At 31.0% G+C, this 132366-nt stretch overlaps 1 protein-coding gene across 1 annotated transcript; it reads left to right on the forward strand.

Moving 5' to 3' along the window:
• The first annotated feature begins 58855 nt into the window (after positions 1 to 58855).
• LOC143258062 (tachykinin-like peptides receptor 99D) lies at positions 58856 to 121338 on the forward strand. Its single transcript, XM_076517084.1, has 5 exons — positions 58856 to 59566; positions 107734 to 107949; positions 111906 to 112056; positions 113081 to 113277; positions 120915 to 121338. Exons 1-5 carry the CDS (start codon positions 59163 to 59165, stop codon positions 121177 to 121179), a joined length of 1233 nt encoding a protein of 410 aa, XP_076373199.1. The 5' UTR covers positions 58856 to 59162; the 3' UTR covers positions 121180 to 121338.
• The last annotated feature ends 11028 nt before the right edge of the window (positions 121339 to 132366 follow it).

Here is a 132366-nt window from a genome sequence, read left to right on the forward strand (position 1 = left end):
ATATTATTCTATTAGAAAGAATTAGTGTTGTTAATCAGATTGATATTATTCTATTAGAAAGAATTAGTGTTGTTAATCAGATTGATATTATTCTATTAGAAAGAATTAGTGTTGTTAATCAGATTGATATTATTCTATTAGAAAGAATTAGTGTTGTTAATCAAATTGATATTATTCTATTAGAAATAATTAGTGTTGTTAATCAGATTGATATTATTCTATTAGAAAGAATTAGTGTTGTTAATCAAATTGATATTATTCTATTAGAAAGAATTAGTGTTGTTAATACATTGATATTATTCTATTAGAAAGAATTAGTGTTGTTAATACATTGATATTATTCTATTAGAAAGAATTAGTGTTGTTAATCACATTGATATTATTCTATTAGAAAGAATTAGTGTTGTTAATCACATTGATATTATTCTATTAGAAAGAATTAGTGTTGTTAAGATTGACATTGATATTATTCTATTAGAAAGAATTAGTGTTGTTATTATTCTATTAGAAAGAATTAGTGTTGTTAATCATTGATATTATTCTATTAGAAAGAATTAGTGTTGTTAATCAAATTGATATTATTCTATTAGAAAGAATTAGTGTTGTTAATACATTGATATTATTCTATTAGAAAGAATTAGTGTTGTTAATCACATTGATATTATTCTATTAGAAAGAATTAGTGTTGTTAATCACATTGATATTATTCTATTAGAAAGAATTAGTGTTGTTAATACATTGATATTATTCTATTAGAAAGAATTAGTGTTGTTAATACATTGATATTATTCTATTAGAAAGAATTAGTGTTGTTAATACATTGATATTATTCTATTAGAAAGAATTAGTGTTGTTAATACATTGATATTATTCTATTAGAAAGAATTAGTGTTGTTAATACATTGATATTATTCTATTAGAAAGAATTAGTGTTGTTAATCACATTGATATTATTCTATTAGAATTAGTGTTGTTAATACATTGATATTATTCTATTAGAAAGAATTAGTGTTGTTAATCACATTGATATTATTCTATTAGAAAGAATTAGTGTTGTTAATCACATTGATATTATTCTATTAGAAAGAATTAGTGTTGTTAAACATTGATATTATTAGAAAGAATTAGTGTTGTTATTATTGATATTATTCTATTAGAAAGAATTAGTGTTGTTAATACATTGATATTATTCTATTAGAAAGAATTAGTGTTGTTAATCACATTGATATTATTCTATTAGAAAGAATTAGTGTTGTTAATACATTGATATTATTCTATTAGAAAGAATTAGTGTTGTTAATACATTGATATTATTCTATTAGAAAGAATTAGTGTTGTTAATCACATTGATATTATTCTATTAGAAAGAATTAGTGTTGTTAATACATTGATATTATTCTATTAGAAAGAATTAGTGTTGTTAATACATTGATATTATTCTATTAGAAAGAATTAGTGTTGTTAATACATTGATATTATTCTATTAGAAAGAATTAGTGTTGTTAATCAAATTGATATTATTCTATTAGAAAGAAAGTGAATTAGTGTTAGAAAGAATTAATAATCATTGATATTATTCTATTAGAAAGAAATTAAGAATTAGTGTTGTTAATCAAATTGATATTATTCTATTAGAAAGAATTAGTGTTGTTAATACATTGATATTATTCTATTAGAAAGAATTAGTGTTGTTAATCAGATTGATATTATTCTATTAGAAAGAATTAGTGTTGTTAATACATTGATATTATTCTATTAGAAAGAATTAGTGTTGTTAATACATTGATATTATTCTATTAGAAAGAATTAGTGTTGTTAATACATTGATATTATTCTATTAGAAAGAATTAGTGTTGTTAATACATTGATATTATTCTATTAGAAAGAATTAGTGTTGTTAATACATTGATATTATTCTATTAGAAAGAATTAGTGTTGTTAATACATTGATATTATTCTATTAGAAAGAATTAGTGTTGTTAATACATTGATATTATTCTATTAGAAAGAATTAGTGTTATTAATCAGATTGATATTATTCTATTAGAAAGAATTAGTGTTGTTAATCAGATTGATATTATTCTATTAGAAAGAATAGTGTGTTAATAAGATTGTTAATCAGATTGATATTATTCTATTAGAAATAATTAGTGTTGTTAATCAGATTGATATTATTCTATTAGAAAGAATTAGTGTTGTTAATCAAATTGATATTATTCTATTAGAAAGAATTAGTGTTGTTAATCAAATTGATATGATATTATTCTATTAGAAAGAATTAGTGTTGTTAATCAAATTGATATTATTCTATTAGAAAGAATTAGTGTTGTTAATCACATTGATATTATTCTATTAGAAAGAATTAGTGTTGTTAATCACATTGATATTATTCTATTAGAAAGAATTAGTGTTGTTAATCACATTGATATTATTCTATTAGAAAGAATTAGTGTTGTTAATCAAATTGATATTATTCTATTAGAAAGAATTAGTGTTGTTAATACATTGATATTATTCTATTAGAAAGAATTAGTGTTGTTAATACATTGATATTATTCTATTAGAAAGAATTAGTGTTGTTAATACATTGATATTATTCTATTAGAAAGAATTAGTGTTGTTAATACATTGATATTATTCTATTAGAAAGAATTAGTGTTGATTGATATTATTCTATTAGAAAGAATTAGTGTTGTTTCACATTGATATTATTCTATTAGAAAGAATTACATTGATATTATTCTATTAGAAAGAATTAGTGTTGTTAATCAGATTGATATTATTCTATTAGAAAGAATTAGTGTTGTTAATCAGATTGATATTATTGATATTATTCTATTAGAAAGAATTAGTGTTGTTAATCACATTGATATTATTCTATTAGAAATAATTAGTGTTGTTAATCACATTGATATTATTCTATTAGAAAGAATTAGTGTTGTTAATACATTGATATTATTCTATTAGAAAGAATTAGTGTTGTTAATACATTGATATTATTCTATTAGAAAGAATTAGTGTTGTTAATACATTGATATTATTCTATTAGAAAGAATTAGTGTTGTTAATACATTGATATTATTCTATTAGAAAGAATTAGTGTTGTTAATACATTGATATTATTCTATTAGAAAGAATTAGTGTTGTTAATACATTGATATTATTCTATTAGAAAGAATTAGTGTTGTTAATACATTGATATTATTCTATTAGAAAGAATTAGTGTTGTTAATACATTGATATTATTCTATTAGAAAGAATTAGTGTTGTTAATACATTGATATTATTCTATTAGAAAGAATTAGTGTTGTTAATACATTGATATTATTCTATTAGAAAGAATTAGTGTTGTTAATACATTGATATTATTCTATTAGAAAGAATTAGTGTTGTTAATCAAATTGATATTATTCTATTAGAAAGAATTAGTGTTGTTAATCACATTGATATTATTCTATTAGAAATAATTAGTGTTGTTAATCAAATTGATATTATTCTATTAGAAAGAATTAGTGTTGTTAATACATTGATATTATTCTATTAGAAAGAATTAGTGTTGTTAATACATTGATATTATTCTATTAGAAAGAATTAGTGTTGTTAATCATATTGATATTATTCTATTAGAAAGAATTAGTGTTGTTAATCACATTGATATTATTCTATTAGAAAGAATTAGTGTTGTTAATCACATTGATATTATTCTATTAGAAAGAATTAGTGTTGTTAATCATTGATATTATTCTATTGAAAGAATTAGTTTGTTTACATTGATATTATTCTATTAATTAGTGTTGTTAATCACATTGATATTATTCTATTAAAAAGAATTAGTGTTGTTAATACATTGATATTATTCTATTAGAAAGAATTAGTGTTGTTAATACATTGATATTATTCTATTAGAAAGAATTAGTGTTGTTAATCACATTGATATTATTCTATTAGAAAGAATTAGTGTTGTTAATCACATTGATATTATTCTATTAGAAAGAATTAGTGTTGTTTAATCACATTGATATTATTCTATTAGAAAGAATTAGTGTTGTTAATACATTGATATTATTCTATTAGAAAGAATTAGTGTTGTTAATACATTGATATTATTCTATTAGAAAGAATTAGTGTTGTTAATACATTGTTGTTAATACATTGATATTATTCTATTAGAAAGAATTAGTGTTGTTAATCACATTGATATTATTCTATTAGAAAGAATTAGTGTTGTTAATACATTGATATTATTCTATTAGAAAGAATTAGTGTTGTTAATCAAATTGATATTATTCTATTAGAAAGAATTAGTGTTGTTAATACATTGATATTATTCTATTAGAAAGAATTAGTGTTGTTAATTAGAAACATTGATATTATTCTATTAGAAAGAATTAGTGTTGTTAATACATTGATATTATTCTATTAGAAAGAATTAGTGTTGTTAATACATTGATATTATTCTATTAGAAAGAATTAGTGTTGTTAATATTCAGTGTTGATATTATTCTATTAGAAAGAATTAGTGTTGTTAATCATTGATATTTTCTATTTAGAATTAGTTAGATTGATATTATTCTATTAGAAAGAATTAGTGTTGTTAATCAAATTGATATTATTCTATTAGAAAGAAAATTAGTGTTGTTAATCAAATTGATATTATTCTATTAGAAAGAATTAGTGTTGTTAATCAAATTGATATTATTCTATTAGAAAGAATTAGTGTTGTTAATCATTGATATTATTCTATTAGAAAGAATTAGTGTTGTTAATCACATTGATATTATTCTATTAGAAATTGATATTAATTAGTGTTGTTAATACATTGATATTATTCTATTAGAAAGAATTAGTGTTGTTAATACATTGATATTATTCTATTAGAAAGAATTAGTGTTGTTAATCACATTGATATTATTCTATTAGAAAGAATTAGTGTTGTTAATCACATTGATATTATTCTATTAGAAAGAATTAGTGTTGTTAATCACTATTGATATTATTCTATTAGAAAGAATTAGTGTTGTTAATCAAATTGATATTATTCTATTAGAAAGAATTAGTGTTGTTAATACATTGATATTATTCTATTAGAAAGAATTAGTGTTGTTAATCAGATTGATATTATTCTATTAGAAAGAATTAGTGTTGTTAATACATTGATATTATTCTATTAGTTAAAATTGATATTATTCTATTATAACGAACTACTGTTGTTAATACATTGATATTATTCTATTAGAAAGAATTAGTGTTATTAATCAGATTGATATTATTCTATTAGAAAGAATTAGTGTTGTTAATCACATTGATATTATTCTATTAGAAAGAATTAGTGTTGTTAATCAAATTGATATTATTCTATTAGAAAGAATTAGTGTTGTTAATCAAATTGATATTATTCTATTAGACACAACTAGTGCTGTTAAAATTGATATTATTCTATTAGAAACAACTAGTGTTGTTAATCACATTGATATTATTCTATTAGAAAGAATTAGTGTTGTTAATACATTGATATTATTCTATTAGAAAGAATTAGTGTTGTTAATACATTGATATTATTCTATTAGAAAGAATTAGTGTTGTTAATACATTGATATTATTCTATTAGAAAGAATTAGTGTTGTTAATACATTGATATTATTCTATTAGAAAGAATTAGTGTTGTTAATCATTGATTGATATTATTCTATTAGAAAGAATTAGTGTTGTTAATACATTGATATTATTCTATTAGAAAGAATTAGTGTTGTTAATATTGATATTATTCTATTAGAAAGAATTAGTGTTGTTAATCACATTGATATTATTCTATTAGAAAGAATTAGTGTTGTTAATACATTGATATTATTCTATTGATATTATTCTATTAGAAATTAGAAAATTAGTGTTGTTAATCACATTGATATTATTCTATTAGAAAGAATTAGTGTTGTTAATAGATTGATATTATTCTATTAGAAAGAATTAATTGATATTATTCTATTAGAAAGAATTAGTGTTGTTAATACATTGATATTATTCTATTAGAAAGAATTAGTGTTGTTAATACATTGATATTATTCTATTAGAAAGAATTAGTGTTGTTAATACATTGATATTATTCTATTAGAAAGAATTAGTGTTGTTAATCAAATTGATATTATTCTATTAGAAAGAATTAGTGTTGTTAATACATTGATATTATTCTATTAGAAAGAATTAGTGTTGTTAATCACATTGATATTATTCTATTAGAAAGAATTAGTGTTGTTAATCAGATTGATATTATTCTATTAGAAAGAATTAGTGTTGTTAATCACATTGATATTATTCTATTAGAAAGAATTAGTGTTGTTAATCACATTGATATTATTCTATTAGAAAGAATTAGTGTTGTTAATACATTGATATTATTCTATTAGAAAGAATTAGTGTTGTTAATACATTGATATTATTCTATTAGAAAGAATTAGTGTTGTTAATACATTGATATTATTCTATTAGAAAGAATTAGTGTTGTTAATACATTGATATTATTCTATTAGAAAGAATTAGTGTTGTTAATCACATTGATATTATTCTATTAGAAAGAATTAGTGTTGTTAATCACATTGATATTATTCTATTAGAAAGAATTAGTGTTGTTAATACATTGATATTATTCTATTAGAAAGAATTAGTGTTGTTAATACATTGATATTATTCTATTAGAAAGAATTAGTGTTGTTAATCACATTGATATTATTCTATTAGAAAGAATTAGTGTTGTTAATACATTGATATTATTCTATTAGAAAGAATTAGTGTTGTTAATACATTGATATTATTCTATTAGAAAGAATTAGTGTTGTTAATACATTGATATTATTCTATTAGAAAGAATTAGTGTTGTTAATCACATTGATATTATTCTATTAGAAAGAATTAGTGTTGTTAATCACATTGATATTATTCTATTAGAAAGAATTAGTGTTGTTAATCAGATTGATATTATTCTATTAGAAATAATTAGTGTTGTTAATCAGATTGATATTATTCTATTAGAAAGAATTAGTGTTGTTAATCAAATTGATATTATTCTATTAGAAAGAATTAGTGTTGTTAATACATTGATATTATTCTATTAGAAAGAATTAGTGTTGTTAATACATTGATATTATTCTATTAGAAAGAATTAGTGTTGTTAATCATACATTGATATTATTCTATTAGAAAGAATTAGTGTTGTTAATCAGATTGATATTATTCTATTAGAAAGAATTAGTGTTGTTAATCAAATTGATATTATTCTATTCTAATTAGTGTTGTTAATCAAATTGATATTATTCTATTAGAAAGAATTAGTGTTGTTAATCACATTGATATTATTCTATTGAATTAGTGTTGTTAATCACATTGATATTATTCTATTAGAAAGAATTAGTGTTGTTAATAATTGATATTATTCTATTAGAAAGAATTAGTGTTGTTAATCAGATTGATATTATTCTATTAGAAAGAATTAGTGTTGTTAATACATTGATATTATTCTATTAGAAAGAATTAGTGTTGTTAATCAAATTGATATTATTCTATTAGAAAGAATTAGTGTTGTTAATCACATTGATATTATTCTATTAGAAAGAATTAGTGTTGTTAATCACATTGATATTATTCTATTAGAAATAATTAGTGTTGTTAATACATTGATATTATTCTATTAGAAAGAATTAGTGTTGTTAATACATTGATATTATTCTATTAGAAAGAATTAGTGTTGTTAATACATTGATATTATTATTCTATTAGAAAGAATTATTATAATCACATTGATATTATTCTATTAGAAAGAATTAGTGTTGTTAATCACATTGATATTATTCTATTAGAAAGAATTAGTGTTGTTAATACATTGATATTATTCTATTAGAAAGAATTAGTGTTGTTAATACATTGATATTATTCTATTAGAAAGAATTAGTGTTGTTAATCACATTGATATTATTCTATTAGCAAGAATTAGTGTTATTAATCAGATTGATATTATTCTATTAGAAAAGAATTAGTGTTGTTAATAGATTGATATTATTCTATTAGAAAGAATTAGTGTTGTTAATCAGATTGATATTATTCTATTGATATTATTCTATTAGAAAGAATTAGTGTTGTTAATCAAATTGATATTATTCTATTAGAAAGAATTAGTGTTGTTAATACATTGATATTATTCTATTAGAAAGAATTAGTGTTGTTAATACATTGATATTATTCTATTAGAAAGAATTAGTGTTGTTAATCACATTGATATTATTCTATTAGAAACAAGTGGTGAGTTAATAAATTGATATTATTCTATTAGAAAGAATTAGTGTGTTTACATTGATATCTATTAGAAAGAATTAGTGTTGTTAACATTGATATTATTCTATTAGAAAGAATTAGTGTTGTTAATACATTGATATTATTCTATTAGAAAGAATTAGTGTTGTTAATCATATTGATATTATTCTATTAGAAAGAATTAGTGTTGTTAATCACATTGATATTATTCTATTAGAAAGAATTAGTGTTGTTAATCACATTGATATTATTCTATTAGAAAGAATTAGTGTTGTTAATCAGTGTTGTTAATTGATATTATTCTATTAGAAAGAATTAGTGTTGTTAATCAAATTGATATTATTCTATTAGAAAGAATTAGTGTTGTTAATCAAATTGATATTATTCTATTAGAAAGAATTAGTGTTGTTAATACATTGATATTATTCTATTAGAAAGAATTAGTGTTGTTAATACATTGATATTATTCTATTAGAAAGAATTAGTGTTGTTAATACATTGATATTATTCTATTAGAAAGAATTAGTGTTGTTAATCATATTGATATTATTCTATTAGAAAGAATTAGTGTTGTTAATATTGATATTATTCTATTAGAAAGAATTAGTGTTGTTAATACATTGATATTATTCTATTAGAAAGAATTAGTGTTGTTAATACATTGATATTATTCTATTAGAAAGAATTAGTGTTGTTAATACATTGATATTATTCTATTAGAAAGAATTAGTGTTGTTAATACATTGATATTATTCTATTAGAAAGAATTAGTGTTGTTAATCTATTAGAAAGAATTATTGATATTATTCTATTAGAAAGAATTAGTGTTGTTAATCACATTGATATTATTCTATTAGAAAGAATTAGTGTTGTTAATCACATTGATATTATTCTATTAGAAAGAATTAGTGTTGTTAATCAGATTGATATTATTCTATTAGAAAGAATTAGTGTTGTTAATAGAAAGAATTACATTGATATTATTCTATTAGAAAGAATTAGTGTTGTTAATCACATTGATATTATTCTATTAGAAAGAATTAGTGTTGTTAATCATTGATATTATTCTATTAGAAAGAATTAGTGTTGTTAATAATTGATATTATTCTATTAGAAAGAATTAGTGTTGTTAATCACATTGATATTATTCTATTAGAAAGAATTAGTGTTGTTAATCACATTGATATTATTCTATTAGAAAGAATTAGTGTTGTTAAAATTGATATTAATTAGATATTATTCTATTAGAAAGAATTAGTGTTGTTAATCACATTGATATTATTCTATTAGAAAGAATTAGTGTTATTAATCATATTGATATTATTCTATTAGAAAGAATTAGTGTTGTTAATACATTGATATTATTCTATTAGAAAGAATTAGTGTTGTTAATACATTGATATTATTCTATTAGAAAGAATTAGTGTTGTTAATCACATTGATATTATTCTATTGAATTAGTGTTATTAATCAGATTGATATTATTCTATTAGAAATAATTAGTGTTGTTAATCAGATTGATATTATTCTATTAGAAAGAATTAGTGTTGTTAATCAAATTGATATTATTCTATTAGAAATAATTAGTGTTGTTAATCACATTGATATTATTCTATTAAAAAGAATTAGTGTTGTTAATACATTGATATTATTCTATTAGAAAGAATTAGTGTTGTTAATATTGATATTTCTATTAGAAAGAATTAGTGTTGTTAATACATTGATATTATTCTATTAGAAAGAATTAGTGTTGTTAATACATTGATATTATTCTATTAGAAAGAATTAGTGTTGTTATTATTCTATTAGAAAGAATTAGTGTTGTTAACATTGATATTATTCTATTAGAAATAATTAGTGTTGTTAATCAAATTGATATTATTCTATTAGAAAGAATTAGTGTTGTTAATACATTGATATTATTCTATTAGAAATAATTAGTGTTGTTAATTACATTGATATTATTCTATTAGAAAGAATTAGTGTTGTTAATCAAATTGATATTATTCTATTAGAAAGAATTAGTGTTGTTAATCAAATTGATATTATTCTATTAGAAAGAATTAGTGTTGTTAATACATTGATATTATTCTATTAGAAAGAATTAGTGTTGTTAATACATTGATATTATTCTATTAGAAAGAATTAGTGTTGTTAATCATTGATATTATTCTATTGATATTATTCTATTAGAAAGAATTAGTGTTGTTAATACATTGATATTATTCTATTAGAAAGAATTAGTGTTGTTAATAGAAAGAATTATTGATATTATTCTATTAGAAAGAATTAGTGTTGTTAATAAATTGATATTATTCTATTAGAAAGAATTAGTGTTGTTAATCACATTGATATTATTCTATTATTGATATTATTCTATTAGAAAGAATTAGTGTTGTTAATACATTGATATTATTCTATTAGAAAGAATTAGTGTTGTTAATACATTGATATTATTCTATTAGAAATAAGTAGTGTTGTTAATCGCATTGATATTATTCTATTAGAAAGAATTAGTGTTGTTAATCACATTGATATTATTCTATTAGAAAGAATTAGTGTTGTTAATACATTGATATTATTCTATTACAAAGAATTAGTGTTGTTAATACATTGATATTATTCTATTAGAAAGAATTAGTGTTGTTAATATATTGATATTATTCTATTAGAAAGAATTAGTGTTGTTAATCAGATTGATATTATTCTATTAGAAAGAATTAGTGTTGTTAATCAGATTGATATTATTCTATTAGAAATAATTAGTGTTGTTAATCAGATTGATATTATTCTATTAGAAATAATTAGTGTTGTTAATCAGATTGATATTATTCTATTAGAAAGAATTAGTGTTGTTAATCAAATTGATATTATTCTATTAGAAAGAATTAGTGTTGTTAATACATTGATATTATTCTATTAGAAAGAATTAGTGTTGTTAATACATTGATATTATTCTATTAGAAAGAATTAGTGTTGTTAATACATTGATATTATTCTATTAGAAAGAATTAGTGTTGTTAATCACATTGATATTATTCTATTAGAAAGAATTAGTGTTGTTAATCTAAGAAAGAATTGATATTATTCTATTACAAAGAATTAGTGTTATTAATACATTGATATTATTCTATTAGAAAGAATTAGTGTTATTAATCAGATTGATATTATTCTATTAGAAAGAATTAGTGTTGTTAATCACATTGATATTATTCTATTAGAAATAATTAGTGTTGTTAATATTGATATTATTCTATTAGAAAGAATTAGTGTTGTTAATCAAATTGATATTATTCTATTAGAAAGAATTAGTGTTGTTAATCAAATTGATATTATTCTATTAGAAAGAATTAGTGTTGTTAATCAAATTGATATTATTCTATTAGAAAGAATTAGTGTTGTTAATCACATTGATATTATTCTATTAGAAAGAATTAGTGTTGTTAATGATATTACTATTGATATTATTCTATTAGAAAGAATTAGTGTTGTTAATACATTGATATTATTCTATTAGAAAGAATTAGTGTTGTTAATACATTGATATTATTCTATTAGAAAGAATTAGTGTTGTTAATACATTGATATTATTCTATTAGAAAGAATTAGTGTTGTTAATACATTGATATTATTCTATTAGAAAGAATTAGTGTTGTTAATACATTGATATTATTCTATTAGAAAGAATTAGTGTTGTTAATAAATTGATATTATTCTATTAGAAAGAATTAGTGTTGTTAATCAAATTTAATCAAATTGATATTATTCTATTAGAAAGAATTAGTGTTGTTAATACATTGATATTATTCTATTAGAAAGAATTAGTGTTGTTAATACATTGATATTATTCTATTAGAAAGAATTAGTGTTGTTAATACATTGATATTATTCTATTAGAAAGAATTAGTGTTGTTAATACATTGATATTATTCTATTAGAAAGAATTAGTGTTGTTAATACATTGATATTATTCTATTAGAAAGAATTAGTGTTGTTAATCAGATTGATATTATTCTATTAGAAATAATTAGTGTTGTTAATCAGATTGATATTATTCTATTAGAAAGAATTAGTGTTGTTAATCACATTGATATTATTCTATTAGAAAGAATTAGTGTTGTTAATCAAATTGATATTATTCTATTAGAAATAATTAGTGTTGTTAATACATTGATATTATTCTATTAGAAAGAATTAGTGTTGTTAATTCAATTATTGATATTATTCTATTAGAAAGAATTAGTGTTGTTAATCAGATTGATATTATTCTATTAGAAAGAATTAGTGTTGTTAATACATTGATATTATTCTATTAGAAAGAATTAGTGTTGTTAATACATTGATATTATTCTATTAGAAAGAATTAGTGTTGTTAATACATTGATATTATTCTATTAGAAAGAATTAGTGTTGTTAATCACATTGATATTATTCTATTAGAAAGAATTAGTGTTGTTAATATTGATATTATTCTATTAGAAAGAATTAGTGTTGTTAATCAGATTGATATTATTCTATTAGAAAGAATTAGTGTTGTTAATCAAATTGATATTATTCTATTAGAAATAATTAGTGTTGTTAATCAGATTGATATTATTCTATTAGAAAGAATTAGTGTTGAAAGAATTAGTGTTGTTAATACATTGATATTATTCTATTAGAAAGAATTAGTGTTGTTAATAAATTGATATTATTCTATTAGAAAGAATTAGTGTTGTTAATACATTGATATTATTCTATTAGAAAGAATTAGTGTTGTTAATCAAATTGATATTATTCTATTAGAAAGAATTAGTGTTGTTAATACATTGATATTATTCTATTAGAAAGAATTAGTGTTGTTAATTACATTGATATTATTCTATTAGAAACTACAGTTGAGTGTCTGTGCAGTATTTGAAAAGAATAAATGTATTTGTCTTTTTATTTAGCAACAGGCATCTTCTTTTGTCGGTATATTTAAGTCTTTTCTTTACTATAAGGTTGTCCAGAATTTGATGTCATTTTTGAACTGCAAAGTTGGGAAATATATAAACTAGTGTTTTAAAATATGCTTTAATCAAAGTAAGCACCATTTGCTTCAACATACTTTTGCCAACGTGTAACCATGCTGTAAGCTCCTGCTGTAGAAATCAGAGTTCCTAAGGTCAATGAACTCACTGGAAGCTTCTTCTGCAGCTGCCTGGTTTTGAAAGCGTTTATTGTTCAAAAAGTTGTCAAAGTGCTTGAAAAAATGAAACTCTGTAGGGGAAAGATTTGGAAAATAAGGTGGATGAGGCAGAACCTCGCTTCCCAATTCATTCAATTTTTGGAGCGTCATCCTTCACAGGTCATATAACGCTGATTTTGTTGATCTTCAGTCAGCTTATGCAGAACCCACTGATTCAACGTTTTCGTCTTTCCAACCACACTCATGTGGTTGGCAATGCTTGGTTTGCTTGTGCCTAGTTTTTTTGCAAGCTCACCTACTGTTGTGCGAGGGTCTGTCTCACCTGCTTCACTTAATGTATTTTCATCCAAGGATGGGTTTCTTCCCCAACTTTCGTGGTCTTCAAGACTTTCATCTCCATGTCGAAACCTTTTGAACCAACGCTCAACTGTACATTCAGTATCAGATCCATGGCCGAATGCCTAGTTGATGTTCCGTGAAATTTCTGTAGCTTTTCATCCAAGTTTGAAGTCACAAAGGAAAATCAGATGAAAGTTCTTTTTTTTTTCATGTTATTTAGGGGGTTGTGAAGCTTACATTGAGTGGAGTTGAAACAATGGACAATTAAGACACCAACCAACAGTAAATTACTCAATATTCAGGATTACTTCTGCATTTGTTTATTGTTGTTTCACTGTCTCATGTTGAAGGTAAGAAGCTGAGGACTACTTCTACAGTCATCCATTATTGTTGTTTTACTGTCTTATGTTTAAGATAAAACCCAAAGATTACTTTTACAGTTGTCTATTGTTTTGTTGTTTTTATATTATGTTCAAGTCATTACACCAAATATTGCTTCTGTGTACACTCAAATCTCCAGTGGGACATATATAGAAGGTGTTACACTCAAATCTCCAGTAAGACATATATAGAAGGTGTTACGCTCAAATCTTCAGTGGAACATATATAGAAGGTGTTACACTCAGATCTTCAATAGAGTTTGTTCTTTGGGTTTGAACCATGTTCAATAGAAAGTAAAGAATACCTTGGTATAATAAACCTACTTTACAATCACTCATGTGATGGTATTCTTTAAATAGCCCTTTACTCGAGGGAATGTTAAAGAGAAACAAACACGAAACAAGTAATTACGTTTCATTTAAATAACACCAACCACGTTTGTTTTCCTCTTGTCTAACAAACACTGTGATTCCTATTACTCATTAGACGATTCTGTTGTGTTAAAAAATCATAATAAATAAGTAATCTCTATTGAACAGCACTTTAATTAATACATTTTGTATTCCATACTTTAATTTTGCTTAATCAATGAACAGTGAACACTTCAAGTTCTTACTAGAGTTAGACGTATGGGCTAATTCTCTACTAAAATGTTCACACGTGGAAACATTAAAGAATAGGAAACTTCACGCTATAAATACGTAATGTTAATTGTACTTTTGACAGAAATAACTATTCCGTTTATCTCCTTTAGTTCCACCTTTTCCAGTATTTTCAGTTCACAATCGCCTTAAAGCTGAGAATCGTGTAACGTACCTGGACGATTTCTTTCTAACAAATTGTTTATACAGGAGGAAGGAAATCCCACGGAGATAGAAAAGAGGATTACTTAACCCGGGGGACTAAACTTTGCTTCACGCCAACGTATCAATGCACATCGACTTTATAACGCGTTTCATTTTTATTCATTTATAACGGAAAACGTGTTGAGAAACCCTTTTAGTATACTTTATTTTGTTGGTGTCTAATGACTCTCTGTTGTTGAAAAGGCCATATGTTTTATTTTATTGTTATAAGCATGTCAGACGAAACATTATTGTAAAATGTGCATGTTTTGTTTCCTGGCTGAGAAAGTATACACTAATTCCCCTTTGTGTAATTTTGTTTTATTATTGTTGTGTGCTTGTCTAACGATACACCCTTGACAGAATAGTAGAATGAAACTGCAGTAAGCTATATTTCCAATTTAGGTTTTAAGAAGAGGATACTTGAAGTCAAAACTTAAAGAATATATATTAATATTTAAACTATTCAATTATTTTCACGACTGTTTATTAATATTTTAACTCTTTAAATATTTGCACGACTGTTTATTAATATTTTAACTCTTTAATTATTTTCACAACTGTTTATTAATATTTTAACTCTTTAATTATTTTCACGACTGCTTATTAATATTTAAACTATTCAATTATTTTCTCGACTGTTTATTAATATTTTAACTCTTTAATTATTTTCACGATTGTTTATTAATATTTTAATTCATTTTCTTATTCCTCCGCTAGTCTCTCTGAGAGGAAAAGTATAAATAATAGGCAACACATAACAAGGTGATATAACATGATATAACACATGTACTAATTTCAAATCAGGACATTTATATTTCCTTGTTTTCTATACAAACAACTATTGTTTATCTCAAATAATTTCAAGTAGGACAAATCATGTATTAGTCTAAGTATATACAGTAAACTTTGACCTCATATTTGTTTGTTTTTTTAATTTCGCGAAAAGCTACTCGAGGGCTATCTGCGCTAGCCGTCTCTAATTTAACAGATGAAAGGCAGTCAGTTATTACAACCCACCACCAACTCTTGGGCTAATCTTTTGCCAACGTATATTGGGATTGACCGTCACGTTATAACGCCCCCACTGCTGAAAAGGCGAGCATGTTTGGTGCGACGAGGATGCGAACCCGCCGCCCTCAGATTACGAGTCGCACGCCTTAACCCACCTGACCATGCCAGGACTAATATAGATGAATGATAACATTACTTTAAGTATACTATAAAAATCATACATTCTAATACGGAAAAATATAACATTAGCTTAAGTACACTGTGAACATTGTAATTTTAACTTGGACAATTCGTCGTGGTAGTTTTAATAAAAAGTGATTGTTGTTATTAATTTTAGTTTAAAGCTACACAAAGACGTCCCTGAGTACTAAGATAAATCAAACTCCAAATTTCACTGTAGAAGACCATACATTTACTAATGAACAACCTAGAATCGCCGTGACAACTTGTATACAAAATGTTTCTTTAGGAACCACAAATAGCTCATTAGTTATATATTGTTATTGATTTATAACCTTGTCGATATGGTACATTGTTATCAATGTTATTCCAAAATTACAAAAATATCAGAAATGTTTAGGCCTAATTTGAATGAAAATGTTTCAAGAAAGTCTTTCTGAAAATGGTATAAGTTTAGTTCGTGGGTGTGAATGGGGGTGTTTCAGATCCAGATAAATGTTATGAAATAAACACTTGTTGACGGAGACGTGAATTAGTCCAGATGTTTTTTTGTTTTGTTTTTCTACTCCTCTGTACGTAAATTTTAAAATGATGAATGCAGAATTTCATGCACATGAATCCGCTTATAACTGAAAAATTATTAAATAAATGAATGAATTTCGTGGTAACATCCTTCTAAAGTTTTTATTGTTCAGTAATCACAGGAACAAAAGTGATTCCGTTATCCAATAATGCACGTTCAGACCTCACGACGAAACAGCTGTGTCGCATTAAAACAAACAAAGGTATGTACACTGTTTGAAAGACTAGTTTATCTTGCTCTGAGTTATGCCATTGGTGTTATCCACCGAAGACTGTGTTGCCATTTCGAAAGTCCATTCCACAAGCAAACCTAAAACGAGACTCAGAAATAGTATTTGATTTGAGAATTTGTTCACAAGGATAGGAGGACAAAAATGATACAATCCTCTGCACCGATGTTAGGGGTATCCAAGTTCACTGTTATAAAAGTACATTAGCACAATATTCTTAGCTTAAGACAATGTACTTGCTTCACAATTTGTTTGTTTTTGTTAAACACAAAGCTACACAACGGTCTATCTGTACTGTGCCAACCATTAGTATTAAAAACAATTTTTTAGCTGCATGATACCTCAGACTTAACCTGAATCACAGGGGCTGGGGGCTCAGTGAGAAAAAGAACAAAAATATATAAAGGGTAATTTGAATCCTCGATTCGACACCTGTTAATCAGTTAGAGTGGTTTCAATTCGACACCTGTCAATCAGTCAGAGTGGTTTCAATTTGACACCTGTCAATCAGTTAGAGCGGTTTCAATTCGACACCTGTCAATCAGTCAGAGTGGTTTCAATTCGACACCTGTCAATCAGTTAGAGTGGTTTCATTTCGACACCTATCAATCAGTCAGAGTGGTTTCAACGATATCCTTTCCCCCAAAGATCAGGTTTCCAATGGTACTTAGATCTGTTCTACGGTACTGATATCTAACATATGGTACTTAGATCTGACTCATGATACTTAGATCTGTTCTACGGTACTGATATCTAACATGTGGTACTTAGATCTGTTCTATGGCACTTAGATAGAACATCTCGTACTTAGATCTGTTCAACGGTACTTAAAGATAACATATGGTACTTAGATCTATCCCACGGTACTTAAATCTAACATATGGTACTTAGATCTGACTCATGCTACTTATCCAAGAAGTTTGGCTAAGCTTCGCTTATCATTATTGTTGTTGCTGTTTGAATACGTACTTGTAGTGATGTAAAGTTTTTCAATAGTTTTATTTTATGGTTAGTTCACTCGAAACGGTTAATATATTATATAAAATATCATTAATTTGATAACTCTTCGAATATTTAAATCAATAACAGTTAACCAAAGAGTAAAAAAAATACAGCATTATAAACATTACTAGTTCACATGTTAAGTTTGAAATTCAGAATCAACAGAATTTGAAAAGTAAGTCAATGTACTGTATGTTCGTAGTAGTAGACTTGGGGAACAGCGTTATGTCTGAGTACTCAAACCATTAAAACCGGGTCTCGATACCCGTGGTGGGCAGAGCAAAGATAGCCAGCCCCTAGTGAAGCTTTGAGCTTAATTACAAACAAACAAGATGAAGTGGGAGAATGTAAGATGTCCACTATATAGTTAGTAACGTACAATGTCCACTATCTAGTTAGTAACGTACAATGTTCACTGTATAGTTAGTAACGTACAATGTTCACTATATAGTTAGTAACGTACAATGTTCACTGTATAGTTAGTAACGTACAATGTTCACTATATAGTTAGTAACGTACAATGTTCACTGTATAGTTAGTAACGTACAATGTTCACTATATAGTTAGTAACGTACAATGTTCACTATGTAGTTAGTAACGTACAATGTTCACTATATAGTTAGTAACGTACAATGTCCACTATATAGTTAATAACGTACAATGTCCACTATATAGTTAGTAACGTACAATGTTCACTATATAGTTAGTAACGTACAATGTTCACTATATAGTTAGTAACGTACAATGTTCAATACATAGATAGATGGTTTAACCTTGTGGAAGTCTTTACGTGTCCTTACGCCCACGTGATAAAGTTCATTTCCTTGCTTTATACTGTCTTTCTAAAACAGCTTAAAGTGTACGTTTTGACATTGAAGACCGCTTGGTTTCGACAATAAAAACAACCATTTGGTCTGTCACACAGTAAAACTTCTACTTTTTTCTCTCACTAGGGTAATAAAGCTCTGTCTATTAATTCAGTTGGAGTTCTCAAACAAGTGGACTTTTCTTGTGCTTGGGATATGTAACTAGTAACATAAAATATCAATATAATAAGGAAAGTTTGAAATCTAAACTAAATTGTCTTCGTGTGCAAAATTCTTTAATTACATACGAAGATAAAGTTTCGAGTTTTATCTATTTTACATTGTTCCTCTGGGCCAATAATGGAATATGTTTGTTTGAGAATATCTCACTTGAGTCTTGGTAAATCGTAGAAATTGTCTGTGTGATGACGTCGAATGATAAATAATTTAACACCTCAAAACTTTAAAAACATAATGCGATTATGAAAAGTAATAAACATATGTAGACACTTAAATCTACGTCACTACTGTAAAAGCATTTGATTTAATTTTAACGCACGTCGAATGGATTCGTTCACTTTGGTTTTACTTATACTACGTCGTTATGAGTGCAAAGCGTCGAACGAAACAAGAAAATCCAACTTAAAGCGCCATCTTGTTTCTATTTTTTCTCCGTAAAGTATTTCATATATCCGTTAATATATCTCGCGACTCATCTCTTCACTTACACACACATGTGATGCCACCTTCTTGCCTACGAGTTTCAATACCCTATTATCGCTGCTCTACTTTGAAATGGAGTATTATTCTACGTCCTCTAATCCCATCAACTTCTAGCATGGCTAAACTAAATGAGGCTCTTAAACCTAATTTACACAACTACGACAGTTTCTGTCATTCCATAGATATTGTTTGTTGTTCTTTCTTTCACACGTTGTTTGCTTCTTTTAAATTTCGCACAAAGCTACACAAAGGCTATCTGTGCCAGCAGTATCTAATTTAGTAGTGAAAGACGTGGGCCACCATTTTACCAACGTGTAATCGGTTTGACCGTCACTTAATGACGACCCCGTAACTGAAATGGTTAGCATATCTGGTATGACTTGGATTGGAATTAATGACTCTCAGATTACGAGTCAAATGAGTATAAAAGCTAGTGTCTTTTCTTGAATACCTTTCTTCATCATCTAAATGTGTTTAAAATAACAACAGTGCTACTGTGTCAGTGATTAAAATAACAACAGTGCTACTGTGTCAGTATTTAAAGTAAAAGCACTGCTACTGTGTCAGTATTTAAAATATTCACAATCAATAGTGTAACAGCACCTGAGCCATGAATATATAAAGCATATTACAATAATAAAACACCTGAACATGGACTGGTACTAAAAAGTAGAGTTGAGTTTGCTTTTCTTTTATTAACATAATAATTTATGTTAATATGTTAATTATATCCGTATAACGTTTTTAGTAGTGTTATTTCATTGTATTATTTAACATGTAATTTTACTTTTCAAAAATAGTTAATGAACTCTCCGTTTTTGTTTTATTTTAAAACTGGGTTTCTAAAAGTACTACATGTTGTTTTGAGTGTACAGTCTAATTTCTGTCTAATTGTTTTAAATTTGTCCGATTGCTTTAAGGTTTATCTGGTTTAACACAACCTACACAAAACCTGAAACTTCACTTTGTTTAATCTAATTTAACCACCTGTTCCTAATGTTAAAATAACTGACATATTTCAATTGCTAAAGTGAATGAAATTAACCCACCACTCGTTACAGAAATCCCAACCACTGAAGCCTGCAAGATAGCCTTGGAACTCTATATCCGAGACCCTAACCCATCTACAGACATTCCCAGCAACCAATTAGCAACCCTCATAGAATTCACAATGATGAAGATAAACTTCATGTTCAACGACCAAAACTATATACAAACAAATGGCCTAAGCATGGGCAACCCAGTATCACCAGTTCTAGCCAATATTTTTATGACACAAGTTGAAACACAAGCAGTTAACACAACATTACATCCACCACTATACTGGTACAGATATGTAGATGACACGGTTGCAGGATTCAGATCCACAGAACACACACTTAATTTTTTCAATCACATTAACTCTATACATCCCAACATTAACTTCACATGTGAACAGGAAGAAAGCAATCAAATACCATTTCCTAACCTCAAAATTACAAGAACCGATACACAATTCAAAACAGAAATCCACCGAAAAATCACCCATACTGGACTATACAATCCTTGGGACTCAGCACATGAAACAAAACAAAAACTTAACATACTAAGAAACCAAATAAACACAGCCATAAAACTATGCTAACCAGATAAAATTAACGATGAATTACACAAAATAAAACAATACTTCATCAACATCAATAAGTTTCCTCCACAAACCGTAGAAAACATTATACGCACACACACCTAGACAGAAAGCAAAATCAACCAACAAAAGTAAATATATCTCACGAATCAAAAAATCACGAAACCATATACTGCTGCATACCATATATTCCCGACATCAGCAGAAAAATAACCAACATTTGGCAAAAAACTAGTAACAAAATATGACATTCCAGTTAATATCAAATTTATTCAAAAACCAAGCAAAAAACTAAGGTTTATACTGTATAAAAGCTACACTGACAAACGCAACACCAACATTATACAATGTGATAACTGCCACAACTTCTATAATGGAGAAACAAGTAGAAAAATGGAAACCAAATTCAAAGAATACAAAAGTCACCTTCACACGTTTTCGAACACTGCAAATCAAATAAACACAACATAACCATAGAAAACACCCAAATACTAAATAAAGAAACAAACATAAACAAACGCAAAATTAAAGGAGCCTTAGTTATACAACAACCTAAGCCCAAAATGAACCAATACAAAGGAACACCTTTATACATATATTAATAAATATAATCAAACATCTAAGCACGCCCTCTACATTCCTACACCCAATTACACAACTGCCTTCAAACATGTGGTGAGTTATCGGTCAGTTACCTTTTTCTTTCTTTGTGAACCTGACGATGACCAAAGAAGGTCGAAACGTTATTCGCTCCTCTACTGGTACTTTCTCTATCCATACCAGCCGTTTTTAAATATATAACCCACCTGTGTCCATTGTTAAATAAACTGTTAATAAACCACCTGTTTTAAGTGTTAAATTGAATGCAATTAGCCCACTTGTTTGAAGCGTTAAATTAAATATAACTGACCACCAGTTTCTAGTGTTGAGGTGAATGTAATTAACAACCTACTTTTTGTGTTAAGGTGATTCTAATTGATCACATGTATATAGTGTTATGGTAAATGTAATTGATCACATGTTTCTAGTGTTAAGATGAATGTAATTGATCATCTGTTTCTAGTGTTATGGTAAATGTAATTGATCACCTGTTCCTATTGTTATGGTAAATGAAATTGACCACCTGTTTCTAGTGTTATGGTAAATGTAATTGACCACCTGTTTCTAGTGTTATGGTAAATGAAATTGACCACCTGTTTCTAGTGTTATGGTAAATGTAATTGACCACCTGTTTCTAGTGTTATGGTAAATGCAATTGATCACATGTTTCTAGTGTTATGGTAAATGTAATTGACCACCTGTTTCTAGTGTTATGGCGAATGTAATTGATCACCTGTTTCTAGTGTTAAGGTGAATGTAATTGATCACCTGTTTCTAGTGTTAAGGTGATGTAATTGATCACCTGTTTCTAGTGTTATAGTAAATGTAATTGATCACCTGTTTCTAGTGTTATGGTGAATGTAATTGATCACCTGTTTCCAGTGTTAAGATGAATGTAATTGACCACCTGTTCTGGTGTTAAGGTGAATGTAACTGACAAAAGGTTTGTAGTGTTAAGATGGTAATTGTAAAACTGTTTCTAGTGTTCAAGTGAATGTAAGTTCAATAGATTAATATTTTATATACATCACGTGAAATTCACAAAGAATATACGGTTATATGAGAGTTACATTTGGAGAGGAAACATTAGGATAAACTCACGTAGATTATCTGTGTGAGTGAGAAACAATAATTTACGGAATTAATCCGTCAAGCCGTTGATATATCATAGAACTACTCAGTTACATACAATTTTACCAAATATTGAATTTATTACCAGTAGAAAACGTTGTATAGTCATAAATAAAACTTTTATGATGTTTTATTTTTACTGAATACAGCAATTCTTTCAATTATTAATTCCTAAACAAAAGATAGAAGGTAATCGTTCTCGCTAGTTTGAAAAAGGTCTGTAGTCTAGGAAATGTTACTCTTTCAAAAGAAAAATTAAAAACGACACAATTTCCATGTAATTCTTTCCCTTGAGTTTAGGAATAGATATATGTAAACGCACGTCTGAAGAAATGTGGCTGAACAACGCTCCTGATTCACAGATAATTCCTTCGTACAAGCAGTCACCATTTCTCCTAGCGGGCAACCTTCAAACCACATTTATTTCATAAAATATTATTATCGACCGGTTTGGACGAGAAATCTCGTACACTAGAGCAACTTCAATTACTTTAAAAGACAGAATATTTAAATTTATATCAACAAGCTCTGAAAAGTAATAAATTGTATTGAAAGTGTGTCCACAAAAACAAAATCACAGAAACATGTCTACTTTGTCGTAGGAATAGGGTACTTAGTGTGAAATAAGACAAATGTATAACTGTATTAAGGAAACTTACTGATACCTTAAAAACTAGTTGTACTGTACTATGAAATAAGTTACATACACAGTAATGGTTCAACAAAACTAGTTGTACTTTAGTATGAAATATGTTACATACACAGTAAAGGTTCAAAAACTAACTGTAGTATGAAATATGTTACATACAGTAATGGTAGTTGTATGTAGTATGAAACATGTTACATACACAGTAATGGTTCAACAAAACTAGTTGTACTATAGTATGAAATATGTTACATACACAGTAATGGTTCAACAAAACTAGTTGTACTGTAGTATGAAATATGCTACATACACAGTAATGGTTCAACAAAACTAGTTGTACTGTAGTATGAAATATGCTACATACACAGTAATGGTTCAACAAAACTAGTTGTACTGTAATATGAAATAAGTTACATACACAGTAATGGTTCAACAAAACTAGCTGTACTATAGTATGAAATATGCTACATACACAGTAATGGTTCAACAAAACTAGTTGTACTGTAGTATAAAATAAGTTACATACACAGTAATGGTTCAACAAAACTAGTTCTACTATAGTATGAAATAAGTTACATACACAGTAATGGTTCAACAAAACTTGTACTATAGTATGAAATAAGTTACATACACAGTAATGGTTCAACAAAAAACTAGAAATATGTACTACACAGTAGTATGAAATATGTTACATACACAGTAATGGTTCAACAAAACTAGTTGTACTATAGTATGAAATATGTTACATACACAGTAATGGTTCAACAAAACTAGTTGTACTGTAGTATGAAATATGTTACATACACAGTAATGGTTCAACAAAACTAGTTGTACTGTAGTATGAAATATGTTACATACACAGTAATGGTTCAACAAAACTAGTTGTACTGAAATAGTATGAAATAGTAGTTACATACACAGTAATGGTTCAACAAAACTAGTTGTACTGTAGTATGAAATATGTTACATACACAGTAATGGTTCAACAAAACTAGTTGTACTGTAGTATGAAATATGTTACATACACAGTAATGGTTCAACAAAACTAGTACTGTAGTATGAAATATGTTGTACTGTAGTATGAACTAGTTGTACTGTAATATGAAATAAGTTACATACACAGTAATGGTTCAACAAAACTAGTTGTACTATAGTATGAAATATGTTACATACACAGTAATGGTTCAACAAAACTAGTTGTACTGTAGTATGAAATATGTTACATACACAGTAATGGTTCAACAAAACTAGTTGTACTGTAGTATGAAATAAGTTACATACACAGTAATGGTTCAACAAAACTAGTTGTACTGTAGTATGAAATATGTTACATACACAGTAATGGTTCAACAAAACTAGTTGTACTGTAGTATGAAATATGCTACATACACAGTAAGTTCAACAAAACTAGTTGTACTGTAATATATGTTCAACAAAACTAGCTGTACTATAGTATGAAATAAGTTACATACACAGTAATGGTTCAACAAAACTAGTTGTACTATAGTATGAAATAAGTTACATACACAGTAATGGTTCAACAAAACTAGTTGTACTGTAGTATGAAATATGTTACATACACAGTAATGGTTCAACAAAACTAGTTGTACTGTAGTATGAAATATGTTACATACACAGTAATGGTTCAACAAAACTAGTTGTACTGTAGTATGAAATATGTTACATACACAGTAATGGTTCAACAAAACTAGTTGTACTGTAGTATGAAATAAGTTACATACACAGTAATGGTTCAACAAAACTAGTTGTACTGTAGTATGAAATAAGTTACATACACAGTAATGGTTCAAAAAATAATTGTACTGTAGTATGAAATATGATACATACACAGTAATGGTTCAGCAAAACTAGTTGTACTGTAGTATGAAATAAGTTACATACACAGTAATGGTTCAACAAAACTAGTTGTAGTGTAGTATGAAATATGTTACATACACAGTAATGGTTCAACAAAACTAGTTGTACTGTAGTATGAAATAAGTTACATACACAGTAATGGTTCAACAAAACTAGTTGTACTGTAGTATGAAATAAGTTACATACACAGTAATGGTTCAACAAAACTAGTTGTAGTATGAAATGTAGTATGAAATATGTTACATACACAGTAATGGTTCAACAAAACTAGTTGTACTGTAGTATGAAATAAGTTACATACACAGTAATGGTTCAACAAGTAAAACTAAGTTGTACTATAGTATGAAATAAGTTACATACACAGTAATGGTTCAACAAAACTAGTTGTACTGTAGTATGAAATATGTTACATACACAGTAATGGTTCAACAAAACTAGTTGTACTGTAGTATGAAATAAGTTACATACACAGTAATGGTTCAACAAAACTAGTTGTACTGTAGTATGAAATAAGTTACATACACAGTAATGGTTCAACAAAACTAGTTGTACTATAGTATGAAATAAGTTACATACACAGTAATGGTTCAACAAAACTAGCTGTACTATAGTATGAAATATGTTACATACACAGTAATGGTTCAACAAAACTAGTTGTACTGTAGTATGAAATATGCTACATACACAGTAATGGTTCAACAAAACTAGTTGTACTGTAGTATGAAATAAGTTACATACACAGTAATGGTTCAACAAAACTAGTTGTACTATAGTATGAAATAAGTTACATACACAGTAATGGTTCAACAAAACTAGTTGTACTATAGTATGAAATAAGTTACATACACAGTAATGGTTCAACAAAACTAGCTGTACTATAGTATGAAATAAGTTACATACACAGTAATGGTTCAACAAAACTAATTGTACTATAGTATGAAATAGGTTACATACACAGTAATGGTTCAACAAAACCAGTTGATTAATGTTGATGTTTGATACGAAAAAATACGTCGTTATACAAGTTGTTCGTCGAAGTAAAAATAGTAGAGACTGTACGTTAAAATCTTTTGAAACTGTTAATCTTTCTGCTGTAAAGTCAGAATGGATATCATAGATAAGTCAATCCACAGATGACCATCTTTTCACGTCCTTTCTGATACACTGAACAGGTTTTGTAATGTTTAGTAACTATTAACAACTACAGTAAATAAATGATGGCTTTGAGACGGTAACGGTGTGGACTGAACATTAACAAATGACATCCTTTAGCTGGTAAGGATGTGGACTGAACATTAACAAATGACATATTTTAACCGGTAATGGTGTGGACTGAAGATTTAGAAATGACATCCTTTAGCTGGTAACGGTGTGGACTGAACATTATCAAATGACATCCTTTAGCCGGAAACGCTGTGGACTGAACATTAACAAATGACATCCTTTAGCCGGTAACGATGTGGAATGAACATTAACAAATGACATCCATTAGCCAGTAACGATGTGGACTGAACATTAACAAATGACATCCTTAAGCAGGTAACAATGTGGACTGAACATTGACAAATGACATCCTTCAGCCGGTAAGGGTGTGGACTGGACATATAGAAATGACATCCTTTTAGCCGATAACGTAGTGGACTGAACATTAACAAATGGCATCCTTTAGCTGGTAACGTAGTGGACTGAACATATACAAATGACATCCTTTAGCCGGTAACGATGTGGACTGAACATTAACAAATGACATCCTTCAGCCGGTAACGATGTGGACTGAACATTAACAAATGACATCCTTTATCTGGTCACGATGTAAACTGAACATTAACAAATGACATTGTTTAACCGGTAACGGTTTGGACTGAACATCAACAAATGACATCCTTTAACCGGTAATGGTGTGGACTGAACATTAACAAGTGACATGCTTTAGCCGGTAACGTTGTGGTCTGAACATTAACAAATCATTTTTAGCCGGTAATGGTGTGGACTGAACATTAACAAATGACATCCTTTAGCTGGTAAGGATGTGGACTGAACATTAACAAATGACATATTTTAACCGGTAACGGTGTGGACTGAAGATTTAGAAATGACATCCTTTAGCTGGTAACGGTGTAGAATGAACATGATCAAATGACATCCTTTGCCAGTAACGATGTGGACTGAACATTAACAAATGACATCCTTTAGCAGGTAACGATGTGGACTGAACATTAACAAATGACATTTTTAACCGGTATTTAACCGGTAAAGGTGTGGATTGAACATTAACAAATGACATCCTTTAGCAGGTAACGATGTGGACTGAACATTAACAAATGACATTTTTAACCGGTATTTAACCGGTAAAGGTGTGGATTGAACATTAACAAATGACATACTTTAACCGGTAACGTTGTGGACTGAACATTAACAAATCATTTTTATCCAGTAATGGTGTGGACTAAACATTAACAAATGACATTCTTTAGCCGGTAAGGGTGTGGATTGGACATATAGAAATGACATCCTTTTAGCCGATAACGTAGTGGACTGAACATTAACAAATGGCATCCTTTAGCCGGTAACAGAGTGGAGTGAACATATACAAATGACATCCTTTAACCAGTAACGTTGTGGTCTGAACATTAACAAATCATTTTTAGCCGGTAATGGTGTGGACTGAACATTAACAAATGACATTCTTTAGCCGGTAACGGTGTGGACTGAACATATAGAAATGACATTATTTAGCCAATAACGGTGTGGACTGAACATTAACAAATGACATCCTTTAGCCGGTAACGTTGTGGACTGAAGATTAACAAATGACATCCTTTAGCTGGTAACGATGTGGACTGAACATTAACAAATGACATACTTTAGCCGGTAACGTTGTTGACTGAACATTAACAAATCATTTTTATCCGGTAATGGTGTTGACTGAACATTAAGAAATGACATCTATTAGCCAATGACGGTCATTCTTTCTGACTAATTCTCCATTCCCACTATTTATCGTTGGTCAAATATAGATCGCTTAAAGAACGTTTTTACATTATTTTATATTCATGGTAAATATTAAAGTGTGTTTAAAACCCTGTAATGGTTTATGTTAGCACTCGTTTATTAAACTTCTTTTGCATAAATAAATCAGTTGATTGTGTACATTTTTCTGAGGTTTAGTTGCCATAAATAGCTATATAAAAGATACGAATAATTAATGTGTAGATTCTATTTCTTGACACAGAGACTTTAGTGTTCAGCACAAGTCAAGAAATCGGACTTGATGATTTTACTGCTTCATGTATACCTTAGGTTATTGTTTGTTTTTCTTAGAGCAAAGCCACCTATGGCTACCTGCTGAGCCCACCGAGGGGAATCGAACCCATGACCTTAGCGTTGTATATCCGTAGACTTTCTGCTGTACTAGCGGGGGCACCTTAGGTTATAAATATGTCTTACTGCTCAGATATCTTACCTTTTATCTAACGTGAGTTATACATACTGTGTATTTCCGTTCAACTAATTTCTTTCCGATGTACGATGGGTTATAGATATGATGTGTTATCGTAAAAATATTTTACGTGTTATATATAAATGCTATGTATGTGTTACATGAACTGTGTATCTTTTCATCCTTAAGTTTTCTGAACTTTCATGCGAAGTTTCATTCTCAAGTTTTCGTGACGTCACACAAGGTATCAAGGCGTTTTGTTAGCCTGCTGGAACGTTAGCCATATTTTTCTTCTACACATATCCTCATGGATGTTACCCAGTAGATACAGTTAACAATTAATTTAGGTTTGATCAAAACTTATGTTACAAAATCAAATGTCTTTCATGTACTCACAATTTACCTTAAAAGAAAAGTTCCTAGGACTTAAGTTTTGTTGTTGTTGTTGTTTTGAATTAAGAACAAAGCTAAACAATGGGCTATCTGTGCTCTGCTCACCACGTGTATCAAAACCCGGATTTTAGCGTTGTATGTCCGTAGACATACCGCTGAGTCACTGGGGGCCTTAAGCTTTGTAAACTGTAGCACCAATGTTATTGTTCTGTCACTTCATGTATTATTGAAAATATTTAATTGGGATATGAGTAAATAATCTACCTCATATAGAAATGTCTGTATAGGAGCGTATGTGAAATACGTAGATGTAGGCGTATTGGAAATACCTTCATTATCTATACCAGTTTCTCGTGACTAACAATGTTACACATTCTAATTACAAACCTCCTGTTAAACATATCAAGGCAGTTCCTTTGTATTCTAGGATCTATCAACCAGCTGTTTTTTTTCCCACAACACCTAGTAACACGCAGATTAAGGCTATTTCTCGTCGGATTTTCCACAGCCGTAGATCCAATTTGACGAATTTTCTTCTTTATTGGTTTCCGTTAATATTAGGACAAGAGGCAAAAACCTCGCAGAAGAAAATAATAATATTCTTAGATGTTTCAAATATCACGATGCAACAGCGTTCCAAAGATAGACAGTTTGGTGTTTCATCAAAAATCAATGTTTGTATGAAAGTAAGCTCACGTGGTGTGGAGATCAGATTCGTTTCTTCGTCTCGGTAAATAATATTTTACGTCAAAATAATTTGAAAGTATCTATTGAACAGTTTATAAAAATACACTAAACATTCTCTTCAATACACAATGTGCTATTTATAAATTAAAAATGGAAAACTATTAGAACGAATGCTAATGATTCTATAAATACGTTTATAAACTAGTTTCTCACAGATGAAGATTTATGTTTGTCGTGGTCCCCCGCTAGTACAGCGGTAAATCTACGGATTTACAACGCTAAAATCAGGGGTTCGATTACCCTCGGTGGGCTCAGCAGACGGCCCGATGTGGCTTTGCTATAAGAAAAAAACAAAACTCATGTTTCTCGTGTTTTCACCATATTATTGTATGTGTCCGACCTTCAGTTTATCTATGTTAATTTAATATTTCATGTCTCCATCCTAATTTTGCCATATGTCCAGGGTAATTTTCCCACGTGTCCACTCTTAGATTAACACATGTACAGCTAATTAAAGAATAACTTTTATTACATTTTGAATATTAATAAATTACTCATACGTTTCTCCCCAGAATCTCCTGTAGTTACATTAACAGTGCTTGTTTACATTTACCCCACAGTTTCTCCCCAGAAGTATCCTGTAGTTACATTAACAGTCCTTGTTTATATTTAGCCCACAGTTTCTCCCCAGAGGTATCCTGTAGTTACATTAACAGTGCTTGTTTACATTTACCCCACAGTTTCTCCCCAGAAGTATCCTGTAGTTATATTAACAGTCCTTGTTTATATTTATCCCACAGTTTCTCCTCAGAAGTATCCTGTAGTTATATTAACAGTGCTTGTTTACATTTACTCCACAGTTTCTCCTCAGAAGTCTCCTGTAGTTACATTAACAGTCCTTGTTTATATTTACCCCACAATTTCTCCCCAGAAGTATCCTGTACTTACATTAACAGTGCTTGTTTACATTTACCCCACAGTTTCTCCTCAGAAGTATCCTGTAGTTATATTAACAGTGCTTGTTTACATTTATCCCACAGTTTCTCCTCAGAAGTATCCTGTAGTTACATTAACAGTGCTTGTTTATATTTATCCCACAGTTTCTCCCCAGAAGAATCCTGTAGTTACATTAACAGTGCTTGTTTACATTTACCCCACAGTTTCTCCCCAGAAGTATCCTGTAGTTACATTAACAGTGCTTGTTTACATTTACCCCACAGTTTCTCCCCAGAAGTATCCTGTAGTTACATTAACAGTCCTTGTTTATATTTATCCCACAGTTTCTCCTCAGAAGTATCCTGTAGTTATATTAACAGTGCTTGTTTACATTTACCCCACAGTTTCTCCCCAGAAGTATCCTGTAGTTACATTAACAGTCTTTGTTTATATTTATCCCACAGTTTCTCCTCAGAAGTATCCTGTAGTTACATTAACAGTGCTTGTTTACATTTACCCCAAAGTTTTTCCCCAGAAGAATCCTGTAGTTACATTAACAGTGCTTGTTTATATTTACCCCACAGTTTCTCCCCAGAAATATCCTGTAGTTACATTACCAGTCCTTGTTTACATTTACCCCACAGTTTCTCCTCAGAAGTATCCTGTAGTTACATTAACAGTGCTTTTTTACATTTACCCTACAGTTTCTCCCCAGAAGTATCCTGTAGTTACATTAACAGTGCTTGTTTACATTTACCCCACAGTTTCTCCCCAGAAGTCTCCTGTAGTTACATTAACAGTCCTTGTTTATATTTATCCCACAGTTTCTCCTATGAAGTATCCTGTAGTTACATTAACAGTGCTTGTTTACATTTACCCCACAGTTTCTCCTCAGAAGTATCCTGTAGTTACATTAACAGTGCTTGTTTACATTTACCCCACAGTTTCTCCCCAGACGTATCCTGTCGTTACATTAACAGTGCTTGTTTATATTTATCCCACAGTTTCTCCTCAGAAGTATCCTGTAGTTACATTAACAGTGCTTGTTTACATTTACCCCACAGTTTCTCCCCAGAAGTATCCTATAGTTACATTAACAGTGCTTGTTTACATTTACCCCACAGTTTCTCCCCAGAAGTATCCTGTACTTGCATTAACAGTGCTTGTTAACATTTACCCCACAGTTTCTCCCCAGAAGTCTCCTGTACTTACATTAACAGTCCTTGTTTATATTTATCCCACAGTTTCTCCTCAGAAGTATCCTGTAGTTACATTAACAGTGCTTGTTTACATTTACACCACAGTTTCTCCCCAGATGTATCCTGTAGTTACATTAACAGTGCTTGTTTACATTTACACCACAGTTTCTCCCCAGAAGTATCCTCTAGTTACATTAACAGTGCTTGTTTACATTTACCCCACAGTTTCTCCCCAGAAGTAACCTGTAGTTACATTAACAGTGCTTGTTTACGTTTATCCCACAGTTTCTCCCCAGAAGTATCCTGTAGTTACATTAACAGTGCTTGTTTACAGTTACCCCACAGTTTCTCCCCAGAAGTATCCTGTAGTTACATTAACAGTGCTTGTTTACATTTACCCCACAGTTTCTCCCCAGAAGTCTCCTGTAGTTACATTAACAGTCCTTGTTTATATTTATCCCACAGTTTCTCCCCAGAAGTATCCTGTAGTTACATTTACAGTGCTTGTTTACATTTACCCCACAGTTTCTCCCCAGAAGTATCCTGTAGTTACATTACTAGTCCTTGTTTATATTTATCCCACAGTTTTTCCTCAGAAGTATCCTGTAGTTACATTAACAGTGCTTGTTTACATTTACCCCACAGTTTCTCCCCAGAAGTATCCTGTACTTGCATTAACAGTCCTTGTTTATATTTATCCCACAGTTTCTCCCCAGAAGTCTCCTGTAGTTACATTAACAGTCCTTGTTTATATTTATCCCACAGTTTCTCCCCAGAAGTCTCCTGTAGTTACATTAACAGTGCTTGTTTACAGTTACCCCACAGTTTCTCCCCAGAAGTCTCCTGTAGTTACATTAACAGTGCTTGTTTACATTTACCCTACAATTTCGCTCCAGAAATCTTATTTGATCATGTAAAAAAGTCTTTGGTTACAATCTTTAGTTCACAACTTCTTCCCACAAGTCTCATTTAGTTACATTAAAAGTCTTTGATTACAAGCTTTATCTCACACTTTTTCACCAGAAGTCTCATGTATTTACACTAAAAGTCTTTAGTTACAATCTTTACCCCACAATTTATTCCCAGAAGTTTCATTTAGTTACATTAAAAGTCTTTGTTTCCTGAGTGTTGTGTACACTTCTAAACACTTGACAACTTATTGTAATTATAAGATATTTTCTCTGCGTATAATTAACGAGAAAAGAACATTTTAACTTAGTTATTATTAGCTGGAAGGTTCATTTACCACTAAATGACAGAAGTCAGTCAGTAAATACATATATTTACAGTGAAGAAACAAACCACTCGACAATTGATAAAATATATTCACTCAGAAGTACAATAATATAAATTTAATTTTTGTTTGTTTTTGGATATTCCACTAAAGCTGCTTGTGGTCTATATATTTTTTCCATAGCTTTGAATTGATGATGGAAGAAAAGGTAGAAAGTCGAGAATACCCTCCGTAGACTGTTATGGAACTATTGTATTCCGAAAATTAGGATTTTAATATCAGTCATAAAAAAAATATCAGTTCTATAAAACAATATCAGTCATATAAAAAATATCAGCCATATAAAACAATATCCGTCACATAAAACAACATCAGTCATATAAAACAATATCTGTGATATAAAATAATATCAGCTATATAAAACAATATCAGTTCTATAAAACAACATCAGTTATGTAAAACAATATCAGCCATATAAAATAATATCAGTCATATAAAACAATATCAGTTCTATAAAACAATATCAGTCATATAAAACAATATCAATCATATAAAACAATATCAGTTCTATAAAACAACATCAGTGATATAAAAGAATATCAGCCATATAAAACAATATCAGTCATATAAAACAATATCAGTCATGTAAAACAATATCAGTCATATAAAACAATATCAGCCATATAAAACAATATCAGTCATATAAAACAATATTAGCCATATAAAACAATATCCGTCATACAAAACAACGAACGTGCTATTTCATAATTGTTTATTTATTTTCCTGTAATACTAATAACTGATGGGGGGACATGATGACTCACAGTTTAATCGTTCGGCCTGCTAACACTGGACCACGCTTGACGTAAGAATACACTTAAGATGCTTAAGTTCTTTAGACATACGTAGAGGATATTAACTTAATTTATTCACTTATTATTTCTAACTTTATTTACAACTTATCAACCACTTTTCCATTTTAAAGAAAAACTAAGTTGAAAGTTACATCAACAAATGAAATCTTACATTACATCTTAGCCAGTTTATCTTATAGAACTATTTACATAGGTTTATCTTTTCCATACGGAAAGCTACCTCAAATAGCCAGAAAGTTTCACATGATAAACACAACTTCTAAGATAACAAAAAAGGATGAAAAAATACGGTATAGACTGGTAAAATAATTTATCTTCTTATTAAAATGAAGAAATCTTAAAAGATCGTGTCTGGAAAATGACAGATAAGGCTGTACAACGAATGACACGTTTTTCAAGTAAGATCTAATGTAATATTCTAGACAAACTCTCGAGAGATCCTTTTGACGGCTCGAAACGAAGCAGCTTAATATTACCTTTTCTGTTACAATAATTAAATTTTCACTCCTCAAGACGTCCGGAAGTAAATCACTCTCGCAACGTGCATTTTTACAACGAAAATACATAGATTAATTAATATTACCTTCTAAAAACACAAGCTTGTGAATTATTACTTCAAACAATTTCAGAACGGTCCCTAAATCTCTAAGAAACGTGTGACAGTTTTATCAGTTTTCAGTATATTTTAACCCTCATTACTAGACTTTTAATTAAACTTAAGTAAATAAAATATACATATATATTAGAATACTTTATAACCCAAGTATCATATATTTCCTGGAGTTTCCTTTTCCTTTTTCCTCGTGAAAATCTTCATAAAGCCATTTCCACGTGACTTGATAAAGGTGCACGTGACAGATCAGATATTTTGTTTAAAGAAGAACCAAACTCCAATATTCATATCAAAAAACCTGGCTAAAAAATCATAGCGACTTTAAAACACAAAACTCCTGAATTGATCGTTTCATATCAAAATTTTAGTTTAGGTTTCATTTTTTCCCAACTATTTTCAAATAAAAATAACTATTTCGTGTTTCTAAAACTTGAGTTTTACTTAGTTTCTTGGACAGGGTGTACCCTAATGGTCAGCTTGATAGGATGAAGAAAGAAAGGCTTAAGGTCCAAAAACATACGGTCATCTGTTGGTACGTTATAAAAGTGACTGTCAATCCCATTATTCGGCTCAAAACGCTTTTTTAAAACCATGTGTTACTCACAGATGTTACTCACATAATACCTTCTCTGTAATTACTCAAAATTAAAAACTAAAATATACGCAGTATGTAGTCTGAACGTTTAGAACTAGTATAATATTCATAGCTTTTTGTTCTTTTCTCCTTTTTGCTTCGTTAAATATAAACAGATTTAAGAAATAAGATAAAAATAATAACAAAAAAAAAAGGCAACTCAAGACAATATATGGACATTGACCTGAAAAGGGCTGGAGTGCTATGGGTCACTTTGGCCCTAAAACACAACTACAACATACTAGTAGCCGACATGAAAGTAAGGGATGGAGGAAGAGGTCTTTTGCACCTGACCCTCCTGGGTATCTAAAATCCAACATACCCAAATACCCACAAAGAAGCCAAGTATGTGGTTTGTTTTTAGCCCGTATGATCATTTTGAGTCGTTCAAGCTGAAATTACTGATTAATACTGTTTCAAGAAACGATGTTTTATTTTATGTTTATGAATGTGAACTGAAGTCTTCTCAAAGCTATTTACCTAAACAATTTTAATTTGTTTACGTATTGTTTCTAAACAATGTTTTAATTGTACTACACATTTTATCAGCGTACCTTTTTCATATAGAGGTTCACAAATCATTGAGTCCAGTGAAATGTGGTTCAAGTAATTTAAATAACACTTTCCAACACAATCGTTGAATCAGGTTACTTTATAACTATTTCAACATAAGTTAAAGCCAACAAGAGACGTTTTCGTCCATCTAGATTTTCCAAGGAATCTGTTTCGTCCACCTATGTTCACCAAGAGGTCTGTTCGTTGACCTAGGCTACACAAAGAGCCTTCTCGTCCATCTAAGTTGTCCAAGGGGCCTAGTCTTCCATCTAGACTACCCTTCTGCTAAACCAAACTTAGAATCAAACGTATTATTTATCAGTTACATTCAATAGATTAATGATATGAACAACATTCTTATAGTTTAAAACATGATAATATAATAATATAACTTAATAAAATATGTTATAACTAAAGTGTTTTGAGAATACACAACTTTTCGCACTAAGATCATTAAACATGATAAAATAACCAACCTCTATGTATAAACACTTTCGATACTTAAACATGGTAAAATAACCAACCTCAATGTAAAAACACGTTCGATAATTAAACATGGTAAAATAATAAACCAACACGTATCAACACTTTCTAGTATGATTGAAAGATTAATTTAGTTCAATTAGATTTTCATCACAAAATATTAGAACAAACAAACATGTGGCTTTAATACTTATAACTTTAGTATATATTAACATGTTGAGACACCTTAATATTTATAACTTTAGTATATATTAACATGTTGAGACACTTTAATATTTATAACATTAGTATATATTAACATGTTGAAACACTAATATTTATAACTTTAGTATATATTATAATGTTGAAACACTAATATTTATAACTTTAGTATATATTAACATGTTGAAACACTAATATTTATAACTTTAGTATATATTAACATGTTGAGACACCTTAATATTTATAACTTTAGTATATATGTTAACACCTGAATATTTATAATTTTGAAACACTAATATTTATAACTTTAGTATATATTAACATGTTGAGACACCTTAATATTTATAACTTTAGTATATATTAACATGTTGAGACACCTTAATATTTATAACTTTAGTATATATTAACATGTTGAGACACCTCAATATTTATAACTTTAGTATATATTAACATGTTGAGACACCTCAATATTTATAACTTTAGTATATATTAAGATGTTGAGACGTTTTCTACTGCAACGATCAAATAATTATGTGTCAGCAGTGAGAGACGTTTCTCTTCTTTTTTTTATTTATATAATAAAATGTAGTAGTTTAAAGTTTACTACATAAATGTTTAGAAAAACAATAAAAACAACTGTTCACAGCTGGAAATATTTTTTTCCTCTTTATCTCTTATTAACATGTGACTATTTAAGAAACAGTTACGGCTGTCAACTGACTGATCATTTCCTCTTACATTTCAGAGAACTGAGAAGAACTTTAGTATCGAACGCCTGAGGTAAAATATCACTAATCTCTCTTATTAAATCCGTTGATTGTGCTCGAAACATCAAACCTGTAGCTGGCGTTTCATTTACCTGTATAAGGACGTAGGTAGGAAACTATGGATAACATCCGATATGCTCGCACAATTAAACACTAACGTAAGAAATAAACTTACCTTGGGTATTTTTTGTTCTAAACACCGTAGCTTCGTGAAATCTCTCGTGTCTGAGCAAATCAAAAACGAAAACATTGAACACTTACCAAGTGTCTGTTGACGTCGTTAAATGTATACATTCCAAAGTGTGATACAGTGTCAGGAACAGTAACGTTTCCAGGTGTATTATAAAAGCAGGAAACGTCTTCTCAAGAGAATTTATCCACTGATGTCTTTCATTTCCACATTTTCTTTATCATTAGACAAAAATATAAAACATTTTAAAGATTTGTTTTTCTTTCCCGAAAATCCAAAACTTTTGGGAAACAACTACTTATATTATAAAATAAAAACAGTTTGGATTGATTTTCGTGCAAAGCAAAACAAGGGCTATCTTCGTTAGCCGTCCATAATTTAGCAGTGTAAGACTTGAGGGAAGGCAGCCAGTCATCACCACCCACCGCCAACTCTTGGGCTACTCTTTTACCAACTTATAGTGGGATTAATCGATACATTATAACGCTCCCACAGCTGGAAGAGCAAGCTTGTTTGGTGTGACTGGGGTTCGGATTACAGGTCGAGTGCTTCAACCACTTGGCTATGCCAATAAAAACCAGAAGAGGAATAATAGACAAGTGCTGTTGAAAACGTGTAGAATTACTGAGCTTTTGTAGACGTAATACAAATAAACATATCTTTTAAATTACTTTTACATACCTCGTATTTATAAAGTTAAACATTTTTCTTAAAATGTACTAATAAGTGGATTATTTCTTTTGAAAGAGAGTAACTTGTTGTTGTTGTTTTAAATTAAGCACAAAGCTACACAATGGTCTATCTGTGCTCTGCCCTTCACGGGTATCGAAACCCGGATTTTAGCGTTGTAAGTCCGCAGACATACCACTGAGCCACTGGGGGGCAAGAGAGCAACATGTTGAAAAGAACCTATGTCGTTAGAAACAGGTTATTAAATCAGATATCTGGATTGTTATAAAGGAAAGTTCCCATGAATTATGATCTTCTTTCTATGTGTGTTTTCGAGGTTAAATAAAACAATAAGAAAATAATGTATCTCATCATGTAGTTTTAAGTAATTACTACTTTCTGCGGTAACAAAAATCCAGTAGAAATGAAAGAGCTCTGTTCCCTTCAGAACTCAATACCCATTACCAAGAATAAAACAGTTTCGTGTTTCTCTAGATATGAATCATTTGTGTGGTATGAAACACTATTCTCTGTTTCGGATTAATTCTTCAAAGTTAAGTGATGACTCGGGAACAGCGATCTCTGTCGGCTATTTGCGCGTATCCATTATCCTATTTAAGAATATTCTACAAAGGACAGTTAATTCAGTCTTAAAGCCACATCTGAACAGGTTGTAAGTAAACATCTACTCCTAAGATTAAATTCAACCGTATTATTCCAATTTTCTTGGCTGTGTATCTCATGAAGACGGTCGTTAATTTGCAGTTGTAAATTTCAAATACTTCATTAATATTCTCTGTACAGAAATTTACATATGTCCCCCTTAACGATAAGACTAACTTATTGTAAGCTTTGGGTACAACGGTGTTGTCTATGTTTATATGACCTTAAGGAGAACGTTGAAGCTGCTTCATTCAATATGTTGTGTTATTTGTTTATACATTGGTTAGGAATGTTGTCCTCATGTTTAGTAAACATTCTTACCCATTCTCTGGTTGGAAGTTACATAAATTCACAATTACTTAAAGGTTATCTTATAGTAAAAAGTTGCTTCCCTTAAACGTAATTCTAAAAAAAAAAAACACAAAATACAAAACTTAAATGTTTATATATATCTTCCCTCGGATCCAACAAACCTCCATATCAAAGTTGGTGAAGATCTCTTTAGAGATGGTGAGCAAAAAAACACCCATAGAAACTATAAAAAACAAAATTCATAGCTGAAAATTTGTATGCTCTCCAGCATGGATCTAGTGAGACTCCATAATAGTTTCAGTGAAGATCCATCCACAGTATGCGAAGCAGGCATATGTTAGTCTATACAACTTACGGTCGAATAGCTTTTCTTGCACGATTTATCTGTAATCTGATGGACAATGACAGCTTTAAAAAGTTTAGTTTATGGGAGACATTTTATGAATAAAACCTCTTTCTTCTCGTACTGTTCATATTCGCATATTTTTATGATAAAATTTACGAAAGTAAAGTCATAATACGGCTATATATATAAGAATATATAAAGTATGTATTATATATACAAACATATACTGCATATGTTTATTGATCTCTGTTAACTTCAACAATGTTGTAACTTTAGTTTTATATGTAAATAGAACAGCTGCGAACGAGAGTACGTCTTGATAATGACCATGTTCAATAGAACGGAACGTTAAATATTTTCTAAGGTTGCGGATGATAAATAAGCTTATTTAGGGTAAATATGTCTGGACTTGAAACTGTATACGGAATCCACTGATATTAAGTTGTTGTAACACTTTATTATCAACAAAAATATATCAGAACGTGGACGGCCTTTGACAAGAGTAAATAACGTCTATAAATCTGTATCTTTGTTTGTTTTTGAATTTCGCACAAAGCTACTCGAGGGCTATCTGTGCTAGCTTTCCCTAATTTAGCAGCGTAAGATTAGAGGGAAGGTAGCTAGTCATCACCACCCACCGCCAACAATATTGAGCTAATATTTTACCAACGAATAGTGGGATTGACCGTCACATTATAACGCCTCCACGGCTGAAAAGGCGAGCATGTTTGGCGCGACGGGGATGCGAACCCGCGACCCTCAGCTTACAAGTCGCACGCCTTAACATGCTTGGCCATGCCGGGTCAAATCTGTATGAAGAGAACATCTACATATTATCAGGTGTTTGCAGAATTATTTTATCAAAAGGAACAGAATATGCAAGACATGCTTTCTAATTTGTCTAGTTTACTTATTTCAAGGGTTCGGCATGGCCAGGTGATTAAGGCACTCGAATCATAATCTGAGGGTCACTGGTTCGAATCCCCGATGCGCCAAACATTCTCGCCCTTTCAGCCGTTGGGGTGTTATAATGTACGGTCAATCCCACTATTTGTTGGTAAAAGAGTAGCCCAAGAGTTGGCGGTGGGTGGCGATGACTAGCTGCCTTCCATCTAGTCTTACACTGCTAAATTAAGGATGGCTAGCGCAGATAGCCTTCATGTAGCTTTGCGCGAAATTCAAATCAAACAAGCTTATTTCGTTGGATTTTACGTTTACCTGAACAATTCTTCTAACTTAATAAAATATATAATTACTGTGCTTATAAATATAACTTGAATTCAATAAATTTGTCTACAATTCTGTAAAAGAGAGAAAAACAAACATATTTCTTGAAATTATATCCTAACTGTAATGATTATAAAGATTATTTTATAATCAGCAGTTCTCCAACCCTAAATTTATCAGTATATCCACGTGTCAGTACACATTCGTTATTTCAATTACCAAGAGAAATAAGAGCTAAAACACTAAAATATAGTGAAAAAAATCATGTTAAAATAATCTTTAACATGTTATAACCAGAGAAAACATATTAATAAACAGCAAACAGTTCTACACAAAATATCATCCATAAGATAGATCATTCATACCTGTATCCTTGTGCTAGAACTAAAGAAAACATCTAATACATTATAAAGTTTAAATAATACAATAAACTTGTACTTAAAGATGAACGTAAAGTGACCCATTATAAACAGCTGTAGCAACTGTAACACGAACCACTCGGTTTTGTTTCAACAAATAATGTTCTAACGTTGTTAAGGAATTACAGTTTTCATACTGTTACAACAGAAATCGTCGTTGTCAACAGTACAATTCAATATGTTTATTATTTATACTTTACATACTGAATGTGTTATTGTATTTATTATTATTTTGTCTCGTGAATGTGTCACTGTGTTTATTATTAGTTAGTCTCCTATTGTGTCACGTTGTTTATTATTACTATGTCTCCTAAATAGGTTACTTTGTTAATATTACTTTGTCTCCTAAATGTGTTATTGTATTTATTACTAATTTGTCTCCTGAACTGTTGTTGTATTTAATATTACTTTGTTTGTTGAATGTGTTATGGGGTTTATTATTATTATATCTCCTGAATGGGTTACTGTGTTTATTATTACTTTGCCTCCTGATTGTATTATTGTATTTATTATTACTTTGTCTCCTGAATGTGTTACTGTTTATTATTACTTGGTCTCCTAATGAGTTAGTGTTTAGTATTATCTCGTCTCCTGAATGGGTTACTGTGTTTATTATTACTTTGTCTCCTGATTATGATATTGTTTTTATTATTGCTTCGTCTCCCGAATATGATATTGTGATTATTGTTACTTTGTCTCCCGAATGAGTTATTATGTTTATTATTACTTTGTCTCCTCAATAGGTTACTGTGTTTATTATTACTTTATCTCCTGAATGTGTTACTGTTTTTATTATTACTACGTCTCCTAATTAGGTTACTTTGCTTATATTACTTCTTCTCCTGAATGTATTATTGTATCTATTACTAATTTGTCTCCTAAATATGTTACTATGTTTATTATTACTATTCAATAAGTTACTGTGTTTATTATTACTTAGTTTCCTAATGTTAATAGGTTACTATTAATAGTGTTAAGGTATATAATAATATAGTCTTTATTATTACTATATCTCCTAAATAGGTTCCTTTGTTTATATTAATTTGTCTCCTATATATGTCATTGCATTTATTACTAATTTGTCTTCTGAATCTGTTATTCTATTTAATATTACTTTGTTTGCTGAATGTGTTATGGAGTTTGTTAGTAATATGTCTCCTGAATCTGTTATTGTGTTTATTACTTCATCGTCTTCTAAACGCGTTACTGTGTTTATTATTACTACGTCTCCTAAATAGGTTACTTTGTTTATATTACCTTTCTCCTGAATGTGTTGTTGTATCTATTACAATTTGTCTCCTGAATGTGTTATTGTATTTAATATTACTTTGTTTCCTGAAAGTGTTCTGGAATTTATTATTAATATGTCTCTTAATGAGTTACTGTGTTTATTATTACCTCGTCTCCTCAATGTGTTACTGTGTTTATTATTACTTTGTCTCCTGATGTGTTACTGTGTTTATTATTTCTTCTTCTCCTGAATGTGTTACTGTGTGTATTATTACTTCCTCTCCTAAATGTGATACTGTGAATATTATTACTTTGTCTCCTGAATGTGTTATTGTGTTAATTATTATTTTTGTCTCCTGAATGAGTTACTGTGTTTATTATTACTTCGTCTTCTAATGTGTTACTGTGTTTATTATTACTTTGTCTCCTGTTTTATTGTATTTATTATTATTTCGTCTCCTGCATGTGTTACTATGTATGTTTATTATTACTTTGTTTTTTGAATCTATTACTGTGTTTATTATTACTTCGTCTCCTGCATGCCATTGTGTTTATTATTACTTTGTCTCCTGAATGTGTCACTGTGTTTATTATTACTATGTCTCCTAAATAGGTTACTTTGTTTATATTACATTTTCACCTGAATGTGTTACTGTGTTTATTATTCCTTCGTCTCCTGATTGTGTTATTGCTATTCCTATTGTTTTACTATTTATGTTAATAAATGTTATTCATGAAGTTTTACTATTCATATTGATAGATGTTATTCCTACGGTTTTGCTATTAATATTAATAAATGTTACTATGAATGTTAATAGATGCTGTTACTACAGTTTTAGTAAGAATATAATAGATATTATTCCTGTTGGTTTACAGTGAATGTTAATAGATATAATTTATACAGTTTTATTATTGGTGTTAATAAAAGCACTACACAAAACTACAATACGTCCACCAACTCACCAGTCGCATCATCACACCATATGGTAGCACCAACACACAATGTTTTACTATTAATGTTAATAGATGTTATTACTAATGTTTTACTATTAATATTAGTAAATGTTATTCCTATTGTTTTATTCTTAATGTTAATAGATGTTATAACTAATGTTTTAATACTAATGTTAATAAATGTTATTCCTATTGTTTTGCTATTTATGTTAATAAATGTTATTGCTTTTGTTTTACTGTGAATGTTAATAGGTATTATTCCTATTGTTTTATTATGCATGTTAATAGATGTATTTCCTATTGTTTCACTATTGATATCAATGTATGTTCTTCCTGATATTGTATTACTAGTGTTAATAAATGTTATTACTGATGTTTTACTCAGACAATAAGCTACATGTTTTTACCGTACTTCTTAACGTTTTGTTTTCTGTGAAGATTACTAGAATACCAAAGCTTTAAGTGTCTGTTTTAGTGAATCATTTTGACAGGATGTTTACTCCGAGTAAATATCTCTGACCACCTTGTAATAAAATGTTGTAGTTTTCTCTTTCAAGCTCATTGTTTCCCAACCTTACAAACTGAGCTATTGTATAACAGTATGTTGAATAACGTTTGTAATATTCCATGTGGAAGTAAGAACAATACATTATTTATAATAAATGTGCACGTTTTCTTTTATATTTGTGATTATATCGATTTAAAAAAAACTATGAAATTTAAATCACAGTACCATATTATTTATCCATTGACATAGAATAAAAAATGAAATTTAAATCACAGTACCATATTATTTATCTATTGACATAGAATAAAAAATGAAATTTAAATCACAGTACCATATTATTTATCTATTGACATAGAATAAAAAATGAAATTTAAATCACAGTACCATATTATTTATCTATTGACATAGCATAAAAAATGAAATTTAAATCACAGTACCATATTATTTATCTATTGACATAGCATAAAAAATGAAATTTAAATCATACACTTAAACTTGTAGACAACTGATTACAGTTATTAGTTCAAAAAACTGTCAAAAGGTCAAAGACATTTATCAGTGTCTGCAGCCTATTGAGGGTGTATTGTACCAAAGCCCTGTAATAATGTGCATTGGGTTAAGATTACGTTTACCCGATTAAAATGATATGTGGGTATTAGTAAATATTTCTGTTTAACTGTTCTTTGAATCAGTCGTGGTATCTGTTGGTCACGTGTCACCTGTCACTTCTGGAATGCTCATAAAACATGATAAAGAGAGAGCTAAGTGATAAATAAGTATTCCCAAATATACAACCAAGATTTTACAAATTCCTGTTTTACCGTGTAAAGTCATATTAGGACATTGTTCTGTAATTAGGGCAAACCGAAAATTTTGTGTACATATAGAAGCAATCTCTATTAATCACAGTTATGTGAAGTGATACTAGAATACCCCATGGTGAAGTAATCTGTGTCTCTATTAATACACAGTTATGTGAAGTGATACTAGAATACCCCATGGTGAAGTAAACCCCATGGTGAAGTAACCTGTGATGACGAAAAACCCAGTTGAAGTCAAAATGTGTTCTAAAGACGGCTTTAGATTTTTGTTTATCTGAAATTGACCAAAGATGGTCGAAATGTTGTTTTGTACTTTATTTTATTTAACATTTTAATACCCATATCACCAGTCTTTAGATTACATAGTTCTAGAGAAAGTGATTAATAGCAGATAATTGGTACCGAGAACATACGTGTTTGATCTGAAATTTGTTAGATCTTTCTATATGTGTTCGTGTAAAGTTACAAAATAAAATATTGTATATTAGATATTTTTCTTTGTACTTTTAGCGACAACTGGATGGGTGAAAATTTTTCTTTGTAGTTGAACCACGAATGTTTTCGTCCGATTAGAGATCCGAACTCTTTATCATGTTTAAAATATCTAGGAACATTGATTTCCAAACTAATGAAACATTTAACGCAAGTCCCCTACTGGGACAGCGGTAAATCTGGGATTTGCAATGCTGATATTAGGGGTTCGATTCCCCTCCATGGACATAAAAGATAGCCCGAAGTGGCATTGCTATAAGAAAACACACACACACTTAAAATAAATATACATCAATGTGTAAAAGGTGACACTTGTAGTTCTACATCGCATCTATCAGGTAAGTTTCTACACATGCAAGGTGACAACACGACTTCTTGAAGAACGAAAAAGTAATATATTAGTTTGCTAAAATAAAACAAAAAGACTTGACACAAAAACATTTAAATCTTATAAAATAATCTCTAGTTTACCCCTAGCGGATGAACCAGGTTCGTTTTGCGTCATTTCACGTTGCTTTCGAGATTATTTCGTTCTTGGAACAACCCGGAATCACTACGTTATATGACTTACCTCATTGTCTGCACTCGTTTTAAAGACAAATAATTACTGAATCTCATGGAATAAAGACCACTAACATTTACTAAACTTACGTATAATCAAATGTTTACTAGAGAATACAGCACTCACCAAACTAATACACGATGCTTGTTCTAGGAGAGACTTTTTACGTGGACAAACCTTCAATAACATATGTCGAAAGGCACATCATATCCTAATATTAATTTAGGCAACGCACCATATGGTACAAGATTTATTCTTCTGTCCATTAAAACATAGAGAGGTGAACAGATGGTATAGCATTCTCTTTAGTCGATATCCTTCTAGGAAGAATAACTTAATATCACAGTAAGTGAAAATCACGAAATACCAGTACGTAGTGATAACTAAAGAAATACCTGAAATACTGATATGTATTGACAAAATAAACTAAACTAAACGTAAGAGATATACCAGCAAGTAGTGACAAACTATAAGTAAGTAAAGGTCACAGATATACCAGCAAGTAGTGACAAACTATAAGTAAGTAAAAGTCACAGATATACCAGCAAGCAGTGACAAACTATAAGTAAGAAAAAGTCACAGATATACCAGCAAGCAGTGACAAACTATAACTAAGAAAAAGTCACAAATATACCAGCAAGCAGTGACAAACTATAAGTAAGAAAAAGTCACAGATATACCAGCAAGCAGTGACAAACTATAACTAAGAAAAAGTCACAAATATACCAGCAAGCAGTGACAAACTATAAGTAAGAAAAAGTCACAGATATACCAGCAAGCAGTGGCAAACTACAAGTAAGAAAAGTCACAGATATACCAGCAAGCAGTGACAAATTAGAAGTAAGTAAGAGTCACAGATATACCAGCAAGCAGTGACAAACTATAAGTAAGTAACATACAACTAGTATTATATACTAGTGTCATATGTGTTAGATCTCAGAGTAATTTATGTTTAGTTAGTTTCGTAGTACATGCTTAGATACTAGTGTAATGTATGTTCAATCGCAGATAGATAGTTTTGTAGCATTTCTTCAGATTCTACTATAATATGTGTTAAGTCTATAGTAATATATATTTAGATACGTTTGTAGTATTTGTTTAGATACTAGTGTAATATGTGTTAGATGGTAGGGTTATATATGTATAGATACTTCTGTGGTATTTGTTTAGATACTAATGTAATATGTGGTAGATCGAAGAGTAATATATGTTTATGTAGTTTTGCAGTAGTTGTTTATATACCAGAGTAATATGTGTTAAATCGAAGCCTAATATGTGCTTTGAAAGTTCTGTCCTCTTTGTTTAGATAATTGTGTAATATACGTTATATTGTAATCTATGTTTAGATGGTTCTATAGTATTTTCTCAGATACTAGTGTAATATGTCTTAGATCGTAGATTAACATATGTATAGATAGTTTTGTAGTATTTGTATAGATTCTAGTGTAATATGTGTTAGATCTCAGAGTGATTTATTTTTAGATAGTTAGGTATTGTTTGTTCAAATACTAGGGTAATACGTCTTCGATCATAGAGTAATGTATCTTTAGATAGTTCTGGAGTATTTGTTTAGATACTACTGCAATATGTGTTCAATCGTATAGTAATATATGTTTATATAGTTCATTCGTATTTGTTTAGATACTAGTGTAATATGTGTTTGAGTGTTACTGTAATTCTTATTCAGTTATCTGTGTGTGGTTTATTCAGGTGTTAATGTGATGTGCAGAATAAGGTGTGTTTATGTGTAGTGTGTGATTGTTTTGTTAATAGTGTAAGGTATTTTTAGTGTTAATGCTCAGTGTGTTTGTTATTAGTTTCAAGTGTGTTTGGGTGTCAGTGTTTATTTCTGAAGTGATATATACCCACACGTATTGGTGTTTATTTAACACCCGAAAAATCTTTTTCTTCCAAATCATAACACTGCCTACTTGGATAATATAAATAGACAAAAGAAAGAAAATATTTTGCAACGTTAAACACCTGTACTATTAAGAAACGGAAGTGGAATGTTTGATGTCCTGTATGGTGGAAAAACGGAAGTGGAATGTTTGATGTCCTGTGTGGTTGAAAAACGGAAGTGGAATGTTTGATGTCCTATGTGGTTGAAAAACGGAAGTGGAATGTTTGATGCCCTGTATGGTTGACAAACGGAAGTGGAATGTTTGATGTCCTGTATGGTTGAAAAACGGAAGTGGAATGTTTGATGTCCTGTATGGTTGAAAAACGGAAGTGAAATGTTTGATGTCCTGTATGGTTGAAAAACGGAAGTGGAATGTTTGATGTCCTGTATGGTTGGAAAACGGAAATGGAATGTTTGATGTCCTGTATGGTTGAAAAACGGAAGTAGAATGTTTGATGTCCTGTATGGTTGAAAAACGGAAGTGAAACAGTCAAGAGAATTTGAAAAACAAAACAAATGGTATAACACTAGAATCTACACCAGCAATATCGAAACAGTGTTTAAATAAACGTCACTGTAGGGATTTCAACAGGAGGCAGGGAGTTTGTTTGTTTGTTTTTAATTTGCGCAAAGGTACACGAGAGCTATCTGCGTTAGTCGTCTCTAATTTGGCATTTTATGGCTAGAGGGAAGGTAGCTAGTCATTACTACCCATCGTCAACTCTTGATCTACTCTTTACCAACAAAACTTGGAGATACCATGACATCATAACGTGTGAAAAGAGCGAGTGTGTTTGGTGTGACGGCGATTCGAACCCGCAATCCTCAGATTACGAGTGAAGCCTCGTAAACACCTTATTGTGCTAGACCGAAGCATAGAGTCACAGAATAATTAACACACTAAAGTAAATATATCAAGAAATAACAAACATCAAACAGTTCAGAAGTTGTAATGTGTGTGTGTGAATGTAGTCTGTTCAAATAAAACAAATTAAAAATTCTAGGTTAATGTCACAAAAACGAAAATAATGATGTTGTGTAATAGTCGTGTTCTGTCTCGCCTGAAAATCTAATCCCATGGACCTCATTGTATTCTAATCCCATGGTTTATGATGGACCTCATTGTATTCTAATCCCATGGTTTATGATGGACCTCATTGTATTCTAATCCCATGGTTTATGATGGACCTCAATGTATTCTAATCCCAGGGTTTATGATGGACCTCATTGTATTTTAATCCTAGGGTTTATGATGGACCTCATTGTATTCTAATCCCAGGGTTTATGATAGACCTCATTGTATTCTAATCCCATGGTTTATGATGGACCTCATTGTATTCTAATCCCAGGGTTTATGATGGACCTCATTCTATTTTAATCCTAGGGTTCATGATGGACCTTATTGTATTCTAATCCCATGGTTTATGATGGACCTCATTGTATTCTAATCCCAGGGTTTATGATGGACCTCATTCTATTTTAATCCTAGGGTTCATGATGGACCTTATTGTATTCTAATCCCATGGTTTATGATGGACCTCATTGTATTCTAATCCCATGGTTTATGATGGACCTCATTGTATTCTAATCCCAGGGTTTATGATGGACCTCACTGTATTCTAATCCCAGGGTTTATGATGGACCTCATTGTATTCTAATCCCATGGTTTATGATGGACCTCATTGTATTCTAATCCCATGGTTTATGATGGACCTCATTGTATTCTAATCCCATGGTTTATGATGGACCTCATTGTATTCTAAACCCATGGTTTTTGATGGACCTCATTGTATTCTAATCCCAGGGTTTATGATGGACCTCATTGTATTCTAATCCCAGGGTTTATGATGGACCTCATTGTATTCATAAGTACATTTTTAAAACAATTGATCCACATAATTCCTTGTAGAATGATGACTTTGTGTGCTAATGGAGGGCAACTGGTTTCACTGAAGTTTCCTGTTTAAAACATTAAAAAGAGTGACTGTAGCCACATGTTTGATACATTAAAAAGAATGACTGTAGCCACATGTTTGATAACTGTTTACATTGGATGACATCTAAGAAGTAGAACTATTTTATATGATCCAGTAACTTAAACAGAGAGATGGTAAACAGTATTGTGGTTTGGTTTTTGGTGTGTTTTGAATTTCGCGTAAAGCCACATGAGAGCTACCTGCACTAGCCGTCCCTAATTTTGCAGCGCAAGATAAGAGGGAAGGGAACCAATTATCATTACCCACCGCCAACCTTTTGACTACTCTTTTATCAATTAATAGTGGGATTGATCGTCATATTATAAGGCCTCCACGGCTGAAAGGGAAGTATGTTTTGTGTGACGGGAATTCGAACCCGCGACCTTCAGATTACAAGTCGAGTGCCAGTTAAACAATATGAGAGAAGGACATAATACTAGGGTTAATATCAAAGATTATAAACAGTGTAAGAGAAAGACCTAATTCAACAGTTAATCTCAAACAACAAGTTAAATGATAGGACTCTATCAAGAAACATGCATAGGGGTGTTATAATGTATCAGTCAATCCCATATGCGATTCCAGTCGCCAAAGAGTTGGTACTGGATGGTATTGGCTATCTCTCTTCGATCTTGTCTATTATCTCTAAATTGTGGACAACTAGCGAGTGTGTCCATGGATTAGCTTTGTGCAAAATTAAAAAAACAAACAAATGCTGGTAGAAAAGTGTCTCTGGTAGAACAGCTGTCTTTGTGTCGATAAAATAACTACAAGAACTGAAACTTTATTTCGATTTTCCGGAGCGCTAATGGTAAATCGCTTTGTTCTTTATTTGACAAGAGTATTTGATCACTTTACTTTCTGATATTCTACCTAAAATAGACTTGTTACAGAAGTAAGTCTTCGCTACAGAAGTAGGTATCTACTATAGAAGTAGATCTTTGCTCAGAAGTAGGTGTCTGCTTCAGAAGTAGATATCCACTACAAAAGTAGGTCTCTACTATTGAAGTAGGTATGCACTACAGAAGTAGGTCTCTGCTCTTGAAGTAGGTATGCACTACAGAAGTAGGTCTCTGCTATTGAAGTAGATATCCACTACAAAAGTAGGTATCTGCTATTGAAGTAGGTATGCACTACAGAAGTAAGTATCTGCTATAGAGTAGGTCTTCACTACAGAAGTAGGTCTCTGCTATTGAAGTAGGTATGCACTACAGAAGTAGGTCTCTGCTATTGAAGTAGGTATGCACTACAGAAGTAGGTCTCTGCTATTGAAGTAGGTATGCACTACAGAAGTAAGTATCTGCTATAGAGTAGGTCTTCACTACAGAAGAAGGTCTCCGTTATAGAAGTAGGTTTCCGCTACAGAAATAGGTCTCATCTATAGAAGTAGGTGTCTGCTAAAGAAGTAGATATCCACTACAAAAGTAGGTCTCTACTATTGAAGTAGGTATGCACTACAGAAGTAGGTCTCTGCTCTTGAAGTAGGTATGCACTACAGAAGTAGGTCTCTACTATTGAAGTAGGTATGCACTACAGAAGTAGGTCTCTGCTCTTGAAGTAGGTATGCACTACAGAAGTAGGTCTCTGCTATTGAAGTAGATATCCACTACAAAAGTAGGTATCTGCTATTGAAGTAGGTATGCACTACAGAAGTAAGTATCTGCTATAGAGTAGGTCTTCACTACAGAAGTAGGTCTCTGCTATTGAAGTAGGTATGCACTACAGAAGTAGGTCTCTGCTATTGAAGTAGGTATACACTACAGAAGTAGGTCTCTGCTATTGAAGTAGGTATGCACTACAGAAGTAAGTATCTGCTATAGAGTAGGTCTTCACTACAGAAGAAGGTCTCCGTTATAGAAGTAGGTTTCTGCTACAGAAATAGGTCTCATCTATAGAAGTAGGTGTCTGCTAAAGAAGTAGATGTCCACTACAGAAGTAGGTCTTTGTTACAGAAGTACGTCTTTGCTACAGAAGTAGGTGTCCGCTACAGCAGTAGGTCTCAGCTACGGTGATCCGAGAAACTTATTTTGTTATAAATATATAACGATTTCTTCTGTAAAAGGACACTGGAAGTGCAGAATAGAAACTGACTGAATAACGTTTGTGGTTAAGCTTGAAATTGGGTAATCTCTATAAGGCAAACCTTGCAACCACTTATTACCATGTTTATACTGTTAAAGAGCTCAAATATAAATATTTTTAGAAGGAAATATATCAGGCTTTGTATTTATTTATATTTGTATAAAGGTGTTTATAAAGTCCCAGTTATTGAACACACTGTGTTAGACATATGGAGAAGGAGAAAAGGTTAAAAAACACTATTTTAGACTTAAATAGCAAGAAACAATAATGAAAGATACTAATTAGGCTTAAAGAGTAGGAAACTGATAAAAAACACAATTTTAGATATAAATAGGCGGAAGCAAGGAAAAAAACCTACATTAGGCTTAAGGAAAGGAACCTACATTAGGCATTAGGCTTAAAGAATAGCAAGGAATAAAGAATAGGAAGCAAGGAAAAATCCTACATTAAGCTTAAAGAATAGGAAGGAAGGAAAAACCTACATTAGGCTTAAAGAATAGGAAGGATGAAAACACTACATTTGGCTTGAAGAGTAGGAAACAAGAATAAAAACTCACTGTTTTAGGCGTAAAGAGTAGACAACAAGGATTTATGGATACATTCAAACTCTTTAAAGGTGAATTTTACAGAAAAAAGAAAACTTCTCAGTCAAAAAAACTACTAATACTGATTAATTTTGCAGGTTCACATTTTTTATAAAACATGTGCTAATAAATGAAACATAGAACTTGGTGTAGAAAGAGCCCTTTCCGAGCGGCAATCCGAACGTTTTAGTTTCCTTGCCGCTAGGAAAGGTACTGTGACGTAATAGTTGCCAAACAAACCGCCAACGCTAGCGCTTTGAATGTAAATAAACAAGACCAGTGCATACGGTGAAACAGAGGCGGAGTCTGTTTTGACTTTGTGTTCTGAACAGTGTCAAGTAGCGCCTTATCAATTCGAACCTACTCTGAACGAACCTAGAACAGTTACTTTTGACACAGATCTGACAGGTTCTTGTGATGAGGACAGTTCCACGAGCGAGAGTACCGAAACTGTGAGTGATACTGAAGAACTGAGATTATATATTAAAACAACATGCTTTATGAGGTTTATGAGATTTACATTTAACATGACAATGTCAAAGTACTGTGTTAAGATTAATTTTATTACGATGAGTTATGGAAATATGTTATGGAGTTTATATGTGATTGTTTACAAGTCTACAATGTTTTTTTAAATACATAACATATACTTGATTACTTCAACGTGTTCAAGACATAGTCTTATTCCAATTTATCTTGAAATGTTAAATTTGAAAAATGGTATTCTTCAAACTTTTCCATGTGTAAAAATAATACAAAAACATCTACAGAATGATCTACCAGCTTTTAAACTTGGAATATACTCTATTTGGGATAGATTTGTCTACTGTCTAGACTAGGAAATCAAGGTTTCACTGACTTTCAGGTGCCACAAATGCAAAACACGCTCATGAATGTGAAATGTGTATGTCTAGTTACATTCTTCAAAAACTTTTTTTTTTTAAATTATTATATTATACTAGTTATTGTTTATCGCTTTATACTGCATACATACCTTTAAGTTTGTTCTTTTTGTGACAGCAAGGGATGGCTTCAGAGGGGTGGAACCTGTACGCTGCAGGCTGAGATCAGTCCTCAGCTCTACACGAGGAAAGATACACGAGGACAGGTAGGGTCGATCCTGTCTACTGCCGATGGTTTTTTTTGAGTATCAACCTGCCTTGCTTGAAACCCACTGAATCCAAAACAGTGGGATCCGACACGAAATATGAGCGTTCAAAGTGATCTTGACAGAGCTTTGCATGGTGTGAAGGAGTCCAGTTCTTCCTATTGACCATCCACACCCACTGTCGCCACCTTGCCGGTTCCTTCTCCTTGCACGGAAACGAAAATAAGCTTTTGCCCGATGCCGAACCGTTTTTACAAACATAAGTAACGCAGTAAACCATGTTATCTTAAAACAAACATAAAGTAGCAATATCAAGACAAAAAATAGTCTCACAAAGTATGTAATCCGACAAAAGCACCGATAGATTTACATAAAACACCAGCACCGAAAGGAACAAAATGGTCGGTGCGCAACAAAGCGTGTTTGGCAACTATTACGTCATAGTTGTAAAACGTCACGGAAACAGCCGAACGACCGAGAGGAACTTGAGTTCGAGGACCCGCATATTTTGTTTCATTTCTTACTCAAAAACTAAAGTGTTTAAACTTATGGCAACCACCCAGGAATTACACCGAACCAAAGTACAGTTTCTAAGACAATTATTAAATTTGTTGAAAATTCACCTTTAACAACACATGTAAGAGAATTCGTTTGAAGATTCATAAGAGAATGGATATATTTGGATTAATTCAGAAGGAATGATATACAATCAGAAAACCGTTGACGACGAATAGTGTACCGTGGAAATTACATGGATAAGTAAATCACTGCGTTTCAAGTTGTTTTTGGTTTTGTTCACCAGTACCACCAGGTGATTATTCAAATTATTCTCATATTTATAGTAACGAACAGCGTAAAGAAGGTTCAATAAGCAGTCTAAAGCATTTACTTTACAAACTTGATTCCGATGCATATTTTCAAAAACAGAAAATTACGAAAAGTGCTACGTGCTGTATTTTTATAGAAATTATTTTATCCATTTCAAATTAAACAAGGTTAAGACTCTATTAAATTTTTAAAGAATATCCTATTTTACATTTTACAAAGCACACCCAGGACAATTTCATAGCTCTAAGATATTTATATATACTTGCTATATAATCAAAATCATTACTTCGAAGGTAGACATATCTTTAATTTAAAACATAGAAGCAAACCTTTAATAAATTGAGAATTCTTTCATAAAATAAATTCCTGTATTTAGAACTTTCGAAAGAACTACCTTTCTAGCACTTTATTCTTGTTTCTTAAGCCTAGTCTTTCTATGTATTTAAACAGGAAGCTGGAAAACGAATACGTCGATATATTTTCTCGACTATAGTTTTAAGACCTGACTCTTAAAAATACAAAGAAATATACATTCGCTACTTTTTATTAGCAGCTAGAAATTGTAGACTTTTATTTATAATGTATGTGTAACTAGATAATGTGGACTTTTAATTATAATTTTTGTGTAACTTGAGATTGTATACTTTCAATTTTAATGTTCGTGTAACTAAAGATTGTGTACTGTTAATTAGGATATGTAACTATAGATTGTGGATTCTTAATTATAATGTTTATGTAAGTAGATACTGTGTACTTTTAATTACAATGTTTATGTAAGTAGATACTGTGTACTTTTAATTACAATGTTTGTATAACTAGGAATTGTGTACTTTTAATTGTAATGTTTCGATAACTAGATATTATGGTCTTTCATTTGTAATGCTTGTGTCACTTGAGATATTGTACATATGATTATAATTTTTGTATAACTATATATTGTGTATTTTAATTATAATCTCTGGGTAACTAGAGATTGTGTATGTTTTACTAGAATGTTTGTGTAACTAGCGACTGCGTACTTTTAATTAAATTTCTATTAGTGGAGATTGTGGTGTTTTATTTATAATGTTGATACAATTAGAGATTGCGGACTTTTAAATATGATGTTTGTATAACTAGATATTGTGTACTTGTGATTATAATGTTTGTGTAACTAGAGATTGTGTACTTGTGATTATAATGTTTGTGTAACTAGAGATTGTGTACTTGTGAATATAATGTTTGTGTAACTAGAGATTGTGTACTTTCATTTATAATGTTTGTGTAACTAGAGATTGTGTACTTGTGATTATAATGTTTGTGTAACTAGAGATTGTGTACTTGTGATTATAATGTTTGTGTAACTAGAGATTGTGTACTTTCATTTATAATGTTTGTGTAACTAGAGATTGTGTACTTGTGATTATAATGTTTGTGTAACTAGAGATTGTGTACTTGTGATTATAATGTTTGTGTAACTAGAGATTGTGTACTTGTGATTATAATGTTTGTGTAACTAGAGATTGTGTACTTGTGATTATAATGTTTGTGTAACTAGAGATTGTGTACTTGTGATTATAATGTTTGTGTAACTAGAGATTGTGTACTTGTGATTATAATGTTTGTGTAACTAGAGATTGTGTACTTGTGATTATAATGTTTGTGTAACTAGAGATTGTGTACTTGTGATTATAATGTTTGTGTAACTAGAGATTGTGTACTTTCATTTATAATGTTTGTGTAACAAGAGAGTGTGGACTTTTAATTATAATGTTTGTGTAACCAGAAATTCTGGGCTTTTAATTATGATGTTTGCGTAACTAGAGATTGTTTACTTTTAATTATAATATTTGTGTAACTAAAAATTGTAAATTGTTAATTTTTCTGTTTCTGTAACTGGAGATTCTGGACTTTTAAGTATGATGTTTGTTTAACTAGAGATTATGTACTTATAATTATAATGTTTGTGTAACTAGAGATTGTGTATTTGCGACTATACTTTTTGTGTGACTAGAGATTACAGACTTTAAATTATAATGTTTGTGTAAATAGTGATTGTGTACTTTCGTTTGTAATACTTGCGTAGGTAGAGATTGCATTCATTTATTTATAATATTTTTATAACTAAAGAATATGTACTTTTAATTATGTTTCTGTGTCTAGAGAGTGTGGATTTTCAGTTATGTTTTTGTAACTAGAGATTGTGGACTTTTAATTATGATGTTTGTGTAACTAGAGATTGTATACATTTAATTATAATGTTCGTGTAACTAGAGAGTGTTGACTTCCAATTATATTTGTGTAAGTAGAGATAATGAACTTTTATTTAAACCTTTTGTGTAACTAAAATTTGTGTACTTTTAATTTTGATGTTTGTTTAACAAGAGATTATGTAATTTTAATTATAATGTTTGTGTAACTGGAGATTATGGACTTTTAATTACATTACTTGTGTAACTAGGGATGGTGTACTTTTATTTGTTATTTTTCTCCATCAAGAGATTGTGGACTTACGTTTATAATGTTAGTAAAACTAGTAATTTTCTACTTTTATTTATAATGTTCATATAACTAGAGATTGTAGAATTTTAATAATAATGTTTGTGTAACTAGAGATTGTGGAATTTTATTTATAATGTTTGTGCACTAGTGATTATGTGATTTTATTTGTAATGTTTGTGTGCCTGGAGATTGTATACTTTTATTTATAATGTTTGTGTAAATAGAGATCGTGGAATTTCATTTGTAATGTTTTTGTACCTAGAGATTTTGTTCATTTATTCATAATGTTTGTGTAACCAGAGATTGTGGACTTTTAATTACAATATTTGTGTAACTAGGTATCGTGTACTTTAAATTGTAATTTTTCTGTAACTAGAAAATGTGGACTTACATTTATAATGTTTGTGTAACTAGAGATTGTGTATTTTAACTAAAATGTTTATGCAACTAGAGACTGTATACGTTTAATTATAAAGTTTGTGTATCTAGAGATTGTGGTCTTTCATTCATAATGTTTGTGTAAGTAGAGATTATGTACTTTTAATTATAATGTTTATATAACTAGATATTTTGTACTTTAAGTTATGTTTGCGTAACTAGAGATTGTGGACTTTCAATTATGTTTGTGTGAGTAGAGGTTGTGGAATTATATTTTTAATATTTATATAACTAGAGATTGGGGACTTTTAATTATAATGCTTGTGTAAGTAGAGATAAAGTACTTTTAATTATGATGTTTGTGTAACTAGAGATTGTGTACTTTTAATTTTAACATTTTGGTAACTAGAGATTGTGTACTTTTAATTTTAACATTTTGGTAACTAGAGATTGTGTACTTTTAATTTTAACATTTTGGTAACTAGAGATTGTGTACTTTCATTTATAATGTCTGGGTAAGTAGATATAGTATTATTTTAAAATAATGTTTGTATAACTGGAGATTATGTACTTTCAATTATGTTTCTGTAACTGGAGATTATGTACTTTCAATTATGTTTCTGTAACTGGAGATTATATACTTTCAATTATGTTTCTGTAACTGGAGATTATGTACCTTGAATTATGTTTGTGTAACTAGAGATTGTGGACTTTCAATTATTATGTTTATATAACTAGAGATTGTGGACTTTCAATTATTATGTTTATAAAACTAGAGATTTTGGACTTAATTTTAATGTTTGTGTAACAAGAGATTTTTGAATTTTATTTATAATGTTTGTGCAACTAGTGATTATGTGATTTTATTTAAAATATTTATGTATCTAAAGATTGTGGATTCTTAATTTTAATGTTTGTGTAAGTAGAATTTATATGCTTTTATTTATAATTTTTGTGTCGCTAGGCCTCACATGTAGCACAGTTGTATACCTGTTGTATTATTTTGCTATTAACCGGGTTTCTATACATATGGTGGTCAGATCACCTGTAGCTCTTGTGTAGCTTGCGCTTAATTAGAAAAAACAACATGTAGTTAGAGTTTGTGAAACTTTATTTATAACATCTGTGTTGTTATAGGTTGTTAACATTGATTTACGGTGTTTAGATAGCCAGACGTTAGGGACTTTTTATTATAATGCTCATTAAAACTATTAGTTTAAACACAGTATTTTTTTTTCCATTCTAATGATTAATTCATCTGTTTGTTAAGACATTATAACCCGTTAGGATTAATTGATAGCTTTGAATTGTGTTCTCTTTCCATGTTTCTCAAACTAATTCAGTTGGTAATTTATTATTTCATTAGAAGCTATATATATTGTATTAATTTCCCTATTATTATTTTTCACAAAGTTTACTCTCACAAAATCTGATTTGATTTTTTCTGAGCGCTCAACGTCTTCGCATCGAGGAGGTTAAGATTAGGAATTTTAAGCATCGGGAAGACAAAGTAAAGCAACTGATTCTCCGTGGGCTCGTGGGAGGAGAGCAGAACAATGATAACTTGTTTCGCGGATGCGCACTGAACCTTTTCTCTTAGATATGCAGCGCCACCTATTGGAACTCTATTCTTGTTCTTCGCTCTCTTGTTGAGTAGGATAACGAACAATCCATAGAGCTACTTCCTCTCACGATGTAACAGATCTGTGGAAAGATGACTTGTATGTTTCATTTATAAATGACTGTCGGATAATCCGCAAAAGCGCTTCAATGAGACACAAACAGAAGTAATCATCTTCGATTGATCTTAAACTGTAGGAGAAATTTGTTCTAAGAAACATCTTATATTTACACACAAAAAAAAATCCTCGACTCGTTCTCCTGAATAGATCTCTACCTTCACGTAAGATATACTTCAATATATGGACAATAAAATCAACCATTTCTAACCCCTCAACCCGAAGATGACAGAAAACATTACTGAAAACGAAAATAATACAATAGTGGGAACCAATAATACGTTGGCTTCCGAGATCCCAACTGGAAACGTTTACATCTTGCCATGGTGGCAACAGACGTTGTGGAGCCTTGCTTTTGGAGGAATGGTGCTGGTTGCTACAGGTGGCAACGTTATCGTTATATGGATCGTATTAGCCCACAAGAGAATGAGGACCGTGACAAACTACTTCCTGGTGAACCTGAGTCTGGCTGACACCATGGTGTCCACCTTGAATGTCATATTCAGTTTCTCGTCAATGCTGAATGGTGACTGGCCGTTTGGCAGAGCTTACTGTAAGATATCCAACTTCATCTCGATTTTGTCAGTGGCTGCCAGCGTATTCACATTGATGGCCATCTCTATTGACAGGTGAGTTATTGTCCATCTCTACAGACAGGTGAGTTAATTTCCATCTTTATTGACAGGTGACTTTTTTCAATGTCCTTTTCTTTATTATTTAGTTCCTCAGGCCACAATCATCAGTTATTCTTCTTTCTTTTTGTTATTTCGCTATATTATAACTTTTATAAGTTCCTTTATATAACTTATAAAACTTATTATATAAGTTCCTTTTCCAATGTCACGTGTATGTCTTAAAGTTTCAGGAAAAACGATTTAATACGAAGAAATACAGTGGTGTAATTTTTAGTTTATTAAAGAATGTATTACCCTTCTGTTGCTCAAGTGAAGAGTGCTTACATTTCCTAACTTCTGCGTGTAAGTGAACACAAGTTAAAAATCAGTTAGTGGCTGCTAAGAACAAACCTGAAACTCTTCGTTATCTCATTGGTCAAAAATAAAAAATTTTCTCGTGCTTTACGCCATCCAATAGGATATATCATTACGAAATTTTAAACCAGTCAATTTATTTATAAACATTTCTTTTACAAAAACTCCAATTCATCCAATATCCAATTTATCTATTTAATTTAAAAAAATACAGAATTAATTATAGGTGATAAAGAAGTCAAGCAAAACTAAATAACTTGAACTAGGTTTCTACTGACCTTTAGAAGAAATGAACTAAAAACCAAAATCACAATAATTATCTTTGACAGTTACATGTCGTGATACTGATTTATATTAATTAAAGAAACATCTGACTGAAATATGAATACAGAACAACTATAGTTAGTGACTTTGAGTGAGTGCTCATGTAAGTCCTACATAATCAACACAGTCTGTTGTAATCATATAACACTTTTCTTAAAGTGTTGTGTTCTGATTTGTTAAGTTAGATCTGCAGTTAATTAGGTTTGAGCACAACAAAAATTTGTGGTTATTATCTTTATATGTACATTTGTGCTTAGTAATTTAGGAATAGAAACATGAAACGGTTGTAGTTGTTAAGTTACACCTTCATAATTTAGGAATAGAAACATGAAATGGTTGTAGCTGTTAAATTATACCTTCATAATTTAGGAATAGAAACATGAAACGGTTGTAGCTATTAAGTTATACCTTTATAATTAAGGAATAGAAACATGATACGGTTGTAGTTGTTAAGTTATACCATCATAATTTAGGAATAGAAACATGAAACGATTGTAGTTGTTAAGTTATACCTTCATAATTTAGTTATAGAAACATGAAACAGTTGTAGTTGATAAGTAATACCTTTGAAAATCACGAATGGAAGTGCGAAACGGTTTTAGTTTCTAAATATACAACCTTTACAAATAAAATGAGAAAACAATATACAGTTTTGGTTTGTAAAGATACCAGATTGTGCATAAGGTAAAACTTGTTATTGGTGGTCGTTTATAATGTCAGTTTGAAAAGACTTATTCATTTGTCTGTCGGTTTTACATAACATGTGTAATTCTGTTTTACATAACATGTGTAATTCTGTTTTGCATAACATGTGTAATTCTGTTTTACATATCATGTGTATTTCTGTTTTACATATCATGTGTATTTCTGTCTTACATATCATGTGTATTTCTGCCTTACATATCATGTGTATTTCTGTCTTACATATCATGTGTATTTCTGCCTTACATATCATGTGTATTTCTGCCTTACATATCATGTGTATTTCTGCCTTACCCCCTTTCATTGCCTCACACAGTAACATAAAACCGGGTTTCGATACATGTTGGATAGAGTACACGTTGTGCTTAGTTTGAATTAAACAAAACTTCCACTCTGTTTAAAAATCTTGGTCATATTTATTTTCATTCCGTTTATTTTTAAACGTTTCTTTGTCTGTATTAAGTAAGACCTTCTGCAGAACGTCAGATCCTGATCATTGTGTCCTCTATCACTGTCTGAAGAATGTTCTTTACATCCTCCTCTAATGTAGGATCAACCTGGTTCTGGTTGCTTGTTTTATCGTCATTCTGTAAAACACTTGACTATTTTTATTTCTGCTGTTTCGGTTATTTGACACAATATGCCAAATATATTCATTTTTAGCCCATCTGTTTTAGTTTCTGTTCAACGTAAGAAGTTTGGTTTCTATTTCTTATGTCTAACTATTGTTCTCTGTGGGGAAACTTTGTTTTTATTCTCTTTGTTTTAAGTATTGTTCTCTGTGGAAAACTTTGTTTTTATTCTCTTTGTTTCAGGTATTTTTCAGTGTGGAAAACTTTGTTTTTATTCTCTTTGTTTCAAGTATTGTTCAGTGTGGAAAACTTTGTTTTAATTCTCTTTGTTTCAAGTATTGTTCAGTGTGGAAAACTTTGTTTTTATTCTCTTTGTTTCAGGTATTGTTCAGTGTGGAAAACTTTGTTTTTTATTCTCTTTGTTTCAAGTATTGTTCAGTGTGGAAAACTTTGTTTTTATTCTCTTTGTTTCAGGTATTGTTCAGTGTGAAAAACTTTGTTTTTATTCTCTTTGTTTCAAGTATCGTTCAGTGTGGAAAACTTTGTTTTTTATTCTCTTTGTTTCAAGTTATGTTCAGTGTTCTCTTTGTTTCAAGTATTGTTCAGTGTGGAAAACTTTGTTTTTATTCTCTTTGTTTCAAGTATTGTTCAGTGTGGAAAACTTTGTTTTTTTATTCTCTTTGTTCCAAGTTATGTTCAGTGTGGAAAACTTTGTTTTTATTCTCTTTGTTTCAAGCATTGTTCAGTGTGGAGAACTTTGCTTTCATTCCCTTTGTCTCGAGTATTGTTCTCTGTAGAAAAATTTGTTTTTATTATTCACTATTTAATGTTTGCTGTTGTCTCATATCAATCAGTCAATATTTACTTCCGTAATTAATAAACCTTTTATAATTAAACAAAATGCTTTTGTCACAGTGGTAATGAAAAATACAGCGTTATGTCTTCTGACTTACAACGCTAGAAAGCTGGTTTCGATACTCCTGGTGGACATAACACAGATAGTTTTTTGTGTAGTTTTGTGCTTAACTACAAACAAGTTAGAAATTTAAATTGTAGAAAGAATTTTCCTGTTTGAACACTAGATTGTAAAAAACAAATGTAAACCAAATATTATTCTACAAACCCGCATCAATACCAATTATCATAAAGTTTTGATTAATTAGAATTATAGTTTAGCTTAATGTTTTTGTGTGAACTGATTTTTATTCTATTAAAACAACAATTATATTTGACGAATTTTTCTTCAGTTGTTGAAATTACTAAAAGTAAAGGGTTATAAACATTAACTTATGTTATATATATATTTACTTGTGTTGCCTTCACGTTTGATACTTGAAGAGCAGTATTTCATATGATCTTATCTTCAGGTAGAGTTCATAGCCCAGCTCGTTCGATAACCATAAGTTCACCATCTCTGTATAAGTTCTACACTATTTAGACGAAACCATCTTACAAGTTACGGTAGATAGTTGGTTTGTAAGAAGACGCATGTTTTACAACATTTATAATTCAAATGATTATATTTTTATGTTTTTTCCTGTTTCATATATCTTTTTACGAATATGAAGAAAATGCTTTTAGTTATTTAAGCGTCAAAAACGTTTCATATAGATTCTGAACCACACTATGTGGTTTCCCAGTTCTGTGGGCTTATTTTATTCGATCGTCAAAAAACGTATTTATAGATTACGTATATGGAACTACCCTTGTTTCATTAGCTGTACAATGAAGCAGTAAATAAAACATTCCGACTAAAGAACGGCACTTCATCCTTCTCGAACATTAATGTCACCTTCACTCTAATAACGAATGTTATTTTCCTCGTGGTGGTCTTGGTTTCCAAATGAACCTTTCGCCAATCGGATCAACATCAGTTTCTTACTACACTCGCCTCTGTTTAACTCAGAACGTAGAAAGGTGGATATATTCTCTACTCAAATATATCATTTTTATTTTATTGATACTATATGACGTACTACGTGAGCACGTGGTGACTTCACACTTTCAGAGTCGTGTTTTAGACAGAGAAGACATAATACACTGTTGATTTAATGGACGGTTCCTGTCCGTTTCTGAAAACGTTTCGGCTTGCATGGAGGCCTTCTTAAATATATACCAAATGAAACATCTTTATGAATTCGGGCAAAGTCGTTTCACTCGTGAAACAGAACTCTGTTAAAATCAAAACTTTCCAGTTCAACGTGTCCTGCTATTAACAGGAAATGATGTTGTCCTGTTTACCTTCTTTATTACTAATTTTTGTGTGTTTCTCTTGAACAAGTAACGTATGTTTGTGTTATTAATGATAAATAAGTAACAAGCGAACATAACAGTGTATAATATTTCTAAAATTACGTAAAGCATTAGTCAACATAAAGTGCTTGTCAATATAAAGTACTAGTCAATTTAAGAATGTATATCAGAACGGCTGGTATGGATATTAACACTTTTATTGATAAGGAGAGAGCAATGTTTTAACCTCCCTAGGTCATTTTCAGGTTAAAAAAGAGATAGTTTGAATGTGACCGTTGCCGGACACACGTCTTAGAGACAAAAATATAAATGGATACGGGGTTGTAGGGGGCGCTGCAGGTTATGTTGGGTTATTAATTAGTATTGGTATAAAGGTATTCTTTATTTTGGTTTAATCTTGGTTTTAGTTGTTGTATAACTAGAGCTTCTTTTATTTTGTGTTTGTTTATATTTGTTTCCCTACTTAATATCTGAGTGTTTTCTATAATTATGTTGTGTTTATTTGATTTGCAGTGTTCAAAAACGTGTGAAGGTGTTTTTTCGTGTTCTATAAATCTGGTTTCCATTTTTCTGCTTGTTTCTTCATCGTAGAAGTCGCGGCAGTTGTTGCGTTGCATTTTATAAATTATGTTGGCGTTGTGTTTGTCAGTGTAGATTTTACAGAGTATAAACCTTAGTTTTGTACCTGGTTTCTGAATATATTTGGTGTTTACTAAAATGTTGTGCTTTGTTATAAGTTTTTTCTAAATGTTTGCAATTTTTACGCTGATGTCGGGAACATATGGTATGTAGCAGTATAAGGTTTTTAGTTTGTTGTATCTTGGAATTTATTGTTGTTTGTTTATTGTTGGTCTGATTGTGTGCGAATAATTTTTTCCACGGTTTTTTGATGAAATTTGAAGAACTAGTCAATATAAAGTGTTTGTCAATATAAAGAACATTCAATGTAAAGTGTTTGTCAAGATAAAGAACATTCAATGCAAAGTGTTTGTCAATATAAAGAACATTCAATGTAAAGTGTTTGTCAATATAAAGAACATTCAATGTAAAGTGTTTGTCAATATAAAGTACATTCAATGTAAAGTGTTTGTCATTATAAAGAACATTCAATGTAAAGTGTTTGTCAATATAAAGAACATTCAATGTAAAGTGTTTGTCAAGATAAAGAACATTCAATATAAAGTGTTTGTCAATATAAAGTACATTCAATATAAAGTGTTTGTCAATATAAAGAACATTCAATGTAAAGTTTTTGTCAAGATAAAGAACATTCAATGTAAAGTGTTTGTCAATATAAAGTACATTCAATGTAAAGTGTTTGTCAAGATAAAGAACATTCAATGTAAAGTGTTTGTCAAGATAAAGAACATTCAATGTAAAGTGTTTGTCAAGATAAAGAACATTCAATGTAAAGTGTAGTCATCATAAATTACTGGTTGACGTAAAGTAATGATGAACGTAAATCACTGGTCAATATAATCTACCGGTCAACATAAAGTACTGCTCAGAATAATGTAATAAAATGTTTGTCACTGTAAACCACAGAATCTGAAATTACAACACTCGTGTTTTCAAAACCCAAAGACAAGTTGTTGTGCTACTGATATGTTATATTGATACATAATACTTAATAGTGACTTCTTGTCTGTTTGTTGTCCGGCATCTATAAATTATGGTTGTTTGGCCATTAATAATGTATTTTGCCAGCTTTGTCGCTCGTGTTTTTTTAAATAGTTCTTATTTTAAGGTAATTAATTCATACATCCAAATGTTTATATCTATTAATTTATACATCCAAATGTTTATATATTTAAATTTATACATCCAAATGTTTACATCTATTAATTTATACATCCAAATGTTTATATATTTAAATTTATACATCCAAATGTTTACATCTATTAATTTATACATCCAAATGTTTATATATTTAAATTTATACATCCAAATGTTTATATATTTATGCTACTGTAATTCCCAGTCATATTAACATCTTTCCAGAGTAACTTCAGACCAAAATATTTAGTGCAAATTTAAAGACGATTTTGGTGGCAAATTTAGGGCTGAAACTGTTTCGCACTCAGAGAACTCTTTACTACTGTTTTACTGTAATGTTGTCACTTCGTATTTCTGATTGCTCCGACTAGCGTTCAAAATACCTTGCTTTGTCTCTCTATAGTACTTATACAGTCTCATCCCACCCCACTTCTCATATTTAAGACTCAACCTAAAGTGAAATGCATTCGCCAATTATTTAATAAGATGAGTGAGTGTATTTTAACCTTAGTTTGTGAAACCTCTCGGGTTTTACTGAAACCCAACACTAAATATCAATGGGTTTGTAGCTGTATTGCTAGAAGGTTTGATCAATATTTCGAAGAACACATCACACGTTATGAGACTAATATTAAGGTGTTTAAATAAAGTTATTTGGACCTGTAGTGGCTTTTCAGAAATCCAAAACTTAATACCAGTTGCCTTGTAGCCTTGAATGTTTGATCAATACTTCCAAGTACACATCGCAAGCTGTTACACTCATATTCCTAACCATAATTCATTCGTACACCCTGAAAACAAATTTAGGAAATAAAAAAAATTGGACTTGAGTGGATAAGGTTGATAAGTAAAAAATGTAGATTATTCAAGTAAGGATGGTTGTTGGGTTTACAAAATAAAGGATTGGTCTGAAGTGTAAGCTTACCTCGTTCTGCTTAGTGTGTACACGCATACCCACAGCTCGTGTGTCTATACGTCTGTGTTTTCGGGTGTCTATCTCGAAAACTAATAAACTGACATAAACGAACACCTTACACAAGGTATAAAGTCAGTATAGGATAGTCCTTCCATGATTTCATCTAGATCGAATCGCGTATCTGGATCATTTTAATAATTGGAAAATAATGCATTTTTTTGGGTTTTTAAACTCTACAACTCTGTAACGTTGGTCGGATTTATACTTGAACTATAAGTTGAAGCTACTCATCACACTTCAATAAATGATACGGATCATTGATCATTCTAGTTTTCTGTAGTGATCCAATACAAACGCAGTCTCGAAACATATTGGCTGATATTCACTTTGTCTTGTTTCTGATTTTAATTATTAATAACTCATATTTCCGTTTGGTGGTTTTATAGATTATGTTTTATCGCATTAAAAAGTAAGAATTCTCTTCTAATTTGCTTAAACATTGAAATTTTCCCGTAAAACAAAACAAGAGATGGCGCTACAAGAACATTTTGAATTTAAAGAACAAATATGGCGTGTTATATTTCGTCAAGATTAATTCCTTTATAATTAGTAACTTGCTGCTTAATAATACACATCTTAATATACATTACTGGTGCTTATGATGCACATTGTAATACATCTTATTGGTGCTTATGATGCATATCTTAATATACTTTATCACGGTTTATGACGTGCATCTTAAAAAACGTTATTAGTGTTAATGATGTAAATGTTAATATAAGTTATTGGTGTTTATGAGGTCCATCTTAATATACTTTATTGGTGTTTATGAGGTCCATCTTAATATACTTTATTGGTGTTTATATTGCACATTTTAACATACATTATTAGTGTTTGTGATAAACATGTTAATATATTTTGTTAGAGTTTATGACATACATCTTAATATACATTATTAGTGTTTCTGAGAGACATCTTAATATATGTATTGGTGTTTGTGATGTACACCTTAATATACCCTGAAATGAAAAACATCTTAATACATTAAATTAATGGTTATGATGCACATATAAATATACCATTTAATTTTTTCGTGATGAAAATCTTAATATCATTTATTAGTGTTGATGATGTACATTTTAATATACTTTCTTGGTGTTTATGATGCACATACTAATATACCTTATTAGTGTTTATGATGTAAATCTTAATATAGTTTATTGGTACTTATAATACACATCTTAATATTCTTTCTTGATTTTCATGTTGAACATCTTAATATATTTTATTTATGTTGATGAAGAACATCATGATATACCTTTTTTTTAATTTTTATGATACACATCCTAAAATAAATAATTTGTGTTTATGATGCACATCGTAATACACTTTATTGGTGTTTATAAAGAAGACCTTAACATATTTTATTGGTGTTTATAAAGAAGACCTTAACATATTTTATTGGTGTTTATAATACACATCTTAATATTCTTTATTGGTATTTATAAAGAACAACTTAATATAATTTGTTGGTGTTTATGAAAAACATTTTAATATACATTATTAATGTTTATAAAAACATCTTAATATAATTTATTAGTTTTAATGATGTAAAACTTAATATACTTTGTTGGTGTTTGTCATAGACAACCTAGTATAGTTTACTCGTGTTTATGATGTACAATGTTGTACATCCTAACATACTTTGATAGTGTTTAAGATATAAATCTTAATATACTCCACTGGTGTTTATGATGGACATCTGAATATACGTTTTTTTAAAATTTTATGATGAAAGTCTTGATATACTTTATTGGTTTTTGTAAGGACCAACTTAATATAATTTATTGGTTTTTGTAAGGACCAACTTAATATAATTTATTGGTTTTTGTAAGGACCAACTTACAAATGATGTTTATGATGAATGTCCTAATATATTTTATTAGTGTTTATGGTGAATGTCCTAATATATTTTATTAGTGTTTATGATGAATGTCCTAATATATTTTATTCGTGTTTATGGTGAATGTCCTAATATATTTTATTAGTGTTTATGATGAATGTCCTAATATATTTTATTAGTGTTTATGGTGAATGTCCTAATATATTTTATTAGTGTTTATGGTGAATGTCCTAATATATTTTATTAGTGTTTATGATGAATGTCCTAATATATTTTATTAGTGTTTATGATGAATGTCCTAATATATTTTATTAGTGTTTATGATGAATGTCCTAATATATTTTATTAGTGTTTATGATGGACATTTTAATATACTTTGTTGGTGTTTATCATGTAAATGTTAATATACTCTATTCGTGTTTATGATGCACATCCTAATATACCTTAATAGCGTTTAAGATGTTGGTGTGTATAATGCACATTTTCATATAATTTTTAGTTATGACGAACATTTTTATATATGTTTTATTAGTATTTATGATGCACATATTAATATACTTTATTTTTCTCTCTGAAGAACATCTTTATATGTAGATTATTGGTATTTATAATGTATATCTTAATATAATTTATTGGTGTTTATGATGCACATCTTAATATACTTTATTGGTGTTCCTGAAAAACACCTTAATATGTTTAATTGATTTTTATGAAGAACGTTTTTATATTCTCTACTGGTGTTTATGATGTACATGTTAATATACATTATTACTGTTTTTGTATAACATCTTAATACACTTTCTTAGTGTTTATGATGCATATCTTAATACACGTTATTAGTTTTTATAAAGAACATCTTAATAGACTTTATTTGTGTTTATGATGAGCATTTTAATAATCTTTATTATTGTTGATGATACATATCTTAATATACTTAATTAGTGTTTATAATGCATATCTTAATATATTTTATTGATGCTTTTCATGGTCATTTAATGTAATTTATTCCTGTTTCGAAAGAACATCTTAATATATAATATTAGTGTTTATCATGCACATATTAATACACTTTATCTCTGCTTATAAAGAACATCCTAATATGCTTCATTGGTGTATATAAAGAACATCTTAATATACTTTATTGGTGTTTATCAAGAACATTTAAAAAGAAGGTTATTAGTATTTTAATACACATCTTAGTATATATTACTAGTGTGTATGATGCACATCTTAATATGTGTAATTAGTATATTAGTATTGATGAAGATGTTTATGTAGAACATCTGAAGATGTTTTGTTAGTGTTTATGATGCACATCTTAATATACATTAATAGTGTTTGTGATAGACATCCTCATTTACTTTATTGGTATTTATGATGCACATCTTAAAATACTTTATTAGTTTTCATAAATAACATCTTAATATACTTTATTAGTGTTTATGAGGAACATTTTAATATACTTTATTGGTGTTCAGGAAGAACATCTTAATATTCTTTATTAGTGTTTATGATGCACATCTTGACATACTTTATTGATATTTATGATGCATGTCTTAATATTCTTTTTTACCGTTTATGATCTACATCTCAGTTTACTTTATTAGTTTTTATATTGCACATCTTAATATTCATTATTAGTGTTTATTATAAACATTTCAATATACATTATTAGTGTTTATGATAAACCTCTAATTATACTTTGTTGGAGTACATGAAAAACATTTTAGTGTAATTTATTAGTATTTATGAAGTACCTCTTAATATGCTATACTGGTGTTTATGATGTACATCTTAATACGCGTTATTTCTGTTTATGAAGAACATCTCAATATACTTGATTCCTATTTTTATTGCACAATTAATACTCTATATTCGCGTTTATGAAAAACATCATAATATACTTGATTAGTGTTTGTGATCCACATCTTAATTTACTCTATTAGAGTTTATGATTCACATCTTAATATTCTTTTTTTACTTATTATGACGCACATTTCAATATACATTATTAGTATTTTATATCACATCTTTTTATACTCTATTGGTTTTCATGATGTTTATCCCAATATACTGTTATTTGTGTTTATGACCCACACCTTAATATACTCTATTGGAATTTATGAAAAACATTATTGTATACTTTATTAGTGTTTAATATGCTCATCTTAATATATATTATTAGTGTTTTTGAGAAACATCATAATACACTGTTCATGATGTACATCCTAATATATTTTATTAGTGTTTATGCTACAAATTTTAATATTCGTTATCAGTGTTGGTGATGCAGATTTTACTATGCTTTATTGGTGTTAATGATGCACATCTCAATATACTTTATTGGTTTTAGGAAGAACATTTTAATATACATTATTAGTGTTTATTGAGTGTACCATAATATACTTTATTATTGTTTATGATGCACATCTTAATATAATTTATTAGAGTTTATTAAACAAATTTTGGTGTTTTTATTGTTGGTTTTAAAAAACATGTCAATATTTTTTTCGTGTTTATCATGCACATCTTAACATACATTATTAGTGTTTACGATAAACATTTTAATATACTTTATTGATGTTTATGATGCATATCTGAATATACTTTATTGTTGTTTATGAAAAACGTCTTAATATACATTATTATTTTTATCAAGAATATCATATTATACTTTACTGGTTTTTATGAAGAACATTTTAGTACACTTTATTGGTTTTGATGAAGAATACCTTAATATACTCACTGGTAATTATGAATAACATTTTAATATATATTATTAGTGTCTATGGTGCACATCTTAATATACTTTATTGGAGCCTGTGATGCACCTCCTAGTATATCGTATTGGTGTTTATGATGCACATCTTAATATACTTTAATGGAGCCTGTGATGCACCTCCTAGTATATTGTATTGGTGTTTATGATGCACATCTTAATATACTTTATTGGAGCCTGTGATGTATATTGTATTGGTGTTTATGATGCACATCTTAATATACTTTATTATTTTTTATGATGAACTCATTAATATATTTTATCAGTGTTTACAAAGGACATTTTAATGTACTTTACAGCATTTACAGCAATATACTTTTTGTATTTAATGTAGAAAATCTCAATATAATGTATTGTTGTTTGTGAAGAACATCTCAATACACTTCATTGGTTTTTATGAAGAACATCTTAATATATTTTATTACTGTTTGTGAAGAACATGTTATTATACTTTAAAAGTGTTTTCTCGAGCATCTTAAAATATCTTAATGGTATATATGATGTGCATTATAACATACTTTATTGGTATCTATGATGTACATTATAACATACTTTATTGGTATCTATGATGTAACATTATAACATACTTTATTGGTATCTATGATGTACATTATAACATACTTTATTGATATCTATGATGTACATTATAACATACTTTATTGGTATCTATGATGTACATTGTATATTATATCTATGATGTACATTATACATACTTTATTGGTGTCTATGATATACATTCTAACATACTTTATTGGTATCTATGATGTACATTATAACATACTTTATTGCTATCTATGATGTACATTATAACATACTTTATTGGTATCTATGATGTACATTATAACATACTTTATTGGTATCTATGATGTACATTATAACATACTTTATTGGTATCTATGATGTACATTATAACATACTTTATTGGTGTCTATGATATACATTATAACATACATTATTGGTATCTATGATGTACATTATAACATACTTTATTGCTATCTATGATGTACATTATAACATACTTTATTGGTATCTAGGATATGCATTATAACATACTTTATTGATATCTATGATGTACATTATAACATACTTTATTGATATCTATGATGTACATTATAACATACTTTATTGATATCTATGATGTACATTATAACATACTTTATTGATATCTATGATGTACATTATAACATACTTTATTGGTATCTATGATGGACATTATAACATACTTTATTGATATATATGATGTACATTATAACATACTTTATTGGTATCTATGATGGACATTATAACATACTTTATTGATATCTATGATGTACATTATAACATACTTTATTGGTATCTATGATGGACATTATAACATACTTTATTGATATATATGATGTACATTATAACATACTTTATTGGTATCTATGATGGACATTATAACATACTTTATTGATATCTATGATGTACATTATAACATACTTTATTGGTATCTATGATGTACATTATAACATACTTTATTGGTATCTATGATGTACATTATAACATACTTTATTGGTATCTATGATGTACATTATAACATACTTTATTGATATCTATGATGTACATTATAACATACTTTATTGGTATCTATGATGTACATTATAACATACTTTATTGATATCTATGATGTACATTATAACATACTTTATTGGTATCTATGATGTACATTATAACATACTTTATTGATATCTATGATGTACATTATAACATACTTTATTGGTATCTATGATGTACATTATAACATACTTTATTGATATCTATGATGTACATTATAACATACTTTATTGGTATCTATGATGTACATTATAACATACTTTATTGATATCTATGATGTACATTATAACATACTTTATTGGTATCTATGATGTACATTATAACATACTTTATTGATATCTATGATGTACATTATTGATATCTATGATGTACATTATAACATACTTTATTGGTATCTATGATGTACATTATAACATACTTTATTGATATCTATGATGTACATTATAACATACTTTATTGGTATCTATGATGTACATTATAACATACTTTATTGATATCTATGATGTACATTATAACATACTTTATTGGTATCTATGATGTACATTATAACATACTTTATTGGTATCTATGATGTACATTATAACATACTTTATTGATATCTATGATGTACATTATAACATACTTTATTGGTATCTATGATGTACATTATAACATACTTTATTGGTATCTATGATGTACATTATAACATACTTTATTGGTATCTATGATGTACATTATAACATACTTTATTGATGTACATTATCTATGATGTACATTATAACATACTTTATTGGTATCTATGATGTACATTATAACATACTTTATTGATATCTATGATGTACATTATAACATACTTTATTGGTATCTATGATGTACATTATAACATACTTTATTTATTGATATCTATGATGTACATTATAACATACTTTATTGGTATCTATGATGTACATTATAACATACTTTATTGATATCTATGATGTACATTATAACATACTTTATTGGTATCTATGATGTACATTATAACATACTTTATTGGTATCTATGATGTACATTATAACATACTTTATTGCTATCTATGATGTACATTATAACATACTTTATTGGTATCTATGATGTACATTATAACATACTTTATTGATATCTATGATGTACATTATAACATACTTTATTGATATCTATGATGTACATTATAACATACTTTATTGGTATCTATGATGTACATTATAACATACTTTATTGGTATCTATGATGTACATTATAACATACTTTATTGGTATCTATGATGTACATTATAACATACTTTATTGGTATCTAGGATATGCATTATAACATACTTTATTGGTATCTATGATGTACATTATAACATACTTTATTGGTATCTATGATGTACATTATAACATACTTTATTGATATCTATGATGTACATTATAACATACTTTATTGGTATCTATGATGTACATTATAACATACTTTATTGGTATCTATGATGTACATTATAACATACTTTATTGATATCTATGATGTACATTATAACATACTTTCCTGTAGGTACAGTCTGTTAGTGATCTACACAAATATTCCAACATTGATTTCTAAGTATTTTAATTCTTTGTACAATATATCCTAATCATCGCTTGTTACACCTTATGGTTACCTGTAACTAACTGGTTGATTCGTCAGATAGCATCTGAAAGTCTAAAGTACAACGAATCTAAACAATTAAATACGAACATTATTCATATTTCTTGGAACCTTCTTAAACATTGGTATTGAACCATGTAACCAGAATGAACGTTCTAAAATTGTTTGTACGTGTAATGCGCGTTTCTGGCATCAAATTATTAACCTTTTCAAAGTAAAAAAACTTAGAATTCGTGAGTTGAATTAGAACGACACTGCTTGGAGAGCTGTTTAGTTAATGAAGTGTCTTATTACCGGCAGCTTATCATATGTCAGACCCTGTTTATACAGTTGAGTGTTCAACAAAATAATAAATAAGTATTCACTTATAACGTATCAGATATTAGTAGGTTTATTAAGGAGTACATAAAAAACTGCCCAGCAACTGAATCTCCAAGTTTTATATTCAAGCATCAGTATCCCAGAAGTACACGTTGCTAGTATGCAAATCACAAACAATGTAAATAATAACAAATGAAGGAAAAGAAACATAAAAAAGTAGGATTTCTTAAAACACTAATATTAGTCACAACTCAAAACGTAATTACCGTGTTTGAAATACTAGACTTTATTATTATTTAATACCGCAGTGTTGTATATATCGAAGCTAACATATTTTTCCCTCTTCTCTCATTAGTTTAAGTCTGGAGAATTTTTTACTCTCTTGACAGAGTAGAGATTACATGCCACGTGACTTGTCGTTTTTTTAATAATAAATCATATTTCACCGCTAATTCAGTCTCATGTTGGTGTTTTTTATCAAAAAATCATTCGTTTATAAGTCAAAGCGTTTGCTTCTCAGATAGTTGTACAATTAACCATCTGTGTTTTGTCCACCACATGAATCAAACATCGGATTTCAGGGTTGAACGTCTGTATATTTATCATTGATTTACTTTCGAAGGTTGTTTTTTTTTTCTATTATTTGATGTAAATAATGTCACGTTTGGTTAATATATTTCTTCTATAACGATTTCAATAGACAACGTCCATTTTGGCACAGGGGTTTGGCCAAAGTAAATTCATACACATTGTTTGTACTGTAATTATGAGGCTAATGGTACGACATCATCATGGTTAGCAGCTCCCTCTATCAAAAAAAAAAGAAAATTATGACATGAAAAACTATTCCTTACAACAATATACATTAGTTGATGGGTGAGTATGTGTTTTTTGTTATATATAGCAAAGCAACATCGGGCTATCTGCTGAATTCACCGAGGGAAATCGAACCCCTGAACTTAGCGTTGTAAGTCCGCAGATGGTACGTGAGATAGCTCTTTAGGGAAATATGAATACAGCTAAACCAATCGATAGAAGGAAATTCACATAAACTATTCAACGTAATTATATCTAAAAATAAAATAGAAATTGTTACCTTTTCACGATTAATCTATTAGAGATAACTAGATAACTACTTAATTACAGATCACTGGGTAACTAATTTATGCATTAGAAAAACTGGGTAACTAAAAGATTAAAAATCCCTGACTGAGTAACTGATACATCTCTGGATAGCTAATCCAACATTTTCTATCGTTTCAAATTGTCATTTCTCTAATGTAAGTGTATATATTTCTGCAGATTTTTCCTACTACTTAAGCTCTATTTCAGTCTTAACAAATAATCATTGAATTGCATTCATCATCTTCCAACGAACGTTTTAGAAGAACGAAACCGACAAGAATATAAACAATCTACGGTTTCTTTAAACCCTACAGTGAAAACAATGAATCAGCTAACTATGGTAGCGCGTTCTCCGCAGTAAAGAACTTCAAACCTTCTACAAAAAAATCTCAGTTCGAGAAGATAATAATTTAAAATCACAATTAATATAATTTGTATCGAAATTAAATCAAAGAAACGAAGTTGTCAAGAATTATTCTTAACCGATGTTACTTGACAGTATAAAAACTGCTAATTTACCTCTTAATAAGAAACACAGAATGTTTTAATTTTAGCCGGTTTCGTAGTATCATATGCCACTTTATAGTATAAAAACTGGTAATTTACTTCTTTCTAAAAAAACACAGAATGTTTTAATTTTAATCGGTTTCATAGGTTCATGTATTACTCGTTAGTATAAAACTGCTAATTCACCTCTTCATAAGAAACACAGAACGTTTTAATTTTAACCGGTTTCATTGGTTCATATGTTACTTTACAGTATAAAAACTGGTAATTTACCTCTTCATAAGAAACACAGAACGTTTTAATTTTAATCGGTTTCATAGGTTCATATGTTACTTTACAGTATAAAAACTGGTAATTTACCTCTTCATAAGAAACACAGAACGTTTTAATTTTAATCGGTTTCATAGGTTCATATGTTACTTTACAGTATAAAAACTGGTAATTTACCTCTTTATAAGAAACACAGAACGTTTTAATTTTAATCGGTTTCATAGGTTCATATGTTACTTTACAGTATAAAAACTGGTAATTTACCTCTTTATAAGAAACACAGAACGTTTTAATTTTAACCGGTTTCATAGGATCATATGTTATTAGTTACCTGACCATGCCGGACCAAACAAATAAAGCATATTCTGTGTCTGAAATATCTTCCTTATCGATTTCTGATTTTATTTCATGTTTCTCCAGTAATACTTATACGATAATTTAATATTAATCATCTGATGCACCATAAATTTTCCAAACATTTTTTTTACTATGAGATATAAAAATCCTTTCTCGTATAACTATGGGAAATGAAATAACCATTTTTGAAATGGATAATATAAACTAATTACGTCATCATAAATATATATATATAGTAATAATCCGCTCATTTTTATCAAATCAATTTTTATTTAACTGACTTTGTAGCATTAGAAGCTAATAAATGTATTTCCAGATACGTAACGTTATTTTTACTTTTCAAAAATTAAGCCTAATTTCGAACTCACAATATTCTCGATGGCTCGAAAGCTGACTTCATCTAAATAACGGATTTATCGTCTTTACTAAAAAATAATCTTTTCAAGTCTTGTCTTTCCAGTAAATTAAAGTAAATCTTCCTTAATATGAATTGCATTAGGTCTGTCATTTAGCGTAAAACTAATTCTTCATTTTAAATTATAATGTCATTCTGCTTTTTACTTAAATCTAAAACCTCCGTCTACAAACAGAAATATTAAGGCATTTCTTCTTTCCGACTGTTTTCCTATAAAGTAACTTTTTATGCTTTGGAACCAGAGAGAAATGTTTGACATGTACAGTTGCGTAAAATAGAAACAGTTCGTGTTTTCATGTACAAATTCGTCTTGAAGTAAAACAGTCTTGAGTTAACATTATGCATATTTGTAAATGAAGGGTGAATTTTAAAATTGTCGATTAATCCCTGAAACACGATATGTGTAGTTCAGACTTCTAGATAGGTCTAGTAAACAGTAAAACACGATATGCGTAATTCAGACTTCTAGATGAGTCTAGTAAAGAGTGAAACACGATATGCGTAGTTCAGACTTCTAGATGAGTCTAGTAAAGAGTGAAACAAGATATGCGTAGTTCAGACTTCTCTATGAGTTTAGTAAACAGTAAAACACGATATGCGTAGTTCAGACTTCTAGATGAGTCTAGTAAACAGTAAAACATGATATGCTAGACTTCTAGATGAGTGTAGTAAACAGTAAAACATGATATACGTAGTTCAAACTTCAAGATGAGTCAAATTAACAGTGAAGCATGCTATGCATATCATAACATAAACAAGTTATGAGACGCGCTATCTTTACTAAGACTTCTAAGTAAACCAGTATACTGTGAGACGCGTTATGTGTATCATAGACTTCTTTTACAAATTAAATTGTAGAATTTACTATGCGTAGTTTGGACTTCAAAGTGAGTCCAGTATACTGTGAAAACTCTACGTTTAAGTTAGACTTCTAGATAAGTCAAGTATACTGTGAAACACGCTATGCGTATCATAGACTTTTCTATGAGTTAAATTGTAGAACTCACTATGCGTAGTTTGGACTTCTAAATGAATCAAATATGCTGTCAAACACGCTACATTTAACTTAGACTTGTAAACGAGTCAAACATACTGTGAAAGACGCTTAGCTTAGCATTAACCTCTTTAGGTTACATTGTCTCAAGTTTCGTAACTCTGTTGAATGTAGAGTTATTTCAGTTACTAAGGTTAGTATTTCGAGTGTCGTAACTCTGTTGAATGAACAGATATTTTGGCCACTTTAGGGTTAGCGTTTTGAGTGTTGTGACTGTTGAATGAGCAGATATTACAGCCACGATAGGATTAGCACTTTCAGTGTGGTGACTGTTGAATGAAGAGATATTACAACCACTTTAGAGTTAGCGTTTCGAATATCGTTATTGTTGACAGGACAAATATTTTGGCCACTTTATGGTCAAGATTAAGAATGCTGGTTTACACTTTATACGTTTGGATGATTCTCATCCGACAAACCAAATAAAGAAACTCAAGAGTTCATTGGATTATAATAAGGCTAAACGCACACTTTCATTATTGTTTGTTTCTTTGTTTTTGAATTTTGCACAAAGCTACTCGGGGCTATCTGTGCTAGCCGTCCCTAATTTAGCAGTGTAAGACTAGAGGGAAGGCAGCTAGTCATCACCACCCATTGCCAACTCTTGGGTTACTCTGTTACCAACGAATAGTGAGATTAACCGTCACATTATAACGCTCCCACGGCTGAAAGGGCGAGCATGTTTGGTGCGACGGGGATTCGAACCTGCAACCCTCAGATTACGAGTCGCACGCTTTAACTCACCTGGCCATATTGAAAAGATACGTCGTAACCATCTGTGAACATCACAAAATTCCATTGGATTTATATACTTTAATTGAGTAACGAACATAACATGAAACAAAAATAAATTAGTATAAAGATTAAATACCTTTTCCCAACATTTTATTACAATGTATTATAATTAGCACATAATAGTGTGTGTTATTTTATTCTTTAAAAAGAAATAGAAGAAAACAGATCAATCGCATACACTTTTAATATTATCCCACCACAGAATAGAATTACTTTCGATGACACTGTGTCTCATTAGTTCTTACCAAAAGGATATTTAGGTTGCCTGGCTTTCAATCTAAAAAAGAAAGAAAACGAAAAAAATCGCTATGAAATTGTTTTCTAGCTGACTGATTTCGTTTCGCTTTCTGTTTATAGAAAAAACGAGATATTGTTTGTTTTGAATTTCGCACAAAGCTACTCGAGGGCTATCTGCGCTAGCCGTCCCTAATTTAGCAGTGTAAGACTAGAGGAAAGGCAGCTAGTCATCACCACCCACCGCCAACTCTTCGGCTACTCTTTTACCAACGAATATTAGGACTGACCGTCACATTATAATGCCCTCACCGCTGAAAGGGCGAGCATGGTTTGGAGTGATCGGGATTTGAACCCGCGACCCTCGGATTATGAGTCGAACGCCCTAACACACTTGGCCATGCCGCGCCACGAGATATTGTATGCTTCCTGTTAGCCCTTTGCTTCTACTTTCTGAACACGAACCTTTGATAGTTGGAAAAGAACGAGAGACGTATAAGTGTTTTCATGTTTTTATGTGGAAGACGAAACATGTTTACTTTGAACTCTATTAGTAAAATCGTTTTAATTTCGAAACGTGAGTTAAGTCGACTTGGGATAATTTAATTGTATCCTAATTCAGTAGCTAAAAATCAATGATAAATATTCGTATTCTTGGCGTGATATAAAATATTTAGGCCGAGTTAATTTACACTTTTACAAAAGAGGAAACAAAACAGTGGACTTAGAACTAAACTTTTGTATGGATTAATGACAGGAGCTCATGAAAATTAAGTTACAGCTTAATCTAAATTTATAGAAATCATTTTATTTCGCAAATAAAACAATTTCTAGATGAGCATATAAAACAAGTAAACATTGGTTGTATTTTGTAAGCAATAGATTGGCAGTTATAATATCTAATACAAGTACAGGTAACATTACATTTGTGACATATGCTGCGCTTGGAAGTGATGTTTTACTAACTATATTTAAACCAGTACATTTAATACAAGTGCTAGTGGCTGATTCTTTTTAAATTTGTCCCAAGTGAATTACAGAATACTAAACTCTGACGGACCAAGTCTGCTGACATATAGTTGTAATTGTCTTATGTAAAGTGAATCATTCCTTGATTTCAACTCTCTACTTTTGTATAACAAATTATCGATACTTTAACATCTCTCAATGAACTACTTTTAGAGGCGTAACATAATTAATAATTTACCTTTGTTCATCCAGGTTTTTATCAGGTGTGCATTTTGTTCTGAACTTTCAGATGTAACTCAAACTGCTAAACGTGTTTTGCCGTGAAAGTTCTTGATGTCTTAGAAAATCTGAATTTGCATACTGTATTTCGTACAACAATTATGATGATTGAAATGGATGTAACTTCGATACTGCAATATATTACATGCGCGTCGAAATAAATATTGATTATGGTTTGTAGTTTCAAGAAATAATCTAACGGAATTCAAGATTATTGCGTCATCATATGAAGATCTTACAAGGTCTATAGGCGATTAGACGGCTGACACCTTTCTGAACCATGCCAACTCACTGCCAGCTTGATATTATATAATACCTACAGAAACAAGGGTTAGTCATGGATTTAACCATATCCAACTCTCGATTATCTAAATATTGAGTATTTGAGAAACAATACTCGAAACAGCTGTTTTAGTCTAAAAAATTATATAATACTTTCGAAACTCTGGACCAAAACCCTAGAGTTTCCCAGATATCTTTGAAACAAAAAAAAATTGAGTACCCTGAACCACATAAACAACTCACGAAGAAGATGCATTAAAACATAAAATTCCCGTCAATAGATATGCTTGTTACCAACACATATATATATCTAAAGAGTGAAGTTGGAACCTCTGGATACTGGCTATAATACTACCAACTAATACAACGAAAAGAAGGAAGATAAACACAGCAGTAAAACTAATAAGAAGGAAGATAACACATCAATACAACTAAGAAGAAGGAAATAAACACACAATACAACTGAGGAAAAGGAAATAAACACATCAGTACAACTAAGGAGAAGGAAGATAAATAAATCAATATAACTAAGGAGAAGGAAGATAAACACATCAGTACAATTATGAAGAAGGAAGATAAACACATCAGTACAACTAAGGAGAAGGAAGATAAACATATCAATACAACTAAGGAGAAGGAAGATAAACACATCAATATAACTAAGGAAAAGGAAGACAAACACATCAGTACAACTGAAAAGAAGGAATATAAACACATCAATACAACTAAGGAGAAGCAAGATAAACACATCAATATAACTAAGGAGAAGGAAGATAAACATATCAGTACAACTAAGAAGAAGGAAGATAAACACATCAATACAACTGAGGAGAAGGAAGATAAACACATCAGTACAACTAAGGAGAAGGAAGATAAACACATCAATAAAACTAAGGATAGGAAGATAAACACATCAGTACGACTAAGAAGAAGGAAGATAAACACATCAATACAACTAAGGAGAAGGAAGATAAACACATCAGTACAACTAAGGAGAAGGAAGATAAACACATCAATACAACTAAGGAGAAGGAAGATAAACACATTAGTACAACTAAGGAGAAGGAAGATAAAAACATCAGTACAACTAAGGAGAAGGAAGATAAACACATCAATAAAACTAAGGATAGGAAGATAAACACATCAGTACGACTAAGAAGAAGGAAGATAAACACATCAATACAACTAAGGAGAAGGAAGATAAACACATCAATACAACTAAGGAGAAGGAAGATAAACACATCAGTACAAATAAGAGAAGGAAGATAAACACATCAATATAACTAAGGAGAAGGAAGATAAACACATCAGTACAACTGAAAAGAAGGAAGATAAACACATCAATACAACTAAGGAGAAGGAAGATAAACACATCAGTACAAATGAAAAGAAGGAAGATAAACACATCAATACAACTAAGGAGAAGGAAGATAAACACATCAGTACAAATAAAAGAAGGAAGATAAACACATCAATACAACTAAGGAGAAGGAAGATAAACACATCAGTACAACTGAAAAGAAGGAAGATAAACACATCAATATAACTAAGGAGAAGGAAGATAAACACATCAGTACAAATGAAAAGAAGGAAGATAAACACATCAATATAACTAAGGAGAAGGAAGATAAACACATCAGTACAACTGAAAAGAAGGAAGATAAACACATCAGTACAATTATGAAGAAGGAAGATAAACACATCAGTACAACTGAAAAGAAGGAAGATAAACACATCAATATAACTAAGGAGAAGGAAGATAAACACATCAATATAACTAAGGAGAAGGAAGATAAACACATCAGTACAACTGAAAAGAAGGAAGATAAACACATCAGTACAACTGAAAAGAAGGAAGATAAACACATCAATACAACTAAGAAGAAGGAAGATAAACACATCAGTACAAATAGGAGAAGGAAGATAAACACATCAGTACAATTAAGGAGAAGGAAGATAAACACAAGAGGACAATTAAGGAGACGAAGTCTTTTAAAATAGACCATCTACACCCATTAACCTGACTGAGTATTCATGTAGTCAACCCTCCATAGAAATAAATAAAACATGTACACCTCTTTTAAAAAAATAACTATTTAGGTGCATTGCATGAGTGATAATCAAGTCGCACTATTTTATTAGAGGTTTCTGTGAGTAGGCGGAAAGTGTTGTTAAGTGTCTGCCCTTCTTCCACTGTATCAGTTTAAAATTATGGTCGGGTAGCGTACATAGCTTTGTACGAAACTGTACAAACCAATAAACAACTTTAGTTGTTTTATGGTAAGAGTAGCCCTTAAAACTGGGCAACTCAACATTTTAAAGACGTTTTATAACATTCAGGTTGAGCTGAAAACAAAAGTATGATGTCACAATATGTGAAAGTACACTTTTAGTGACATATTATATATACATAATATGAATATATCAACATCATAAGTTACAAAGGAACAATAAAAACGTGTAAAACTTTATTTATAACCTCATACCTTCAAATATAACATTTACAAATATTCTGCAACATTAACAAGCTAAGTGTGGTCTGTTGATTTTTAACCAGTGTGTTATTGATGACGGGAAACCCACTTGAAATATAAATGTATCTCAGGACGGCTGACATGGGTATTAACACCTGTATTGATAACGAGAGAACAACGTTTTTATTAACCTAAAAATAACCTGCTTAACAATAAAAGTGTTAAAACCCATACCAGCGGTTATGAGAAACAATCAATGTTTTTCGTTAGTAGTAAGTAATAAATAAGATTTGCGAATATTTTTGAATTTTAGTAATTTTAAGTTGATAAAGAGTGAAATAACAACAAATGTGACAGATTTCATGTTGATATTGTGTTTAGTAATAATCTTAATAAACTGGTGACCGAAAACTAAGTTCTAATAAAATAGCCGTTAAATCTTACTGAGTTGAAGTTCAAAAAATTTCATTGAATGTATTCATGTAACACGTTTAACATCAGGTAGACTCACCCAGTATTATAGATATTATAGATGTAGGTATTCAGTATTCACCCAGTATTATAGATATTATAGATGTAGGTATTCAGTATTCACCCAGTATTATAGATATTATAGATGTAGGTATTCAGTATTCACCCAGTATTATATATATTATAAATGTAGGTATTAAATATTCACCTAGTAATATAGATATTATACGTATATGTATTAAATATTCACACAGTGTTATAGATATTATACGTATATGTATTAAATATTCACGTAGTATTATAGATATTATACGTTATTAAAAATTCGCCCAGTATTATAAATATTATAACGAAACGTTATAGATATTATAGATATCTATTATACTGGGTGAATTTTTTATGTACTGAGAGTGTGATCTATTACCTATAATTAAAACGCCTTTAGCTAACTTGTTTAAACTTATAATTAAATAATTCAGAAGCTATCACTTTGTCTGAAGTGCTATCTATTTCATAATAATCTTTTTCATGTTGGCTAAACGAAGAAACATGAAAAATAAACTGACATCAAAACTATTAATTATTAATTGTTAGTGGTCAGTAACTTCAAACATGATAGCTGTTATCTTTGTAATGAAGTTTAGCAGAACCGAATTTTCAAATGGTTTTCAGTGCAGCCGTGTTCTAAACGTATTACTTTTTTTTGTAAAATTGTAAAAATAAACACATCCACTGGTACAACAATAAACCGGAGATATGCAAAAACGAAACGTGGGCTTTTATTTTATTTATACAATCCATATTCTACTTGATCACAAATGAAACTTTATTTCTAAATTCATTTACACAATCCCTGCTAGATTGTGTTTGTTTAACATAAGTGAAATGTTTTCATCTTTATTTGTATAGTCCATACTGGATGACGCAAGCTGAACACAAGTGAAACGTGGGCTTTACTTTTCGTTTCGCCATTCTGTGCCTAGATATGGAGAGGTGGTTGGTGAAACGTTAAACCTCGTCTCTCCTCCAATCTGTACGACATAATGCTAGATGAAAATTATTAAAATAAATGTGTTTGAACAGTATTTATTTATCCATAATATGTAATACAACAAGTAAACAGTGATGAACTCACTAACATGTAAGTTATGAAACCTAGTACGAATAGTGTGTCAGTCGCTAAATAAATTATATTTCTGCTAACCATCTTTTCCTTTCCGATTGTGCAACAGCAGAATTTCGATTAATACAACCGAACACCGGGATTTGACTGTCACTCTTATAAAGCACCCGTAATCCCAACGTGCGAGCGTGTAAAATGAGACCTAAGATTCACAGTTTGACGCCAGTGTCACTTGGTCGCAACTAACTTTTCTTTTCCAATACGTTATCACCAAGTAAATTAAATATTCGATGTAAGTGCATCTTCTGGAACTGTTTCTAACTGTTATCAGCTTAAGTTAGGCCTTTTTGCGGATAAAAATCTGATGTGATTCTTAGTTTTTCCTTTACTCAGTTATAAAAGTAATTAACATTGAAAGTTCTGTTTATGATTTATTGTTTTTACATGCGTGTTATGCACAAGTTTGATTCGCCCTCTTCCGGTGGAATTCGAAACTCGAGATTTTTCTCGTTCAGGAAAACGTATCTGTAAAAACCGTCATGAATAATTAAGATCTGGCCCCTTACTTATCTAACTTTAAGATCTGGTCCCTTACTTATCTAACTTTAAGATTTGGTCCTTTACTTATCTAACTTTAAGATCTGGTCCCTTACATATCTAACTTTAAGATCTGGTCCCTTACTTATCTAACTTTAAGATCTAATCCCTTACTTATCTAACTTTAAGATCTGGTCCCTTACTTATCTAACTTTAAGATCTGGTCCCTTACTTATCTAACTTCATTTTTAGAATTAATTTGAATTAATTTCGTGCATACCATAAACTAAAAAAATCGCATTAAAACAGATATTTAGAATCATATACAATATATCTCCCATATCTGTTAAACCAGCAGCATAATCAGAGTGTTCGTGTTTCTAGACTCAATATGTCTACAGTTCTAAAAAAAAAATTGTAGTAAGCGTTAATTATTTTCTTGTTTCACTGAGAAAAACAAAACAAAAGTATCTAATTCAAATATTTTGTGCAGCAGTGACAACACAAAACTACATTAATTATTCCAGGAGATTCGTACATTCCACTGTTTATACACTTCTGTTGTTTATTCCAGGAGATTCGTACATTCCACTGTTTATACACTTCTGTGTTCTTAAGTAAATAGAAAAGTTTCTTCCACAGTGTGAAATATGTTTTTCGAAAATTTATGTTCTTGAGTTTCATTAAATGATTAAATATTCTATATAATTATAACCATGAAGTGACTACAATCTTATAGATATTGAGAACCTTGGTGTCTGTCCGAGCGTGACTCTGTCTTCATTATGTAATTAGCTAAAACATCTACTTCTCTAAACTATACATATTACCAAAAACATCTACTTGTTAAAACTGCATATATTACCTAAAACATCTACTTGTTTGAAGTACACATATAATCTAAAACATCTACTTGTTTAAACTACACATATTAACTAAAACATCTGCTTGTTTAAACTACACATATTAACTAAAACATCTACTTGTTTAAACTACACATATTAACTAAAACATCTACTTGTTTAAACTACACATATTAACTAAAACATCTGCTTGTTTAAACTACACATATTAACTAAAACATCCACTTGTTTAAACTACACATATTAACTAAAACATCTGCTTGTTTAAACTACACATATTAACTAAAACATCTGCTTGTTTAAACTACACATATTACATATTAACTAAAACATCTGCTTGTTTAAACTACACATAAACTAAAACTCTGCTTGTTTAAACTACACATATTAACTAAAACATCTGCTTAACTTTAAACTACTATACATATTAACTAAAACCTGCTTCTTAAAACTATACATATTAACTAAAACATCTGCTTCTTTAAACTACACATATTAGCTAAAACATCTGCTTCTTAAAACTATACATATTAACTAAAACATCTGCTTGTTTAAACTACACATATTAACTAAAACATCTGCTTGTTTAAACTACACATATTAACTAAAACATCTGCTTGTTTAAACTACACATATTAACTAAAACATCTGCTTCTTTAAACTATACATATTAGCTAAAACATCTGCTTCTTAAAACTATACATATTAACTAAAACATCTGCTTGTTTAAACTACACATATTAACTAAAACATCTGCTTCTTTAAACTACACATATTAACTAAAACATCTACTTGTTTAAACTACACATATTAGCTAAAACATCTGCTTCTTTAAACTATACATACGCTGTTCCTAATGCGCCTTGTATGTCAGGACGGCTGGTTTGGGTATTAACACTTTTATTAAAATAAAGTAGAGTGCAACGTTACGACCTCACGTTATATTCAGGTTAACAAAGAGAAAGTCTACAACTGACAGTTGCTGCGCACATGTCGTAGAGACGAGAGTATAAACGGTATTGTAGTGGGTGTTGGAAGTAGATGTTAGGTTATTAATTAGTATAGGTATAAAGATGTTTCTTTATATTGGTTTTAGTTGTTGTATAAATAAGGCTTCTTTAATTTTGCCTTTATTATTGATATATTCCCTTTATCAGTATTTAGAAGTTTTCTATGGTTATCTTGTGTTTATTTGATTTGCAGTGTTTTTTTTATGTTCTTTGAATCTGGTTTCCATTTTTTTACTTGTTTCTCCAATATAGAAGTCGTGGCAGTTATCACATTGTATTTTATAAATTATGTTAGTGTTGTGTTTGTCAGAATAGTTTCACATAGTATGGACTTTAGTTTTGTACCTGGTTTTTGAATAAATTTGGCATTTACTGAAATGTCGTGTTTTGTTATAAGTTTTTTCCAAATGTTGGTATACCACAGTGTAAAGTTTTGTAGTTTGTTGTATCTTGGGATTTGTTGTTTAATTGTTGCTGGTCTTGGTGTGTACGTATAATTTTCTCAACAGTTTTTAGAAGACGTTTGGTAATGTTGATGCAGTGTTGTTTTATTTTGTTGATTTCATTGTTAATGTTATCAGATGAACCTAGTTTTGTGATCACGAGGTTAAGAAATGATATTTGATTGCTTTCTTCCTGTTCACATGTGAAGTTAATGTTGGGATGTATAGAGTTAACACGATTGAAAAAACTAAGTGTTTTTTCTGTAGATGTAAATCCAACATTCGTATCATCAACATACCTGTACCAGTATAGTGGTGGGTGTAAGGCGGAATTCATCGCTTGAGATTCAGTATCTGTCATAAAGACGTTGACTAAAACTGGTGACATGGGATTCCCCGTATTTAATAACCTAACATCTTACTGCAACGCCCCCTACAATCCCGTACCCGTTTACACTCTCGTTCCTAAGACGTGTGCGCGGCATAGGTCAGTTGTAAACTTTCTCTTTGTTAACCTGAAGATGACTTAAGAAGATTAATACCTTGTTCTCTTCTTTATTAATAAAAGTATTAATACCAATACCAGCCATCCTGAGATATATTTTTACTTCAAGTCGGTTTCTTGTCATCACGAAAAGCCAACGGTACATACACCCATCGGTTCTATTTAAACACCAAATACCACAACGGTACATACACCCATCGGCTCTATTTAAACACCAAATACCACAACGGTACATACACCCATCGGCTCTATTTAAACACCAAATACCACAACGGTACATACACCCATCGGCTCTATTTAAACACCAAATACCACATGCTCGTTATTTCCACCAGCTACATAACTTTATCTTCAAACTAATTAGAATAGCAGGTGTTAAATGGCTGAGCTAAATTTGGGTTAAACAATTTCTTACTAAATACCTTTATCTGTGTTAATAAATTAAATCTGGTAATGTTTACTATGTTTATTCGCTAAAAATACAATGAAAATTACTCTTTTATAATTGAAATTTGAGTTTAAATAATATATAAAAATAGATAAATATTGGTTTTTCACTCTGTCTCTTGAAGAAGATTTTCTGAGTTAAAATGAGTTCCCAAAGTTTGGGTTCAGCTGGTATTAACTATAGAAACTTAAGTTCTAGGTTTTTTATATATATATTCTATTACGTTTACTCCCTCTATCTATTTATCCACCTATCAGGACACATGTATGATATATTTTCAATCTTTAAATAAATATATAACATTTAAGTAAGTATCTAATTTAAGACAGGAATTGAATTCCATATTATTATCCATTTGATTTCTGGCCAGATCTGTAAAGGCTTCACAATATAAATAACTGGGCATTTTACTTGTCATATTGTATTAGTACTCTACTTGAAATCTTATTTCATTATCCGCCATTTTTACTTCTGGCCAAATTTGAAAGAATTTTACAAAATGATCAGAAAAAAAAAACAGTTAATAATTTGGTAATTAATTTAATAGAATTTGTTGCCATTAAACTTCTTTAAGTTTCAGTTAAATCTCAGTTCACTGCTGCCAATGGAACATCTTTAAGTTTCAGTTAAATCTCAGCTCACTGCTGCCAGTGGAACATCTTTATGTTTCAATTAAATCTCAGCTCACTGCTGCCAGTGGAACATCTTTAAGTTTCAGTTAAATCTCAGCTCACTGCTGCCAGTGGAACATCTTTAAGTTTCAGTAAAACCTCAGCTCACTGCTACCAGTGGAACATCTTTATGTTTCAGTTAAATCTCAGCTCACTGCTACCAGTGGAACATCTTTAAGTTTCAGTTAAATCTCAGCTCACTGCTACTAGTGCAACATCTTTAAGTTTCAGTAAAACCTCAGCTCACTGCTACCAGTGGAACATCTTTATGTTTCAGTTAAATCTCAGCTCACTGCTGCCAGTGGAACATCTTTAAGTTTCAGTTAAATCTCAGCTCACTGCTGCTAGTGGAACATCTTTAAGTTTCAGTAAAACCTCAGCTCACTGCTACCAGTGGAACATCTTTATGTTTCAGTTAAATCTCAGCTCACTGCTACCAGTGGAACATCTTTAAGTTTCAGTTAAATCTCAGCTCACTGCTACTAGTGCAACATCTTTAAGTTTCAGTTAAATCTCAGCTCACTGCTACAAGTGGAACATCTTTAAGTTTCAGTTAAATCTCAGCTCACTGCTGCCAGTGGAACGTCTTCAAGTTTCAGTTAAATCTCAGCTCACTGCTGCCAGTGGAACATCTTTAAGTTTCAGTTAAATCTCAGCTCACTGCTGCCAGTGGAACATCTTTAAGTTTCAGTTAAATCTCAGCTCACTGCTGCTAGTGGAACATCTTTAAGTTTCAGTTAAATCTCAGCTCACTGCTACCAGTGGAACATCTTTAAATTTCAGTTAAATCTCAGCTCACTGCTACCAGTGGAACATCTTTAAGTTTCAGTTAAATCTCAGCTCACTGCTGCTAGTGGAACATCTTTAAGTTTCAGTTAAATCTCAGCTCACTGCTGCTAGTGGAACATCTTTAAGTTTCAGTTAAATCTCAGTCGGGACAAACATCAACTATTTGTAGCTGTCCAACTTTTCCCGCAAACCTAAACAAAGATCTTCTGTATGCATGTAGCCGTCCCTAATATTCAAGTTATAGATTAGAATTATCTAGCCAACAATACCACCACCTTCTCATATCTGATAAAATTTGATTTCGCATTAATCTTACAACACACTAACGGCCCCAAAGTGCGGAGAGCGTTTTCACAGCAAGTAGCCGTGAACTGCAAGTACCACATTTATAGTCCACGCCTTAGTGTTCTCAAATGTATTAACTGTTGTGTGTCAGTAATGCTCTGATCTAATTATATTTAAAAGGGAGATAAGATGATGACAAGATGTCCGCAGCTTCTTCCTGTTCATCCTTTCTTTTCATCATCCTTGTTTTCTTCTTCACGAAGTATTCAGTGCGTTCATGATGAGAGCTGTAGCAATGAATCCTCATCTTCGGTATTATGAAACTTTAAATGGGTGAAGAACCAAACACACACGGGTGTTTAACATATTGAGAGATACTATCAATATTATAAAAGGTATGAAATACTATATAACATCCATTTATAATGCGAACGTTCAGCTGTGGAAAGTAATTCCCTGGCACAAACTGAATGTAATATATAATAGAGCGTTCACGTGTTTCTCTTGGAAGTAACATTGTCAAAGAAGCTCGTTCCTTTTGCTCGCGATGCGCTGTGAAAGATCTCTTCTTCCAGCGTGCACTGGCATTTAAAAAAGCAGACATCGACTTGGTCCATTCTCTTATTGCTATACTCGAAGTACAACACAACGATAGAAGTTTCTTCAAGCAGACCAATGTTTCTTTAATTAGTATTGAACTGAAACGAAGCTTTCGGTCACGTTAAGTAAAGTCACGAGATAACTTATGTCGCCGCTTAACAAACACATTTCAAACTTTGCTGTTGGTGTTGAATAAACTCGTAAAGATCATAAATTATCCATTATTCCTTTTCCACGTCGGAAATAGCCGACTGTAAATTAGTAAATATAAAGTTGGGGACAATAAAGAAAGGAAAATATTTTATTAACGATGTATTAAAACTTCATGATAAGTAAGTTTAAAGACCTGTGAATAGCAAATTCTCTGTCAACAAGTTTCATGAGACAATTAAGAAATACGCATTGGTGCAAATCTTGGAAAATGTAGAGCTAACACTAACACTACAGAACTGGTGAAAGTGTGGAACCAACACACACTATATACAGCTCCAGTTGTGCAGCAATAACTTTGAAGGCTTATGACGTAAAAAATAGGTTTCAGTACCCAAGGTGGGAAGAATACAGATAGTCCATTGTGTAGCATTGTACTGCGTAACAGATATTTTTCTTAGGTTTAAAAATAAGACAAAACTAAAAAGAAATCTCGTGTAGTAATTGAATTAAAACGTCCTAGATACATTCCGAGGCATACTGTATCAACTACAAGAAAGCTCTAAAAGCAGCATCAAATACTGCGTAAATTGGATGACCAATAAATATGAAACTAGACATAGTTAATTACTATCGTACTGAGTATGACGTAAATCAGTTAACATTTCTGAAACAATGAGCGATGGGAAACTTTTGTGTCCAAAACAGACTCTTTTGGTTAATATGAAAGGCGAACCATGATGAAGTGAGTCCGTTTCCAAGGTGAGGTCTTACTCCATGTACTGGTAGTACGTTAATAATGCTGGTGAAACATATGAGTTGAAAAATGAATTAAAGAGAAATATAAGAAAATATATATTCTGAGCGCTTTTTTTTCTTCATAAGGGGTAAATTACTTTGCCCCTGATTTTCATAAAATACCCTCGAAATCATATAAGTAGCGTTTCTTCAGCTTTGTTTAAATTAGAAACAAATTATGTCTTCACTTCGGAATACATATATCATGTCAATAAATTCATCTGTTTAGTCACATGTTTCATAATAAGATTCTGTAAAACAATAGGATCACGAAGTTGGTCAATTTGACCGACCGAAGATACATGAAGCTATATTTATTTATTTTCAGCCTAATGTTCCCAATAAGTCCGTCTTTAAGGAATATTGTTAAATAAATAACGTTAGGTTTCTGCTGCTCAAATGTAAATCAATGAAATTAATTTTATCCCTTTGCATTAAAAATGTACAATATGCAATTTTTAAATTTCTTCAATAGCTAATGACATAACTTCAGGCATTAATGTGTAACTTGGTTATTAAAAACATTATTACATTACTTCGTAAGTACAAACATTAATATATATTTTGGTAGTAAAGTCATAATTGCAGGCATTAGTACATAGCTTGGTGATACACTGCTGGTTAAAATCTTAAGGCCAATGAAAATAAAGAAAAACATGCATTTTGCGTTGTTAGACTCAACTATTTATTTGAGTAGAGCTTCGAAAGATGAAAATAAGAAAAGGAAAAATAAAAATAAAAACATTTTTTAGCATTTAATAGGGAAAATGTGACCACTATGAAATTAGTCTAAATATTAGCTGGTCAGAAGTTTAAGACCATACAAAAAAAAAGTTCTAAACAGGGTAGGCAATGTCCAACAAGACGTCTCAGTAGTGAGTTGCACGGCCTTCATTGCGAATAACTGCAAACATTCGCTTTGGCATGGTTGATATAAGCGTTTACAGAAGTCTGGCTGGAATGTTATTCCAAGTGCTGAAGATAGCATCACGAAGATCGTGCACTGTTTGGAATTGACGTCCATTTCTATAGACTTCCATTGCCATCCACCTCCAAACATTTTCAACGGTGTTCAGTTCGGGAGAACACGCTGGATGGTCCAAAAGAATCATGTTATTCGCTATGAAAAAGTCCTTTGTCCTGCGGGCACTGTGGATTCCAGCGTTGTATTGCTGAAAGATCCAGTTATTTCCACACAAACGAGGTCCTTCAGTCAATAAGGACGCTCTCTCCAATATGCCATTTTAGCCAGCTGCTATTTGATGCCCCTGTATAACCTGAATCTCCAATGTTCCATAGAAGGAGAAAGCACCCGAGATCATAATGGAACCTCCTCCACTGTGTCGTGTAGAAAATGTCTCTGGTGGGAAATCCTTATCGTGCCAGTAACGTTGAAAGCCATCTAGACCATCCAGGTTAAATTTTTTTCTCATCAGAGAACAAAACCTTCTTCCACTTTTGTACGTTCCATGTTTGGTGCTTCTCAGCAAAGTTTAACCGAGCTGTTTCGTGGTGTGGAAGGAGGTGTGGACTTTGAAGACGTTTACGGTTTTAAAAGCATTTCTCTCGTATATGCTGTCTTGTTGTTCTTGAGCTGTGTTCGTAAGGGCCTTAATCTGGTTCGACGATCGGCTGGTATCTTGCCGGACAACACGTCGAATCCTCCTGCTCAACGCCGGCGAAACTTTCATGGGCCGATCACTTGAAATTCTCATTCCGTATCCCTCAGGGTCTTTTAAGAAATTTGCAACAACAGTATTACTACGCCCAGTCTCACCAGCGATGGCACGTTGAGAGACCTTGCTTTTGCAGCTCAACAATTCTGCCACGTTCAAACTCTGTCAACTTTTTAGACTTTACCATGTTTTTACCAAATGTAACACAGGAGATGTCAGTGGGAGATGTTGACAACGCTAATGCTTGAACACAAATGACTAAATTTCTTTACTTGTTTACCGATTAACGCTTCGTTTCAGTATGGTCTTATCAGTATGGTCTTAAACTTTTTAACAACTAGTATTTAGGCTAATTTCATAGTGTTCACATTTTCCCTATTAAATGCTAAAAAGGGTTTTTTTTTATTTTTATTTTCCCTTTTGTTATTTTCATTTTTCAAAGCTCTACTCAAATAAGCGGTTGAGTATAGCAACGCAAAATGCATATTTTTTCTTTATGTTCATTGGCCTTAAAATTTTGGCCAGCAGTGTACGTACAACTCTTCCAACTTTTACATTCTACTTTTTATATCTACCAAATTTTCATTGTTACTAATATTTCATTTTATTAATAAAAATTACTATTTGCTTTATTCCCCTTCCCCTAAGACATTGATAAGAATATATTTTTGAAAAATGATCATTGTGTCAAGACAAAGGAAGCTTAAAGTGAGCAAAATAAATCACTTTGACGTTTGATTTATCGATAGTGAAATGGTTCTTTGAATCTTGACTCACACCTAAACAGATTTAATTTGTTTTTATGATTGGTTTTATTTGTATATTTCTCGCTCTAAGTTATAAAAGTATGCGTTTTCTTATAGCAAAGCCACATCGGGCTATTTGCTGAGCCCACCAAAGGGAATCGAACCCTTGATTTTAGTGTTGTAATTCCGTAGACTTACCGCTGTACTAGGGAGGGCAGTTAAAAGAAATCGGTTTGCTATTTTTAACACCACCTGACAATCTGCCATTATTTCTATTTATATAGTTTGTCCAAATTTAATTATTATTTACCCTATTTAGCAAGATATTCTTGGAAAGTGAACAAATATAAAACTATGTACTGATATTATGTCTTGTCTATCTAAAGAAGGTGGTTAACTTGGAACCGGGTTTCGATACCCGTGGTAGGCAAAGCACAAGAATTTCCTTGTGTAGCTTCGTGCTTAACTATAAACAAACAAACTACACACAACTTCCTCTAGTTATAGCATACAATAATAATATTAATTTATCTTTAGAAACTATAGTTCCTTAGAGTCTTAGGAAATTACGCTACAAATCATTCGCAGTTGTCCAAGTTCCGATTACAACAGTGGTTCTGCATGCTACAACTGTTCCTTGAACGTAGTTTACTGTACGTAGTGACCAGTTTAAGAAAAGAGTCACTACGTGACCCAAGTCTCTAAAATCCCAATTTGACGAACTTTGGCTGGAATTTTCATCCGTTTCAACTGAGGTAAACTTCAGTTATATATCCCACGAATCAAAAATCACGAAACTATATACTGCTACATACCATATATTCCCGACATCAGCAGAAAAATAACCAACATTTGGCAAAAACTAGTAACAAAATATGACATGCCAAATTTATTCAAAAACCAGACACAAAACTAAGGTCTATACTATGTAAAAACTACACTGACAAACACAACATCAACATTATTTATAAAATACAATGTGATAACTTCCACGACTTCTATACTGGAGAAAGAAGTAGAAAAATGGAAACTAGATTCAAAGAACATAAAAAGTCACCTTCACACGTTTTCAAACATTGCAAATCAAATAAACACAACATAACCACAGGAAACACCCAAATACTAAATAAAGACACAAACATAAACAAATGCAAAATAAAAGAAGCCTTACTTATACAACAATTTAAATCCAAAATAAACCAATACAAAGGAACACCTTTATACCTATATTAATAAATATAACTAAACATCTGAGCACGCCCTCTACATTCTTACACTCAATTACACAATCCCCTTCAAACATGTGGTCAGCTATTGGTCAGTTACCTCTTTCTTTCTTTGTGAACCTGACGATGACCGAAGAAGGTCGAAACGTTGTTCGCTCTTCTACATAATTTTTTCTCAACACAAATCAGCCGTTTTTACGTATATAAATGCATGTGTTTTTACTTCACTTTATACCTGTTATATCGATTAAAATTCAGTTAAACCCACTCTTTATATGACTCAAAACATGTTCCCAGTTCCTTTTAAGTTATGAGACTGTAACCATTCTTAGTAATTCATAAATAACCATTAAATTTCTCCATTTTATCAAAACTGAACCATTTCAATATTTCCATAATAACCTTTTGTTTTCCTATCTTACAAATTCCTTTCAATATTTCCATGTCAATATTTCAGATTCGCCATGTTACAAGGCAGCAACTAATCAAATTTAATCTTTAAGTTTCCCAGGTAACCAATTTGTATCACTTTAAATAATTTCATAATACCCTTTCATTTTCTCCATATTAGGATACTCTGACATTGTGAAGAATTTCACATATTTAAAACATCTGTTTATTGGAAACTTTATCAACTGTGATTCTAAACTACAACTTAATATCAGTCGTAAATTGAGTAAAATAACGCAACCAAAAGAAAAATCAATAGTTATAAACATTTGTCTTTAAAATATCTCAGTAGAAATTCAAAATCTAGATTTTTGAATAAGCGTTAACAATTAAAAGTGATATTCGGTTTCATGGCAACAGGAAACAGTTTACGAATTATGATTATTTAGACACGTGGTTTAAAGCATGAAGGATGACACAACTAAGTCAAATTCAAACCGAATAGAAAGATCAAGCAACAAAGTTAATTAAATATTAAAGGTATTTAGTATTATCAAACTGGTATAAAAGTAGTAGTGAACAGTCGTCTTGTTTTCACTTCTAGAATTATCACAGATATATAGGATCGAGCAACACTTAAAAAGACCAAAATCTTAATATTATCCAGCTAATGCAAATATATAAAAGGTATCACAGACACAAGTCCGAGGAAAAAATTAAAATACATTTAGCAAAAGAGAGCGAAACACCAAAAACAACACACACGTCACGTTAAAAATCACAAAAATTCCAGTCTTCACCTGTAGTATGAATATGTAACAAACAATATGTAAGTTATATTAAACAACAGAACAATACTAGTCTTTACTTATAGTAAAAATATGTAACAAACAATATATAAGTTATGTTAAACAACAGAACAATACTAGTATTTACTTATAGTAAGAATATGTAACAAATAATATATAAGTTATGTAAACAACAGAACAATACTAGTCTTTACTTATAGTAACAATATGTAACTAACAATATATAAGTTATGTTAAACAACACAACAATCCCAGTCTTTACTTATAGTAACAATATGTAACTAACAATATAAGTTATGTTGAACAACACAACAATCCCAGTCTTTACTTATAGTAACAATATGTAACTCAATATATAAGTTATGTTAAACAACACAACAATCCCAGTCTTTACTTATAGTAACAATATGTAACTAACAATATATAAGTTATGTTAAACAACACAACAATCCCAGTCTTTACTTATAGTAACAATATGTAACTAACAATATATAAGTTATGTTAAACAACACAACAATCCCAGTCTTTACTTATAGTAACAATATGTAACTAACAATATAAGTTATGTTAAACAACACAACAATCCCAGTCTTTACTTATAGTAACAATATGTAACTAACAATATATAAGTTATGTTAAACAACACAACAATCCCAGTCTTTACTTATAGTAACAATATGTAACTAACAAATATAAGTTATGTTAAACAACACAACAATCCCAGTCTTTACTTATAGTAACAATATGTAACTAACAATATATAAGTTATGTTAAACAACACAACAATCCCAGTCTTTACTTATAGTAACAATATGTAACTAACAATATATAAGTTATGTTGAACAACACGACAATCCCAGTCTTTACTTATAGTAACAATAAGTAACTAACAATATAAGTTATGTTAAACAACACAACAATCCTACTCCTTAACTATAGCACGATTTTATAACAGTTGTACTGGAAACACTGTATAAACCAAGAAATGTCTCATGGACGTCAAGGTTCTCATCTACGTATCGTACACACATTGCTTCCTGTTCGGAACCTGTAACATCTTGAGTGCCATCAACCATTAATGCAAAGATTTGACTTTGCTGCACTTCGTGTGCTATGTTCCTCAGTATTTGATGGCTGAACATCTCCATTAATGTATAACAATAGTTGTATTATCAGCATACATCAGTATATAACAACATATAACAATAGATACATTATCAATGTATAACAATATTTATATTACCAGTACATAACAATAGTTATATTATCAGTATATAGCAATGGGAAACTTGAAAACTAATATTCTTGTTTTTCAAGAACAATTGTTGAAACTTTGTTCTATATTATATTTTAATCGAAGTTTTAATACCCATACCAGCCCTCTTGATAATACATTGTTTATTGTGTTTACTATACCCAAGTCCGTTCGCACAATGTTTATATCTAGGTAATGTCTCTATCTTTGTGTATGTATATCTTTGTTTTAGGTCCATCGCTACCTTCGCGCATGTAAAACTTTTTTAATGTTCCTGACAACCTTTGTGCAATATATGTTTCATTGATGTTTCCATATATCTTCGTGAATACACACCTATGATTAATATTTCTAACTACCTTTCTACACGATACATTTGTTTCGTTCTCTGTTTAACTGTGATTCGTGTCTTCAGAAGTTAATTCAGTTCTTTAAAACGGTGATTCCCGGGTGTCCAATAAATTAAATAAACATGTTCGTCAGTGAACCATAACTTCCAAGTAATACATAATTTAAGATCTGACTTCTCTTCTCCTCTTTATGGAGTACGAAGTTAGTTAGATTAATACTTCAAAGAAACTTGTCCTTAGTGTTTCAAATGTTCATCTTTATTTCGTAAAGAAAGTTTCCACGTTAGAAAATTCGTGTTTCTAGACACTAACTTAATAATTTAGATAGTCGAACGAAAAGTTGGGACTAATGTCTGGGTTGGACGTATAAAATCTACAAATGTTATCATGTCTTGAATTTTATGGGTATTGACCAACGCCTTGTAACATACCCATATAACTTATATTAAATGACATATAACTTATATTAAATAAGATATAACTGTCATGTAACATACCGGTATAACTCATGTTATATAGCATATAACTATCTTGTAATATACCCATATAACTTATATTATAACAATGTTAACTATCACCAGTTTTCTATGTTAACTATAAGAAAGTAATGTTAATTATCACCAGTTTCATGTGTTAACTCTAAAAAGGTTATGTTACCTATCGCCCACCTGTTTTATAAGTTAACTCTAAGAATGTCATGTCGAACAACGTTTCGACCTTCTGTGTAAAATATTTTATCAACCCAAACGAGCCGTTTTTTGCATATATATTTCTCTACAAGTGGGTTTTCTCGACATCACTGATTAGCTATTACCAGTTTTACGTGTTAACTCTCACCGATTTTATATGTTAACTACAAGAAAGTGATGCTGATTATCTCCAGTATATCTTAACTATAATAAAGTGATGCTAGCTATCACCAGTTTTATATGGTAACTATAAGACAGTAAAGTTAACTATAACCAGTTTTATGTGTTAACTGTAAGAAAGTAATGTTAACTATCACCAGTTTTATATGTTAACTATAAGAAGGTGATGTTACCTATCACCTATAAGAAGTGTTACCTATACCAGTTTTATACGTTAACTATAAAAGTGATGTTAACTGTCACCAGTTTTGTATATTAACTACAAGAAAGTGATGTTAACTGTCACCAATCTTATGTGTTAACTATAGGAAAGCAATGTTAACTATATCCAGTTGTATATGTTAACTATAAGAAAGTAATGCTTATTCTCACCAGTTCTCTGTGATTCGTCGATGTTTATTACGATATTTGTTTATTTGAAACAAGAAATTCCCAATTAATTTCGAAACAAATATTTGGAATACAGATCATAATGGAATCCAGCGACCATGTTTCTCCACGTGTCTTGCTTTCTTTTATGAAGAACAAATTTGAAGGGCAATACTTTGTTTTACTTCTGGCATTGAATCGTTAACGCAGTGTAAGGCTGGGAGTGAACCCTCGTGTTTAATAGTTTGAAAGTATCTTCGCTTTACAATTAACACTTACCTTTACGTAAGCAAACGAATATCCATTAACGTTTAGATCTGATTTCATAACTTGTTTAATAAAACATTTGATTTAAAATAATTGTGGTTTTCTGCTTTTCAATAGTCCTATAAACGTTTATATTATGGAATAATTAGTAACACAGAGAAAACCAGATTAACGTTTAGTTTATTAAAATTCAGAACAAAAACTTCCATTCAATGTGAAACAGAAACACCAGAACAATTTCTAACAAAGTTGGACCACGAACAAATAAACCGTGCTATTCACGTCAGTTCGTTGAAACTGGAGTACACTGCACAGCAGATTATATCTGATTGGTTAAACTAAGAGCTCATCCAATTAAAAAAAACCTAACATGATCCCTACAAGTAGCTTTTTTTTTAACATACGTAATGTTCATTTCCATACGTTTTAGACTAAGATTTTCCTTCAAATATCAAATTTTCATATTCAACGTGATGTCAATATTTAGATATACCTATCTAAACTTGAAGTAAAATCTCACCTGGCCTCGTTTACTGTCAGGATCGCATAGTTGGCCGTAATTCAAATTCTGAGAATTGTTTGTTTGTTTTGTATTTCGCGCAAAGCTACTCGAGAGCTATTTGCGCTAGCCGTCCCTAATTTAGCAGTGTAAGACTAGAGGGAAGGCAGCTAGTCATCACCATCCACCGCCAACTCTTGGGCTACTCTTTTACCAACGAATAGTGGGATTGACCGTCACATTATAATGTCCCCATGGCTGAAAGGGCGAGCATGTTTGGTGCGACCGGGATTCGAAACCGCGACCCTCGGATTACGAGTCGAACGTTTTAACACGCTTGGCCATGCCGGGCCCTAATTCTGAGAAAGACCTCACCACTATCTTGTGTCAGGGTATTCTGGTTCGTCGTTACAATAAACATAATTTACTGTTAGTGGGTTTATGCAGTTGATGTATTTTAATGCCGAAGTTAGGTAAGCTATAGAAATTCAGTGAGAACATACATCCACGACACTCGAGACAAAAAAAAATGTTTTTTTTTAGAGAAAACATTTCCGAGGATGTAATGAATTATGTTTTAATGGTTTCGTAATTTTCGTTTCAGTAGAGTAATTAAATGTTATAATTATTGTCACTCAAGTTTCTGAATAAAAGTAACAAAATTAATGTTAGCTATGAAAGTTTATTTCAGGACAAAAGTAGGGTTAAGGTACTGTGTATCTAGTAGGGTTAAGGTACTGTGTATCTAGAACAATCATTCTCTATCCGCACTACATATGTATGTTTCCTGTCGTGTTAGACAGTAATGTTCACATTCACAGAGGGAAACTTGTTTCTTTGTTTAAGAAAAAGAACATTCGTGTTAACATACATTCAATTCTGAACTAATGACTACAACATGTCTAATAACTCAACATGACTATCCAGAAATATTTAACTTCTTTATGGCATAGAATTAATGAGACTTGGCTCATAGTTTTAATCTTGTGCACAAAGAGTACATTTTATTCGGATGTAAAAACGAGAGATTATAAAACAGTCGTTACTAAATGTGTTTAAATACATTAAATAAATTACATGTTGTAATTCCATTGTGATCCGAATTCTCACTTTATTTGATGTTTCTGTTTATTGAAAACCACATTCACAATTGTTGGAGAGTGAAAATGCCATGCCCTAGTTATGTGATTTAAATTCTAGATGGATAGACCACAGATGAAAGGATAAGCCATCAGAATCTAAAGTTAACCAGTAGCAGTACATAAAATAGTTCGTTTCATGACTTCCCTAAATATGGCAGTAAATTATCAGCTGAAAAGTAAAATAATAAGTAACTAGTTACTTGGCGAAACTATGACGAAACTTCCCACAAATGACCGCTACAGGTTAAGAATTTATTACTGTTTTCGGCCAAAGCTCTCCCTAGAGATACAGCGGAATTTTTGGATTTAAAATGCCAGTAAACGGGTTTCTGGTTCCTTGGTAAGAAGAGCACAGAGATCTTTGTAGCTTTGTGTAAAAAAAAAAAACACGACAACTCAAGTTTAGTGATGTAAAAAAATAACACTTTTAAAACTATATAGTACTTTTGAATATACAGTTCTTATCTACTTTCAACCTTATTATATGTACATTTTAATTAATTTTGAAGCAATTCTCTATTTTTATTGAAGAATTAATTGTTTATAGAAAAGTTTTCTTTACATTGTATCGGTGATAAATCTTCTGGGGTTTCATCCATTTTAAGATACACAAACTTCTTTGGATTTATTAATTAATTAACATGAACACATTATGAGTAAATTAATTAAAGAAATTCTTTGATTACTTTATATTTTTATAGTTGTCTACACAATGGGTCTGTGCTCTACCCATAAGGGTAACTTATCATTATAAGTCTTCAGACTTGCCATTAAGCAAAAGAAAGTCTCAGGTATAATTTCATTTGTTCCGGATATTTTTTTCAAATCTATACGAGGGCTATCTACGCTAGTCATCTTTAATTTTAAAATGGTGGACTACAAAGATGGCTCTAATCGATATCACCATTACCAACTTTTGGAATTTGACCATCAAAACTCTAAAAACACCCATGAACCTACATTTCAGAAAGCAATTATTTTAGGGCAACGGAACGTGGACCATGAACCGTTTGATCGACAGCCCGGCATTCGAAACGTCTACACTATTTTGCCAATAACAGTTTCTTAAAAAAAACAACATAAACACGAATCTTTAATGTTGCCAGAAAAAAAGCTAATATTTTACTAAATGTGTTGAAATATTTTATCATGACTTTTAGACAGTACTTTTATATTATACATCTTGTTGTTGTTAAGACATAATTCAAATATTCCATCATGACGACCAAGCGTTACTTGTCTTGTTGCTATGAAACCCTTCAAACATTCTAACATGACTCCAAGCACATAAGGCGTTACTTCACTTGTTGCTAAGAAGAAATTCAAACATTCTCGCATAACTACCAAGCGTTATTTTTCTTGTTACTAGGAGGTTCATCAGACATTTAAGTATGACTTTATAATGTCTGCATTATGCAAATATAGTTTTAAAATGTAAATGTCGCCCTAATGCATGCAACAAGCTGTACTTATTATAATCTAGATTGAAGTATACTGTCTGTCCCTACTTTTGCTGTTAAGCCTAATGTCTTACGTCATAATCACCATGGCAACATCTGGTTGGAAGAGTTCTTACTGAAAACTTAGTAGATTATGTTTTAGCCTTAAAATTCTTGCTGACAAACAGCATTCATATAGTCATGTTTTTAGGCTATACATCTTTGAATTTAAACATTAACCGTTACTGAACATTTAGTTTTGTTTTGTTTGTATTATCAAGACGGCTGGTTTAGGTATTAAAACTTTAATTACAATAATGTACGGTACAACGTTTCGATTTTCTCAGGCCATCTTCAGGTTTTGTTTGTTTTAGACTTTTTACAAAGGACTATTCGCACATAGGCGACCCTAATTTGGAACTGATAGACTATTGGAAATGCAACTGAAGAATAGAACTGATATGAACTCAAGTATGACAAGAATAGCACAACTGATCACCAAGAACTTACTGATACACATTGTAACAAAATTAACCCCAAGCCACGACCTGGTTTATTTTGTTTCAGAACAAGCTTTAAAATCATTTTCACACACATTAATAAATAAATGACTTAAAAAGAGAAATGTTATACTTGTCAGGGTAAAAAATTAGTTTATCAGGACAGTCATAAATTGATTAAAATTAATTTAACTTGAGAGCAGTTTTCTCTGTCACGTTTGTTGTTATCAGAATAGTTATGAGTTGTATGTAGTCAGTTAAATATAACAAAGAGAAAAGAGATACATGTATACTTGTCTGTAGCAATTACATTTGGAATAAACTACTTAATATAGGAATACACGTGTTTACTTGTTCTAGTTTATGCAAGATACACTTGTTTATGGTATACAATAAAAGTATGTGTTGTAGTAACTAAATTTAGAATGAATATAGTTATTACTAATAGTTAAGCTTATAATACATGCACTGTTCCATAGCAGATGGGCCTGGAGTACATATTTGTAGTAGTTTAGTTTGGAATATATGTCTATTTGTACAGGAGTTGGGTTTGAACTACATATTTGTAGTAGTTTAGTTTGGAATACATGTCCATTTCTGTAATAGTTAAGTTTTAAATATATGTACTTGAAATCAGTAGATAGGCTTGGAATACTCACTTTTTATGTAAGATTTAAGCTTGGAATATATGTAATTTTCTGTAATAATTAGGCCTTTAATACATATAATTGTCTGTAACAGGTATGTTTGGAATATATGTTCTTGTCAGTAGTAGTCAACCTTGGAATACATGTACTTATTTAAAGAAGTTAATTTTGTAATTCGTGTAATCCTCTTCAATAGATATGCTTGGAATACACATGCTTGTCTGTAGGAGCTAAGCCTGGAATATATGTGTTTTCTGTAGTAGTTGAGATTGAAATACGTATTTTTCTCTGCAGCTGTTACATTTGGGATACATATACTTTCAGTTAACATTTAAAGATAGATTAAACGCTCTTCTCAACAGTAGTTAACCTTGGAATACTGCTGTTTGTCCGTAGTAGTTAACACATGGGACTGCTGGTGCTTGTTAATAGTAGTTAACCTTGGAATACTGCTACATGTCAATAGTATTTAACCTTGGAATACTGCTGCTTGTTAATAGTAGTTAACCTTGGAATACTGCTACATGTCAATAGTATTTAACCTTGGAATACTGCTGCTAGTAAATAGTAGTTAACCTTGGAATACTGCTGCTAGTAAATATTAGTTAACCTTGGAATACTGCTGCTTGTCCATAGCAGTTAAAATAAGGGTGTTAAACTGTAACAGTTAAATTTGAGACGAGCATTCTTGTGTGATAGTTAAACTGGAATAAGTCTACTTGGATGTGGACAAGAATTTTAAATATAGCTTGCTCGTCTGTAATATTACAGCTGGAACAAATTCATTTCAAAAACCGTCAAAATTAAAATATATTTATTCCTCTGTTCTCATCTGTAACAGAGAGATAAACACCACTGTAGCATTTAAAATGTGAATAGATCGATAATTGTAACTTCTTTATTTGCATATAATAAAATAAACCTGAACTCAAGGTTTTACTTTATTACCTACGTACGTTTCTCAAAAGACACTAAAAGGTTTTTCTAAAAGTAACTAATAAAGAAATGGATCAATATTTCCAACCATTATTTGAATGGTCAAGCAAGCATTTTTTGCGCTATGTGTGCAACAAACTGTTAATTCAAGTTACTCAATCATTAGCCGCACCTCCGAACCTGTCCAAATCAACAACCTCTATGTTGTCAGTCAAACCTTACGAAAACTGATTAGGAATAATAAATATAACAGGCAAAACATTCTATCAGACTTATCTAACTTGTCTAGAAAGTCATTTTGTTCCATATCGAAAGGACAACTCGTCCTCGTCAATAAAACACATTAGGTTTCTCGATGTGTTATTTTTATTGATTTCACATTATCCATGTCACGGTCTACAAACTCATTTAAAACTATATATTTTTCTACTCTAATGTACATTATTTTCGGATACCAAGAAACCATGAATCATAATCGTTACGTTTCAAAACTGCACTGACATGATGCTTGCTCGATCTGTGTTATCAATTAACGGTTAAAGAACAAAATAATAAATATAATATTTTCACACACTATATTTCTCAGAGGATAGTAGTCACAAAAACAACGACACTACCTTTGTTAATATAAGGCAGTTAATGACAAAAAATAGAACACCCAAGTTAATTTTATAGCATTAGAGAACTGTTTCTGAACAAAATATAAGATAACCAAGGTAGTTTTATACTATTAGAGAACAGTTACTGAACAAAACATAAGATAACCAATGTAATTTTATAGTATTAGAAGACAGTTACTGAACAAAACATAAGATAACCAATGTAATTTTATAGTATTAGAGGACAGTTACTGAACAAAACATAAGATAACCAAAGTAATTTTATAGTATTGGAGGACAGTTACTGAACAAAACATAAGATAACCAATGTAATTTTATAGTATTAGAGGACAGTTACTGAACAAAACTTAAGATAACCAATGTAATTTTATAGTATTAGAGGACAGTTACTGAACAAAACATAAGATAACCAAAGTAATTTTATAGTATTGAGGACAGTTACTGAACAAAACATAAGATAACCAATGTTAATTAATAGTATTAGAGGACAGTTACTGAACAAAACATCAGATAACCAAGGTAATTTTATAGTATTAGAGAACAGTTACTGAACAAAACATAAGATAACCAAAGTAATTTTATAGTATTGGAGGACAGTTACTGAACAAAACATAAGATAACCAATGTAATTTTATAGTATTAGAGGAAAGTTACTGAACAAAACACAAGATAACCAGTGATTTTATAGTATTAGAGGACGGTTACTGAACAAAACATAAGATAACCAATGTAATTTTATAGTATTAGAGGACAGTTACTGAACAAAACATAAGATAACCAGTGATTTTATAGTATTAGAGGACGGTTACTGAACAAAACATAAGATAACCAAGGTAATTTTATAGTATTAGAGAACAGTTACTGAACAAAACATAAGATAACCAAAGTAATTTTAGAGTATTAGAGGACAATTAATGAAGAAAACATAAGATAACCAAGGTAATTTTATAGTATTAGAGAACAGGCAATGAACAAGTGTCATAACTTATTCAGTTTATAAATTGACTAAACTAAAATAATTTTAATTTTTTTTCAGCTTATTAAACACTGATTATTCTATGTTTGATATTGTTTATGTTACAGCATACTTAACTGTCGAAAATAAAATAAAATATATTTTCTCAGAAGATATCTGTGAGTTCAAAATTTGTTTGTGAAAAATTCGTTGTACTTTTTAAACTGAAGACATGTTCTCATATTTAGATTTGCTCTTTCGTTGTACTTTTAAACTGAAGCTATGTTCTCATATTTAGATTTGCTCTTTCGTTGTATTTTTTAAACTGAAGCTATGTTCTCATATTTAGATTTGCTCTTTCGTTGTACTTTTAAACTGAAGCTATGTTCTCATATTTAGATTTGCTCTTTCGTTGTACTTTTAAAATGAAGCTATGTTCTCATATTTAGATTTGCTCTTTCGTTGTACTCTTTTTTAAAATGAAGCTATGTTCTCATATTTAGATTTCCTCTTTCGTTGCACTTTTAAACTGAAGCTATGTTCTCATATTTAGATTTGCTCTTTCGTTGCACTTTTAAACTGAAGCTATGTTCTCATATTTAGATTTGCTCTTTCGTTGTACTTTTAAACTGAAGCTATGTTCACATATTTAGATTTGCTCTTTCGTTGTACTTTTAAACTGAAGCTATGTTCTCATATTTAGATTTGCTCTTTCCACTTTTATAAATATTTAGTTTTTACATTCTGTTATTTTGTTTGGTCGATAAGATAAATCATTCATCTCTATCAATAATAAACTCTTATTAATTTCACCCTGATATTTGCATAAGTAATCTGAAGGTTAGCATACGAACTTTTATTAGCACATTATATTTATAAATAATATATTTTACGACACAAATGTAAATGTTTTGCAGGTATATGGCCATCATGCATCCATTAAAGCCGCGGATGTCCCGTGTCACAACCCTCAACATCACCCTGTGGATATGGCTTGCCAGCAGTGTTTTGTCTCTACCAAACATTCTCTATTCAACTACCATGAAGGAAGAGTACTCTAATGGAGATTATCGAGTTATATGTTACATGGTCTGGCCAGATGGACCCACCACGCAAAGTTACACAGAATACATGTAGGTTTAGAACGTTTCATTGATGCTTTCTTACATGACAATATACTCGTGTTAATAACCCAAAATCTCTGTAGAAATGGACCTATAAACACTTTATTAATTGATGTTATAAACAGGTTTTATTTGTACCTCTACATAACTCATAGCACCCTTTGTTTCAATATAGTCCCACTCTCTTCTATCAGGCATGATCAATGAAACAAATAAACAAACTACATGTTATCTGTCCTAAGTTGTGACCACCATGTCTCTAATTTTTAAGGTCACGTGTGATACGAGACAAAACCGATTAGTTAAATAAAATATGAAAACGTGAAAAGACGTGAATTATTTACAGAAACAAACTATAAATACATTAAATATCAAAATATGATACGAAATCTTCGCAAGTTTTTTTCATTTTCTCAACCTGTCTCACTGACTTCTCTACAGTTAGTCCTCTCACAAAGACGTCCTTACAGTTAGTCTTCTCACAGAGACGTCCTTACAGTTAGTCTTCTCACAAAGACGTCCTTACAGTTAGTCCTCTCACAAAGACGTCCTTACAGTCACTCCTCTCACAGAAACGTTCTTACAGTTAGTCCTCTCACAGAAATGTCCTTACAGTTAGTCTTCTCACAAAGACGTCCTTACAGTTAGTCCTCTCACAGAGACGTCCTTACAGTTAGTCCTCTCACAGAAACGTTCTTACAGTTAGTCTTCTCACAAAGACGTCCTTACAGTTAGTCCTCTCACAGAAACGTTCTTACAGTTACTCCTCTCACAGAAACGTCCTTACAGTTAGTCTTCTCACAGAAACGTCCTTACAGTTAGTCTCTCACAGAAACGTCCTTACAGTTAGTCTTCTCACAGAGACGTCCTTACAGTTAGTCTTCTCACAAGACGTCCTTACAGTTAGTCCTCTCACACAAACGTCCTTACAGTTAGTCTTCTCACAGAAACGTCCTTACAGTTAGTCCTCTCACAGAGACGTCCTTACAGTTAGTCCTCTCACAGAGACGTCCTTACAGTTAGTCCTCTCACAGAAACGTCCTTACAGTTAGTCCTCTTACAGAGACGTCGTTACAGTTAGTCCTCTCACAGAAACGTTCTTACAGTTAGTCCTCTCACAGAGACGTCCTTACAGTTAGTCTTCTCACAGAGACGTCCTTACAGTTAGTCCTCTCACAGAAACGTTCTTACAGTTAGTCCTCTCACAGAAACGTTCTTACAGTTAGTCTTCTCACGGAACGTCCTTACAGTTAGTCTCTCACAGAAACGTCCTTACAGTTAGTCTTCTCACAGAAACGTCCTTACAGTTAGTCTTCTCACAGAAACGTCCTTACAGTTAGTCCTTTCACAGAAATGTCCTTACAGTTAGTCCTCTCACAGAGACGTCCTTACAGTTAGTCCTTTCACAGAAACGTCCTTACAGTTAGTCTTCTCACAGAAACGTCCTTACAGTTAGTTCTCTCGGGAAACGTTCTTACAGTTAGTTCTCTCAGGGAAACGTTCTTACAGTTAGTCCTCTCACAGAAACGTCCTTACAGTTAGTCCTCTCACAGAGACGTCCTTACAGTTAGTCCTCTCACAGAGACGTCCTTACAGTTAGTCCTCTCACAGAAACGTCCTTACAGTTAGTCCTCTCACAGAAACGTCGTTACAGTTAGTCTTCTCACAGAGACGTCCTTACAGTTAGTCCTCTCACAGAAACGTTCTTACAGTTAGTCCTCTCACAGAAACGTTCTTACAGTTAGTCCTCTCACAGAGACGTCCTTACAGTTAGTCCTCTCACAGAGACGTCCTTACAGTTAGTCCTCTCACAGAAACGTTCTTACAGTTAGTCCTCTCACAGAAACGTCCTTACAGTTAGTCTCACAGAAACGTTCTTACAGTTCTCACAGAAACGTCCTTACAGTTAGTCTTCTCACAGAAACGTCCTTACAGTTAGTCTTCTCACAGAAACGTCCTTACAGTTAGTCCTTTCACAGAAACGTTCTTACAGTTAGTCTTCTCTTACAGTCCTCTCACAGAGACGTCCTTACAGTTAGTCTTCTCACAGAAACGTCCTTACAGTCCTTTCACAGAAACGTCCCTTCTCACAGAGACGTCCTTACAGTTAGTCCTCTCACAGAAACGTCTTACAGTTAGTCTTCTCAGAAACGTCCTTACAGTCTTCTCACAGAAACGTCCTTACAGTTAGTCCTCTCACAGAAATATCCTTACAGTTAGTCCTCTCACAGAGACGTCCTTACAGTTAGTCTTCTCACGGAGACGTCCTTACAGTTAGTCCTCACAGAAACGTCTTACAGTCTTCTCACAGAAACGTCCTTACAGTTAGTCTTCTCACGAAACGTCTACAGTTAGTCCTTTCACGAAATGTCCTTACAGTTAGTCCTCTCACAGAGACGTCCTTACAGTTAGTCCTCTCACAGAGACGTTACAGTCCTCTCACAGAGACGTGCTTACAGTTAGTCCTCTCACAGAAACGTTCTTACAGTTAGTCCTCTCACAGAGACGTCCTTACAGTTAGTCCTTTCACAGAAACGTCCTTACAGTTAGTCTTCTCACAGAAACGTCCTTACAGTTAGTTCTCTCAGGGAAACGTTCTTACAGTTAGTTCTCTCAGGGAAACGTTCTTACAGTTAGTCCTCTGACAGAAACGTACTTACAGTTAGTCCTCTCACAGAAACGTCCTTACAGTTAGTCCTCTCACAGAACCTTCTCTACTATTAGTCCTCTCAGACTTTAACGTGGGCAAATACATGTTCAAGATGTGTTGCTTAAAAGCTTTTTAGGGTAATAAAAATAATCATATTATTACATCACAGAGTTTTCAAATGGAACACCCCTCTGAGTACCGTGGAAACTTTCACAAGGTGAATATTTCTTCGAACATTTACATGTTAAAGAGGAATATATGAGTTATTACAAAAGAGCTGTCTGACTGCTTTGTGAAATATAATAGTCATATAGGATAATCTGTACTTTTCCTAATATAGCTTTCGTGTTCTTTACGTACAACCTTTACATAAGTGAACACATTTTATGAGAGTTAAGCCTAACGTATTCTACTTTTATACCTGTTGAAGATAGGGTAGATCATATTCTTGGGCTTCCAATACTGCAGAACAAACATCGAGTAATCTGACAACAACACCTCATTACCCTCCAGAAGCTCAGGGGCACGTCTTAAGATTTATAGTATTAAAAAGTGGGTTTCGATACTCATTGTGTAGTTTTGACCTTAACAAATTTTTCTTCCTTTAGAATAGACGATTATCCAAATATATGAAGAAACGAGGAATGTAACGTGCAGATATTTATTGATTTTGTTTTGTTTTATGTACTGGAAAGTGATCAACCGAAACATAAGCTTTGTACGGTGCTGATGCAATAAAGATTAAAGTGACTTTGTGTGTGCTGAATACGTTTAAAATGTACGGTGCTTATGTAGACAGTGTTAATGTTACTTTGTGTGTGCTGGAAACGTTGAAAATATACGGTGTTGATGTACTTCAAACTAAAGTAACTTTTCTATATCATATATGTTTGAGCTGTGTAATAATAATACATATAATGTTGTAAGTAACGTTTCAAGCCTTTAAAAGGCGTACTCGCATTTGTGCTAATTAGTTTATCTGGACTATCAAGACATTCTTTTAACTTAATGGAAACGTCTTGCATCTGAAGAAGGCTTAACAAGCACGTAGTGATCGCCTAGCTAAAAAAAGTCTTAATACAAATAGAATACTATGTTGACCGGTTTTACGCTTTCCCTATTTACGTTATGTGATGATGGTGTATGCAAAATTATTGTAACTGTTTGTAACTTAGGGTTATGGTAACCACGTTCATACCAGACAGGTTTACACTGAACATTGATATATTCACGCTAATGATAATTCTGTACTCACTGTTGATGTTACATACATTAGCTACAAACGTTATATGACATGTAAGTTTGGTTCTTACAGTTACAACGTAATGATCCTGGTTCTGGCTTACATTTTGCCCATTACGTCAATGACATTTACGTATTTTCGTGTTGGCCAGGAGCTCTGGGGTAGCGAAAGTATAGGCGAATGTACACCCACACAGATGGAAGCCATCAAATCGAAGAGAAAGGTGAGTTTTGTATCATATTAAAGAAGATTTGTTTCTTGAACATTAAGGTTGCTTAGAATAAGACAGGATACGAATACGGTGAGGATAAGAGGATACGTACACGACCTGTATTGTAAAAATAAGACGGGTTTCAGTGAAGGATTATTATGATGCTAGTAAAAAAAGAATGGTTGTAGACATTAAGGTATTAGTAAAAATTAGCTTTGTGTTTTACTTACAGAATATTCAATAATTTAGGACAATAAACGTAATTGTTAGATTTGATTTGAAAATATATAATTCATAATAAGCTTATGACCAATCTATCATAGGCCCAGAAATAACTTCAACAGAAGACAATGGCTAAAAGATATGTTAATATAACTAAAACATTGTTGAGAGATATGTTGATGTAATATAGTTCAATTTCAGACACAAATTTATTCGTCATAAAAGGTATAATAAATGAGCAAGACTGGCCCCACAGTGACCAGCGACAAATCTGAGGACTTATAACGAGTGGTGAACATAGCATAGATAGTCCTTTTTTTTTATATTCGCTCTTAACTACAAAAAACAACAAGAGAACCAAAAGAATAAGGCTCAAACTCCGGTACCTTATATAACAATTTGGTTTCAGTTTTCTTCGGTCATCAACGTTTTCATAAGTTCATTCAAATACGTTCATGTATTTTATATGTTACTGGAATAAAGAAATATAAATCCATATAGTACATTGATGATGACTAGCTCCCTCTAGTCTTACACTGCTGAATTAGGGACGGCTGGTGCAGATAGCTCTCGAGTAGCTTTGCGCGAAATTCAAAACAAACAAATCATATAATGTTTTGTTAAGGTACTACTGTATTATATATAATGTGTTGTTAAAATAATAATGTACAGTTTAATGTCTTGTTAAGATACTACTGTACAGTTTAATGTGTTGTTAAGGTACTACTGTATTATATATAATGTGTTGTTAAAATAATAATGTACAGTTTAATATCTTGTTAAGATACTACTGTACAGTTTAATGTATTAACAGATTGTGAAGATGATGATTGTCGTAGTATTCATCTTCGCTGTATGTTGGCTTCCTTACCACATCTACTTCCTCCTGGCTCATCACCACAGAGAAATAATAAGTTACAAGAACGTTCAACACATCTATCTTGGCATCTACTGGCTCGCCATGTCGAACTCCATGTACAACCCTATTATCTACTGTTGGATGAACAGCAGGTAACGACACTGCCGCTCTCTAGTGGTATTATTACTTTACCAAACACCAGTTGTTCGGTAAATAAAAAAAAAATATTTTGAGAGTTTTAGAATCATGTAAGTTATATAATAACAACCTAGTATGAGGTGCTAGGCTAAATAATGTTGTTGTTTTTTTTCCAAAAAACAAAATCTCACAAGATTCACAAAAACAATTTGTAATCAGATCTAGGTTCACGACGTGCTGGTTCCTGATGGTAGGTTTGATATTCATAGTTTTAGTTATGTAGCTTTACGACGTGATGGTTCCTGATGGTAGCTTTGATATTCATAGTTTTAGTTACGTAGCTTTACTACGTGATGGTTCCTGATGGTAGGTTTGATATTCATAGTTTTAGTTATGTAGCTTCACGACGTGATGGTTCCTGATGGTAGGTTTGGTATTCATAGTTTTAGTTACGTAGCTTTACGACGTGATGGTTCCTGATGGTAGGTTTGATATTCATAGTTTTAGTTACGTAGCTTTACTACGTGATGGTTCCTGATGGTAGGTTTGATATTCATAGCTTTAGTTACGTAGCTTCACGACTTGATGGTTTCTGATGGTAGGTTTGATATTCATAGCTTTAGTTACGTAGCTTTACGACGTGATGGTTTCTGATGGTAGGTTTGATATTCATAGTTTTAGTTATGTAGCTTTACTACGTGATGGTTTCAGACGGTGGGTTTGATATTCATAGTTTTAGTTATGTAGCTTCACGACGTGATGGTTCCTGATGGTAGGTTTGATATTCATAGTTTTAGTTATGTAGCTTTACTACGTGATGGTTCCTGATGGTAGGTTTGATATTCATAGTTTTAGTTATGTAGCTTTACTACGTGATGGTTCCTGATGGTAGGTTTGATATTCATAGTTTTCGTCAAGTATCTAATGATAGACTTGTGAGACAAATACAATCACGTTTCAAAACCAAATATCTTTTGTGACATACGAGTTTGGGACACTGTGGCTGTTTATTGTAACTTCTTAATTACACCTAACTCATCAAACGGCGGCGAATGAGTTCCTAACGTCATCCTATATTAAGTGTGATCTTCAAGAAAGTCGAAAAGACGTTATTCTTAGATTTATTCGACTCCTAAGGTTTCCTGTCAAGTATAGACTTCTGAAAAGATAACAAAACCTAAACTTAAAATGTTGAAACAATTAAACGTACATTGAACCTAACACAATGCTTTAATTATGTGATGGTCACAGAAACGTTGTATCAGTTGCGAGGAACCTAAAAATCTGAGGTTATGTTATCAGCTCCGAGCGTGCGGTCGGGTGTAATAAAACACATTCGGTGTAATAAAGTATGAGGTCTGTTCAAAAAATACGCGGACTGACGTCATAAAACAAAATGTACTTTATTTAGAAGTTACAGGCCTGGGACCCCTTCAAAGTACTCTCCTCCCCAACGCACACACTTATCCCAACGGTGTTTCCACTTGTTGAAACAGTCCTGGTACGCTTCTTTTGTAATGTCCTCCAGCTCCTTCGTCGCATTTGCCTTAATCTCGGGAATCGTTTCAAATCTTCTTCTTTTCAAGGGTCTTTTGAGTTTGGGGAACAAGAAAAAATCGCAAGAAGCAAGGTCAGGTGAGTGGGGGTGGGGAAGAACAGTGATCGAGTGTTTGGCCAAAAACTCACGAGTTCTGAGGCACAAATTTCGCAGCAACGCGGTGCATCTTCAATTTTTCGGTCAAAATCTCGTAACAAGAATCAACTGATATCCCACACTCTTCAGCAAGCTCCCTGACAGCCAGACGTTGATTTGCCCGCACCAGGGTGTTGATTTTGTCGGCGTGTGGGTCGTCCGTTGACGTGGAAGGACGTCCAGGACGCTCATCATCTTCAATGGACTGTCGACCATCCTTAAAACGTTCATGCCACTTGAAACATGCCGTACGCTTCATAGCAACATCACCGTAAACCGTGTTAAGCATAGCAAAAGTTTCAGTCGCAGATTTTCCAAGTTTAACACAAAATTTCGCAGCAAGTCGTTGCTCCTTCAGGTCATTCATTCTGAAATCCGCAAAACGAAAAAATCGCACTTCACTTAAAACCGCGTAGCTCATACACAAATGAAGATATCTGCAATCGGGAAATGGCGTCGTAATCAGCTAATATGTGCGAACCTGGCGACACCAAGCGGATTCCCCTGGAACCAACTGGAGCCGCGCAATTCAAACAGTCCGCGTATTTTTTGAACAGCCCTCGTACATCAGGTGTCATTAGAAAGATGAGAAAATGGTGAATAGTATATTTAGTGAAAGATAAAAAAAGGTATTTGTATATTTATATACTCTTTATGATATATAATACAACCTACGTGCACTAGAGCGAGCACCATTCTATACTTAACAAAGCTACACATGATAGGTAAAAGCTATCTGATGTTGGATATTTAGTTTGTTTGTTTTTTAACTTCCTTATGTTAAATGAATGTTGTTATTTTATTGAATGATTCGACTGAACCTAAACTAATTATCTTCTCGATTCTCAGCTCCACTAAATCGCATAGAAGAGTACATTGTATGTTATTGAACCGAGAAATTACGGTATTATAATTTAGATGACTTGTGTGTTAAGGTTACTCACGAGGAAGAAGCACTGTGTCTATTTGAAATATTACCGCCAAGAGCACGTTATTGTATGGTTCTTTTAGGCATAGATAAGGGGTAACTTGTACAATTAATATTGTCATGAATGTATGAACTGGAACAAGTTTTTTGTTATATTAAGTGATCGGAATGAAATGACAGAAGGTGAAAAGAAAATCATCACACGGTTCGTTACCACGCATGTGAAGGAATAATAAAAAAGGAAATTCTTCTATTATCAAGTAATGGCACTTTGGTACACCTACCAAATAGTCTTGGCACATATACCATCTTGTCTTGGTACACCTATCAGCTAGTCTTAGTACACCTACTACCTAATATTGATACACCTCCCGTCTAGTTTTGGTACAATTTATCAGTTAGTTTTGGTACATCTATTACCTAGTAATGGTACACCTACCAGCAAGGGGCGTGCGGCGATTTATCTTGATGTGGAAACAAAATCATAAAAGGTTGATCATAACATTATATTTACATGTACAGGACAACGAATGAAGATAAAATAAATTACTTGTAGTCATTAATGATATTTAATATTAAGTACTTCTAATTAAAGATATAACAAGGCATTTTCGGCTACTTATTTTATTTACGTTAATTCTAACCAACTTTCCTTTTGATTAAATACATTTATTACATCATCATAGAAATCATCAGTATTTCCCTAAGAAGTTTTTCTCAGTCACGATTAACACTAAACTTACAAGTATTTCTTCTCGTTTTACATTTCTGGTCCAGCTGTGTACTCTTCATAGATAAACAAAAAAAAGTCCAACTGGTGGCCGATAGAGTCAAGGTTAACTCACACAACTTTGTAAGTTGTTAGAGGGCTGAACGTCCAACTGGTGGCTGATAGAGTCAAGGTTAACTCACACAACTTTGTAAGGATAACAAGGGTAATAAAATTATCTCTGTTACTACACTTTGAAACAACAAGGGTAATAAATTCACTTTTATACTACACTTTGAAACGACAAGGGTAATAAAATCATCTCTGTTACACTTTCGAAACAACAAGGGTAATAAAATCATCTCTGTTACTACACTTTGAAACAACAAGGGTAATAAAATCATCTCTGTTACTACACTTTGAAACAACAAGCGTAATAAAATCAACTCTGTTACTACACTTTGAAACAACAAGGGTAATAAAATCATCTCTGTTACTACACTTTGAAACAACAAGGGTAATAAAATCATCTCTGTTACTACACTTTGAAACAACAAGGGTAATAAAAATCATCTCTGTTACTAGACATTGAAACAACAATGGTAATAAATTCACTTTTATACTACCCTTTGAAACAACAATGGTAATAAAATCATCTCTGTTACTACACTTCGAAACAACAAGGGTAATAAAATCATCTCTGTTACTACACTTTGAGCAACAGGTAATAAAATACTACACTTTGAAACAACAAGCGTAATAAAATCAACTCTGTTACTACACTTTGAAACAACAAGCGTAATAAAATCAACTCTGTTACTACACTTTGAAACAACTGTAATAAAATCAACTCTGTTACTACACTTTGAAACAACAAGGGTAATAAAATCATCTCTGTTACTACACATTGAAACAACAATGGTAATAAATTCACTTTATACTACACTTTGAAACAACAAGGGTAATAAAATCATCTCTGTTACTACACTTTGAAACAACAAGGGTAATAAAATCATCTCTGTTACTACACATTGAAACAACAATGGTAATAAATTCACTTTTATACAACACTTTGAAACAACAAGGGTAATAAAATCTTCTCTGTTACTACACTTCAAAACAACAAGGGTAATAAAATCATCTCTGTTACTACACTTTGAAACAACAAGGGTAATAAAATCATCTCTGTTACTACACTTTGAAACAACAAGCGTAATAAAATCAACTCTGTTACTACACTTTGAAACAACAAGCGTAATAAAATCAACTATGTTACTACACTTTGAAACAACAAGCGTAATAAAATCCACTCTGTTACTACACTTTGAAAGAACAAGCGTAATAAAATCAACTCTGTTACTACACTTTGAAACAACAAGGGTAATAAAATCATCTCTGTTACTACACATTGAAACAACAATGGTAATAAATTCACTTTTCTACTACACTTTGAATCAACAAGGGTAATAAAATCATCTCTGTTGCTACACTTTGAAACAACAAGGGTAATAAAATCATCTCTGTTACTACACTTTGAAACAACAAGGGTAATAAAATCATCTCTGTTACTACACTTTGAAACAACAAGGGTAATAAAAATCATCTCTGTTACTAGACATTGAAACAACAATGGTAATAAATTCACTTTATACTACCCTTTGAAACAACAATGGTAATAAATCCGCTTCTGCTACTGCACACTAAGACAACAATGCTTATAAGTCCATCTTATATTACTGATGTTATTTAATTTATTTCTATTACTGAAGAATTCAGATAAAATATTTCACCATAATTGCTATATCCTGTATATTTTACCACTGGTACTGTAGTCTGTATATCTGACCTGTTGCTACAGCTTACATATTTAACCTGGTTCTGTAGAGAACATATCTTACCAACTGCTGTATACATTTCTTACCTACTACTGTAGACTATGTATTTTACTTACTACTGTAGACTATATATTTTACCTCTTATTACAAATTATATAGAATTCAGAAACATAAGTAAAGAATATATACTATATTTCACTACTGTTACTGTATACCCTACTTTTGTTTATATAACCTCCACCAAGACTAAATGCAAACTTATCCAATGAGTGTAAAACACCGTGAGAGGGCGCCTCCTTCATTCAATATTTTGATTTCTATCGAATGCTATTGATATTAAAGTCTTAATACTTTTTGTTTTATTTCCGAAAGAGCGATGACGAGAAAACGTGAGTAAGTTTGAAAAATAGGGTATCAGTTTTAACACTACTTTCAGACAACTGTCAATGAAAACCTATGATAGCACTCAACCGTCAGGCGGACAATCTTCCGTGACAAATAACCTTATTGATTTATATAGTGGCTTCATCACGTGGTCTCATTTTTTTCCTGAGGAAATAACTTTCAGACATTGGTTTTTTTTCACCCTCTAACAAATCCTTCTCTACCCACGTAGTTCTGTTGTTTTTTTTTATGTTCCCATAAAATTTTTTCCAGAATTTATTACATAAAATCTTATCTAAAGTCCTTTCGGTATTTAAGCAGTAAATCGGAAGGCTTATAACAATATCGATATCGCTACGAGTAGAGTTCATAAAACCCATTATGTAGCCTTAGGTTTAATAACAGTTTGTCGGGGTATATGCGATAAACATTAAATTTGCTAGAGTAAAGAAAATTACACGAGGTTTAGGTTTCAGAATAAAAGATTTGTGTGAAAAATCAACATGATCAGTCTTTTGTGTTAAAGTTTTTTCATGATAATTAAGTATTTCCTTCAAAATGCGAAACTCAAATGGATTCCACCCATTTTATGTTTTTATCAACCGAAAGATCTTACACAGAATTCATAAGGTATTGAAAAGTCCTGATGCTGTATTTTATCATAATCTCCATGCAGGAAGGAATTTTACTGAGAATTAACTGTAATTCACAGGAGTTAACGTTTTATTACATTAACAACCGTGTAATTAGCTGAAGATCTAGATTAGTATAGTTGATTACGTGTTTTATTTTATCTATAAGTTCCAAGTGTTTCTATTACTTAATTATACAGATGGTTTATTTTATTTGTAGGTTTTAACAAAGGCTTATATTAGTTGATTATACAGGTGGTTTATTTTATTTCCAGGTATTAACAAAGGCTTATATTAGTTGATTATACAGATGGTTTATTTTATTTGTATTTCAACAAAGGCTTATATTAGTTGATTATACAGATGGTTTATTTTATTTCTAGGTTTTAACAAAGGTTTCTATTAGTTGATTATACAGATGGTTTATTTTATTTCCAGGTATTAACAAAGGCTTATATTAGTTGATTATGCAGATGGTTTATTTTATTTGTAGGTTTCAACAAAGGCTTATATTAGTTGATTATACAGATGGTTTATTTTATTTGTAGGTTTCAACAAAGGCTTATATTAGTTGATTATACAGATGGTTTATTTTATTTCTAGGTTTTAACAAAGGTTTCTATTAGTTGATTATACAGATGGTTTATTTTATTTAATGGTATTAACAAAGGCTTATATTAGTTGATATACAGATGGTTTATTTTATTTGTAGGTTTCAACAAAGGCTTATATTAGTTGATTATACAGATGGTTTATTTTATTTCTAGGTTTTAACAAGGTTTCTATTAGTTGATTATACAGATGGTTTATTTTATTTCAGGTATTAACAAAGGCTTATATTAGTTGATTATGCAGATGGTTTATTTTATTTGTAGGTTTCAACAAAGGCTTATATTAGTTGATTATACAGATGGTTTATTTTATTTCTAGGTTTTAACAAAGGCTTCTATTAGTTGATTATACAGATGGTTTATTTTATTTCTGTTCTCCAACCAGGGTTTAACCTTGTTTATTTAAATGGTTTTCCTCTAGTGGGTGAGCAGTTAGTTTACACACCAACAACGTTAAAATACGGGATTCGATTTTTCCTGGTTGACAGAGTACATATAGCTCATTGTTCAGCTTTGCACTAAGAAAACAACTAAAATGTTTTATTTCTAGGTTTCGATAAGGGCTGCTGTCATACGTTATTTGTGAGTTTTTCTAGCGGTTACTGTTACTTTATGTGTAAAATATTCTATTTTCTCTTCAGGTTCCGATAGTAGTTCTTGTTACTTCATTATTTAACTGTCCTACATTATTTGTGAGTTTTTTTTTATAAAGGTTTAAGTTATTTTACGTGGAAAATGTTATATTTTATTTTTAGATTCTGACAGTAGTTCTTGTCACTTCATTATTTGTCTTACATTATTTGTGAGTTTTATAATGGATTTTAAGTTACTTTATGTAAAGGTTTTATTTTACTTCTAGGTTCCGACAAGGGTTTAAGAAAATACTGATGCTCTGTTTTTGCCAACGACGTGAAAACGCTGTAAATCTTTACGAGCAGCGCCACCAAACGTACACACGCTACAGCTGCTCAGATGCATTTACTGATACTCGAGTGACGTTCAACGGCAATATCAATGTTCCTCTTCATACAGTCACAGAGACTTCCAACAGCAGTAGAAGCTGGAAGAATCCTTTCCTTGTTACAAAATACGGACGCAGAGTGCAGCGGCTTTCCAACGTTTAAACTGAAACACAGTAATCAGATAATTTCAATGTGCACTAACTGTGGTAAGGGCCAGTGGATAACATTATCGTTTGTGTTATCTATCCATACTGTTACTGTATTAGTCGTGCTGTAGTTGTTTGTTCCTACACTGTCAAATATTATCCTTTCGATTCTGATATTTACTGTATACGTGAAACAACCAGACGAAAATTGGAATGTATAACTTGAGTAGAGTACAATATGCGTGTCTGAATTTCATTATATCGAAACAATGATCAGTAAATAATAAGTGGATTTTAAAACAAGACGAAAACTATTTTTAAATTGGACTCAAAGACTTTCATGACAGAAACTGACATCACCCCATGCATGATATTGTTAACACCTGTAACACATCCAACCATCAACACCACAAAATATATGATACGTGTTCACACCTATACCATATCAATTCTCAATAACAAACACAGGCGTTACTGTTAACATCCAACTGTCAATAAAACAAGACAGATGGCACTGTTAACACCTGTAACACATTCTTATGTAAATAAAACAAAACAGATGATATTGTTAAACACTAACACACGCAACGCTCAACACCACGAGACAGAATATATTTCTTAACACTTGTATTACTTCCACCTGTCAATACCTCAGGACAAATAATACGTGTTAACAAACTCAACTGTCAGTACGACAGAAGAGATGATAACTGTTAACAACCTTTGTAACATATCCAACAGTCAACACTGTAGGACAGTTGATACGTGTTAACCCATGTAACACAATTAAAGTTAACGTAAATAACTACTCTTTTACCATTAACTCTTAACATTCTGCTATATTATGATCCTTACAAAGTCCTAAAGATACAAATAATCAAGTAACTGCGTAATGGATCATACAAAATCAGGGCATATAGGACACATTTGTGGACACGTAAAAGCATCAGAGTATTTCTCACGTAGTTTACAGAGTACAAACCATTTCTTAAAGGTCCTGTGATCACTAACGTACATGAACATTGGAATACATATTGAAAGATACAGATCGTGGATGTAACAAATTGAAACTCAGCTAGGCCTAATATTCCATAAGTTACAAAAACATTGACTTAGAACTACATCTTACAGCTAGGCTTTGTTTTCCTCCAATCACAAGAACATGGACTTAAAAATTAGAAATAACGTATAAATACTGTGTTTCTTAACTTACAGAAACTCAGACGTAAGAATTAGAAACCACAACTAGGTCTTGTGTTTCTTAAACTACAGGAACATAGATGTAAAAATTAGGACCTACAACAAGGCTCAGTGTTCCTTACGTTACGAGACGTAAGAATTAGAAGGTACAATAAGGCCTTGTGTTTAAGGGCGCCACTTGATGCTTAAAAGATACGGATATCAAACTTATAGGCACAAGAACTATCAACATATCAGTATGATGCTGATTATGGTTTTATACTCCCATTTATGAAGACACCAACTGGATTAAGAGCGCTATCAAACAGAATCAGGTCACGGACTCCGTGAGTCAGTTCCTAGCAACATCTCTCCTATGTTCCCTACGTTATAGGAACCCAGGAGTTACATCTAAATCATAAGTTAGAGTATAGTTGAAGTAAAAACAGTGAGTTACAGTTGGGTCATTTATTACTATTAAACATTGAATGAACACTGTCAACGGATCTTTAGAGTATCGTGGATGCAGTTTCATCGGCTAGAGTTTTACATGGTTATTTTCTTAACTCTACAGTTCATGTACTTAACTTCCTCGAAACCTAAAGTTTACTAAAAGAGGAAAGTTCGAAAACTCTAACAGTTTAATATGTTTGTTGAAACGCATTAAATCATTAAACATTAAACCACGACGCTCGTAATGATTTTGTTCTTGACAATTTTACTAAAGATGTAATAAATGTTTGTTTGTTTTTTTTCTTTTCTAACCTTTGTCCGTTGTAATCCACTATTGACGTGAGGTAATATTCACTAGAATTCTTAATAAATCTAGTGTAGTCGAAAATCATAATGGAATCTGTTGTGTTACACGTCTGTCATATTAGGGATATATCCATCGACGACAACGTTGGTTTCATATATAACTAAGACAGCATATTTTTGCTTCACACACTTTTAGTGGAACCATATCTCATCTATAATCACGTGTAGTTTGTTCACTAACTGATCTCCTAAATGCACTGTGTTATTGCACAATATATCTCTATTATCTATAACCAATATGGTGTATTTATTTAACATGGTGAAGACACCGTCGTGTGAACTGTTCAACGTGATCTAATTTCTAGTTCAGGTCACGTAAAAAGGAAGCTTAGGCTCAGCTGGAATAGCTTTTCTTTGACCTTTGAATTATAGTAGCAGAATCTAAATAAGTGGTTCGATTCTTTCAGAAATATTTTGGAAGTCTGATCTAAAGCAAGTTTCATCTGTTTAGTGGTAATAATTAAACTGAAATGCCATCATAGTACTGGGTGTGAAATGGAAGTTATGAAACATTCTAAGTTCAAAAGCATGATTACAATTATTTACACTTGTCACAAAAGTTTAAAATCAGACTTACTATGAGGAGAAGATACAAAATGCAAAACATAATAGGCTTAGTTCTACATTGATATATAATATTTCTTATCAGCACTTACAACGTATCGTTAGCAATGAGATCTCAAATAAATCACTTTTTATTTTTGTTCGAAAATTACTGACTGTTGGCCCGGCATGGCCTAGCGCGTTAAGGCGTGCGCTTCGTAATCTGAGGGTCGCGGATTCGCGCCCGAGTCGCGCCAAACATGCTCGCTCTCCCAGCCGTGGGGACGTTATAATGTGACGGTCAATCCCACTATTCGTTGGTAAAAGAGTAGCCCAAGAGTTGGCGGTGGGTGGTGATGACTAGCTGCCTTCCCTCTAGTCTTACACTGCTAAATTAGGGACGGCTAACACAGATAGCCCTCGAGTAGATTTGTGCGAAATTCCAAAACAAATACTGACTGTTGATCGGACCAAGACTTTCCGAGTGGTCTTATGTGTTGTCTGTCTGTTTCAGTAAATATAAAACTGTTGGTACAAACGAGAAATGTAGAAGTAAACAAATAATGTGTATATAGCACGATATAGTAGTTTATGTGGTTGCTTGTTCTGTGTGTACAGGTTTATATATAGTTTTGCTTAAACAATGTTACGCCTTCATCTGTCTCTTCCATATTCAAACAAGAGATCCAAAGTGGATTTTGAAACTAATGAATTATCTTTTAGCAGTAGTAGATTCACCACCATGTAATTATATATATATATATATATGTAAGTATTGTTTTTTTGTGATATACAGATTACAAAAACCAGCCGTGGTTTTTCTGTGTATATAAAGTTAAACGTCTGGATTTCATTCGTACAGTTTCAGTCTTTGTAAGCTTTCGTGAAAGTTTTATTAAACCTTTGCGTGTGTTCTAAAATAAGGTTGGTAGAGAAAGGTCACGGCAAGAGAGAGTAAATAGAGTCTACGAATCATTCGTTCTTTTGATAAGGTCATCAAATCCAAGAAGTTGTAAAAGATAACCCTAAACAAAGTAATCCAGTCCTATAATTGTGAGTTGGAGGGCGCATGTGTTAATTACATTTCTATGTTTCTAAAGTGAAGTTGTATTAAAATATGTTTCAAACAAACATGAAATATAATTTTCACCAAAACTTTATTGCAATTTTCCCTTTCCTTCAAAGTGACATATTCAGAGTCAGGTCTTTAAAATCAGTAAAGATTGTGCATCAATAAACAAATCACAGAAATACCATCTAATGACATAATAAAGAACTATTTATGCTGGACACAAAAAATAACACCAAAAATACAAAATATTTATATATATTTTTTTGCAGTATTTAAGTGAAAATTATGAATGATTAGCCATGGTTTCTACCCCGCCCTACGATCTATAATTCTGAACCTGCTCAATCACATTAATCCTTCCAATCATACTTTTTTTGTTGTTGTTAAGCGCAAATAGCACAGTCTGCTATCTTCGCTGTCAAAGCCGAACATAGAGAATAAACTCCAAGGTTTACCGTTAAGGGTATTCAACCTTACTATAGAGTCAACTGGAGGGTGAGTGGGCTCTACTGATCACTGATTAGGTCACTATTGATAACGGTAGCTGTTTCACAGCATAAACAGAAAGAAGTCAGAACACCAGGTGTCGTTTGTCTGAATGTAAAGATGGATGATACATTAACATAGATAAGAAAAATGGTTGATGCGTGGGCCATAGGTCTAGCTATGAAGATGAGTAATGTGTGGTTCATTGTTCTAGATATGAAGATGAGTAATGTGGTTCATTGTTCTAGATATGAAGATGAGTAATGTGTGGTTCATTGTTCTAGATATGAAGATGAGTAATGTGTGGTTCATTGTTCTAGATATGAAGATGAGTAATGTGTGGTTCATTGTTCTAGATATGAAGATGAGTAATGTGTGGTTCATTGTTCTAGATATGAAGATGAGTAATGTGTGGTTCATTGTTCTAGATATGAAGATGAGTAATGTGTGGTTCATTGTTCTAGATATGAAGATGAGTAATGTGTGGTTCATTGTTCTAGATATGAAGATGAGTAATGTGTGGTTCATTGTTCTAGATATGAAGATGAGTAATGTGTGGTTCATTGTTCTAGATATGAAGATGAGTAATGTGTGGTTCATTGTTCTAGATATGAAGATGAGTAATGTGTGGTTCATTGTTCTAGATATGAAGATGAGTAATGTGTGGTTCATTGTTCTAGATATGAAGATGAGTAATGTATGGTTCATTGTTCTAGATATGAAGATGAGTAATGTGTGGTTCATTGTTCTAGATATGAAGATGAGTAATGTGGGTGGTTCATTGTTCTAGATATGAAGATGAGTAATGTGTGGTTCATTGTTCTAGATATGAAGATGAGTAATGTGTGGTTCATTGTTCTAGATATACAGAAGATGAGTAATGTGTGGTTCATTGTTCTAGATATGAAGATGAGTAATGTGTGGTTCATTGTTCTAGATATGAAGATGAGTAATGTGTGGTTCATTGTTCTAGATATGAAGATGAGTAATGTGTGGTTCATTGTTCTAGATATGAAGATGAGTAATGTGTGGTTCTAGATAAGAAGATGAGTAATGTATGGTTCATTGTTCTAGATATGAAGATGAGTAATGTGTGGTTCATTGTTCTAGATATGAAGATGAGTAATGTGTGGTTCAACTGTTCTAAATATGAAGATGAGTAATGTGTGGTTCATTGTTCTAGATATGAAGATGAGTAATGTGTGGTTCATTGTTCCAGATATGAAGATGAGCTTAATGTAATGTGGTTCACTGTTCTAGATATGAAGATGAGTAATGTGTGGTTCATTGTTCCAGATATGAAGATGAGTAATGTATGGTTCATTGTTCTAGATATGAAGATGAGTAATGTATGGTTCATTGTTCTAGATATGAAGATGAGTAATGTGTGGTTCATTGTTCTAGATATGAAGATGAGTAATGTGTGGTTCACGTTCTGAATATGAAGATGAGTAATGTGTGGTTCATTGTTCTAGATATGAAGATGAGTACATGTTCATTGTTCTAGATATGAAGAAGATGAGTAATGTGTGGTTCATTGTTCTAGATATGAAGATGAGTAATGTATGGTTCAATGTAAATATGGTTCGTCATGTCTAGTTCATTGTTCTAGATATGAAGATGAGTAATGTGTGGTTCATTGTTCTAGATATGAAGATGAGTAATGTGTGGTTCATTGTTCCAGATATGAAGATGAAGTAATGGTTCATTGTTCTAGATATGTGGTTCATTGTTCTAGATATGAAGATGAGTAATGTGTGGTTCATTGTTCTAGAATATGAAGATGAAGTAATGTGTGGTTCATTGTTCTAGATATGAAGATGATATAATGTGTGGTTCATTGTTCTAGATATGAGGCCATAGAGTAATGTGTGGTTCATTGTTCTAGATATGAAGAAATGAGTAATGTGTGGTTCATTGTTCTAGAATATAAGAAGATGAGTAATGTGTGGTTCATTGTTCTAGAAATATGAAGATAGTAATGTGTGGTTCACTGTTCTAGAATATGAAGATGAGTAATGTGTGGTTCATTGTTCTAGATATGAAGATGAAGTAATGTGTGGTTCATTGTTCTAGATATGAAGATAGTAGTAAATGGTTCATTGTTCCCAGATATGAAGATGAGTAATGTGTGGTTCATTGTTCTAGATATGAAGATGGTAATGTGTGGTTCATTGTTCCAGATATGAAGATGAGTAATGTGTGGTTCATTGTTCTGGATAAGAAGATGAGTAAATGTATGGTTCATTGTTCCAGATATGAAGATGAGTGCAATGTGTGGTTCATTGTTCTAGATATGAAGATGAGTAATGTGTGGTTCACTGTTCTAGATAAGGAAGATGAGTAATGTGTGGTTCACTGTTCTAGATATGAAGATGAGTAATGTGTGGTTCATTTTCTAAATATGAAAATAATGTGTGTTCATTTTCTAAATAGGAAATGAATATGTGAATTTATTGTTCTAGATATGAATAAAATGATTCATGAATTTCACTGTTCTAGATATGAAGATAAATAATGTGTGGTTCATTGTTCACAGATATGAAGATAAATATGTGGTTTCATATTCTAGATATGAAAATGAATAATAATAGCCAATTCACATTATTCACAAATATGAAATAAATAATAGGCAATTTCATTATTTCACAAATATAGCTAAATAATAACCAGCAGTGGGATTCCCAAATAAATGATAATTCTATTCCCTAAATAAATATGTTCATTGTTCTAAACCAAAATGAATATGTGTGGTTCATTGTTCTAGATGAAGAAGAGTAATGTATGGTTCATTGTTCCAGATATGAAGATAGTAATGTATGGTTCATTGTTCTAGATATGAAGATGAGTAATGTATGGTTCACTGTTCTAGATATGAAGAAGATGAGTAATGTATGGTTCATTGTTCCAGATATGAAGATGAGTAATGTGTGGTTCATTGTTCTAGATATGAAGATGAGTAATGTATGGTTCATTGTTCTAGATATGAAGATGAGTAATGTATGGTTCACTGTTCTAGATATGAAGATGAGTAATGTGGTTCATTGTTCTAGATATGAAGATGAGTAATGTGTGGTTCATTGTTCTAGATATGAAGATGAGTCATGTGTGGTTCATAGATATAGAAGAAGATGGTAAATGTATGGTTCATTGTTCTAGATATGAAGATAAATAATGTGTGGTTCATTGTTCTAGATATGAAGATGAATAACGTGTGGTTCATTTGTATGAAAATGAAAGATAAATAATGTGTGGTTCATTCGTCTAAATATAAAGATGAATAATGAGGGGTTCATAGGTCTGTATATCAAAAGAAAATAATGTGTGGTTTTGGTTCTAGCTACGAAGATAAATAACATGTGGTTTTTTTTGTTTTAGCTGTGAAGATGAAAATTATGTTCCATTGGTTTTGATATGAAGATGAACAATGTGTGGTTCATTAGTCAAGCTATGAAAATTATATAATGTGTGGTTCATTGGTCTAATTATGAAAATACATAATATGTGGTTCGTTGGTCTAGATGTGGACATAAATAATGTTTGGTCATTGTTGTAGTGGTTCTTTGTCTAGATAAAAAAAAAATATTATGTCGTTCATTGGTATAACAATAAAGATAAATAACAACAGAGATGCCAACTATTACGATTTTTGGTGTATACATTGCGACTATACGCTCATACAAGACAAATATTACGACTTATTGCAACTCCAAAATTATTATATATTATATAGGCCTATACAATAAAGTGATAAATTGTTCCCCAGGGCTTGAAAGGGGTGAAAAGAAATTTCTAGTAAGATACAAATAAATTTTGATAATAAATAAAAGACATAGTCCAAATGGCTACTTGCGATAAATTATGTTTGTGCTTCAAATAATAAAAACATATTTGTATCTTCGACATCTACCAACAGTTTGAGTGTGGTGCTTCTCTATACTGGGTACGTGGAGATTTCATAGTTACATAATCAGTGCTTGTCAGCCAATCAGCGCTCTGCGTAGATGGGTATTTCTCGTTTTTCTAAGCGGCATAGAAACACCAATGCGATCGTTCAAAAGATGGAAAAAAAAAAAGGCCTCGTTCACCAGATTGTCTTGTTTCTGGAAAATCTAAGAGGACAAAAACTGTGAATCAAAAAATTTAGGAAAGAGTATAGTGCAAAATATCCGGTCATTGCACCAAAAGTCAGTGACAGTCACGTGTTTTTTTGTACAGTTTGTCACATCGATTTTTCTGTGGTGCATGGCAGGATAAACGATTGTTCCCAGACATACAAAATCGGCATCTCACCAAGAGAAGGCTGAGGTGAAGACAAAAAACGATGCAGATAACGATATTTATGAGTAAGAATTCATAATATGAAACCATAAATGCAGAAGTGATGTTCACGCAATTCGTCATTGCTCATAATTTACCCCTAACTGTAGCCGATCATGCAGGACATCTATTCAGAAAAATGTTCCCAGACTCTAATATAGCGAAAAATATGGCTGTGCTAGAACCAAAACTACAGCCATTGTACAAATGTTAGGTTGTGAAGATGACAAAATGATTTCAAACATACTTACTAACAGTGTTTACAGTTTAGCCACAGATGGATCCACAGACATGGATGACTCAAAACTGTATCCAGTGGTTGTACGATATCTGTACGGGCTCTGTTTACAATCATTACGCTCAGTCATTTAAAATAATTGGCATCTCTGTAACAAATGAGTCATTGGTCTAGATATGAAAATAAATAACATGGTTCATTTGTTTAGCTATGAGATTAAATAATGTGTGGTTCATTGGTCACAAGTATGAAGATAAATAATGAAAGGTTCATAGGCGTAACTATTAAGATGAATAATTTGGCGGATCATTGTTCTAGCCATGAAGATAAGTAACGTATGGTTCATTGGTCTAGATATGAAGATGAGTAATGTGTAGTTCATTTATCTGAAAATGAAGATAAATAACGTGTGGTTCATTGGTCTAGCTATGAAGATAAATAATGTGTGGTTCATTGATCTAATTACGAAGATGAATAATGAGGGGTTCATTGGTCTAGCTATGAAGATAAATAATGTGTGATTCATTGATCCAATTACGAAGATGAATAATGAGGGGTTCATTGGTCTGAAAATGAAGGTAAATAATGTGTGGTTCACTGGTATTGCTATGAAAATGAATAATGTATTGTTCATTGATCCAGTTATGAAAATAAATAGTGTGTGGTTCATTGATTTAGTTTTGAAGATGAATGGCGTGTGGTACATTAGCCTAAGTATGAAGATGAATAATGAGTTGTTCATTTATATAACTAGGAAGATATATAACGTGTGGGTCATTGTTTGAGCTATGAAGATAAATAATGCATGGTTCATTGGTGTAGTTATGAAGATAAATAATGTGTGGTTTTGTGGTCTAGTTACGGAGATAAATATTAAGCGTTTCATCTGTCCAAAATGGAAATAAATAATATTGGATTCATTGGTCTAAATGTATGACGAATAATGTGTGGTTCATTGGTCTAGGTATAAAGATAAATAGTAAATACTTATTTGCTCTAGCTATGAAAGTAAATATTGTCTGGTTGATTGTTCTATCTATGAAAATAAATAATGTCTGGTTCATTAGTCGAAACATGGAGATAAATAATTTGTTTTTCATTGGTCTAGTTAAGAATGTAAATAATGTGTGGTTGATTGGTCCTGCTATGAAAATAAATAATGTCTGGTTCATTCGTATAGATATGGAGATGGATGATTCGTTACCCAGTATGACTTATAGATGTTAAAATATTAGCTCATTGATAATGTTAATCCTTTCTCACACTGTATGTTAAGTAACGCATTTTTTCTGCATCGCTATCTTTTAACATTTAAGGTAATCGAATTCGTTACAGGCCTAGTAGTTAGCTTATCCTAGTCAACAAAACTTTTCCATGGTTAACATACTTCATTTCTTTAACTACAGGAACTATTGTACTGAAACACCTTTACCTTTGAAAGCAATAGAAACAAAGCGTATAATTTTGGGATTGAAACGTTATTGTTTTCGCTCGTTTTTATCATAATTTGAGAGACTGATTTTCGACATGTATACATTAAACGTTGAAACTACGTTTCTAAAATGTTTTAATATATAATATTATGTTATTAATTTCGTTATTTTTATCCCATTTCCATGAGTCTTCTTTTAATTAAGTAAAATCTTACCTTTCGAAGTTGTATCAGTTCCATACATACAGGGCCAAGTCGTTCTTCTACACACGTTGGTTGGGTATTAGGCTTAAGTGTATAGTCGTTATGTAATTAAACTCTGTCGCTGTTTTTTGTACAACATCCTGAAGGTCAAACATTAAAATGTGAATAAAGATATTACTTGTTTTGTTTTCATTTCCAAAAATAAACATTTTAACATATGTAACTTCTGTTCTTCCTCATATCATATTTTCAGGGTTGTAATTTGGAAGTAATCACGAACACCATGGAGTGTTTGTTTCAATTTTGTCAAAAAAAATTGTTAGATGATAGATGGCTTTCGTATTATTTTCCCAATATATACCAAATATATTATAAATTTGATAATGCTTATAAATTTCTGAAATTAAAACCACGTTTTTTTTTATAGTTTCACTGAAATATTGGTTTTAACATAACTGTTATATTTCTCTGTTTTATTATTTTTGTATATTAAAGTGATTAATAGTAACCGTATTCCTGAATAGATTTATCAACTTGTTTGCCACTATTTTAAGAAAATTAAACTTGCAGGTACAGCGAATAGTAGGATTTATTTCACCTTCTATGATTCTTACTCACCAATAAAATATACATCACATATAGTATTAGGGAGCAGTTAATAGTCTCTGATATCAATATTATCGTAAAAGTTATTACCATATTAAACTGACTATAGGACGAGCTCGAATTTAAGGCGACTCTCATTTTCAAAGACAATGGGAAAGAAAGAAAACGGACTGTTATAACATCCTTTTAATTCCGCAAAATCAACATTATAACTTAACGTCGCAGGTGTATTCGTTGGAAACATTATCGCACATCAGGCGCGCATGTGTAGACGGGTGCTATCTGAGCTTTCAAGATTGCGATT

The sequence above is a fragment of the Tachypleus tridentatus genome, chromosome 7 (genome assembly GCF_004210375.1).
Source record: "Tachypleus tridentatus isolate NWPU-2018 chromosome 7, ASM421037v1, whole genome shotgun sequence".
Classification (NCBI taxonomy): domain Eukaryota; kingdom Metazoa; phylum Arthropoda; class Merostomata; order Xiphosura; family Limulidae; genus Tachypleus; species Tachypleus tridentatus.

What these genes read in the sequence shown, in the direction of transcription:
- LOC143258062 (XM_076517084.1), top strand. Translation starts at nt 59,163, where the DNA reads ATGACAGAAAACATTACTGAAAACGAAAATAATACAATAGTGGGAACC. An exon ending in ATGGCCATCTCTATTGACAG is followed by an intron (nt 59,567 to 107,733) that starts GTGAGTTATTGT and finishes AATGTTTTGCAG; the next exon opens with GTATATGGCCATCATGCATC. An exon ending in TACTGTTGGATGAACAGCAG is followed by an intron (nt 113,278 to 120,914) that starts GTAACGACACTG and finishes TTTTACTTCTAG; the next exon opens with GTTCCGACAAGGGTTTAAGA.